The 124260-nt window shown below is 44.1% G+C and overlaps 2 protein-coding genes across 6 annotated transcripts in view; both read right to left on the reverse strand.

Moving 5' to 3' along the window:
* Nucleotides 1-2377: 2377 nt before the first annotated feature.
* ap2a1 (adaptor related protein complex 2 subunit alpha 1) lies at nt 2378-66945 on the reverse strand. 5 transcript variants are annotated; one of them, XM_072588859.1, is made up of 25 exons: nt 66729-66945; nt 55056-55124; nt 51357-51499; nt 49578-49771; nt 48679-48808; nt 46575-46676; nt 44545-44653; nt 41749-41899; nt 40022-40190; nt 38894-39031; nt 36234-36416; nt 34160-34257; nt 32329-32560; nt 31125-31292; nt 29750-29889; nt 26974-27036; nt 22428-22505; nt 19333-19415; nt 18083-18173; nt 15012-15134; nt 14617-14733; nt 14334-14403; nt 12188-12322; nt 10783-10871; nt 2378-3013 (listed from the first exon to the last, which is right to left on the reverse strand). In XM_072588859.1, exons 1-24 carry the CDS (start codon nt 66793-66795, stop codon nt 10794-10796), a joined length of 2931 nt encoding a protein of 976 aa, XP_072444960.1. In that variant the 5' UTR covers nt 66796-66945; the 3' UTR covers nt 2378-3013; nt 10783-10793. The 5 variants fall into 5 exon arrangements, with proteins under 5 accessions (XP_072444960.1, XP_072444959.1, XP_072444957.1 ...); XM_072588858.1 differs by having other exon boundaries at nt 2378-9325; XM_072588856.1 differs by having other exon boundaries at nt 2378-10871.
* A 21263-nt stretch (nt 66946-88208) lies between these two features.
* The window catches only part of tspan4b (tetraspanin 4b), a 48855-nt gene continuing 12803 nt past the window's right edge, over nt 88209-124260 (reverse strand). Inside the window, exons 2-8 of the mRNA XM_072588862.1 lie at nt 103234-103313; nt 97973-98164; nt 96545-96619; nt 95052-95153; nt 94819-94947; nt 93256-93339; nt 88209-88707 (exon numbers count right to left, since the gene is read on the reverse strand). Coding sequence (XP_072444963.1) covers nt 88639-88707; nt 93256-93339; nt 94819-94947; nt 95052-95153; nt 96545-96619; nt 97973-98164; nt 103234-103296 — 714 coding nt within the window. The 5' untranslated portion in view covers nt 103297-103313 and the 3' untranslated portion in view covers nt 88209-88638. The remainder of the gene's footprint in view (nt 88708-93255; nt 93340-94818; nt 94948-95051; nt 95154-96544; nt 96620-97972; nt 98165-103233; nt 103314-124260) is intronic.

The following is a 124260-nucleotide window of genomic DNA, read 5'->3' on the forward strand; positions in this document are numbered from 1 at the left end:
AAGTTAGGTGGACAGGCAGGTAGTACTGAGGAAGTGGGGAGGCTGCAGAAGGATCTAGACAGTTTGGGAGAGTGGTCCAGGAAATGGCTGATGGAATTCAATGTGAGCAAATGCAAGGTCTTGCACTTTGGGAAAAAGAATACAAGCATGGACTACTTTCTAAACGGTGAGAAAATTCATAAAGCCAAAGTACAAAGGGATCTGGGAGTGCTAGTCGAGGATTCTCTAAAGGTAAACATGCAGGTTGAGTCCATGATTAAGAAAGCGAATGCAATGTTGTCATTTATCTCAAGAGGGTTGGAATATAAAAGCACCGTTGTGCTACTGAGACTTTATAAAGCTCATTAGGCCCCATTTGGAGTACTGTGTCCAGTTTTGGTCCCCACACCTCAGGAAGGACATACTGGCACTGGAGCGTGTCCAGCAGAGATTCACACGGCTGATCCCTGGAATGGTAGGTCTAACATACGAGGAACCGCTGAGGATGCTTGGATTGTATTCATTGGAGTTTAGAAGATTAAGGGGAGATCTAATAGAAGCTTACACGATAATACATGGCTTGGAAAGGGTGGACGCTAGGAAATTGTTTCCGTGAGGCAAGGAGACTAGGACCGGTGGACACAGCCTTAGAATTCAGAACAGAAATGCAGAGACATCTCTTCAGCCAGAGAGTGGTGGGCCTATGGAATTCATTGCCGCAGAGTACAGTGGAGGCCGGGACGCTAAATGTCTTCAAGGCAGAGATTGATAAATTCTTGATGTCACAAGGAATTAAGGGCTACGGGGAGAATGCGGGTAAGTGGAGTTGAAATGCCCAGCCATGATTGAATGGCGGAGTGGACTCGATGGGCTGAATGGCCTTACTTCCACTCCTATGTCTTATGGTCTTTTATTTCCACTGGAAGGGACATGCTTTTGATATCCACTCAGTCAAGTCTGCTCGGGATCCGATGTTTCGATTAAGCCACCTCTGACTCTTCTAAAGTTTAGAGGATACAATTGTCCAAACCAGGCCATGATTCTCTTAAAGTGGATTTCAGGCCAAGTCTTGGAAGGCCAGATTGCTTCCTTGAATTGATGGGACACCTAATGGAAAATCGCGAGCTGTAAGTGTGGGACAGATGACTGGTGTGTCCTGGAATGATGTAAGTCATATAGCTGCGGTCTTACCTTGACCACCTCTCGAGCTCCCATGTCCAGCGAAAGCATTTCCGAACATGAATTTCCACTTGACTGGTCCGTGGTTATGCTCAGCCACGTGATGCAATGGTTTGGTGTTGCATTCTGTTATGGCTGACCAGGAAACTCTCATGCTCTTATAGCTGCCATCCTGGCAGAGTGGAAGGCAACCCGATGTAAACACTTCTTGTGACTGTGAAATCCTGTATGGGACTTGAACCTGAAGCTTCTGACCCAGAGATAGAGACACTACCCACTGTACCTCAAGACCACCTTACCCATGCCAGCATTTGTAGGGTTGAGCATGGTGTAGGGTTAAGCGTGGTTAGGTATTCTGTCTTGTACCAATTGTTCAGTGCTAAATAGGGCAACATTATTGCTTTCCATTGCGTCCACCAGCACCTTCCTGAAACCAGCCACAAAAGGGAAGGCTGTCTGATGTTGTAAACTTATATTCAGTCTGTTCAAAGACTAAAACAGCTTTTGCTTCACAATATGATCACCTAGCTTTAATGAGCCTTTAAACATTCAGTGTGACATCCTGTATCCCTCTCTCATTACCTTTTCTGTGCCTCTGCCATTAGAGGATGCAATATTAGCTATTGAGGAAGCTGAGTGAAGGTCAGGTCACTACATCAGTGGATCTGTACACTGGTCGCTCTATCACTAACACATAACTGTATAAACAAGCTGAATCCTGGGTCTGGTCAACCTTTCGACAATGCATGTGTTTAGGAACCTAGCTCCAATTATATTTGTTGTATTACCTGCACTACAAAACCATGATATTCAAATTTAACAGGCACCCTCTTCCCCGTAATTCCAGAATTACAGGCAAAATATTCATTATGGAATGCACTTCCATGTCAATGAGCAGGTCATCATTTACATCAAGGTACTCATGGTTTTAGTCCACAAAGCAGAATTGAAGGCCAATTTTTCTTTTGTTTCTAAGTTTCCTTCTTTTGAAGATATTGACTGTGCCCAGGTCAAAAGTTCCACTAATAAGGTCAGTGCCTCATCCAAGTGAACCTCTCTCATAGTGCGAGCCTGGAAAGCTATTCATCTTTAAGGGCATCACAACCAACCCAAATTCTCCCCCTTTCCCCCCACTTTATCATTCTTGGTGAGTCTTGCATTCATTAACAGTGCACGTTGTGAAGACACAGAAAAATAAATCAGCTCAGAGACAGGGAACTGATCATTATGGTCAGTTTATCTACATAGTGTCCTTCATTGTACATTTGTTTTTGTTAAACATATTCTGTCGTTTAACACTGATGGGAGATTCACATCTCGGGTGTATACAGACACACACAGCACACACAATATTCTAAGCTGCTCCTCTAATGAAACAGTAATTGCATAGTAACATCATAATCCTACTTTGGATTCAGCCATACTGGTAGTCAGATGTTCATTAGATCAGACACAGATTATTTCAATTTTAACTCCAGCCACTGCCCTCCCCACCTCATCTCCTGCTGAGGTACAAATGCCAGTTAACTTCCAGCGTCTTCTTCCAAGTGGACTGTCTTCATGAGCAAGAGTGGACGACAGAGTTTAGGAAATCCAGTAAGGTGAAGGCAACTCCTGACCACATGGTCCATGTATTTTATCATTTCACTGGATACTGATCCGACGAAGGGTATTCGAACTAGATCCCCAACTTGAGATGTGACAAAGCCATTTGTAGGGACCTATCAATCTAGCGAAACCTGCTCTCCGTTACTGCAATCGTGATGACTTGGCACAATGAAGCCAATTGAATGGTTCACTCTCCTTGTACAGCAGCTCCTCATTGTCTCCAAAGTGCATCTTCCCTTCTAACCTCCTAAATAAAGTAGCAAATGTCATCTCATGAAAAAGGATTTTGCTGGAGGGAAATTTCTTTTTAAATGCAGCTCCCTTTCCTGCCCCACTTCTCAACAGTCCCTTTTGCCTCAACAGTCGCCAAAACACTACTTCATTTCTCACATATCCTTACTGATACTCACGCCCTCCGTTATTCCAGGTTGCTGTGACCAGAGAACGTTCCAATTTTGCTGAGTGCCTCAATGGCACTCCCCACCACTCTGAAGTGCGAATGCCAACAGTGGGGTGAGAGACAGATCAACGTGTGGTGACAGTGAGGCTGGGGGTGAGAGGTAGGAGTGTAGAATGTAAGACGTGAAGTCAAGGAGCCCAGCAATTTATGCAAACCAGCACAACACTCAATACCTGCCAAAACAGCAGAAAACTGCTCCAGTTGCCCAGCCTCACACTTTAGCTTCAGTGAGGGTTACAATAGGAAAGGTCAGTCAGTACTCCACTATAGGCACACTTGACTTTAATCGCTCAAACAATAGGGTTAGCCCAACATCTGCCGTGCCTAAAACATTTCATTTCTCCAAGGTGGGCATTGCACTAATTGCTGCAGAGGTGAACATGAATCTCGATCATCTCAACTGTAAATTAGGCAAGAGTGGGATGAGGCATTAGTGAGAGTCCATTTTACAACCACCTTGTAACAGCCACACGGGGATTTCTGTGACGACAAAGGACAATACGAAGGAACATTGGATCGTTGGTGCACACAAAACGGACACGCGTAAGTGGAAACTAAAACACATGGAGAGTCCAGAATAATCAGACTGAAACCCAGAAGTATCCCTGAACTCTGAGCATGAGGAGAGACATGACAAAACATCTTTAAGGAATTAGGATTGGATATTTCCATGTTTGCATTGGCAGGCAAGAGTCAGTAAGCAGAACACATCTTTAAGTTAACTGGCAAAAAGAATCAGTAATTTACTTTTTAAAACTGTGTGTTGATGTGATATATACTACCCGAAAGGGTGATGGAAATTGATTTAATTATTAAATATTTTAATAATTATTTTCAAAGGAGATTTTAACAATTTTGGAACATAACAGGGGCAAGCAACGTGATTAATTGAACTTCCTTGGAGCCGAAAGAGGTGAAATGGATCAAAAGCCATCTTCTTTGCTGCAAGATTTTAATATACACCCAAAGCTGAATTCACATCTTTTCGTTAAATAAAATTGAATTACTTGCAATTTTTTTTTCCCAAATTACCTCCAGTACACACAATCAGTAAAAAGGATTTTCAATCCTGCTGCATAACTTCAGGTTGCTCAGAAGTGTACCAAATCGCCTCACAAGAAATAACTTAAATTTTTGCAGTGCAGGCACTGTTGCCATGTCAAGAGTGTACAGCTGACATTTTACATACAGCAAGATCCCATGAAGGAAGAGCATCATGAACGTCCAGAGAATCAATCTCCTGCTGCTCAACGGGAATGTTGACTTGGAATAATCTTCGCACTTCTGCACTCTCAGTGCCAGGGGCTCAGTATGTGGAGCCTTAGTTCAATGTGTCACCCGAAGGGCTGTGCAGTACTGCCTCACTGCTATGGCAGCTGCAAGAGCCCCAACTGTCTAAATGGAGTAACTACAGTAATGATTTAGACTTCATCCTTAGAATGAGAAGACCATTTCAATAAAAGATACCAACACTTTGATAATGGATGTCCAACATGGAAATATGCACACGGGATATTTCACATTAAAAATTCAACAAGAGCTCCCATCTGCTGGAGCTCTGATACAAACAGGTTCAATTCTGGTGTTACTCTGGTGTGTATAAGGAGAAATAAAGGCATGGACTGCCTGAATGGTTTGTAGGGTCAGCAGACTCTGACTGGCTGACACTGTCAGGCTGACTGGACGGAAGGGCTGCAAAGAGGGTCAGCTGAACAGCTTTCATCCCAGCACCACAAGGGCACAGAACTGCAGCCATCAGCTGAACTTTCCTAGCAGTGCCACTATCAGCATTTATGGATGGGCCGAACATCAGCTAATTCAATGCAGACTGAAGACAGAAGTCAAGGATCTCACTGGTCCCTACAGCTCAAGAGTTCAAGGTGATCAGTGGAATCTGGAAGGTCAGAGATTAACAAAATGCAAAAGACACCATCACCAAGGTCTTCAGGAGATGGGCAGCTGAGGGAACTTTGTAAACTCTGTGGCCCACTGAACCCACCCTAGTCATGAGGGAACTTTACTGGAAGGGGTGGAGAGGAGGAGGGGTCTAGTTCAATCCTGTTTCATACAAAAGGAAATTTAGAAAGGGTTCATGGTAAAAGGATACAAGGAATGTGAATTGGATTTTGTACTGCACCCTTTTAACTATCAACCCTTATGTATCCTGAGCAAGTACCTCAGCTTCGGAATCAAATTTAAATCGCCTCCCCCCACCCCATGTCCGATCTATCGAGGCATCAAATGCAGATTTACCAGTAGGGCTGGTTACACAGAGCAAAGGCTGGAGGCACACAGACAAATATACTGCATTATAGATCACACAATATCATACACTTTTGCCTTGATTGAACTATGACTAAAGTGCTACACATCACTAAGTTAATCGCTTTAATACATATTGCATTTAGGAAAACAAAAGAGAAAGAACCTCACTCATGATCTGTAAACATGCTGCTTTTAAACAAGGCAACAGAGTGGTTATTGTCACAAGAATGGCTTCCCTGGTTCCCAGAAGAGACAGCAAGCTCCAATAATCACTATGCATCTCTCTGCTCTTAGAGTTGAGTGCAGCCATCCCCACCCACCCCAGATTTACAAAGAAATGGAAAAGGATCAAGTCAACGAGGTACATGGTAACCCAAAAGGTTCGGTTCCCAGCTGTCTGAACTATTGGAAAACATGGACACAGTAGAAGATTGAAAGATGCAGACTAGGTGGCAAGTCTAACAGGTTCCACAGGTCATCAAGAAACCTCTGACAGAAAGAAACTACAGTCCTAACAGGTGGATAATTACTGTTAAACAAAAGGATTTGCTTCTGTAAAATTCTCCACTCAAGGACTTGACTCTTGGGCTATGGTGTCGTGAGTGCCACTCAGCACCTCCCCCAAGTGGCTTGTGTTCCAAGTGAATGGCACTAGGCGATTTCACTCTAGAGCTCCCCCCCCCTCCCCCCCCCCCAACAAACTTGATAATTTACATTCAAAGCTGCATGCCTGTCCAGTAGCAGCTGCTGCACAGTATCCAGAAGGGACACCAAGTGATTCCTCTCTGCCCCAGACCACGTGATTGCCTTCATGTCTCAGATAGATCAGTCGGTGGATTTTGCCATTTCTTGGCTCTAGAACACATTATCACACTGGAAAGCACCCTCAGCCAGCTCCAAAGCAAACTTGAATTCAAAATAACTTGGTTACAAGAACCCCCTCATAGCCTTTAGTTCTGGAAAACCCATTCAAAAATGGTGAGATAGAGCAGCAAAGACAATTAATGGGAGCGTCAAATATTTAAGACAGCAAGGAAGCAATTCTATATCAATTGGCTTGATGGTTAGCACTCCTGCCTCACAGCACCAGGGCCCTGGGTTCAATTCCAGCCTCAGGTGACTGTCCGCGTGGAGATTACACATCCTCCTGTGTCTGCGTAGGTTTCCTCCCGCTGCCCACAGATATGTAGGTTAAGGTGGATTGCCCATATTAAATTGCCCATAGTGCCCAGGGATGTGCAGGCTAGATGGGTTAGCCATGGGGAATGCAGGGTTACAGGGATAGAATGAAGGGTTAAGTCTGGGTAGGATGCTCTTTGTAGGGTCGGTGTGGACTGAATGGCCTACTTCCATACAGTAGGGCTTCTATCCTTTTCATAAATGTCGATAATTCTCAAAATTACAATATCAAGTTTCATGACAGATAAGGTGGCATAATATCTAGGGATTAAGAACTGAAAATCTACAATATATGTCTTACATTTGCATGCAATTCCAGACAACCTTTTATGTTGAATCCTAATCCCTACTTTTAGAATGGAAACCACCATGTAAACACATCATGCTGTAATTACACTCTCCTACCAGCTGTGCTAAAGCATAACAAATTTACGCAGGTTTGTGAAGTTGAAGTAGAAAAGGTCAAAATGGACTATTTTGAAACAATGACTGAATGACTATCTGGTCAATTCTTAGCAGGATGTGAACGAAGAGCAAATTATTTACGAAGATAAAATGTCAAGGAGTCTCCACACAGGGAAAGACAAGTGAGATGGAGTGGGAGCATGGATTATCGGTGTTTAATTCAATGGGAGAAGCAAACTCAGTGGCTGCATCCTCTAGGAAGGTGGTGCACTCTGTTCATTCCTTGCCTGTATGTTCAGAAATAGCTCAAAACAAAATGTGAAGGAAACACCAATTCCCACTCCATCTACCTGCAATGAGGATATTCAGTCGACTTGGGTCCTGATGAGCAATTATAACGGTTAGGTTTTGAAGTCAACTGTGGGACCTCAATGTTGGAAGTAAGTTAGGAACAGGAGCAAGTTATAAGGGTCGTTTGAACCCTTCAGTATGATCAAGACTGGATCTCTACATTAATTCCACTTTCCCTCAGAACTATGGTTTCCAGTGCTGAATATACTCAAAAACGAGCATCCATAGTCCTCTCTCCAGAAGATGATTCCCAAGGCTCTTTTTAATCCAGCAGCACAGCAAGTTACAGAAAGCCACCTATCAGATGACTTCAAGTCAGGGACACTTTAAAAATACATTTCTTTTTAGTGGTTTTATGGTCATGAATCTCACTGCCAAGCGTCACTAACATTCCTTCCCCTCACTCTGCAAGGCACTAGTCAGACTACACCCAGAATACTGTAAACAGTTTTGGTCCCCTTATCCAAGGAAATATTTACTGCCATTGGAGGCAGAGAGAAAGTTCACTAGTTTGATCCCAGACACAACGGGATTTTCTTATAAGGAGAGGTTGAGTAGACAGGGCCTGTACTCAAGAGTCCAGGAGAGAGAAACCGTGAAACAGAAAGGGGCTGAGAGGTTGTCCCCCACCGTGTAGGAGAATCTAGGACCAGAAAAGAAAGTCTCAGAGTAAGGCGGTCACCCAAATAATAGAGAAGAAAACATTTCTGAGAATATTCGATCCCTTACTCCACTGGGCCGGGTTACAATGATGACATAGACTTCCAATTAATAAAGTGAATCAAAGGTTATGGGGAAGAGGCAGATTAGTGGAGTTGAGCATTGAGGTTAACCATGATCTAAATGGTAGTGCAAGTTCAGATGGGTCAAATGGCTGACTTCTGCTCCTACCTCTTATGGTCTTTCTCCAGCCCATGGGGAAGAAAGAATTTCCTCAGGATTCCTTGTGGTGGCCACCGTAACTTAAATGGCAATCCTGCTAGAGTCTACAATGGGATTTCTGCAAGAAGTGCAGTGTTGAGGAGCAGCTCAGGATGGCTGACGTGACTCTTTCCTCACCTTGTACTGTGCAAATTAAATCATGGACAGAACACATTGGGTACATAGGATCTGCCAGATGCAATACAGTGGGTGCTGTACAGTAAGACAAGCTGGGAACTTTATTCACATTCTTTTGTTCTCTTGTATTTTTGTTTCCTTTTCCAAGGTTACATTTTGACTCGCGCATTTCATCGAGGCTACAGCAACTCCATTTGTTAAAATGGTCCGACTCATTGCTGCCACTGAAAATTCAATTTGGCTGCCCCCTCCCCCCCCTCAATTTACCAGCGGTTTTGCTCTTGTTAAAAATCAGCCTTTGAAACTGGTTAGGCTCTCTCTATTTTATACAGCTCAGCAAAGAAGCCCCACTGCCCTGTTATCCAGTCACTTGGGTTAGTTCTATATACAGGCGTTAGGCAGATGGGATTCTCCTGAACAAAAACGAGGAAGGGTTACACTAAACCTGGGGTAAGCACACCATTTATAAGACAACTCCCAGAGCAGTAGTTATAGGGGTAGTGGGTAAAAGAAACAGGTGGGGATTAACAAGCAAGCTGATCCCAAATAGACAGATGACACATTCAAAATTGAAGGACGTTTTGAGTGAAGCAGAGTGCTGGAGAGGCAGGGGGTTGGGTGGGGAGGAAAACAAAGAGAAATTTTGAACTTTTGAATGCAGGAGACAGAAGCAGTTTAGGCTGCTTTTCCTCTCGGTTTATGATGCCAAATCCGGTTCCTTGTAAAATCCATGAAGAGCTGGGTCTGCACAGGATGGGGAAGCTGGCTTGAGAAGTGTAGACGCTGAGGAGCTGGCTCATGGACACAGACTTCCCAGACTCGGAACCAAAGAAAGTAGTGCTGGCATGAAAGCAGATTCAGAGTAAGGAACAATTCACCCCATTCTCACGTTTCATTGCATTTACACTAAAGCAAGCATTCCTACTCAATCGCACGCATCATGCAGCTCGTGCTGACTACTAACAGCAGGGGAGGAGGGAATGAGAATTCGACTCGAGTGAGACTCAAAGGTGACAAGAGAGCAGACTTTGTTTTCTAAAGAAACAAGGGAAGACAAAGAGGATGAGAAGGGAACTGTTCCAGTCTTTTTGCACTTGTAACAAAATGTAAAGCTTTAAGGTTAAATAAAAAAAGTTTGCCCACCCTCTTAATTTTCAGTGGTGACATTTAAACAGCTAACTTAACATCAGTGACCAGAGAGTAAATCGGTCGTACAGGTATTTCTATCCAACCCTAAATAAAGAGGTATATACAGATACATTTTACAATTACTTCATACTTTCTTTTAATATCAGGAATGACTATATCGATTAACAATGAGGTGGAACTTCCAGGTCTTTTCGTATTTGGGCATCATCTAAATGAAATGTGCAGAGGCATGGGGAACAGAAAGGGCAAGTCACTGAATGGCTACTGGAAATATTCTGTCCCCGCGCACTCTCTCCAGCTCTCAGAAGGCAATTTCCTGTTGCTAGAGAAACAGGTGTCTTCAGAAAACAGGTGTCCTCCAACAGCCTGATGTTGCTGTGGTCTATGTGCAAGCTCAGGCAGGTAGTTAGCATGGGCTGTTCCAAGTGGGAAAGGGGCAGGGGGTGGGTGCGAGAGGGGCTTCATGGCTGAGTCTGACTTCACCCTCATCACACACTGGCATAGCCCAACACTCCAGCAGAGGAACACAGAGAGACAAGCAACTGTTGACAACGGTCACTCGCCAACCCAGAACAGCCGAAGGGGAATGGCATCGCCAAACCACGGAGTTAATTCAGCACACCGCGCAGGTCAATCTTTCCTGGGTTGGGTGCGGCTGAGCCTGACACTGTGTGGCGGCTGTACCAAGCTGGGGTTTGAGAGGTTCCTTTCTAATCGCAGATACCTTAAGAAACGAAAAGCAGGCAGCGAGGGCTACAGCCGTGACGTCCAATCATCCCAGGGATAGGGGCGCATTGCAATCATGGACGGGCTCTCGTCAACATGATTGAGAGGTACCACAGATAGCAGCTATGTAGTGTCAGCATCCCCACAACCTGGTGTCAGCCCTGCTCACCCTTTCCATTTCCCTCTGCCACACATGATGCCTCGCATAACAAGGAAACTTCCAAGTCCCTCAATAGCAAAAAAAAACCCTCTACAATCACGTAAACATATACTGCACTGAAAAGGACATCACATGATGCTTCTTGAAGTTTTCACTGGACGTGGCGCATAGATAAATGGACCATCACACACACATGCACACACAGACACACACACACTCAGACTCAAAACAAACACACAGTATAGTGTAAGAGATCGATTACATGCTGAGGCTTCAGAACTGTTGAGACAGTAATGCACATAGTCGCTTCGACACAGCCTCCTTGCTTGTGCGTAGTGTGAGGCGATACATCTGAAGGAAAAGGAGAGAAAGAGAGACAAACAAACATGAGCCACTTCCACTGGCATGTGCAGGTCAAATAAAAATAGGATGAAGGGCACCATGTAGAGAAACCCCATTAAAGCAGATTGCACAGGTTTGTAGAAGTAGAATATTATTTGAGGCACAAGTCAAAGAGAACAAAGCCTCCAAATTACTCAAAGCCACACCCTCCCAAATTTCAACACCTCCCCAGGTTCCAGACTGTTCTCACTCAATATTCATGTCCTGGATTGTTCCAAAGAGTTGGGTATTTGGGCTGATAGTACCGAAATCTGCCACAAATCATCTCCAATGGAGGTCAGCTAATGGCCAGTATAAACTGCAGTTTTAGTAAAACCACTGACCCATTGAGCAGTGGGGACCCAAGGCACTCTCCGCATTTATATGTGATAACTTGGACTACAAAGCCTGGCATCCACCATGCCATTAAGTGGCACAGGACATCAGGAGATTAAATCAACTCAAATGACCTCCAACTATCACGTTAAATGCTCACTCCCTACACCAATGCACAGTGGCAGCAGTGCGTACCAGCTATTAGATGTACTGCAGTAACTTATTAAGCCTTCTTTGACAACAGCTTCCAACCCGTGACCTCTATACACACTGAAAAAGAGGGCGAGGGGGGCTTGGAGTGCACTGCCACCTATAAGATCCCCACCTCAAACTGGGCACCACTCTGACCTGGAACGATATCACCGTTCCTTCAGTATTGCTGGATCAAAATCCTGGCAGTATCCTTTACTCATGTTCTTCAGGGTAGGAAACTACCATCCTTACCTGTTCTGACCTACATGTGACTCCAGACCCACAGGAATGTGAGTCAAGATTAGAGTAGTGCTGGAAATGCACAGCAGGTCAGGCAGCACCAGAGGAGCAGGGAAATTGACATTTTTTTGGGCAGGAGCCCTTCATCAGGAACAATTTTCCTGCTCCTCGGATACTGCCTGACCTGCTATGCATTTCCAGCACCACTCTAACCTTGACTCTAATCTCCAGCATCTGGAGTCCTCACTTTCGCCACAGGAATGTGGTAGACGATTAAATTGCCCTCTGGGTAATTAAGGATAGGCAATAAATGCTGACCTCGCCAGTGACGCTCTCATCTCACGCATGCAGGTTTTTAAAAAAAAAACTCCTTTCCTAACAGCACTGTGGATATCCCAACATCACATGGACTGCAGGGTTCAAGAAAGCAGTTCATAACATCTTGAAGGGCAACAATGCTGTTCTAGCCAGCAATGCCCACATCCCACCAATTAATTTTTAAAAAGCGTGTCACCAACCTGTGCCTGACTGTTGGGTTCCAGCCTCAACAAACAGCCGACCTGGATGGATTTTGTGTGAATGACTCCTGCGCCAACAAAGTTGTCACGATTGGGGTCGACATCCTGGAGCAGAGCGGAGCCAAATCCTATTAACTATGAGAATGAAAAGAGGAGAAAAATAAATCAATTGGAATATCCGAGTGGAGTGACAGCCAGAAGCCCTGCCTGACGGTGTGAAAACCTACAGTATCCCTTTCAGCAAGTTATAAATACTTTGCACTGTCTCACCAATTTGCCCCCTTCTGTCACTTAAAAGCTCCCACTGGACTCTCATTCACTTAACCTTCAAAAAGCAGAACCTCAAAGACAGTAATCTTTGGAGTGCCATGTGTTAGTGAGAGAATAGGAACAAGAAGTTAGGACAGATAAATCAATGGCTGAGGAGATGGTGCTGTGGGCAAGGATTCAGAGTTTTCGATCAGTGGAATCTCTTTTGGGCAGAAAAGACTTGTTCAAAAGGGTTGGGTTTTATCTGAACTGGAGAGGGAACCAATATTCTGACGGGGAGATTTAGTAGACCTACTCAGGAGGGTTTAAATAAGTGGGAGTTGGGGGGAAATAGGGGCGAGTGCGGGCTTGAAGGGATCCTAAGTAGCAGTGAGGATAGAAAGACAGATGAGATTGGTTAGGAATTTTAAAAAAGTGACTTAATTATAAAAGTCGGGCAAGACCAAAGTCAGAGAACGAGGCAACTCTGAAGAATTAAACTGCTTTTATTTCAATGCAAGAGACCAGACAGGTGAGGCAGATGGACTCAAAACGTACGCAAAGATGGAACTAGGATATCGTAGTTGTTACAGAAACATGACTGAGGAAGAGACAGGACTGGCAGCTCAATGTTCCAGGGTTTATACACTATAGGAAGGATAGCAAGGGAGTTGGTGTGTGGTGCTGGAAAAGCACAGCAGGTCAGGCAGCATCTGAGGCAAAGGATAGGAAGGGAGACAAGAGTTGGGGAGTGGGGGGGGTGGGGAAGAGGAGAGTGGTGTTTTTGATTCAGAAAACATTGCTGCTGTAATTAGGGAAGAGATTTCTAAGGGATTGCCCAGTGAAGCTATATGGGTGGAACACAGAAATAAGAAGGGGACGATATACATAGCCGGATTATAAAATAGAGATCCCCCAATAATCAGCAGGAAATTGAGGAGCAAATATGTAGAGAGATCTCAGATATGTAAGAATAAAGGGGCTGTTGTAATAGTAGGAGATTTTAACTTTCCATACATAAATTGCAACTTTCATAGTGTTAAGGGCTTTAACGTTTGTTAAATGTATGCAAAAACAAAATTTCTTTATCAATATGCAAATATGCCTGCTAGAGATGTACCTAGAGGGGGAACTCTTAAGCTCTTACTCACCTGACTCTTTCTAGCCCTTCTACAACAGGAACAGCTAAAAACGTCTTTCCAGCTCAGGGGCCCGGAGACTTCCACTAACTCGCTCAGCCTGAGACATTTCTAAAATCTGCCCTTCTGTTGGGGTGATTGTTCTTTTGAACTCAAACTGTTATTAGCCCATGACCAACATCTGCAGATAAAACTCAGCTTTATAAAACACTCTGTATTTAACTTACGACATTGCTGATTCCTCACCAGTCATTTCACACAAGTTTCTGCTTTCTTGGACAGGCTGTTTTGACCTCACTGTTGAAAATGATTTTGACCTTTTTAAAAAAGAAAAAAGCCCCCTTCACAAACCCATTCACCCCTAGTTGAATCCAAGTTTCCAAATGATTCCAGTATTTTAAAATCTTCATCACATTAGCACTGTCTGCTTGACACCTCACTCAATGATCATTCTTCGTCTGTTAGAATTAGAAGTAGCTTTATTGTCACATGTATTCACGAATTGAGTGAGAAGTTTACAAGTTACCACTTACAGGACTATCTTAGGTACAAAAAGATACCTAGATTCTTATGACTGGGGAATGGTGTTGAAAACATATCCATCATGACTGGATGCTGGAGTTGATTCAATGAGCTGAGAGGCCCACTCTGCTCCTATACCTTATGGTCTTACTGCCTTTCCTCAGACAAAGGTTCATACTCATTAGGAATAATGCAACAAGGAAGATGAGCTTCAATGGATTAAGGGAGAAGTTTACCTTAGCCTTGGTGACCTCAGTGTCCATAGGGTGATTAGCTTTAAAGATCTTCTGTGCTTCCTGCTGGGGACTGGTGAAAAGAAAAAAAAAAGAACAAGATACCATAAATAACACAATGGCAGCGATGTTGAAGGCTCGTGCAGATCATCAGCATCTTTTACAATCACGTCAAACAATTCCACCACCTGTAAATGTTATCAGTACCCAACCTCCTGAGCCTCCACCATACAGGGTTCACTGTCCAGTGTGATTACCAGAACTCCAGACTCTGTTCTCTGTGTACCTGCTGAGCTGCTTCCAACGCTGGAAGAAGTCTTCAGATGCCATCTCCGTTGGTTGGAAAAACTTGTTGACGGTTATGGGCAGCTTTAGGGTGATATTTTGCACGGTTCCACCGTATCTACCAACCAAAAGGGGGAAGAGAGAGATTTTTAAAATGAAATTTAGATTGATATTTAAAAAGAGGTTAGATTTAGGAAGCTTGATTCTCTGTTCCAGTTGTGTTGTACCAGGAGGAGAAATTTATGCTCCACATTTTTGGGAAGAAAGAGTGGGTAATGGTTACAAAGTATAAACAAATAAATTGCAGCTATTAGCGGAGTGGCTGTAAATGATTATAAAAAAAATGTTTGCAGATGCTTTCAAATGAAGCTGGCAATCACTAAGCAAACTCTGTACCTGAACTGAATGTTCAGCAGGGGGGCCTCAGTGAAATCTGACAAACATTCGATGTTAATCACTTGCTGAACCTGTGCTCCACCTTCTACAATCGGCTCCACTGGCTTGGCCTGAATATTCAGCTGTGGCAACAGGGTTAAAGAATTTAACGTGCTATTGCATGACACCACCTTCTTCGCTTCCTCACTTAAATGTTTCTTCTTTCTCATGTGCACCTCACTTCTCATAGTTCCACAGACCGCAACTGCCTTCTGGCACCTTGACACATTTCTGTTTCTTGCAGTCCAGTATAGACAATGTCTTTCAGTTGACTATTAAACTGGGAGAGAATCAACTGGCCAAGGTTGATTTTTGTGCAAATGCAGAGGGAGACACAATATGTATACACACAGGGACTAGGTAACCAACGCCAACCCAGAAACCTGAACACATGATCCAGGCTGACACTACAGTGTTGGGCCAACACTCTTGGAATCAAAACAAAAACAATGCTGGAAATCACAGGTGGTCAGGCAGCATCTATGGAAAGAGATAACAAGCTACTGTTTTGAGTGTAGATGACTCTAGACTTGAAGTGTTAGCTTGCTGTCTTTCCATGGATGCTGCCTGACCTCCTGTGATTTCCAGCATTTTTTTTGTTTTGATTCCAACAGTATTATGCTCCCTTGGCCCAACACTGTAGTGTCAGCCTGGATCATGTGACCCACTGAGATTTACAGTAATTTTTTGTTTTCAGTATAGATTCCAGCATCTGCAGGAATTTGCTGCTACACTACTGTTGGACCATTAAAAAAAAACACTTGACACTGTTAAGAAGCGTATCATCAGGTGGAGCTCTCCTGGGTCCTAGTTAATGTTTATCCCTCAATGTTGCCAAACGCAACCTGGTCATTATTGCTTATGGAAGCTTACTTATGTACAAATTGGCTGACTGGCACATTTCTTCGTTATTACAGCTACTCAAAAGCAAGATGCGCATGGCTCATTCCCCCTACAGTGCTTGTTACCTGGCTTTCAAACACAGAATCCAGTGCTTTCATTAAAGTTCTTGCTATCTCCACAGAGATAGTCCTGGGTCTAATATGGAATACAACTAGACTTGGCAGTAGGTGGCAACTGTCACTGCAAAAGTCTCTCTGAACACATGCTACATTTCTGTAAGTGTCATCTTTTATATAAAGGTTGCGTTTGCTGTTTGGGTCCTAGTCGGAATGATTAGGCAAGGCATTTAACCCATTGTATGTGAAGTTGCCATTCAATTGGACCCGCTGCCCTCTGGCATTTTCCTATAGTCCAATTTTCTTCCTTCCCAAGTTTTTATTCAGTCCCCTTTTGAAAGTCACTATTGAAACTGCATCTATGATACTGTCAAAAAGGATATTCTAGACCATAACTCAGTAGATTTTTCTTCTATGCACTGTATAGCAACTGGTTCTTTTGCCAATTAGACGTTTAATCAAAAAAAAACATTCATGAATTGTGGACATCATTGGCTTATTTGGACGGTGATAATGAGTCACCTTTTAGAACCACTGCAACCTATGAGGGGGTAGGTACACCCACAGTGCTGTTAGGAAGGGAGCTTAAGCATTTGTTCCTTCACTGCTGGGTAATAATGAGATACTCAGTTCTGATAGAACACGATAGCTCCATTCTCACGTGATCTCACGTTATTATGAAATCATGCAATTTAAACTGATGGTGCCAGTATTACATTATAGTCGATACAGGCAAGGAAAGTTCGTGTTCTACAAATAACTACCTAAATTCTTCAACTGCATTGAAGCCAATCTGCATTGAAGCAGCACACATTACAGCAGAACAGACTACATATTTTCAAGCCAGGATGGTACATGGTTTTGAGTGGAACTTGTAAGTGTTCCCATGCATCTGTTGCCCCCATCCTTGTAAAAGTTAGCACTTGCAGGCTTGGAAAGCAATTTCATTGTCAGAGACTCATACAGCTCGGACCCTTTGGTCCAACCAGTCTATGCCGAACATAATCCCAAACTAAACTAGTTCTGCCTGCCTGCATTTGGCCCATAGCCTTCCAAACCTTTCCCATTCACGTACTTATCCAAATGTCTTTTAAATGTTGCAATTGTACCCATAGTCACCACTTCCTCGGAGTTCATTCCACACACAAACCATTCTCTGTGTAAAGAAAAATTGCCTCATGTCTTTAAATCTTTCTCCTCACTTAAAAATATGCTCCCTAATCTTGAAAGACCCCACCCCAGGGAAAAAACACCTACGACTAACTCTATCCATACCCCTCGTGCTTTTATAATCTCTATGAGGTCACCTCAACATCCTACGTTTTAGTGAAAAAAGTACCAATCCATCCAGCCCCTCTTTATAACTCATTCCCTCCATTCCTGGCAACCTCCTGGTAAATCTTTTCTGAATCCTCTTCTGCTTAATAATATCCTTCTTAAAACATTTATGTTGTTGAGAACAGCGTGCCCTGTGAAAAACACATGGAATAGCTATCCTTGTGTATCTTATAGAGAATTGGGCGTTGCGTATATTATAGAGAAAAATATTGCCTGTATGGAGAATAACATGCCCTGTGTATACATCGGAGAATAGCCATCATAGAATCATACAGCATGGAAACAGACTCTTTGGTCCAACCAGTCTATGCTGAACATAATCCCAAACTAAACTAGTCCTGCCTGCCTGTATTTGGCCCACATCCCTACAAACCTTTCCCATTCATGTACTTATCCAAATGTCTTTTAAACATTGTAACTGAATGTTGAAAGAGCCTCAGTTTTTGTTTTACTAACCCTTCCAACAGTTTCTCTCCACCTCGTCTAACATCACCAGAATTTGAAATATTTGCATTAAATCTTTTAAACCTTCTTGGAAAGGAAAACAATTCCAGCTTTTTCTCGTTAAATATTACAAGTTGAACAGAAGCTGGATATTTTTGCCCAAGAGGTTTTTATTTTTAAAAATTGATGCTTGAGTAACTGCCCTTTTAGAAGCCTTCACAGCAGCCCATATTGAACAGGAGAGCACATTCTCAGTAAATTCCAATCCATGCTGACAGGAAGCAAAGGATATCATTTTGCAGCTCTCCAGGGCAGCTAACATTCAGTGTGAAGTTCAGGAATTGGACCGAAGTCTTGTTTCCAAAGAACAGGTACATTCGACCTAGACATGAAGACAAAATAAACAGATCAGCTCTTTCACTGACAAGGTCTTTGGCGAGGTCAGCCAAAACAGACGGCTTAGAAATTAAAAATTGTTTACTGGAAAAAAAACCTAATCTTCTAAATGGAAACAATATGCTAGCAATCAAAGAAATACCAGAAAGGTGCCAAGTTAACTCTCAAATTATGGAATTGGTCTTTGGATACTCCAGGGAGATGCATTCTAGGTCAGAAGCTGGGATAAGCAGTCATGTCTGGTTTCCCACTCCCCACCGAGTCTCGTTGAGGTGAGGATTTTCTCCAAACAGTGATGTCTTCAATGGAAAGAGAGTCATACTGCACGAAAACAGGCGCTTGGATCCAACTAGTTCTTGCCCATCATAGTCCCAAACTAATCTAGTCCCACCTGCTAGTGCTTGGACCATATCCCTCCAAACATTTCTTTATGTACTTATCAAAATGCTGTAACTGTACCCGCATCCACCACTTCTTCTGGAAGTTCATTCCAAACATGAATCACAAAAAAAATTACCCCTTGTGTCTTTTTCAAAATCTTTCTTCTCTCACCTTAAAAATGCACCCATAGTCTTGAAACCCCTACACCAGCAAAAAGGCATCTGCCATTCACCTTATCTATAACCCTCATGATTTTATAAATGTCAGTGAGGTCAACACTCCAGTGAGAAAAGTCCCAGTCTCTCCTTGTAACTCAAACCCTCCATTCCCAGCAAATTTCTTGTAAATCTTTTCTGCACCCTCTCCATCTTAATAATATCCTTGCCATAACAGGACTCCCAAAGCAGGACACCATACTCCAGAAGAGGCCTCGATAATGTCTTGTACAACCTCAACATGACATCCCAACTCCTATACTCAAAGATCTGCGCAATGAAGGCTAGGTCCGTCAGATGAGAACTTGGAATCCGGTTTCATGCACACATAGGGCTGATGGAAGTGGTGGGAGGATGCCACAAAGAGCCAGCACACTCGAGTAGAAGTGCTGGGGACAAGGAAAAGCACCATCAAGCTTGAAACTTCGAGAAAAAAGTAAAAGGATTTTGCCCAAATTGTGAGCACGGGTCCTGAAACCTAATTTACCCTAACTCAAGCCTGCAAATCTGAAGAGAAAAAAATGAACAATGAAAAGAAGAACAACTTACCCAGATTCTGTCTGTATTCTGACTTTATTCCAATCTGTAAAAGCTGGTTTTCAAACAGGACTCCGTTATTTTTGCAGACAAACCTACATTTTAGGGAATAAGAGGGGGGGGAAACAGAGCATGCAAATAAAAGAGAGAGATCAGCTGACAATGAACAGTATTGTTTATACCTACAACCAAGGCAACATGCCCGAGGAGAACAGCAGCTATTGAAAGACTTGACAGAGACCAGTGCTGTCACTTGCACTTTGACTTCAACACATTGGAAAGTCAGCGTTAACATTGACTTATCCTCTCACGCTGCTCCCACAAGTGGTGAATCTGACACTGACAGTACTCCACCTTTGAAGCTCAAAATGCTCTCCACAGATGCACATCAAGCTGGAAAGGACAGAAGTTATAATGGTACAGCTGGGTGGCCTACACACACCAAGAGGATAAAGCATGTTCAGTGCAGGTACTAGTCCCCAGAACTACAGTACAGATGCAATTTTATTAGTTCAGGTGGTTCTGCTATAACACATTTCGTTAACATGAATTTGCTATAACATGATTGATGAATTGAGTTCAATTTCTAAAGCATGAATTGCTTATAACACAATTCCAGCCCCATTAGCTTCAATGGTGCTGCTATTACACGATTTTCTACTAACATGGGGAATTGCACAAGAACGGAACTACCACATTATAGAAGAACTGACTGTACTCTTGCTTTTGTTTTTAAAAAATAAAATGGGAATTAATCATCCAAAGGAATAAAAAAACACACAATGGCCATCTTTTTTATGTATCTACATTAACTAATGAACTTTTACAGGAGGCCATTAGGCAAAGGTTTGGGGCAACTCACTGCCTCAACACCAATACCTCTCCATAAAACAAGATCCTTCCTCTCCTCCCAACACCACCCCACCCACCCACACCCCCCCCCCCCCCCCCCCCCCCCCAAACACCCCAACACCCAAAAAGAAACTTCAATGCACTCGCTGATTCTCAAACACATTTATACTTTGCTGAGCTTCAGAGTATGGAATCCTGAAAATATTTAGTCAATTGCTCCACGTCAAAGTGTTCTGGTCACACAGCATCAGCAGTCCCCATACAGGGAAGCAGCTATACCCTCCTAGTCGCTGTGCAGACATCAACTCAAATCCTTTTTTCCTGTCCTCAATATCAGTCTTTCAGCATTTCCTCAGATGCTGTAGTTGACTTCAACAACCAAATGTCTCATATCCTTACAAATCTTTATAACGAGTCTTGAGAAGGTTGTAGCTCAGGTTGAGGTTTTGGATGTAGATTTGCTCGCTGAGCTGAAAGGTTCATTTCCAGATGTTTCGTTACCTTACTAGGTAACATCTTCAGTGGACCTCAGCGAGCAAACCTACATCCAAATCGTTATAACATCTTGTGTATACATACCTGGTACAAATCTTAAACTTAAACCTGTATAACCATGAGATACAGTTGCTGTTTGCAGAGAGACAAGGAACCAGTTGACTGCCCTCATATACAGAGCTAACTGAAGTTAGCAGCCTGAAGATACAGCATTTGAACCAATGTATCTGTCAGTGGCATAAATTAACAAACACGTGCAAAGAACCTTCAGTCTTTCTGAAGCATAATCAATGAGTGTTTCCACGGGGATCCCTCCTTCAACTCCAATAAACACAGCCTTGCAGTTTGCAAGTTGTTGATCCAACTCCCCTCAATGAATCCATGCTCTAAATATCACTAATACTGTCCTCTCTAACAATATACCAATGGTTCTTGTACACTTAAAGCAACAGGAGGAAATAGAACTGGTGAAATTCTAGGACTTGAAAGCCCAACATCATTAGAATTCCAAATCCGACACTAAAATGGACTGAACCTTTCTGGCCTTTGTTAGTTGAGAGCTGCACCACCTCCAATCACCAGCAGGTGGTAGTGATATGCCCTACAATGGACTTGAATGAACAGTGCAGACAAATTGTGCACAGACAGGCCATGGGATTCCCAACATCCCACTCCTGTTGCAAGAGGCTTCACTATGTTCCCTGCCATACAAAAAGAAGGGGGAAAGCCAGGTGACAGTCAACCTAACGTCCCAAACCCACTCAACGGGCCTGATTAATATCATGCAGTCACCTGCTTGTCAAAGGCAGGGCACCAGAGTCCCACACAACCAACAATGAGAGCTTTCAGGGAGTCCTTACACCAGGCCCAGAGATTTGATTTACCGATATTGAAAATCAACGAGCTGAGACACAAGTGCAATCTTGGGACAGTACAGAACAGAGGGAGGCTGCAATGGCCCGTCAGTCCAGTTCAGAGAGACAAGAGGAGGCCACTTCAGCTAGCCCCTTGGGCTAGTTCCTCCATTCAAATGGATCTGCCTGATCTGCATCTTAACTCTGTAACTTGGTTTGCCGCCTGAAATACCCAAAGATCTGTGAATGTATCTTTGTTAGCTTTCAAAGTGATCCCCAGCCTTTTGGGGGAGAGAGTTCCACACTTCCATTTCCTGACATCATCCTGGCTCTGATGTCATCAATAACTCCCAACATTCTGCAGCTTCTCTCCTGAAAAACAATTTTTCTCTCTCTCTCACCTCTTCAACTGCTTTCATCATCTGAAGTATTGCAATGAGATCAGCCCTTAAAATCTTTCACAGAGAACACAAGTCTATCTCCTGAAAATCAACTACTTTAGCCTCCTCTATCATTCTCGTATTTCCTTCTCGCCCAGAACTGTGAGGGAAACAGAGCTCCAAATACACTCAGGGTTAAAGAGCTCGAGCAATTAATCCTGCTGAAGTGTTTGCCCCGAGGAGCAGGTTGAACATTCAGTCCTGTATTTCTGAAATGGCAAGACATGCTGCTGGAATGAAACAAAACCAAATTTATCATCAACTGCACCATAATGATGTACGTGAAAACTAGACAGCAACCACCTGGCAGGGAATCTTGGGTACTGAACTTTAGGAGCTCCAATGGAAAGTGAAGAGGCTGCTTTTAAAAAAAAAATATTGACAGTTTCTTTTAAAGGCAATTCAATGTCCAACGTTAAAAAAAGACAAGCTGAAGTGGACAGAGAAAGTGAATTAACCTCCTTACTTGTTGAGGAGATCATCAGCATCAGGTACAGGCAAAGCAGGGTCCTCAGAGCCAGCAGCAGGCACAGTCGTGACAGTGCTGAGGGATGGAAACAAACAGACACAGATAGAGAGGGGGGGAAAAAAAAAGAGACAGACACACGTAGTGTGTGTGAGAGAGAGAGAGAGAGAGAGAGAGAGAGAGAGAGAGAGAGAGAGAGAGAGAGAGAGAGAGAGAGAGAGAGAGAGAGAGAAAAGCAAAACAGAAAAGGGAAAAATACAGGGGGTAGGAGGAAAGAGAATGGATTAGAAGGTTGAAGAACAATGGGGATTGAAAAGACAGCATTCAGCACAGTTCTGTTATCAATGCCATTTAGTGATCAAAACTAGAAGCTGTATTGAAGTGTTAATAGGAGTCTGAATTGTTAATCTTACAGGAAGGAGGTTGCATGCACCTAAAAGCCAAGTGGGCTAAAAATAAAGAACACGTGCTTGATAATGTTTAATTACATGACTGATGCACAAATTTACTCTCACACACACACACACATCTAGAATTTGCTCTCTATAGCCTCAAACAAAATGAAGGCCTGATTTAGGCCATCCCCAGCTTCATTCTTCGATATTAACTCCTGAATGATATGTTGTGATACAGCTACATAGATCTGGCACCCAGAGAAAAAAAAACAAGAAAAAAAACATTTAGAGTAAAGCCGTGTGGATTAAGATCGCAGATTGATGTTCTGGCCCCTACGGAATTAGGTGGGTATCAGCTTTAATCAATTTTCTTTGCAGTTAGCAGATCGCAGGGCTCAAAAAGTTTCTTGCAAGAATTAAGGAACTCTTTTCTCACGTAATACAGACCACACAACTCCATGCTGTGTCTGACTAAAACATGTATGCTTTCACGGAGGCACAAGGTATTTTTACTAAGTGACATCCAATTTCCAATTTATTGGCAGCAAGTCTTTTGTTCTTCACTTCGCCAATGGGGTGACAATGAACAAACTGGGATCATCGCCTCACATTTCCTCAACAGATACCTACTCTATTAATCAGCCTTAGGCCTGCAATTTCATGGCTCACCAGGCTATCTTACACTGTACCAGTCCAGTTGGGTCCCAAAGCCACATCCAGGGCAGTGATTGTTGACAATGTATATATTCACTAAGGATGGAACACAGTTGACCTTGATGAATCAACAACAAATTTGCATTTATACAGCATTTCTCATGTAGTAAAGCACTTCAAAGCTTCACAGGTGTGTTATCAAACTAAAATACGATGGAATAGTGTGAGCTACTCAGGCAGATGACAAAAAAGATGCAATTTTCACAGAAGCTTCTTAAAAGGAGAGGTGTATGAGGAGGAAATTCCATAGCCTAGGCTCAGGCAGCTGAAGGGACAACCACTAAATGAAGGAGTAATGGAGATCAGGTCTGTGCTGGAGGAATCAAAAAGGATGCAACACATTCAGCCCATCATGTCCACGGCAGCTTTGGTTCTTTTGTCTTTATTAAGTCTCTCTCCTCTGGTTCTTGACCCTTCTGCCAATGGAACAGTTTCTGCCCAAATACGATTTTGAAAAACTTGATCAAATCTGCTCTCAATCTTCTCCCATCACTTCTGCCCACTAGGGAGCTGCCTCCCCACTATGAAAAACTTGAGGAAAATTATTTTTAAAAACTTTTAAACACAGCTTTGTGTTCACATCTCAAAACAATTCAGAATGGATTCCTAGTCCTTTGTTGCACCTCATCCATCCCAGAAAACTCTCCAACAGACCGCAGCATTATCAGAACAGGTGCTAGTTAGAATATGCTGGTTTTGTCAAAACGTGTACACACCATTCAAAAAGACAAATCACAGAACAAAGTTGCCTATTTGGTGCAGAGATGGTGGATTGCATAGCTGGAGGTGATTACACCGGTAGGAAGGGTAAGGCCACAGATCAAGAAAGTTTGCTCTTTATCATCAATGGTAGCCGAGAGGGGCTATAGTTCTTCTGAGCCAGTGGCTAAAGCTCCACACCACGGCAACATTTAAACAGCTTAGTTCATGGTCCATCACTTTACAAAATGGAATGTGGGTGATGAGGGGAGGAAAGAGTCACCTGTCTCCCACTCCACTGGCCTAATCTATACGCTGAGGAATTTCGCCTGTCAGGTCATAGAGATGTACAGAATGGAAACAGACTCTTTGGTCCAACCTGTCCATGTCGACCAGATATCCCAACCCAATCTAGTCCCACCTGCCAGCACCTGGCCCATATCCCTCCAAACCCTTCCTATTCAATACCCACCCAGATGCCTTTTAAATGTTGCAATTGTACCAGCCTCCACCACTTCCTCTGGCAGCTCATTCCATACACATACCACTCTGTGTCTTACTGGTAGATTTCTTTTTAAAGTGGGATGCAAGAGGTCAGGAACAATCATATTGAGAAATATAACCATTTCTGCATCACATTCCCCCAGGCTAGTCAGTCAAAGAATTTCAAAAGTCTTGAAATCCAATCGGAACTTTCCCAGTCTTCAATGAATCCCTGTCAATGGCTCCCTGGAAGACAGACACCCCAATGGCTTACATTGAAGAAGAAAAAAAAAATCTTGAGACTGGGAATGTCACAAAAGCCAAAATGGATTTGGTAGTAAATACCAGAGGGTTTCCATCTCTTCTCTCCAAACACAAGTAATACAAAGCCTGAGTGTTCAAGCATCAATTCCACAGTCTGCACTCTTCTCAGTCAGGGGATTGGTCGGGACCTTTATACTAGAACTTGACTCAAACAAGGTTGTCCAGGATTTCTACTTCTGATTTATATTGGAGAGCAGGAGACCATCAGCGGAGGAGGAAGAGGACAAGCCTGCTGTTGGCTCCAATTCTCTTCATGAAGTAGCAGCCCACTGGCATTTGCATGCTCAAAACGAGTGGCCTTTGGTCACTCAGGGTGACTGGAATCTGTGAAGGAGTAGTCAAGTATGAGCATCAATCATTCAGAAGAGTAGGGCAGAAAAATAGGATAAAAGAGAAAAAGGTGTTAATTATGAAGCAAGGTGTAGCAATGATAAGAAGTGACTGGTGGTGCTATAATGTCAAAAGATTCCTTGTGTATGGGGGGGGGGGGGGGGGGGGGGAGGAGAGGGGGAGGAGAGGGAGGGGGGGGAAGGAGGGGGGGGGGGGGAAGGAAAGGGAGGGGAGAAGGAAAGAGAATGAATGGTGAGGAAGTTAAATGCTAAGTTTTCTCAAAGTCTATTTTCATATTTTGTGATTCAAGAATTCCATACAAGAGTTTGAGCATGAAAAAGTGAAGAGAAGCAAGAGTCTCAAAGGAGGAGGCTGGGATGGCCCTGTTACTAGCTACATCATGGAGGAGATAAAAATTATATAAATGTGCGCTATGCATCAACCTTCACAGTAAGAAAAAAACAATTACGGAGTTCAAATAGGTAAAGACAGAACTTCCAGACCACAATCACTAATAAATGATTATTCAATGAGAAAATGGAGATGGTCATCAATGGACAGGGCAAGGGATTTTGGTTTACTTTGAGCAAATTTTGTTCAATTTTACACACTGCAATGGGAACTTAGAATTAGAAGCTCCTGGTGAATAAAAATGCCAGCTTCTGACAGACAAAAATCACTTGTCCTAACCAGCTTCATTTTCATCAGATAAGAAAACACCAACCATTCACTGAACTGAAATTAGAAAACTTGCACAAATCACCAAATGGTGCACTCCATGCTCTGAACAAATCAAACATGATTACAACTCCATGCAGAACTGCTGACAGCTTGGCATTTGAGTCACCTCAAAACCTTGAAGCAGACTGAAAGAGTGATATGAACATGACAACAAAACAGTCATTTCAGTGGTGATTTGCACACACACACACACCAAAGTACTACCACATTAATTTGGCAATCAGACATAATCCTGTTATTTTACATGAAATATATACTGCATTCCATAGAGACTAATGGATTGAAGTCTTACTTCATACTAGCAAAAAGACATTTTGAACAAACCAGATTTTAATTTATGCACAGGATGTGGGCATTATCTGCCGTAGTTACAGAGCCTTACTTGGCCACTTCAGAATGTACCTGCTACATAGGCGTGGGAACGGAGTCACACACAGGCCAAGACCAGGCAAAGGTAGCAAATTTTCTTCCCTCAAAGTAAATTGAATGGTGAATAATTCAGGCTTTTCATTGTACCCACCAAATAATGGCTGCATTACATATCACTAACATTCAGAACAGAACAAAGTTCCTTTGATATTCCTCTGTCAGCCAGCTTAAAAAAGCATTTTGAACTGATGCTTAAAAAAAAATTGATACGACCATACCGGCAATTGAAATGTTTGTAATTAAAAGTTGTAAAGGTGGTCTCCTGTCTAGACACTTCCAACACTGCAGGTAAAGTGAAATGCAGGAATGTGTCTTTGTGCTGTATATATTTGGAGTAAAAACAACATTCTCTTTTGAACCCTGGACTGTTTCAGAGCTGGGGATGGATGGGGTTTAGACAGTTCAGCTCAACTCAGTAGTACACAGCTTACTCTGCACCCAGGGTTGCGTCCACCAGCAACGATGCAGGGCTCTCACCCGGCAGATCCAAGCTTCTGCACAATCCCAAATCACAGGCAAGCGTGCAGAGGAACAGAAAAGAGGACAAACTGAATCACAAAGCAACCACCACACAAACTATTCAAAGGTCAAGTCACAAGGTTTTTTTTGCCTTCAAATATTTTACAACAGTTTAGAAAAAGCAATTTGTGCACATAGTGAGGAACGTTACATTTGCCTGTCATGAGCACTCAGCATTAGGTACTCCTAATGCCACACAATAGATTAGAGAGTGCAGCTCCTGCCCACACTACCACATCAAGCACTCCTGATTCATATGCCGCACATTTTAGGTATGGTGAAAAGTTGCCTCAAGACTTGAGCAACATGGTCAGAAGATTTCCCTGTACCACAGCAAGAAACATTTTTCCTGCTCCAATTAGTACATGGCCTATTTGGATACAACTGTCATTTTATGTCAAGCCAGGGCCTGTGGACTTTCTCTGGCCTGACTCAAGACTGACCAACTCATTTGTATTAAGATCAACAGGAGACAACACCCAATGCATCTGGTCCAAGAACGAACTGTACTTGGGTCCCAGAGGTGACAGAAGTCTATTATCCCTGTCAGGGTCAGATTGGAATACTAAAATACAGGCTCCTCTATTACACTTGGAGCAAAATACATGGGTAACACCATGTGGCAGGTTAGCTGTTACAAGATTGACCGATGAGGGGAAAACGGAAAGGCCAATGATCATTCTTGCCTCTTGTAAAACGTTCATATCAAACTCAGACTGCTAGCATGAAATAAAAACAGAAAATGCTTTCAGCAGCATTTATGGCAGCACCTGTGAGGACAGAAACAGGATTAATAGGGTCTTATCAAAATCAGGGATCTGAAATGTTAATTTAGGATTAGAACATTCGGCTCTTCAAAACTGTTCTGACATGCTATGCGATCGTGCATAATCTGGTTATGATCAGACTCCCCCTTCCCTCCAGAGCCCTGGACTCTCACACCTATTAAGATTCCAACTCTCCCTTGAATAAGTTCAATGATTGAGCTTCTACTGGTTTTGGCAGAACAGAATTCGACAGACTAACAAAAAAATTTGTTTTCATCTCTATCAAACGGGATATCTCTTGGATCATGAACATAGGAACAGAAATAGACCATTTGAGTGCTCTGCAATTTAATGAGATTGTGGCTGAACTAATAATCCTCAACTCCACTTATCTGCCTTTTCGCCACAACCCTCAATTCCCTTTCTAATTAAATATCTCAGCCTTGAACATAATTAAATGACCCAGCTGTCTGCGGTAAACAGTCCCACAAATTGACCATCCTCACAAAATATTCCTCATCTGTCTTAAATGGATAATGTTTTACTGAGATTACACTGTCTCATCCCAGACTTGCCCAGAAAGGGGAAATAACCTCTCCACTTCTGCCCTGTTAAGTCTCCCAAGAACTTTAAAAAATAAGACCCTAAAACTGTGTCCTCTAATTCTAGTCTTCCTCATACAAGGGGACATCTCCCAACCCCTTTATTTCTTTCCCTATGGAGGTGCAGTACATCAGGCTTTTGTTTTAACTGCAGGTTTACCATGTCTGGAGAATGCTGCTTCTGTTAACATGAATTCTGCTTAAGACTGCTCAAAGTGGAACAGATTTCGGGTAGCAAGATTCACTTCAAATTTCTGCTGCTGAGTTTGAAGTTGGCTGCCATCTCTCTAAGAGAACCCCTGTTTTGCACATGCCCTTTGAAAAATCTAAGCAAGAGTGGATTAAAAGCAGACAACCTTGTTGCTTCATCTTTCAATCTGAAAAAGGCAACTGCTTTGCAAACACAAACATTGGAATTAGCCATTACCTACCAAAATGATCAGAATCATTTTAACACACTTCACAGAACAAATTACATTACTGTTATCGTGAGAGCAAACATGGCTGCCGTTATTGGTGCACAACAAGGGTCCCAACCCAAAAAAAGTGATCAACACTACCACAGAGGAGTTTAAATATCTCATCTGACAGTATTGCACTGGGATACCAGTTTAGATTGTGAAGTACAATTTGTATCCACAGTCCTCACTCAAGAGGCGCAAGTGCAATCAAACTGGGCCTTTACAACTCTTCTTTACACCCTCGAGTTATTAGCACTGAATAGTGACTGTATCATTGGGGTTGCATACAAGTAAGTTATAGCTGTATTTTGGGGGCGGGGGGGGAGGCGGCTGGTCAGGGAGAAAAATCACTAGGTTCTGACACACATTGGGAGAAGAACTTACTCTCATGTAAAGATCTTGGGAGTTCACAGGGTTTGTGTCTCTCACACCCCATGGTTTATCAAAGCCTCGGCTTCTTCTGGAATTATTCCACAGTTACAAGGCAATAACCACAAGTCAATCATTGGCCCAAGCCAGCTAACAATTCTCATTGCACATCTGATCTGATGGCTTGCAACATCAGATCCACGCTCAGTCCCATCTCGTGTGCTGAAGCAGCTCTGCCCAAACTAGTATAAGGATCATATTTGGAGGCGAGCGGTGTGCCACACGCTCAGTTTTGTATTTTATTTCTAAAAAACATATACAAACACTTTGAACAAAACCACGTTGTAATTATTGCATTAAAGAAGCAGCTCCTCAGTGCACAAAATATGACCTGTACAATATCAGCACTACCACACCAGTTGGATTACAATTACTTTGTGCCCCAGTTGCAAGCCCAAAGGACAGGTGACATAAAAGCTGCCCACTTACCGGGAGAAGTTGTCTTCAGATCCAGGCGCCAAGGCACCCGTTGCGGGCACTGCATCAGAAAACACATCTACCAACAGGCTGCCTCCACCGGCAGGAGCACTCTTCAGACCCAGGAGGTCAGCAGAAGGGGAGGGCGTGGACTGGAAGAGAAGCAAATATGACCAAGGTACAACACAGTCAGAAATCATTCCAGAAGCTCTCTGTACATTTATCAAAATAATCACAGATGGCCACAGCGGGCCATTTCGCCCTAAGTGTGAAATTGAGGATTATCAGATCAGCTATGATCCTGCCGAACAGACCACATTTGCTCCTACATTTAATGGTCCAGAGCTATAGGGGTGGAGTGGATTGGTCTGCATTTGAATTAAAGAAATGTGGGGAAACAGCATGCCAGTGAATGGATGATCAATCAACAGATTTAGTTTGCAGGGAACTGTGGAACTGAATCATATTGATTCAGTCAGATGCAAACTGGTTAGATTTCATTCTTTGGGGAATCTGGCATCTGAAATTCTCAAGATGTATGGTGAGTGCAGCTTGGGAGTGACCTGTGGTTCCCAAAGCTCTTCATTACGGGAGGCTTTTGCCTCATTGCGTGTGGTTCTGCTGCAGATTTGTTAACAGCTCCATTTATGCCCGTACTGTGTGTCTAGTGGTTACATTGATTTTTAAGCTAGATTTCTACAGCCAAGGTGACTCACTTTCTAACTTGTCAGTATCCCGAGAAATTAGACACATTCATTCTTTCAAAAGAGACACAGAAAACACCAGGATGCTATGGGCCCAGCAGCACCTCTGGAAATGTAAAATAAGTTCAGATTTGTGGCCTGAACCAAACGCTGAAAGAAGGACCAGTTTCTTTTAACCAGGTCACTTTTGTTTTCATTTCAGATTTTCCAGCCGCAGTTTGTGTCTGTAAGTGCCTGGGGGCAAGGTTCCTTTTTCTGCATTGTCATTGTCATTCCTTTCCTTCACAACTCACCTTCAGCATGCACAGACAGAGGTGGTTTTCCTATCACTGCATACATTTAAGAAAGAACCTTCAGCTCAGTACTTCCTCATTGCTGTATGGGAGTCTTAATCTGCATTTTATCCTGGAGAAGGACTTCACAGAATCACAGTGGTGTTGTGGCACAGAAGGAGGCTACTCAGCCAATTGCATCGGCATTGGCTTTTAAAATGAGTCTCTTTATATTTTATATCCCCTATATTTTTCCTTGCACACATTTTTATCTGAGTAACCATCTAAACCTCTCCTAAATGTCTCAATTGAAGGTGCCTCCACACTTCCAAACAGTGCATTTGGAAATTGAGTGCCACCCACAATCAGACTTGTGACTGTTTGACCTGCAATAGCCAATACTGTACTCACCACAGTACTGGCATTGACGGCAGGCTCAACACCACCATTGACCTCAGTTTGTTCCTTCTTCCCTTCCTCCATGTCCGTCACAGTGCCTGGTCCCTTCTTTTTCTTCAGCTTTGCGAGGATGGAGGACTCCCTTTCAGGGAATGGGGGCATCTCTTCCAAGACAGTGGCCTGCAGAGGAGAGGACAGGAAGAAAAGTTACTTGGACTGGGGCTCAACTTTGATTGCTGATCGCATCTTATTTACTCACCCCATTCATGCCAAAGTCAATGGCCCTTAGGTATCTTTACCCAAATTACCAAACCAGAATTGTGAATCTTTGGCATTTGATGACAAACATTATGGCCACTCAGTTGCTGAATATATTCAGGGATCAATTTTTTGGGGGGAATTAAGGGAACCAAGGTAGTGAAAAAATGTGGGGAAAGTAGTCGATGGAGTAGATTAGCTGTGGTTTTACTGAATGATAGTGGAAATTTGAAGTTGCTGTTTCTGCTTCCATTTTTCATATTCTTATGTCTGCATCTATGAGCTTAGAGCTGGCAGATACTTTTATTATGGAAGGCATCACAGGTAACCCTATGCTTTCTTCTAGAGATCACTGCAAAACAATTAGATAAGGAAGCATAATCTGCTATCCCTTCACTTACTTACTGCAGTCCAATGGAGATCAGCTAACACTGACTCAACCGCGGGACATTCTCGTTTGTATTGCTCACAAAACATACTCACTTTAGTAACTGCAAGCAAACTGTTACTGAATTTAAATGGCTCATGCAAATAATTACCCCTAAATGTGCAGCACACCGTTTAATCCTGGCATGTGGTGTGCCAGCCTAGATTGTTTAGACAGAGTGGTGCTAGAAGAGCACAGCAGGTCAGGCAGCATCAGAGGAGCAGGGAAATCGACATTTCGGGCAAAAGCCTTTCATCCAGGAATCTGGATCCCGATGAAGAGCCTTTGCCCAAAATGTCGATCTTCCTGCTCCTCGGATGCTGCCTGACCTGCTGTGCTTTTCCAGCACCACTCTATTTTGACTCTAATCTCCAGCATCTGCAGTCCCCACCTCAGCCTAGATTATGTGCTCAAGTCTTTTCAGTGGGACTCAAACCCACAAGTCCCAATCCTGAAACAGTCCGTTGTTACTACCCTGCAAGCAGCAACACTGAAGAAGAAGAAAGCCTGAGGTATGTGCTTTATACGCACCAGAACATCAGTGCTGGCAATTGAGCTGAGCTTGAGGTACTCCACAGCCCTCTGCTGGAGTTCCACATCAGAGTTTCGGAGTTGGCTGTCGCTGCGCAGCACATCCTGGATGGTCGTTTTGGTCTCAGGGAACAGGTTGACAAACTTGATGTAAGAGGAGAGCAGCAGAGCACGGGTCGGAACGCTGCACAAGTGGAACTTGGAATGCAGCAAGTTGAACTGAACCAAGGGACTGAAAAGGACAGGTAGAGCAGGGAAGAATAAAATGCATATTAGAAATATTCATTGAGAAGCATACCGTCTGAGACAGTACAGGAAAAGACCAACTATTACTGAGCCTGTAACACAGCACCTCAAACGTAATGTACATTTCCCCCCTCAAACCACCCAAATTCACAACCCAGAATCTAGGATAATAATGGCAAGTCCACCACCTGAAAGTTCTCCTCCATTACTACTTGGCCATACAATAGGGAATTCCTTTGTCACTCAGAGGTCATAATTCTTGGACGACCTTCCTGACAGCACTACAAGAGTACTTCCCCCACATAGCCCACTGTCACCTGGGGGGGGCGGGGGGGGCAGCAATTACAGAAGGACAATACATACTGCTGTCCTTCTTTCTTTTAAAGTGTCCTGGGACAGACAATAGAAAACAGATGCATGGTTGTACTTCCCTCGAGATATTCTGTGCAGATACACACTTTAATAAACCACCGGGGAAATGAGGAACTGCATTTCAGTTCGGTGTTTGACTCTTAATTCATCAACATAGGAAAATCCCACTTACTATTTTAAATGTTGTGTCAATACATGTCTTGCATAAAACAAAAACAAAAGATAGAGGGGAACTAAACGGTAGCCAGGTCAACTTCTGTGAAGAGGCAGTTCAGTGTATCCCTTCTTTAGTCCAATAATCAATGCACAAATAATTTGGCAATGTTTGTCAATATCCAGAGTTGGGAGATGACAACCTTCACACTGTTTACCCTATTTTTAAATAAAAGGCATCACTTCAATTAGTGTCTTTTTTGATTAGTAGTAAGTGCAGAGATGTGGAACATGGATCACATCTGAACTGTATACAAGGGCAGCAGGCACACGGGGAGAGCACTGCAAAGCGATATACCATGATACCTTGGACATACAGTCATTATTTCATTCACATCAAGTCGAACACCTGACAATACCTTCATCACACAAAGTACAGTGGTCGAAGAAGGCAGCTCACCACCACCTTTTCAAGAGATTAGATCCAACAATAAGTGTCAGCCTTGCCAGTGACACTTCAAGATCAATCACTAATAAAATAGAGTCAGATTGGGGAGGGGCAGAAGCAAGGTGCTGAGCACAAGTACAAACTAAAAGAAGTCCAAATCATCCCAAAAACAGGATTTACAGCGATGGAATAAGAGGTGCCCTTCCAAACCTTGAGGAAATGTAAGAGAAACTCTATTCTGGACCAGCAACTTCAGTGTTTGGTGCAGGCATGAAATTAGATCAAACAATCATCATAGAACAAATCAATTCCCATTAACAAACTAGGTTAGACCATTCAATTAAATTGAGGGAACAAAATCAACTTCTGACATTCAGTATACCATTACTCAGTACTGGCACACACAAGTAAGGTGACGCTAAAAACAAAAGAAGGCCTCCCTTAAAACGTCAACGGTGCCAAAGAAGGCCAGTGTGATGTGAAAGACTCCTGGTTCTTCACACACAGCAATCTCTGGGGTCACAGTGTGAGCACTTTCCCACTCCACTCTGGGTAAAAATACCAATCACAAAGCTAATGGTTTCTCTCTTTTTTTTACCTTCTTCAGCTCACCTGGATCGTGGATCACCTGCAATGAGATTCCCAAATTCTCCCAAGATGTATCCACCCACTTTCACCATGTTCTCATGACAGGCTGGGGCCTGGAGTGCCTGAAGACAAAATCAAAGAATTTCAATTAGACAGAAATTTTGATTGCAAGATGTGGCCTTTTGCCCAAACTTGCATCTGCTCTAAATGGCTGCTTTTACACTACATCACTTTTATAAGTTCAATATTTTTCTGAAAGCGGTAATCAATTTAGCAATCACTGTAGCAAAGTGTTCCATGTTTTGCTAACTTCATGTTTGTTTTAGAAGTCAACTTTCCAAGCGGGGATTATCTCAAGCCTGTAGCCTTGCATCTTTGACTAATCTACCAAAAGAAAAATGTCTCACTTGTAACTATCTTTTATAGTTAAAATGAGAACCTAAATCGCAAGAATGGCGGGTGTCTTGCCAAGGCATAGTCCAGACTGTGCTGTCATTTGGACAATATTTTCAGTACACCTCAGAAAATGGAAACTCCTGCAGCAGTCAGTAGAGTCACAGAGATGTACAGCATGGAAATAGACCCTTCGGTCCAACCCGTCCATGCTGACCAGACATCCCAACCCAATCTAGTCCCACCTGCCAGCACCTAGCCCATATCCCTGCAAACCCTTCCTATTCACATACAATTGCAACATTTAAAAGGCATTTGGATGGGTATCAGCCTCCACCACATCCTGTGGCAGCTCCTTCCGTACACGTACGGTCTTCAGTGTGAAAAAGCTGCCCCTTAGGTCTCTTTTCTTTATCTTTCCCTTCTCACCCTAAACCTATGCCGTCTAGTTCTGGATCCACCACCCCAGGGAAAAGACTTTGTCTATTTACCCTATCCATGTCCCTCATGATTTTATAAATCTCTATAAGGTCACCCCTCAGCCTCCGACTCTCCAGAGAAAACAGTCCCAGCCTGTTCAGCCTCTCCCTACAGCTCAAATCCTCCAACCTTGGCAACATCCTTGTAAATCTTTTCTGAACCCTTTCAAAAGGTTTCACAACACCTTTCCAATAGGAAGGCGACCAGAATTGCACGCAACATTCCAACAGTGGCCTAATCAATGTCCTGTACAGCCGCAACATGACCTCCCAACTCCTGTACTCAATACTCTGACCAATAAAAGAAAGCATACCAAACACCTTCTTCACTATCCTATCTACCTGTGACTCCACTTTCAAGGAGCTATGAACCTGCACTCCAAGGTCTCTTTGCTCAGCAACACTCTCTAGGACCTTACCATTAAGCGTATAAGTCATGCTAAGATTTGCTTTCCCAAATTCATCTAGTGTGGTACATGACCTTTGAGTGCTATTCCATTACAACTTTGGCTAGTTCTTGCATCCTGCCTTCCAAAATCAAGTCAACCCCATGGCCTGGACCAATTGCCACACCAAAGTTTCAAAATCACTATTATCCCTGGATCAGTTATAAGGAGGGGGAAATTTTCCACTCATGCTTAATCAACATCTTGTACTCCATAAATTAACAATAAAAAATTTCCAAAATACTTCAGCGAGGAGGATGTCAGGTCCTAACAGGGGCAAGGAGAGATAACAGTGAAACACCAAATGAGATACTGGAAGAAACAGACAAAAAGAAAATTTGTGGAGTAGCATGGCTAAAGACTATGCCAAAAATAAATTTAAGAGGTGAAGGTACTGCAGAGTTGAGATGTTGGGAGATTAGAGTCGTGGGATCAACGCAGACTAGAGATTTGAAGGCAAGGAATAGGATGAAGATAATATTCTGAGGGATGGTTCACAAGGATTGGGACAACCAGGATCTTGCAACTTTGAGGGAGAGAGACTGCAAGTGATTGAAGATCCAGATAAAGGAGGAGTTTGAGAGGCTACTGTGGAAGGTCACGAGGGGCAGGGTGAGTGAGAGACAGGAAAAATGAAGAATATGGCAGAGACACTAATGGAGGTATTGACACTCAAAAAGGTGGAAAAAAAAGACAGACAGCCTACTTCCAGAAGCAGAGCTAGGGTCTCTTCATAATCAAGGTGCAATTTCAAAATGTAGCTGAAATTAGAATGTTTACCTCAAACACAGTCTTTGCTGCATAACCTTGGACATCATCACGGTTAATAACAATCTGAATGACTCGGTACCATACTTCCTCGCTGACATAGTCCCCTGCAATGCGGATGAGGTTCAGAATCGTATCCACATACCACGTGTAATCCACTGCATACTTCTCTGCTAGAATGGCCACCTTCAAGACCTGCCATGGATTTTTTTTTAAAAAAAGAACACAAGTGGTGAATGATGAACTCTTTCCAAATGTTGCAGTTGCCTCAGGCTAATGAACAGCTGGGATAAACAGAGAACAACTGAGGAACACAGAACAGAACTTAGTGGTCTCTCCAGTCAGTGTGGGACATTATCACTCAGAGTGTTAACAGTATCTTGATTAGTATTCTTGACCATTTAATTCAATGTTCACATCCTTTCATCATCACAACTCTAGTACGTAACAGACCGAAGCAACTCATTGGCTTTACTTAGATAGCATCTCTTGGCCTCTCCATCAATTTTTCATTTTGTCCAGTGTTCTTTATCCTCTGTACAGACCTTTTTGCCCTGCAGACAAGCAGCGACAGTAAAATCCCAGTGTGTGATGGAGAATTGCAGCAAACCTGCACAGCCAGGCCACAACTTACAGCAGCAAACAGCACAGTTCAAGCTCACTCCATGGAATACACAGCATCATGGAAATAAAAAGCAGGAAAGCAGGCCTTGCATGGATACATTACTCAAATGTCCCAAGTCACTTAACACAGAACAAATTACCGTATGAGTGGCTCATGGGAAGAAATTGTTGAAGAAGTGCCTGTAGTGCAAAAAGCCTGAGGAGTGCTGAGGTAGTGGTCCCTCTTTGCAAAGGCAGAGCAACACCTTCTCACAAACTATCAACCACAATTTCTATCGATATAGCACCTGTAACTTAAATCAGGATCTTGTCTATACCATGCCTTTCCCCAACAGCACAAGCACAACTGGGCACCAACTGCGCTGTCTCCTTTTGCCTTTTCTCACATGATTAGTATTAGCAGCGTATATACAAAACATTCAAGTCAGCAGCTGGAGAGGTTTGTCATTTGTGAAACCTGCTGTAAAGTGACAGTGCTGTATCTATGAGCGGTCTTTTAAAGAGACTCCTGGTCAAACAGAGAGGCTCTGCATCACTGCCACAACTTGCTGCTCCAACTGCACAGCCAAATACAAAGTTGGCGTGGATTTACATCAAAATTTAATCTCACTTGTAAATACTTCACATGACATTGCTTCACTTTAATCATGTGTGCATCATGATTATTTACTGAGACTTGGTCAGAGTGTTCATTGTACTAACATGTCTCATAATTGGCACACACTGATGTCTACAGGGGAGTAGGGTATACTTCCTTCATTATGGAAGAAACAAGGAGGTGTTTAATACATTCACTTTATTGAATGTTCACATTCGTGTCCAGCATTGCATTTGCCACTCTGTGGGACATGACTGAACTAACAGGCTCTACAGGCACTTCTTTCTACGTAAAGGACATTGTCCAACAGCCATCTCAGCTGGGATCCTTGAAATGCTGAAGATAAATTCAAACCCCTGTAAGGACTGTGACAGCAATACCCTGACATCTAGACGTATTTGAACAGTCCTGAGTGACACCACCTTTTAGGCACACATTTTCTTACCTTGACCAACTGTCCTCATCAGCCCCTCACTACACCCAGGACATTTCCTCAAGTTCTCTATTCCCCTAATCCACCCTCTGTCCTCCCAGATCTCTCTTCAGATCCTTCATGCCCCAGTCTTACTCTAAAATCCCCATCTCACCTCCAACACAACCTTGCCAGACCCGAGTCTTCATGCAAGGGTCCATTCACTCTCCTGTGCCACTGAGTTAAACCAGGATATCTACTGACCCCAACTGCACAAAGCCAACAAACGCATGCCACCTTTAAGTGATTGTGCCTAGTTGTCCCATGCACCATTGAAACAATCTAGGATTTTAATGAAATTGGCTTCTTGTTAGAGCAATCATGGAATGCATGGATATGACATGTATGAACCCAAGACGGACCAGCGGGATGCTCAACATATCCTAAACCCACCACTGACGTTATCTCTGCAGCTTATCTCAACAGAAAACCAAATTTCACATTCCACCTATTTTAGTCACCTCAAGTCACCCTTGTAGGTTCCATAAAATCTCAAAAAGGATGCTTTGTGGGAGCACTATCAGACAAAATTAATAATCAAAGAAACAGATATCTGAATATTAGACTAAAAGCTAAATCGGAGATAGATTGGAGGAATGTCATTTCTCTCCCTGGTTGTCCACTCACTGGTTAATAAAGTCGAAAGTCACACGACACCAGGTTATAGTCCAATAGGTTTGTTTATTTGAAATCAAAAAGCTTTCGGATCACTGCTCCTTCGTCAGGTGAAGTGACCATTTCACGTGACAAATGAGCAGTGCTCCAAAAGCTTGGGATTTCAAATAAATCTATTGGACTATAACATAGTATTGTGTGACTTCTGACATTGTCCACCCCAGTCCAACATCGGCACCACCACATCATCATTGGTTAATAGGTGGAGGTGGGAATTACAGAGTACATTTGTAACCGAGGATGAGGGTTACAAATAGATTCATTGCACTCATTGTTTTGAAATTAGAAGCATAGGAAACTCACAATCTCTTCACGAATGGAATAATCAGCCGTTTCCAAATAGCTCAACATTTCTGCAACGATTTGTGGGGCATTAGTTCGGTCACACATGGCATATAGGAGGTCTGCAGCTCGTTGGCGAACACTCACATCCCTCTCCGTCTATTCATGGAAGAGATGCACACAAAGGAGGAATAATTAAATGCAACATATTCACAAACCTTTGGCAGCATCCTAACAAAAACGGAGTTAAGAAAAATCATCAGACAAACACACAAAGGTACAGAATCACTACACAACCAACCAGTCTCCAGTAATTAAGGGTCAATAACCAAAGGACGGAAATTTAAGGGAAGAGGGCAAAGGCTAACAGGAGAGTTGAAGAGAATTTTTTTTTTCCCCCAAACACTCAGTTACTGAAGTCTGGAACTCACTACTTAAAAGATTGGTCGAGACTGAAATTTGTAATCATAATCATAGAATCCCTATTGTGTGGGAGCAGGCCATTCAGCCCACACCAACCCTCAAGAGCATTCCACCCAGACCCACTACCCTACCCTATTCCTGTAATCCTACATTTCCCATGGCTAATCCACCTAGCTTATAGATCCTTGGATACTATAGGCAATTTACAATGGTCAAACCACATAATGTGAAGGGAAACCGGAGCACCTGGAGAACTGCATACATGCAGACACAAAACGTGCAAACTCCACACAAAAAGTCACCTGAGGTTGGGATCGAACCTAGGTCTGTAGCATTGAGAGGCAGCAGTGCTAACCACCAACAGTGGGCGGCACAGTGGCACTAAAGTGATAAGTAATGAGTATTTAGAAATACTGGGAGATTTCAAGGGGAAGCCATGGCGTAGTGTTATCACTGGACTATTAATCCAGCGATCCAGGTAATGTTCTGGGTACCTGGATTCAAATCCCACCACAGCCGATGGTGAATTTGAATATAATAAAAATCTGGAATTAAGAATCTAATAACCATGAAATGATTTCTCCATGAGCTTAGATAACTATTTAGCTACACAAGATATGATCTCATCCCATCTCATTCCTTCCACATTCATGTTCAAGAAAAGATTGTGAAATGGTAGATACCACGATTACCCTCTCTAATCCACAAGCAAAGTTAATTGCTTACCTTCAGTGCATTGATGACTGTTTCGATGTGGGTCTTGACAGCTTCGTGTGAGAATTCAGAGCCCGCCAGCAGACACATGCTTTCCAGAGCTAGGTATCGCAAGTTAGTCTCACGGTGTTGCAGGAACTGACCTAGCTGGTTACATGCCCGCACCAACAGGTTTGGTTCACTGTCAGGAAATTAAACAGCTGTTGGCTTTTTTTTAAAAACAAAACATTTGATGTACATTGTGTGTTTTTGATTAAATTTAATTTTGGAATTGGTTTGAGTTAGTAACCTGCTGCATTTGTGCCTCTGAAGTTAATTATTAACTTGAAAATATTTCTGTAGCCATGGTGATTTCCTTGAAAACAGTTTTTGAAGGGCCGGCTTTAAGAATGCTTTATGTACCACTTTTTTTTTGTTTACCTTAGACTGCTTTGGAACTCAGCAAGGTAAATAATGAGGCCTTCTGGAATTAGACACTTCTGGAAATTGTTTATTTTTAAGGTCAAGGGTACACAGATAGCTTAGACAGGGAGACTTTTGGTTTCTGTTTTACTTTGAGTTCAGAGCAGTCCTGCAAAGTCCTTTAAATATATATCACTGTGACCAGTGTTCCTAAGAAGGGAAGGATATTGTGAACTGGATTGTCTTAAAGAGTTGGTGTTAGCTCTAGACCAGAAGTGTCATGACAAAATCCTGAAGCGGTTACTTAAGCGCTTAGGTGTTCAAATGCTCCAGGAAGAAGCTGAAGTCACAAGTGATTAAATGCACCAAATGTTAGATACAGGGACTCTACATTGAGTATTATAGAAGTAATGTTGTGGGTACTGTACCAGAAATCTGTTTTAAGTACTAAATAAAAGCTGGGCTATTTTAAAATTTATAAAGGATTGTTCTGGAATTAATGGAATGATACTTAAACTGCACATTTAAAAATCTTTGCATTTCTATAAATAGATGGCTTGGTTTATTCAATTTTTTTCTTAATAAACTTCACGTTTATTGTTAAAGCAAAACCTGCAGCACTGCCTGCCGATGTTTCAGCAAGAGACCACTTTATATGCCAAACAAATCAAAATATGACCTACCAAGTCAGGTTTCTGTCTGGGACCTGGCTTGTCCAGTAATAACATCAACTGGGATCATGTGTGAATGCACACGGCTAAGACAAACATTTTATGTAACAAACCTTAAATCTTCCTACCTAGTCTTATTACACTGACAAAGTAGCTCTCCACCCAAGGCACTAATGCTGGCTTCCTGACACGAGGCCCATACAAAGTCAACTTGGTAGTGAATAAGAACAGTGCAGCACTCAGAGCAATATAAAAGTAGGTCCTAAAACAACTGCAGTGAGAAGGGTCAGCAAGAAATCTACTTTTGTCCCTGTAGCCATTACAAGAGTGCATAAAAGCAATTCAGAGTCTGCTCCCTGTGCTTGCCTCTGTTCAGTGACAGCTCATATCAAGAGATCCAGTGCTGCAGAGAAAAGAATGTAGAATTTTAACTCACAGCTAACTACCCACCTATATAATGGTTATTCGTTGCAGGTCAAACATGCTCCTCTCTGCCACTTTCCAAATTTCTTACATTCTCTGTGGTTTGCATTAAGGATGCCCAACTGGCCCTACGCTGATGGGCTACTTCAAAACTAAATCTGAGCCAGACAATGCAGAAGCTGCATTATTTACATTATAACTTAAAAGGGGAAGGATGGTGCAAAGAGACACTATGTCACATACCTGTCGTAATGTATAATAAGGCTGATTGCTTCAAAAAGAATTGCGTTCTTAGCGTTGGAGTGTTGTACCTTCTTGGATTTGGGTGGTTCCTGTGCCTTATTGAGGATAGTCTCCATACATTCAATCAGGCGACCCTTAACAGCAGTGTCCTCTGCAAAAGATGAAACAGTCAAGTGGAAAGAACTGTCCTTATGAGCGTAGGGTGCTAACACCAATTGGAGTACTCTTTCAGGCAATAGTAACTATCACAACACTGAGCAAGTAATTAAAATTGGTCTCTTATCATTTGAGTAGCTCAGTACCACACCAGAATCTAGACACCATTCACTTTGCCTTGTGCATACTAATTACATATCTTGCATACAGTGTGCAACTGTTATAGAGTCAGACGTACAGCATGGGAACAGACCCTTCAGTCCAACCTGTCCATGCCAACCAGATATCCCAACCCAATCTAGCACCCAACACATATCCCTCCAAACCCTTCCTATTCATATACTTATCCAAGTGCCTCTTAAATGTTGCAATTGTACCAGACTCCACCACTTCCTTTGGCAGCTCATTCCATACACATACCACCCTCTGCGTGAAAAAGTTGCCCCCTAGGTCTCTTTTATATCTTTTCCCTCTCACCCTAAACCTATGCCCTCTAGTTCTGGACTCCACAGGGAAAAGACTTTGTCTATTTATCCTATCCATGCCCCTCAAATTTTGTAAACCTCTAAGGTTACTCCTCAGCCCCCAACGCTCCAGGGAAAACAGCCCCCAGCCTGTTCAGCCTCTCCCTATAGCTCAAATCCTCCAACCCTGGCAACATCCTTGTAAATCTTTTCTGAACTCTTTCAATTTCACAACATCTTTCCAATAGGAAGGAGACCAGAATTGCAATATTCCAACAGTATTGTCTAAACACAGAAGCCGAAATTGCTGGAGAAACTCAGCAGGTCTGAGAGCATCTGTGGAAAGAAAGCAGAATTAATGTTTCAAGTTCAGAGACTCTTCTTCAGAACTCTTTTTCCACAGAAGAGACCTGCTGAGTTTCTCCATCAATTTCTGTTTTTCTTTATTTCAGATCTCCTGCATCTCCAGTTCTTTGTTTCTCAATACCTCATTTTCCCATTTTCAATGTTTTCGGACTTATTTAGATTTTCCCATTCTAATTGGTTAAATGGACATTTCCCATTCATCTATACTATGTCAACATTTCCTTTCAATTATGTTATGAAAACTTCTACACTGTAATGCAGAAGGGATACAGGGAGATTCGATTCTCTGGATGACGCAAGGCAGAGAGTGATTGTAGATGCAAAGTATTCTGCCTGGAGGTCAGTGTTGAGTGGTGCCCTTCAGAGCTCTGTTCTTGGGCCTCTGCTCTTTGTAGTTTTTATAAATGATTTGGATGAGGAGGTTGAGGGGTGGGTTTGTAAATTTGCAGATGACACAAAAGTTGGAGGTGCTGTCTCTAGCATAGAGGGTTACTACAGGCTGCAGCGTGACATAGACAGGATGCAGAGTTGGGCTGAGAATGGCAGATGGAGTTCAACCTGAATAAATTCAAAGTGATGCATTTTGGAAGGTTGAACTCTAATGCTGAATATAGGATTAAAGACAGGATTCTTGGCAATGTGGAAGAACAGAGGGATCTGGGGGTGCAAGTACATAGATCCCTCAAAATTGCCACCCAAGTGGATAGGATTGTTAAGAAAGCATATGATGTTTTGGCTTTCATTAACAGGGGATCAAGTTTAAGAGCCACGAGGTTTTGCTACGGCTCCACAAGTCCCTGGTGAGACCACACTTGGAATATTGTGTCCAGTTCTGGTCACCTTACTATAGGAAACATAGAGAGGCTTTGGAAGGGGTACAAAGAAGGTTTACCAGGATGCAGCCTGGACTGGAGGGCTTGCCTTAAAGATTGAATAAACTCTAACTTTTCTTTCTGGAGAGAAGGTGGAAGACAGGAGACCTGATCGAGTTATATAAAATAATGAGAGGAATAGATAGAGTCAATAGCCATAGACTTTTCCCCAGGACAGGTTTGACTGGCACGAAGAGTCACAGTTTGAAGATATTAGGAGGAAGGTATAAAGGAGACGTCAGAGGTAGGTTCTTTACGCAGAGAGTTGTGAATGCATGGAATGCGTTGCCTGCTGTGGTGCTGGAAGCAGAGTCATTGGGGACATTTAAGCAACTGCTGGACATGCACATGGATAGCAGTGAGTTGAGGGGTGCGTAGGTTGTTACTATATTTCACATTAGGATTAAACCTTGGCACAACATTGTGGGCCAAAGGGCCTGTTCTGTGCTGTATTTTTCTATGTAATGGCAGGCTTATAGCCCTTATATTTAAGGATTGTGTTACAATGACTGCAAGCAATTTTGCAAGCAATGCCAGGAGTAGTTAGATTAAATTAGATTCCCTATAGGGTGGAAAAAGGCCCTTCGGCCAAACAAATCCACACTGACCTTACAAAAAGTAATCCACCCAGACCCATTTCTCTGACTTATATACCTAACACTATGGGCAATTTAGCATGGCCAATCCACCTGACCCGCACATCTTTGGACCGTGGAAGAAAACTAAAGCACCTCGAGGAAACCCACGCAGACATGAGGAGAATGTGCAAACTCCACACAGACACTCCCCAGAGGCTGGAATCGAACCCAGGTCCCTGGCACTGTGAGGCAGCAGTGCTAACCACTGAGCCACTGTGCTTCCCAAATTATAGTAGTGACCAATTGATTATCTAGTCACCACAATGAACAGACCATGTCACAAGTAGCTAGGTGCCTTACCTGGTGGAGGATAGCACTGCAGGAGTCGTAGCAGCTTGACAGAGAGCCAGGGTGCTGGAACAAAGTAATATGTGTAATCCTGAAGGTCAGTGGAGGCAGATGACACAATCTGTAACGGCCATGAAGGAAGAATCAAGTTAATGGTCATTTGTAAATTATGATTACTTATTCGCGATGCCAGAAAAGACTTGTCAGAATACGGACATGTATCTGCGCACAGATGGGTTCCAATGTGAGGTTGTCAAGGAGAGAAATTCTGATTTTAGAAAATGGAACACTAGGCATCCATCTCATGCATGCTCAGATCAGTTGCAGTCCAAAGCAAAGAAAATACCGGCCGATTGAGTTTGCTCCGCCATTCAATCATGGCTGATAGGTTTCTCAACCCCATTCTCCTGCCTTCGCCCTGTAACCTTTGACCCCTTAACAGTCAATAACTTACCTCTGTCGTTGACTATGATCACAGCTATTAAAATGAACAGCTTCTGATCTTTTTGATTTTGTACTACACTAAGCAAAACCTTCATCCATCACAATGTGAAGAGACTAGTGGCAAATCAGATAATTATATCTCTCTCTTCCGGTGTTGACGTTTTCAGGTCAATGAATTTGCTAACCTTTTCTCCACTTCGAGATGCTGTCCACGTAGCAAATCGAAACCTCCCCAGCACAAGTCAGCTGCTTTAAGTTACCACACATGTGTGGCCATGTAAAGAAAATTTTAAAAGGTTGCAGAATTAAACAAGTTGGCTAGGCAATATTAGGGGTGTCACTGCTGAGTATTTCCAACGTTTTCTATTGTTATTTTACATATGCAGAATGCACAGAATTTCGCATTTTTATTCGTCACAATACAAGCTCGCTATACTCATTAGCACCCCCGACGATACAATGACAACATCCCTCCCATTTCCTAAGCTAACAGGGCATCCTGTAGATTCAGAATGCCAACTTAGAAGTTTGGGCGATTTTCAACTGAAAGTGAATGAATACAGAATGGATGGAAACTGTCCAAATCTCAGTTTCAGACAGACTCCAACTCTTTGCACCTGTTTGGATGGATCTGCAGTTTGAACTCAGGACAAGGAGTCACTGCCTTTGGCAAAAAATTAGCATCCAATTCAGTGAACAATATGACTGCAAAGTGTTAACTATCCAACTGTCTAAAACATTCTTGAGTGGATCAAGTGGCGAGGAGACAGTCACCAAGAGATCTAACAAGCACTTGATAAAGAACATACAATGAATACGGATCACTTGCTTTCCCACTGTCCTCCCCAAGACGAGGAAGGAACCTGTCTCCCATTCAGTATTCTGAACTTCTGAAGAGATCAGAACCCATTTTCCACATAAAATGAAAGGTATCTCTGCCTCATCATTGAGCAGCAACACATCACAATGTCACTGTAACCACGCCAACTCAATTTTCCCTACTCTGAAGCTGCTTTCACTAAGATATGTTCCAAAGCGGTTTACCCTTCTAACAATCTTTTAAGCAGCACTAGATGTGGCCTAGATGGTCACAGAATACAGCATTACAGCTCAAGTGCAGAATTGCTGTATGGAGAGCAGGAGAAATAGCAATGATTGGTTTTCTCTGTTGTTACGAAAGGCAACCGCAGAAGACCATAAAATAGAGGAGCAGAAATTAGGCCATTTGGCCGATTGAGTTTGCTCTGCCATTCAATCATGGCTGATAGGTTTCTCAACCCCATTCTCCTGCCTTCGCCCTGTAACCTTTGACCCCTTAACAATCAATAGCTTACCTCTGTCGTTGACTATGATCACAGCTATTAAAATGAACAGCTTCTGATCTTTTTGATTTTGTACTACACTAAGCAAAACCTTCATCCATCACAATGTGAAGAGACTAGTGGTAGGAGAGCACTTGCCAGTTTCCTTCTGAACAGAAAAATCAATCAACCCACATGATTCCAGCAAACCAACTGTTTAAAGCAGCAATCAATTAATTCTGTTAAGCAGAGGATAAATCCAGATCTAGAGACTCAAGTATCAGCACTTTCACTTACCCGACTAAGTCTGGAAACAGCCAACGAAACACAAGTCTTGAATTCATCAGGGTTCTTCTTGCTCAGGCAAGTGATGAGACTGGTAGCTGCAGTCACAACCCCCTGCAACAAACCAGGAGAAGTATCAAACAGTTTAATCTAAAGGATGCCCAAGATCATTGATCTTTTCACTATGTTTCTTTAGGAAAACGAAATCATATCTAAATTAATAAGCATTGGCGGCGTGCAGCTTGGTTCTCTTGTTACACTAACATTTCACATTCCTCACACCACCAGTGACAGACCCATGACTGGCAGCATTTCACCCTCGTGCTGTAAATCTTTTGCATGCCATAATAAACTCCATCTGCTGAGTCAAGTAGTTAAGACGGACACTATTCTGAATAGTGAAGTATTGGCCAACATTTTCCCCTCAACTGATATCACATTACAACTGGCCCCTCAAGTTACTGCTGGTTCTGGAATTTGAGGTAAGTGTTATGGCAGCTATATTTGACTGGTAAAACAAAGACTGCACTTCACTGCTTATGAAACATATAGGATGCTTAAAATGAGATCATAAGATATGCCACAAATGCAGTTTCTTCTGCTCTCTATCCATTAGAGTTCTCTCAAACCTCAGAAGATGGTCTGCAATCGTATAGCTGGGTGCTTGTCAAAGCTCAACTGGATGCACTTCCAATATCATGCTTTCCTGAAACCCTACTGACAGCCCTTAGTCTCAGTGCCTTACTTTCTTTCAACAGCACTTTCTAAACCCACAACTTCTGCCATCTAGAAGGACAAGGGCAGTAGGTACATGGAGACACCACCCCTGCAAGTTCCCCTCCAAGCCATTCACCATCCTGACTTGGAAATATATCACTGCCCCTTCACTGTCGCTGGGTCAACATGTTGGGACTCCCACACTAACAGCATTTTGGGAGTACCTACATTACCTGGATTGCAGAAGTTCAAGACAGTTCATACCGCCTTCCCAGAAGTAGCAAATGCTAGCCTAGCCAGAAACACTTATTCCGAGAAACCTTTAGAAAATTCTCACATTGCAGAATTGCTAGGGTCCAACGCTAGCTGATATAGAAAGAACATTCCTGATGTTAAAAGTAAGCTTACGCAAATCAGGGGAAGTGATGGTGCAGCAGTAATCTCACTGGATGAGTAATCCTGAGATTACTAATGTTCTGGGGGCATAAATTCAAATCCCAGTTTGGCAAAATTTGAACTGAATTTAAAAATCTGGAATTTTAAAAAATGTTTTATAATGGTGATCGTGTAACCGTTGTTGACTGTCATAAAAATAAGGGAAAGAAATGTACCATCCTCACAAGGTCTGGCCTACATGAGTGCCCAGGCAGGCCCGGCAATTTTTTTTAGATGAGATTACTTACAGGGTGGAAACAGGCCCTTCGGCCCAACAAGTCCACACCGACCCGCCGAACCGCAACTCACCCATTCTCCTACATTTACCCCCCTATCTAACATTAGGGGCAATTTAGCATGGCCCTTTTGGACTGTGGGAGGAAACCGGAGCACCCGGAGGAAACCCACACAGACACGGGGAGAATGTGCAAACTCCACACAGTCAGTCGCCTGAGTCGGGAATTGAACCCGGGTCTCTGGTGCTGTGAGGCAGCAGTGCTAACCACTGTGCCGCCCACAATGCATCTGATTCTCAGCTGTCCTCCGAAATGGCCTTGACTGCCAATCAATTCAAGGACAAATAGAGACGTGAAATAAATGACACCCACACAAGAATAAAACGCAATTAAAGGAATTTATAAAAAAAGGTATTCCCATGCTAACCAATGCCTGCAAAAACAAATAAAAGGTTTCTTGATACTTGTTAAAGCAAGAAATGACAAATCTTCCTTATGACTCCAGCGTATGAAATCTGATCATTAACCAATTTGAACAGCTCACATTTTCTCAAAGTGATCACAGGGAGAGAAAGATCTGGAGTTAATTTTATTTCACCCCTCCAGTATCTCAAATTTTGAAGACAATTGCAAGTTCTGACAGAAAACTAAAGGTGGGACCTCTCTGGAGCAAATCTGTTGCATATACAGTACAGAAGTTTTAAAAAATTAACAACTTTTTTGCTGACCAGATGCTGGTCGTTTAGCAGATGAACCACTCGGGATGTCCACTCGCCCATGGGCACCAGGTCTGGAGAAGTCTTGTACAGACGCAGCAGACACAAGGCAGCACTCTGTTTCACACTGTCCATAGTATCACTGTCAACAGAACACCAGCAACAAATTCAGTGGGAGAAATGAATTCTGGAGATGGAAGTGCTAATTACAGAGGGAGAAAGCTGGAAAACAATTAACATTTTATTTTTAAAATGGATTCACCAGGTTGAAGAATTTGGATACAAGAACATGGAATTTTGTGTCTTTGGAAATGCAAGGTCAGCACCAAAAATAAGTGAGACAAGTTCCTCCTTACATTTCTAAAGCTGGTATACCATGGGTTAGGTATAATAGCACTTCCCTCACTTTGCCCTAATATGGTGCCTTAACCTCAACCTTAGAACATCAGAAAAATAAAAAGAAAGTCAAATATAGTTTTTATTTTAAAATTTCCGGGATCTGTGGGAAGTGCTAGAAAAATGCAGCAAGTCTGGAAGCATCTGTGGAGTGAGAAACAAAGTTAACAGTTTGAATCCAAGATATTACAAAGAGAACACAACGGACTCAAAGCATTAGTCTCCTCAGATGTTGCTAGACCCACTGAGGTTCTCTAGCACTTTCTGCTTTTATTTTAGCCGAGTTGTGCACAATGAGGATTTTTTCCCTATTTCTTGCAAAAGCCATTGTTGCTGGCAAGAGAGTGATAATTACAGTAAAATTCAGGTACCTGAATACCAGCTGTTCATGACCATTACAAAATGGATAGGGGCCTCTTTACTTTGTTAACAGCTGTAAGAGCAGTTGATAAGAGAACATTTTTGCCCCCAAAAGTGCCAACTACAAACAGCAATTACATTAAAAGCATACTTACCCAGCTACCAGGATTTTGGGAATCTCTGAAGCAAACGCCTCTGCCATTTCCCTACTGCCAACATTTGCAATGCAGTGCAGAGCGAGACACATGAAGATGGGATTGCGACTGGCCAAGTCATTCTTAATGGCATTGTTAATCAGACGAATAAGCTCACTGTTGGAGTTCACCAACACAGAGATGAAAAGGTAACCCTGAAAACACAGAACACAAGACTGAACCTGAACTTCTCAAAACGTTGTGGTCTAATTGACAATCTTAAGAAACTCATTAGATTTGACAGCTAATCACAACAAATACCATACAGAGCTGTGAACGGTTATAACAACTGAAGGAAACAATTCAAATGAAATCATGACAAAACTGCAGATCTCTGTAAACATCCCTCACATAGACAGTACCTAATTCAGGTCATCAGGACACAAAGAAAGTCAAGCAATGAAGGCAGTGCAAAGGCAGTCCAAGAGACTGACACCTGTTTTAGTTGTCTGGTTTGGACACCAGGTTTTCTTTCGTACCAACAAAAAGCTGATTCTAAAATTTGGGTACTTGTTCCAAAATTTCAAGAGTTGCCCCAGTTATGGCCTGACATGCTCACACTCAATGTTAACCATATTTTTGACCTACAAGGGATCAAAATAGTAAGGAGGAATTAAGTCAACAATCTGATCAGCCATGACTTGACTGAGTGTTGGAGCAGACTCGAAGGGCTAAATGGCCTCCTAATGTTCCTAATTATGATATGATCAATAAGGTATGAGCACTATGGAAAGAAGAGAGGGGTAATCACAGGCTCAAAGGCAAAAGATAAATGTAAGAACATATGGACAATGAGACAGAAAAGGTGACCCATCCAGCCTCGGCAGCATTATTGTGGTGACAATATATCCAAACTGCATCCTACCTAACAGTATGGAGGACGAGTGGCAGGAAGTTCTGCATCACATAGTAAGAACACAGCAGTGGAGAGATGAACCCTGAATTAAGAACCTAACTTACTAGCTATCCTCAGCAATATATATCTCTCAAACAACCTCAGTCAAAAGATCTTCTTCGGATCCTACTGTTGTTTTCGGGAGTTTGCTATCTGCAAACGTAACGAGTTTCCTCACATTATAACAGTGACTACATTCATTGACTGGAAAAGGATTCAGGAGGCCCCGAGATGTTTTAGACATGCAGGTTCCCTCTTTCTTTAGAGAATCTGCGTGCACTGTGTTTGGATGCAGAGAATCAGTTTCAACTGCAGTGCCTGGTTGAAGGACTGATTGGTCCTCGCCGTCTCAAACTCAGATATGAAGAAATGGCTACATTAGTGTGGAAACCATCCACACTTTTTTTTAAAAAAAACATTGCGACAGGGAAGTCTTACTCAATGAATTTTGGTGTTTCCGGCCCATCTCAGAAAGCACAGCAAATGGGAGAAAAGTGACTGTACAAGAGGACTGGGACTGACTCAATCTTATGAGGTGCCATAGCTTTATGAAGTTGCTTTTATTAGAATGTAGGCCAAGACTTCCCCAAACTATGAACGGTGACCAATCAAAACATTGAGGTCACAGGCTCAAATACAGCAATGGTCACTATGGAGCTCTGAATAACTGCTAACAGTTCCTTTCTTTTACAAAGTGGAAATGGTCTAACTGCCTGACCTTGTAGGCCTGAATCCTATCCTATAAAACCTGATGTGAAATAGAAAACCAAACACCTGCCCCCAAGCAAAGAACTTATGCCCGAAAACCATGACCCCAACAGGTGTGGTCAAGCAGAGATACTCACAATCTGCTTCTCTGTGTATTTATTGGAACTAAGCAGGTTCACAGCCTCCATATGGCCAAAGTCAATGTCATGACCAAGCAGGAAGATGAAGAGTAGTTTGCAAACATACTTCTTCTTACTGTAACCATCCAGTGCCTTGTCACCTGCATTAGCAAAAAGAATCTCAGAATTACAAGAACACACGGCACAGAAGGCAAGAAATAAAATGCTACTGGAGTTGCTCAGTGTCAAAATTGGATTTAAATCAGTATTTGCATGAGATGATCATGATCGCCTTATATTCTGTAAACCACGGCAGAGGCATTTATCATTCAAAAACAAAAATTGCTGGAGAAACTCAGCAAATCTGGCAGCATCTGTGGAGGGAAAAGAGTTAATGTTCAGAAGAGTAAAAAGTCTGAACTGCAGTCCTTTTTTGCATTGTAGATATTTATGGTTGTTCTAAAGAGGAGTCTCACCAGACCCGAAATATTAACTCTTTCTCTCGCTACAGATGCTGCCAAATCTGCAGAGTATCTCAAGCATTTTGCTTTTATTCATGGTTGTGTCAAGAGTTTGGCAGTGACAAAAATAAAATCAGCCAGCATTCCTGTTCTGATCTCCATTTATTCACCACCATTGTAAAGTGAGCTTGTGTGGCTAGCTGGTGAGAATTTGATTGGGCCAGTTGTGGTATTTAGCAGTTAAACACCTACTGAAATACTTATTGTCTATATTCACAGGCAAATCAGTTAAGCAGGAATCCAGTCCTTGTGAAGCTACACAGAGAATGTTTCATTTCAATCGGGGTGTGGTTGAGAAGAGACGATGTACAGGATAGAAGGGTTCTGTGATAATCCAAATTATTTATAAATATTTCTACCCTCCAATCGTCCCTCCCTATCCTAGGACTGAGCTGAGGCTGCTGATTCATGTGAAATTTCTCTGTTTGGAGTGAACAGACGGGAAAAGAAACAGCTGACTCACTACAGGAAGAGGAAGCTAGGACTCGTGTTGAAAGGTTTCTGTGGTTTTCTTTGAATCCTGTGTGCTATTTTGTGTGCTGAGATGGCGCCATATGCTAAAAGGTTAAAAACAAAAATTCAAGGACTGAGCGAAATAAAAACTACATTGTCCTCCTATTTGAAGGAGTTAGGTACTCCCACACTGACTGTAAACTTGCAACAGTTCTGTACAATCGATCATTGCAACAGCCAGGATTGCAAAAGCAACTCAGTGCACCTAGCTCAACACTTGAAACGCTGTTTCCCAATCTGGGTTTCTGCTAACCAGGACTTGGATTATAACTGAAGCACACACTCTCTTCTTGCACAGGATATGCAGAAAGAAAACCTTACACTCAAGTAACCTCTTTCTGTGTCACAGTGACTTTATGACGATTTTAAAAATAAATGCATTACATGCATTGAGAACTTACAGGTTACCTCTCTTCCTCTGAAGAGGGTAACTGGTGGACAAATATATCCCTCAGGTGCAAACTGGCTTCTTCAACCTGGGATAGGCTTCCATGACAGATTATTCCAACTTGGAGTCCAGCTCTCAACATCCATGGGCTGCATTTTCAACAGTGGTTTCCCAGATCAGCTGACAAGTGCTGGACATGTCTATTCTTTACCAGTTCGAACAGACAGAAAGACCACCTCCCTGTGACCGCCACCCTCCCATAAAGGGGAAAAAAAAAATCTGCTTCGCCAGCTTCATCACAATTGATTGGATGAAGCAACTGGGTTTCAAGGAGGGTGGCAGTTCTACACTTACTGATAGAGACTGGCTGCTGCAATTAGTCAATAACTTCATTTAAATGGTACCATGCAAGTGCCAGGATTGGAGGTGGTACAGGAAATGGACCCTGGCTTTTCTTCATCCAGCAATTGCTAAGTTGAACTACATGCAATTAAGTGGGAGGGGTGGTTCTTTCATGAAAAGCACAGACTCCAATGGAGGAACATGTTGGAAAATTTAACATACAGAAAGAACACACTTTTGACCTGCCACTGTTTCACTGAGGCACTGGTTATAATGAACTGCACCCGACACAAGCTGAATAGGGATACCTGAAACATTCAGCACCTTACTTCTGCCCCCACCTCCTGCAAAACACACTGCTTAGAAACTGACCGATTTCATCTTCTAACCAAAAGAGAGGGTAGGAAGGAAAACCTAACCAGTGTACTGAGCAATATAGATATTATCTTCGAAGTAAATGTTGAGACATGTTAACTGCATGGAGGAAGCAAGAATACAAGTTGTACTTGCATCCAGTGAGAAATTTAAGCTCCACAAATTAAATGCTCATGCAGCATGGAAACTGGTCCCTTCAGTCCAACTCATTCATGCCAACCTGGTTGCCAAAACTGTAACCCAATCCCATTTGCCTGTATTTGGCCTATATTCCTCTAACTATCTTTTAAATTATGTAACTACACTTACCTTTATCACTTCCTTTGGCAGTTCATTCTATACATGCACCACCCTCTGAAAAGGTTGCTCCTCATGTCCCTTTTAAATCATTACCCTCACACCTTAAAATTATGCCCTCCAGTTTTAGACTCCCTTATCCTAGGCAAAATACCTTTGCTATTCACTTATCTGTGTTTTTTGTGATGTTATAAACCTCTGTAAGGTTACCCACAACCTCCTGTGGTCGAGTGAAAAAAGTCCCAGCCTATCCTTACAACTCAAACCCTCCAGGCCTGGTAACATCCTTGTAAATCTTTTCTGCACACTTCCCAATTTAATAAGATCCTTCACTATAGCAGGGCAACCAGAATGTGTGTACAGTACTCCAATGTCTTGTACAGCTGCATGACATCCCAATGCGCTGACCAATGAAGACAAGTGCACTAAACACATCCTTAATCACCCTGTCTACCTGTGATGCCACTTTCAAGGAACTATGTACTTTTACAAAACATTAATTTTAATGCATCTCTCAGAATGCAGAGCAACAGAAACAGGCCATTCAGCCTAGTTTGCCTGTATCAGTGTTTATGTTCCACACAACTTCCTCCCACAACATTTAATCTAACCCCACTTAAACAGCCTTCTGATCCTTCCTCCCTACGTGTCTATCTAACTTCCCTTTGAGTGTACTAAGCTATTTACCTCAACCACTCCTTGTGGTAACATAACACTCCAGGAAATAAGCACAACCAAATGTTACTTCTTGTCACAACTTTATGTCTCGTTTCTTTGAACACGCTCCTCATTCATTACATTCCCCAAGCACTGGCAAACTCTACAAAGGCAATCCCAACATATGGCATAACCAAATTGAGAGCTCCTCTCATGCACATCAGCCTGAGCTACAAAGTATCAGGGTGGTGCACAAGTCTGGACGACGATTCACACTTGGTCTTCAGTCAGTCCCCTTCAGTGCAGGAGGCCATGTGGAAAGAGCAAAATAGCCTCCATCTATTAGTTCCCTGGATAGTATAGTTGGAAACATGTTTCATGTTCTGGGAGGAGGAGGGATCACCAGGATACACAAGGTGTAAGCTGCTAATTTTGATTGACAGCTTCTGCAATTGCTCATCATTCACCCCAGTTCCACTGTCCATTAGGCCTGCATGCTTTCAGAGGATCAGGAGATCCACAGCTATGTTTTGTCAGTACTCCTTCTCTGGTGTGCGATGCTCACCAAGCTTGCAGTCTGCCACTGAAATCCATCTCCCACCAAAACCCCACATGTACACATACCTTTGAACTTTGATCGGATGTTTGCCAGCTCCTTATTTATTCGTTTAATTTCTGCTTCTTTGCTTTTACCTGAAAGAAAGAAACAGGGACATCAGCAATGCAGAAGTTGGAACTGTTCGCCTCAAATCAGAGTTCAAAAGACATTTATAGGCAGTGTCTAAAACAGGTAGTGAGAGGTTTTGATAATGTAAACAGGGAAAAGCAATCTTACTGGCAGGTGAGTCACAACCAGAGGCACAAAATTAACGGTAACTGGCAACATTTCTTTGACACAGTGAATTATAATTTATTCAAGCCTGAATTAGATAGATCATTGATAGACAAAGGACTCCAAGGTATGGCGGCCAGATAGGAAAGTAGAGCTGGGATCGCAACCAAAACAGTTGTGACCGTATTGAGCAAAGAAGCAGACTCAAAGCCAAATAGCTTACTCCTGCTCCTCAACCCCACGTTCCTGTGAAAAGCACAGCCTGAAAAAAGAATTTATGCAGCTTGCACAGTAGCAAAGGGTGAAACAGTAAATTTTAAAAGGCAACTGAATATATAGTTGAAAAGGAAACATATGTCGGGCTACAAAGAAACAACTAGGGAATGGGAATAACTGTGGAACTCTGACAATGAGCAAGGATAGGCATGGTGGGCCAAGTACAAAAAACAATTTCTACATTAATTTCGAGCACCAAATTCTCCAACACACATTTTAAAACTTAGGGACCTTAGCAGGTTAGTACTTCAATTCAATCTGCACTAATAGACTGGGGGAGACTGTGGCCTAGTGGCATTATCACAGGACTGTTAAGCCAGAGACCCAGGTAACGTCCTGGGAATCTGGGTTCGAAGCCCACCACAGCAAATGGTGGAATTTGAATTCAATAAAAATTTGGAATTAAAAAATCTAATGACAACCATGAAACCATTGTTGATTGTCAGGAAAATCCCATCTAGTTCACTAATCTCCTTTAGGGAGAGGAACAGCCATCCTGGTCTGGCCAATATGTGACTACAGACCCACAGTTGACATTTAACTGCCCGATGGGAATAAATGCTAGCCTAGCCAGCGATGCCCAAATTTCATGAATGAATAAATTTTAGAAAAAGCATCACATGCAACACACACCAGAAAGGGGGAGGTAAGACAGATACCCTCTTCTTGTTCATGAAGTCGACAACAACGTGCATTTAATCAGTAACCTTAAACATAACAGAAGTCACAAGGAGCTTAAGCAGCGATTCCCAAACAAAAAAACTGACACTGAGCCACATGTGGAATTCTTCTGGGAGGTGAGCAAAAGCTTGGTTAAAGAGTTGGGTTTAAAAAGGAAGGAGATAAATTGGTAAAGGTTTAGGGTTGAAAAATGTGTTGCTGGAAAAGCGCAGCAGGTCAGGCAGCATCCAAGGAGCAGGAGAATCCACGTTTCGGGCGTAAGCCCTTCTTCAGGAATGAGGAGGGTGTGCCAAGCAGGCTAAGATAAAAAGGTAAGGAGGGGGGACTTGGGGGAGGGGCATTGGGAATGCAATAGGTGGAAGGAGGTTAAGGTGAGGGTGATAGGCCGGAGAGGGGGTGGGGGCGGAGAGGTCGGGAGAAAGATTGCAGGTCAAGAAGGCGGTGCTGAGTCTGAGGGTTGGGACTGAGATAAGGTGGGGGGGGGGGGGGGAGGGGAAATGAGGAAGCTGGAGAAATCTGCATTTATCCCTTGTGGTTGGAGGGTTCCCAGGCGGAAGATGAGGCGCTCTTCCTCCAGGCGTCTTGTTGCCATGGTCTGGCGATGGAGGCGGCCAAGGACTTGCATGTCCTTGGCGGAGTGGGAGGGGGAGTTAAAGTGTTCAGCCACGGGGCAGTTGGGTTGGTTGGTGCGGGTGTCCCAGAGGTGTTCTCTGAAACGTTCTGCAAGTAGACGGCCTGTCTCTCTAATGTAGAGGAGGCCACATCGGGTACAGCGGATGCAGTAAATGATGTGTGTGTGAATTTGTGACGGATACGGAAGGATCCTTTGGGGCCTTGGAGGGAAGTGAGGGGGGAGGTGTGGGTGCAAGTTTTGCATTTCTTGCGGTTGCAGGGGAAGGTGCCGGGAGTGGAGGTTGGGTTGGTGGGGGGTGTGGACCTGATGAGGGAGTCACGGATGGAGTGGTCTTTCTGGAATGCTGATGGGGAGGGGAGGGAAATATATCCCTGGTGGTGGGGTCCATTTAGAGGTGGCGGAAATGATGATGGATGATACGATGTATCTGGAGGTTGGTGGGGTGGAAGGTGAGGACCAGTGGAGTTCTGTCCTGGTGGCGGTTGGAGGGGCGGTTCAAGGACGGAGGAGCGGGAAGTGGAGGAAATGCAGTGGAGAGCATCATCAACCACGTCGGAGGGGAATTTGCGGTCTTTGAAGGAGGCCATCTGGGTTGTTCGATATTGGAATTGGTCCTCCTGGGAGCAGATGCGGCGGAGGCGAAGGAGAAGGAATTGAGAATATAGGATGGCGTTTTTACAGGGGGCAGGGTGGGAGGAGGTGTAATCTAGGTAGCTGTGGGAGTCGGTCTGTTTATAGTAAATGTCCATGTTGCGTCGGTCGCCCGAGATAGAAATGGAGGTGTCTAGGAAGGGGAGGGAGGAGTCTGAGATAGTCCAGGTAAATTTGAGGTCGGGGTCGAAGATGTTAGTAAAGTTAATGAACTGTTCAACCTCCTCGTGGGAGCACGAGGTAGTGCCGATACAGTCATTGATGTAGCGGAGGAAAAGGTGGGGGATAGTGCCAGTGTAGCTGCGGAAGATGGACTGTTCCACATACTGACGAAGAGGCAGGCATAGCTGGGGCCTGTGCGGGTGCCCATGGCTACTCCTTTGGTTTGGAGGAAGTGGGAGGATTGGAAAGAGAAGTTGTTCAGAGTGAGGACCAGTTCAGTCAGTCGAAGGACGGTGTCAGTGGAAGGGTACTGGTTGGGTTGGTGGGAGAGGAAGAAACGGAGGGCTTTGAGGCTTCGTGATGGGGTATGGAGGTGTATAGGGACTGGATGTCCATGGTGAAAATAAGGCGTTGGGGACCGGGGAAGCGAAAATCATGGAGAAGGTAGAGAGCGTGGGTGGTGTCCCAAACGTAGGTGGGGAGTTCTTGGACTAAAGGGGACAGGACCGTGTCTAGGTATGCAGAGATGACTTCGGTGGGGCAGGAGCAGGCTGAGACAATGGGTTGGCCGGGGCAGTCAGGTTTGTGGATTTTGGGCAGGAGGTAGAAACGGGCGGTGTGGGGTTGTAGGACGATGAGGTTGGAGGCGGTGGATGGGAATTAGGGTTTAGGGTGGGAATTTCCACCTTCAGGGCCTATAATAGCTGAAGGCACAACTTTTTAAAAGAAAAAGGCACACAAAAGGCCAGAATTGGCAGACTGTAGAAGGTTAATAGACCAGAGGTGAAAAATTAAATTTCCATCTCTAGCCAATTCCCAATGATGACGGCTGTAGACCATATGCTGCCTTGCATCAAACAACATTACATAAATAAGACAATTGAGTGTTAGATTTGTGAGGAAAATGGAAGAATAATTCCCGAATGCTCTGGGTGTAGCCCTTCTTTTACGTGGGCTGAGGCATGCCAAGGGGTAAAATAGAGAAAACTTTAAATAGCATTAAACCTGTCTTAAGCATGCTTGGCTTTGACAATAAGAAATATTTTCTTAATTTCCCTTAAATTTGCAAGTGAGCAGGCTCAATCCATTCAGATTGAACCATTACTGAATTATAGAACCCCTACAGTGTTGAAGCAGGCCATTTGGCTCAGAGTCCATATTGTCCCTCCAAAGACCAGCCCACACAGACCCACAACATTTCCCTCTCCACCATAGCCCTGTAACCCTCCATTTCCCATGGCCAATCCACCTAACCTGCACACCTTTGGACCGCGGGAGAAAACTGAAGCACCTGGAGGAAACCCAAATAGACACGGGGAGAATGTCAAATAATTGATGAATACAACATTGGCAAAAAAAAGTTAAACACAGAAAATTAGGTGAAACACTGAGGCCCTTGTGCAAGATGTAGAGAGTGGGGTGCTGGAAATGCAGAGCAGGTGAGGCAGCATGGAGGAGTAGGAGAATCGACATTTCAGAATTCCTGAAACATCAATTCTCTAGGTCAGGCAGCATCCGAGGAGCAGGAGAACCAAAACATCGATTCTCCTACTCCTCGGATGCTGCCTGATCTGCTGTGCGTTTCCAGCACCCCACTCTCAACTCTGATCTCCAGCATCTGCAGTCCTCACTTCTGAGTGCAAGATGCCAAGACAGGGGGAAAAAAAGGACTTAATAAATTAGTAAATTGTGACTAAGTAACAGTGCGCAGATTTTAAAACCAACCCTAAATTATTTGCCTGCTCTATGATATTGGGAGACTATTTAGGCCAACACTTTACAGCAGTTCCTCAGTACTGCAGTGATGTCACAGATACTGTTTTTTGGAAGAGATGTTAAACTGAGGTCCTATTTGCCTATGCAGGAGGATGTAACTGGAAGCTATGCACGTGAAGCACTTTGGACCATGTATTTATTTAAAAGCCTGTAGATAACAAGAGGAAGGAAAAAGCAAGAGAGATAAGGTATTGCAGTTTCAAAGTCCTAAGTGTGCAAGCACAGGAACTTGGCACAATGAGTGAAAATTTCAACACCAGAGTGCACACAGGGAAAAGGAAGGTTGTGCTGATTGGTGTTTTAAACTGCTTAGGAGGAACAAGGGAAAGTGTAGAGATCATGTCAACAGCTGTGCTGCTTGCATATAAGAGTTAAAATAATCTGCACCAAACAGGCGCCAGCATCCAATCTGGATAAGAGCATGTTTAACAAAGGAATTCCATTGACTCATAACAAAATAAAACGACAAAAAGGAATGACTTGCATTTATGTAGCATCTTATCACAAAGTGCAGAAATATCTTGTGTTCCCTCATACATGCAAGCAATTTATGAAGGCTGGAGCTTCATCTTCAGCTTGATATTCCACTCATTCAACACTACACTGGAGTGTCCTTCAAACATTTAAGATTGAGATGTTTGATTGGATAGATGCTGAGAGGTTATTCCCTTCTCCAGCTGGAAAGCATAGAAGTAACCTCATGATGAGAAGAAATTTCTTCACTCAGTTATGGATCTTTGGAATTCTCCAACCCAACGGACCATGGATGCTTAGTCATCCAGTACATTCAGGTCAGAGATAAATTCTTGGGATATTAAGCAAACAAGGGATATGGAGTAGGGTGGGAATGAGGAGTGAGATCAGCCATTATCTCAGAGTAGAACCAAGGGCCATTCTGCCTACTCCCAGTCCATTATTTTAGTGTCTTGTTCTGCATTAAGCGTTCTAGTTTACTACACAAAGTGATATTTTAATACGGCTTGCAGATTCAAAATTAAAAGATTTAGAAGTTAAAAATAATGTCAGCTCCACCAGTCACCTGTCTGGTTACCTATGCAACAAGGAACACAATGTTCCTAATTTATCTTGTGTGATAACACACAAATGATTCAAGCTACCGGGATGCTGTGAAACAGTAAATGGAGCCTTTCCAGTCACAAGGAACAAAGTTAGTGGCCAGGGCTAAAATAACTGACCTGAACTCAGGTGGTGACAAAGGTGCTGGACAGTTTGCTGACATTGTCCAGGAATCTCAATTAAGTTGTGAGGAGAACTGCTGAAAGCAGTGTGGGTAGGGATGATTATTAGTAACAGACTCTTTACCAGTTTAATTACTGCCAACAAGAATGGCCAAGGATCAGTCATGAAATGGGTTTACAGTGGGGCAAAAGAATTGCACCCTAACAGCAGTCCACACCTTCAGGTAAGAAAGGGAGAAAAAATGTTAGAGTGGGGAATATGTTCCAAAGATCTTTTACAGAAAACCTTTTTTTAAAGCAAGCATGCTTTGTAATTTAGTCAACTGTTCTAAAACTCAAAAACGCTCAAACCTCTCACAATACCTTCTTACTAAGCCCTTGGAACATCACACAGCAGTTATGCTATCAGGCAAGACATGACACCGTGGTTTCACTGTATCAATCTTACAATCTTAATCAACTATCTATTTAACAAACATATAACCAAACTCAGAATACAATTTTAATATGGGGACCGAGAGGCAACTACTCTCCCAGATTCAATTATTCCTTTAAGCACACTAAACGTGAAGGATGTACAATACTACAGGTGATCAACAAGAGGACTTACATGCACACCTGCCCACAACTTGAACCTTAAATCTTAATTAGGACCGGTTACACTGCCTACGATTCCAATCCATTCCCTTTTAGGGGTGTCAGCCATAGAGGACCTCATACCCTTGAGTCTCCTCCTCCCAAAAGTGTTCAAAATTTAAAAAAGCAAGCTCAATGTCTCAACTGCCTTTTTTTCCCTGAATTTTCCAGCTGATATTTTAGCATATTAAACTAAAATCTCATTTGTCCTCACTGGTGAAGGTAAAAGCTTCCCATGGCACTGTTTCAAATAAAAGGAGTCCCCTCCTCAGCACAAAAACAAATTCGGAAATCCAAAATTTAAAAAAAAAATTCAGCTCAGTCAAACTCTCCAAAGAAAAAACAGAGTTAACATTTCAGGTTGATGAGTTTTCATGAGAACTCCAAGATGCTGACTGACATGTGCATCACTAACATTTCCCCTACCAACCGCCCCCCACCTCACCCCCCCTCCCCAATCTCAATATACAGGTCACTATTTCTTCCAGAAGTAATACACAAAAATAAATCCTGTCATTATGTAATTGTAATTTGTGGGAGCTTGCCACACTATAAAGTCATCTAATGTAAAGTAATCTAATCTTCAACATTACCTATCTAGCTATAAACCGTTGTGATAATTGACATCAAAAAAGGTGCTACAGAAATTCAAATCTTTACTTTTATACATAACATTTACCAAACAGGTGGTGTTTCAAGTTGTTCATGCTGCTGCCGCTCTACTCAGCTCACAACTGTAGAAAATAAACTCCGACCAGCTTAATAACAGGCCCCAAAATAACTGATGCAGAATGACACTAAAAATCTCAACAATGGATACAGCTTGCCATTGTTGTTTTTAATTCTTGATGTTGATGAAAAGATCTGCCTCTCTTTTGGAGGGTGTGTAAGATTTTCATCAAAACAAACTTCTGCAGCAACAAATTCCAAGGATTGTGCACTGTGGTTATCTTTCAGAAAGTGAAGCGAGATGAAGCAGACTAGAACTGTCCACTTGAGAAGGGGCAATTTCATTCATTTTGCCTGCATTGCTTCTCTTGAACAGCTAACCATTTAGTCATCTAGACCGAAAGACCCAGTTCTGCCAAAATTTATCCACTACACAAACAACTCAAGCTTAATATCAACTAGAATAGGAGTCTTAAAACTATTTGCTGTTTCTGGTGGAACAGCCAAAAGCGAGTTCAACATTTTTCACAGTGGGACAGGGAAAGGGAGAGGAGAAAGCTAGAGTCTGTGTCTCAATATTTTTTAATAATAGAGGCACCATTTAGTCCAGAAATTCACAAATTAAACTCTTATTCTGTGGCATATTAGCTAAACACAGATAGCATGGGAAGATGCAGCAGGACTCAACGCTACTGATCCAAGATGGGAGAGACAAAGTTATTTGCTACCACAATTGATCACCAGGCTTGTGTCAATACAGCTGACAGAGGCTGTATTGTTAGGTTTCAAGTTCTGATCACTAATTAGTGACCCTTGCCCTAAGAATTCGCACATACAGATCCCACATAGGATCACCTTGCTCAAATACAAAGCTATCTAATGTTGACCATACTACCTGTTGAGGATTTCATTTTATGTTTTTTTCATCTTTAATGGGATGTGGGCATTACTGGTAAGTCCAGAATGTATTGCCCATCCCCAACTGCCCTTGAACTGAGGAGCTTGTTCAACGATTTGAGAGGGTGGTCAAAAGTTAACCATGTTGGCGGCAGTCTTGAGACAGTCACATCAGCAGGACCAGACAAGGTGGACTGATTTCCTTCCCTCAGAGGACATTAACATGAGAACTAGGAGAAACAGTAAGGTATTCAGCTCTTCAAGCTCACTTCACCATTCCATATGAGCATAGCTGATCTTATCTCAGCCTCAACCACACTTTCCTGCCGAGCCACCATAACCCTTCAATGCACTGCTAATTAAAAGTGTGTAAATTTATCCAGTGTCCTGGCATTCACCACACATGGAGGGTGGTAAATCCCATCGATTCACAATCCTTTGAGAGAAGTAATTCATTCTTGTGTGTTTTAAATCTACCGCCTGCTAGCCTAACACTATGACCTCTAACCAAAGTGAACCAGATGGAATTTTACAAGAATGATAGTTTCCCAGTCACCAACACTGAAATTAGCTCTCGATTTGAGATTTAAACGAATTTAAATGCCTTGGTGGGATACAAACTCATGCCCCCAGAACATTAACAGAATTTGCTGGAAAAGCTCAGCAGGTCTGGCAGCATCTATGAAGAGAAATCAGAAAGTTCATGTTTGGGGTCCAGTGATCCTTCCTCACTTTTGAGGAAGGGTCACCAGACCTAAGATTTGAACACTAATTTCTCTTCATAGATGCTGCCAGATCTGCTGAGCTTTTCCAACATTTTCCATTTTTGTTTCTGATTTACAGCATCCGCAGTCCTTTCAGTTTTTATTTCCCCAGACATTAGCCTGGGCCTATGGACATTACCATTATCCCCCCTTAACACAGAGTGATCCTCAAGTGAAATAGTGAGACAGGGAAAATTTAAATTCAGAGGGATCCAAGCCTCATGGCACAAAAGTCACATTTAATGTGAAAGTACGACAAGCAAAATAGGAAAGCAACTCTTTATTACAGTATTAAAAAAATTGAGGTGAAAAAAAATCTTACTGCAATTGTATATGGAACTGATGAAGACCCACTCCTGGAGTACTACACACAGTTTTTGTCCCCCACGTCCAAGGGAGGACAATACACTTGCCTCGGAAACAAAGTTTCACTAGACTGGTTTCCATGACGAGGGATTGTTGACGAGAAGAGATCAAGCCTGTGTGTCCTGGAGTTTCTTGAAGATCTCACATTGATACATATAGAATTGTTAAGGGGCCTGATAGTGGAAATTCTGGGAGGATTTTCTTTCTAGAATTAGGCTCTTATGTCCAAGACCCTAAAGATTGCTGTGGTTCAAGAAAACCATTCACCACCTTCTTCGTGTACAGTTCTGGTCATCCTGCTACAGGAATAATATTATTAAATTGGAGAGGGTGCAGAAAAGACTTACCAGGATGTTGCAGGGATTGGAGGGTTTGAGTTAGAAGAATAGACCGGGACTTTTTTCACCTGGAGCATAAAGGTATATAAAATCACAAAGGGTGTAGATAAGGAGAAAAGCAATGGTCTTTTCCACAAGGTGGGCAACTTCAAAACCTAGTGAGAGGAGAAAGATTTGAAAGGGACCCGAGGGGCAATTTTTTCACAGAGGGTAGATCGCATGTGGAATGAACTGTCAGAGGAAGTGGTAGATGCAGATACAATTACAACATTTAAAAGACATTTGGACAGGTACATGGCTAGGAATGATTTAGAACGAAGTGGGCCAAACGCAGGAAAATGGGATGAGTTTAGTTTGGGAAACTTGGTCGATGTGGACTACTTGGACCAAAGGGTCTGTTTTCACGCTGTCTGACTATGATAAATGCTAACTTAGCTAGGGATGACACAACACGATGATATTTTTTAAAACTGCATCACAAACTCAATAATAATGGGTCAGCCATTTAAGATTAAGAGGAGCTATTTCTTTACTCAAACTTCTGGATCTTTAGAAGTCAATAAAAGATGAAGCTCTGGCTGTTCATTAGTTTAACAGACTCAAAACAGAAGTCCATGTATTTTGGATAACAACAATGACAATTAGGAAAACTTAGAAAGGTCAGCCATGACATCACGAATGGGAAGGCGGTTCAAATGGCCTACTTCTCCTCATATTTCCCATGTTCCCAATCAGATACCAGTTGGCTGGTAAAACACTGATATACTTTGTCACTTCATTTCCTGTAATATCTGCATCTTTCTAGCTACAGATTGAAACCAGCAAATCTCAAATGGTCTCAACTTAGCATCTTAGTAAAATGAAAACTTCAAGCAGACCTTATCAAAACAGAAAGAAAGCAAGGAAAACTAAGTATTTGTACAGAGAAAGAGTTAATGTTTCAGATTGATGACTTTTCATCAGAATTCATGATGAACAGTCATCAGTTATTAGCATTGTTTCTCCCTCCAGGGACACTACTGTATTTTGCTTTGGTGTCGGGATGTCCAAACATCACGACTATTTTAGGATTGAAGCATCAATGTTTGACCTGGATATTTTACAAAATATTGCAAAAACCTATTCCATACTGCAAAAAAAAGGGTGAAAGGAGCGACTGTTTGATGTCCAGCTGATCATGCAATGAGGATACCAATGCAGCAGCGTGTTGCTGACCCTTTGCAATTTACTCCGCTGCAAAAGTAGTCTGACACAGGTCTGAAACCTGGCTCAACAAAGATTTGCACAGAAGTGGTGGCGTGCAGTCATTAACATTTACCAGTGGTCACATAATAGAGCTGTAAACATGACCGTAATGTTGGTGGTCAAGGTTCAGTACCAATCGAGATTATTGGGAAACTAGAAGACAGTGCAACCTGGAATTTTAAAATTGGACTGCAGTGGATTTTGGTGCATTAGCCAGAAATTTTGCAATGAATGCAATTGAGAACCAAACAACACCCTTACTGGTTTTGCCTTTTACTGCATTAACCTGAGTAATCAGTCACATCCATTTTGTACTGTGTCTCCCAAGCAGCAGCCTCTCCAGTCAGCAAACCATCTTTACTACACTCCCAGGCACTCAGATTTCATTAATAGCTTGTTATTTGTAGTATATACTGCAAAGACACATGCACTCACCTTTCCTGTCCTAGTTAGTGCCCGGGATAGGATTGAATAAAAGGTTACAAGGAACAAATGCAAGATTAGACACCCTGCGGCTCATTGCAAATGAATCATGGAAACAGAGGGAACACAGAATTGGACCTGCTCCTTTGCCAGGGATTTCCCAACTTCCTCATCCCATTTTAAATAAAGTGCTCTGCTCATTGACATGATCCACCCAGTGACCAATACACCCTGCACCCGCCACAAACACAAGTGCACAAATTTAACCCAGCCCCATCCCCTCACAGTCAACTTCAGATAGGGGCTACCACACCAAGGGGGGGGGGGGGGGGGGCACATTCACTGCCATAACCAGCCTGCCACCTCGACCACCAAGACCCCCATGGAGAGGGGGTGTTGGCCCAGCTTAAAGAACTTTCTGGAAACAGCACAGGATGAGCATTCTGCAGGGAGGGGGAGGGGGAGGGGGGAGGGGGAGGGGGGGGGGGGGGGGAATCCCCTTTTCAAAGACCCCCACCCAAACCACCATTACCTCCAAACAAAAATAATAAAATTGGAGATATATTTATATAGTCTTTATTTATCAAGGGGATAAATTGTTTAATTAATGTATTAATTAGGGATTATGTTTTATTTTCCCCAAATCAAAGGGGGGGGGGGGAAGAAAGCAGATGAATTATAAATGGTCTTTGCCTGTTCTCCTCCTCCTCCTCCACCCACCTCCCAAAGCCCATCTGCAACCACTTACAGTTCCTAATGTCCGAGATAAACACCGCCAACCCCCTCATCCCATCGCCTTTGGACACCGCCGGCATCTTCACGTCTTGACACGAACCACCGCCACCGCCTAGACCGGGAGAAACGGGCGAAGGGGGAGCGGGATCGTTTACAATGAAAAGGCCCCAGCAGTGGTGAGCAGCAGCAGGCCTCAGTCCTCCTGTCACTGGGCGCCTGGAATCAGCAGGCCGGAACTGGGCGGGTCCTCCCCGGGGGGTGGGAGGCGGAAGGCGGGGCGAACACTAGCACCGGCGCCTACTGGCCCATACACCGGCCCATCAGGCATCCTGCCACCTATGGTTGGTCAGGGTAACGTCAGTCGTCGGAGACCCCGTTTCTTATTGGTCAGAGTCCCGCCCATCATATGTGGGTGGGGTTCAGCCTGCCTCCACCCACACGGCTCATAGGCGTCCCACCTCGCCATCTCTATTGGCTATGATGCATGTTCATCAGGATTATCTGTACGTCTATTGGATGAAGTACACGTCGCTCAAGGTGGCTTTTTTATTTCCATTGGCGGATATTGGGGACCAGCCTCCTTATAGGGGCGGCCGACTCTATTCTGAATGCCGATTGAATTAAAAGCCTGCCGATTACGCTGTGCCTCCCCCGATTGGCTGGAACAATGACAGCGGAGTGGGCGGGTTTTAATGGTAACCAAGATCGCTGGAACAAGGCGGTGGTGGAGGGGAAGCGCCATGATCCTTGTAGGATCCGGTCGATTAATTGAGATGAGCAACGATTCGAAAACATGTTCTCATCCGGGGAGGGCGGCGGCAAATAATTTTATTCATCCGGTTGTGTTGCGTAAATGGGCGATCTGATTGGCTGAGAAACCCGTTCGGCACACCGGAAGCAGCGCCATCCCTTTGCTGATTTGCTAGTGGCTCTGCCAATCAGACAGGTGCCATTTCCGATCGGCAGGGGAACCTGTCAATCATACCGTGTGGATAGAGCCCGCCCACATTGCTCAATAATTCTTTGGCAAAGCTACAATTGAAGGAAGAGGTTATCAATTAAATTAGTCAGTTTTGTTTGTAATTAATCAATGCACCCAATCTCAATATTTCATTACTGCAATAAAGAATACGAGCTGCCAAAAAGAGTCTCCTTGCATTATTAATTCACATGATGTTTTTGGGTACCACACCTTTAGGAAGGATGTATTGGCTTTGGAGGTAGCATAACATTGGTTTGGAAACAAATAAAAAATAAGTTATTGGGAAAGCTCAGCAGGTCTGGCAGCATCAGTGGAGAGAAATAGAGTTGACATTTAGGATTCCTGTGCCCCTTCCTTGTTTCAGAAGACTGATACCTGGATGTCAGGAAATTATTTTTAAGTCAACCTTTTCACAGATGTTACTATACACCTCAGGAACAAAGCTCTTGCGCAATGGTAATATCCCTATCTCAGACCCAGGAGTCCCCACATGTTATAGAAACGTAATAACATCCCTGGACAGGTTGATTAAGATTGCCTACACCTCTGGAGCAGATGTGACTTGAACTGAACTTCCTGCTCTAGAGGTAGGGACTCTACCACAAGAGCCTATAGGGCTTCAGTGGTTAGGTTATCAGGATATATTATACAAATTAGGCCTATTTCATTTAGAAGGTTAAGGAGTGCTCTAAGTCTTTTAAGTTTTTCAAAGGTAAAAGACAGGGTGGATGAAAATAAACTATTTCCACTGATTGGGGATTCTAGAACTAGGAGGCACAGAGAATTAGGGCTGGACTGCTCAGGAGAGAAGTGTGGAACTACGTCTACACACAAAGGATGATCGAGATTTGGAACTCTGTTCCACAAATGGCAGTTGATGCGAGATTAGTTGTTAATTTTATGTCTGAGATAGATATTTTCTTGTTAAGCAAAGGTATTAAAGGTAAAAGAGGCAAAGAGATATGTCAGCTATGGTCTCATTGAATGGTGGAACAGGGTCAAAGGGCTGAATGGTCTACTGTTCCTATATATTTAACGTGCTCCTGCTGTGCAGTGATAGTATCCCCACCTCTGGGCCAGGATGCCTGATTATGATCTGCACCAGAGGTCGATCATAAAATGTCTGAGATTGATTTTTGAATTAAAATATGTTGCATTTACAACACCAAAACAGATTTTGAATTGTTATAGTGTCATTCCGCCCATTGTGGCTGCATCAGCTGTCTGAATAAACATCTCATCTAGTGCCATTCTCCTCCTATCAACCCATAACTTTGCATATTACTCCTTTTCAGATAACTGTTTAATCTCTTCTGAATGCTTGATTGAACTTGCCTCTACCACATTGTCAGGTAGTGAATTCCTGACCGTAACCACTCTGAAAAAGCTTTTCCTCTTACCATTTATGCTTCTTTTTGGCCCGTTACTTTGAATCTGCATCCTCTGATTTTTGATCCTTTTGTAAGCTGGAATGGTTTCACCCTGTATTAGAATGAAGAACTGCAGATGCTGAAAATCTGGGACAATGTCAGGAAATGCTAGAGAAACTCAGCAGGTCTGGCAGCATCTGTCAAAAGAAAAAAAATAGAGGTAATGCTTCAAGTGCAGTCACCCTTCAGCACTGGACTTGAAATGTTAATTCTGTTTCTCTCTCCACAGATGCTGCCAGGCCTGCTGAGTTTCTCCAGCAACTTCTGTTTAGTTTCACACTATTCACCCCTTTTTATCTCGCCACATCATTGTACACATCTGATAATTTCTCCTTTATGTTCTGTTTGGCTTTCCCTTAAATAAATGTTCTCTTTTTATTTTCCTACGGGACTGAAAGTGGCTGTCATTTAATGTCCACCTGAAATTGCCCTTGAGAGAGTGGGTGGTTAACTACCTTCTTGATTTTTGCAGCTCACGCAGTTGCAAGTTCCACTCTGTGTTAAAAGAAAGACAAACGTATGTTTACACTGTGCCTCTAGAGTGATTCGGCACAGAAACAGTCCCTTTTGTCCAACTTGTCTGCGCCAACCAGACAATCCCAATCAGACCATTCCCATTTGCCAGCATTTGGCCCATATCCCTCTAAACCCTTCCTTTTCATGTACCCATCCAGATGCCTTTTAAATGCTGAATTGTACCAGCCTCCATCACTTCCTCTGGCAGCTCATACATAGACACACCACACTCTGCGTGAAAATTTTAATCCTTGGGTCCTTCTTAAATCTTTCCTCTCTCACCTTAAACCAATGCCCTCTAGTTTTGGATGCCCCCACCCCAGAAAAACGATCTTGGCTATTCACCCTATCCATGCGGCTCATGTATTTTAAATGTCTCATGTTGGAATAAGACATACTGAAAATGTGTTGCTGGAAAAGCGCAGCAGGTCAGGCAGCATCCAAGGAGCAGGAGAATCGACGTTTTGGGCATGAGCCCTTCTTCAGGAATGAGGAAAGTGTGCCAAGCAGGCTAAGATAAAAGGTAGGGAGGAGGGACTTGGGGGAGGGGCGTTGGAAATGCGATGGATGGAAGGAGGTTAAGGTGAGGATCATAGGCCGGAGTGGGGGTGGGGGTGGAGAGGTCAGGAAGAAGATTGCAGGTTAGGAAGGTGGTGCTGAGTTCGAGGGTTGGGACTGAGACAAGGTGGGGGGAGGGGAAATGAGGAAACTGGAGAAATCTGAGTTCATCCCTTGTGGTTGGAGGGTTCCTAGGCGGAAGATGAGGAGATGACCTGGGGTGTGCAGTGAGAGAGGGACTCACTGAAATCCTTCTAAAGGGAAGAAGAGAGCTTCTTCAAGGAAGGCATCCTTGTAAGAGGATTCACAGTAGGTTAAAATCTTCTAGGAGAAAGTGAGAACTGCAACTGCTGGAGATCAGAGCTGAAAATGTGTTGCTGGAAAAGCGCAGCAGGTCATACTGGCATAAGACATATTGGCATGCAGTTTAAAAGCTCTTCTTTCTATAATTAGTCTTCAGTGAAACCTTTCAGCAACAAAATGCCTTTTTCTTTCTTCAGATGACTGGGACGGTTAACAATATTTTCATAAAATAAGGAAGGGAAGAGCAAAAAAACAAAAAAAATAAATCAAACAATTACGAAAATGACAAAATGAAGGGAAGGAGGGTCTCAGGTTCAACTTCTCACATGCAGAGTTACCTGAACTCTGTTGAAGTGACAATAGGATGTTAACAGAGTCATAGAGATGTGCAGCATGGAAAGAGATCCTTCGGTCCAAATCATCTATGCTAACCAGATATCCTAAATTACTCTAGTCCCATTTGACAGCATTTGGTCCATATCCCTCTAAACAATTCCGATTCATATACCCATCCAGATGCCTTTTAAATGTTGTAATCGTACCAGCCTCAACCACTTCCTCTGGCAGCTCATTCCATACACTCACCACCCTCTGCGTGAAAACGTTGTTCCTCATGTCCGTTTTAAAACTTTCCCCTCTCACCTTAAACCTATGCCCTCTACGTTTTTGATTCCCACACCCTAGGAAAACAACCTTGACTATTTACCCTATTCATGCCACTCATGATTTTATAAACCTCTTTAAGGTCACCCCTCAGCCTCTGAATTTTCAGGGAAAGTAGCCCCAGCTATTCAGCCTCTCCCTGTCGCTCAAAACCTCCAACATCTGGCAACATCTTGTAAGTCTTTTCTGAACCCAATATCCTTCCTATAGCAGTGAGAACAGAATTTCATGCAGTATCTGATGCCCTACACCATTCCATTATTATCCATATGTACGTCCAATGCTCATTTAAATGCCCTTAATGTCGGCAAATAAATACTTTTTAAATGTGATGAGAGCTTCTGCCTCTCCCACCCTCACAGGTGGTGAGTTCCAGATCCCCATCACCCTCTGGTCTCCTGCCTATTGGAAAGATGTTGTGAAACTTGAAAGAATTCAGAAAAGATTTACAAGGATGTTGCCAGGCTTGGAGGATTTGAGCTAAAGGGAGAGGTTGAATAGGCTGGGGCTGTTTTACTATGGAGCATCGGATGCTGAGGGGTGACTGTGTAGAGGTTTATAAAATCATGATGGGCATGGATAGGGTAAATAGACAAGGGTTTTCCCCTGGGGTCGGGGAGACCAGAACTAGAGGGCATAGGTTTAGGGTGAGAGAGGAAAGATATGAAAGAGACTTTTTCACGCAGAGGGTGGTGCATGTGTGGAATTGGCTGCCAGAGAGAATGGTGGAGGCTGGCACAACATTTAAAAAGCATCTGGATGGGTATATGAATTGGAAGGGTTTGGAGGGATATGTGGCATGTGTTGATAGTTGGGACGAGATTGGGTTGACATAGCTGGCTGGCATGGACGGGTTGGACCGAAGATTCTGTTTTCGTGCTGCATATCACTGTGACTCTATGACTCTCAAAGTGAATTTTATTTTCCTGTAATCTTCTGCCCATACTTTAAATGATCTTATTTTCCATTCATTCAAGTTAAGAATTAGAATTTTTTCAGTGGCTACAAGCATTTTGGGACACCCAACAGTGGAGAAAGGCCTCAGGAAATCCCAAATTCCTTCTCCATAGCCATACTACTGGAGGCCTGTGACCAGCTGTGTGCCCGCAGGATCGGTGCTGGGTCCACTGTTTTTTGCCATTTATGTCAATAATTTGGATGCGAGCATAAGAGGTACAGTTAGTAGGTTTACAGATGACACCAAAATTGGTGGTGTAGTGGGCAGCGAAGAGGGTTACCTCAGATTACAACAGGATCTGGACCAGATGGGCCAATGGGCTGAGAAGTGGCAGATGGAGTTTAATTTAGATAAATGCAAGGTGCTGCATTTTGGGAAAGCAAATCTTAGCAGGACTTATACACTTAATGGTAAGGTCCGAGGGAGTGTTGCTGAACAGAGACCTTGGAGTACAGGTTCATATCTCCTTGAAAGTGGAGTCGCAGGTAGATAGGATAGTGAAGAAGGCGTTTGGTGTGCTTTCATTTATTGGTCAGAGTACTGAGTACAGGAGTTGGGAGGTCATGTTGCGGCTGTACAGGACATTGGTTAGGCCACTATTGGAATATTGTGCGCAATTCTGGTCTCCTTCCTATCGTAAAGATGTTGTGAAACTTGAAAGGGTTCAGAAATGATTTAAAAGGATGTTGCCAGGGTTGGAGGATTTGAACTATAGGGAGAGACTGAACAGGCTGGGGCTGTTTTCCCTTGAGCATCAGACGCTGAGGGGTGATCTTATAGAGGTTTACAAAATTATGAGGGGCATGGATAGGATAAATAGGCAAAGTCTGTTCCCTGGGGTCAGGGAGTCCAGAACTAGAGGGCATAGGTTTAGGGTGAGAGGGGAAAGATATAAAAGAGACCTAAGGGGTAACGTTTTCACACTGAGGGGTGGTATGTGTATGGAATGAGCTGCCAGAGGAAGTGGTGGAGGCTGGTACAATTGCAACATTTAAGAGGCATTTGGATGGGTATATGAATGGGAAGGGTCTGGACGGATATGGGCGGGGTGCTGGCAGGTGGGACTAGATTGGGTTGGGATATCTAGTCGGCATGGACAGGTTGGACCGAAGGGTCTGTTTCCATGCTGTACATCTGTATGACTCTAAATTGACAATATTAATCATAGCCCAAATGCCTCTCAATATAAAGCAGTTCATCAGCAATGGATTATTGTTATCTTGATGGAGAAGGTATATTGATAATTGGTTTATTGAGAAATGCTCATGGCAACTGATAATGTGGTGATAACACAAATTAAACTAATAGTAATGCGTAATATAATTTGATGCAATCATTAAAATAATTCTGCATTGATATAATCTTTTAAATGGCAGAGAATGTTTATGTCACATTTATTAACCAATCTAATAGCTTGGTCCACCCCAATTGAAGCGATGGTTAAGAAATCACAACAACATCACTGCCTCGGGAAGGCAGCCAATATCATCAGTTACCCCTCCCACCCCGGTTAGACTCTCTTCAAACCTCTTCCTTTGGGCAGAAGATACAGAAATTTAAACACATGGACCAACATGTTCAAGGACAGCTTCTTCCCCGCTGGTATTAGACTTCTGAACTCACCGCTCAAATTTCAAACTTAATGTTGATCTCACTCTTGATGCACCTTCTCTGCAGCCGTAACACTGTTTTCCTCACTCTGTTCGATTATCCTCGTGCACTTTGCATGGTATGCTCTGCTGGCACTGCACACAAAACAAAACTGTTCACTGTACCTAGGTACATGGGACAATAATAATTCAAATCAATCCTTTCTGTGGATATTTTCCTGGCTGTGTGGGAGAGCCTTGAGTGTTCCATTGATCCGATAGTGATGCCTCAATGAGTTCTTACCTCCTGGCACGGCCATCCATGACGGTAAGGTCAGAGGAGAGGAAGCAATCTGAAACAAGTTCTCAGCGGCAGTCCAGGCGGAGGCCATTTGTGTGATATCAATGGCTGTAACGATGGACGAAGGCTGCAGCAGTAGGAAGATCCCCAATCATCAAGGTTCCCTTGCCACTTAAACTGGATCCACCTTCTGAAATGCAACATCATTGCCACGTTAAAAGATGTCACACAGAAGGTGCCTAACTAGATGAACTCAACCCTCCCTGCCTCCATCATATCTTGTGGGTGGACAATTAAGTTCATGAGCAAGTGAAATATCCAAGAAAGAACTGCTGAACTTGGAAACTGTTATAATGTCGGAAACATGACAACCAATTTACACACAGCAACATCCCATAAGCAGCAATGAGATAAGTGACCAAACATTAGTGATGTTGATAAGGGCATTGTTAGGTGCATTAGTCAGAGAGAAATGGGTCTGGGTGGGTTACTCTTTGAAGAGTATGTGTGGATTGGTTGGGCCAAAGGGCCTGTTTCCACATTGTAGGGAATCTAATCATAAAGGTATTCACACTAACTGGGTGACTCCGTTTCTTTTTCCTTTGAGTTACACCATTGGATCTTCCACGCCCATCAAAAGGGGGTTGTGTCTTGGTTTTTTTTAAATTCATTCACAGGATGTGGACCAGGTTACATTGTTGCCAGTTCCAGAGGGCAGTTCGGAGTCAACCACATTGCTGTGGGTCTGGAGTCACATGTATGCCAGACCAGGTAAACAGCAGATTTCCTTCCCTAAAGGACATTTGTCAACCAGATAGGTTTGTTCCCCCAACAATCAACTGCAGTTTCATGTTCATCATTAGATTCTCAATTCCAGATTTTTTTAATGCAGAAGATAGGTTGTGGGGGAGGCAGTAACGAGTAGACAATAAGTGGGGATAGAGCCCAAAGACAGCGAAGAGCAGTTGGTTAAGGTGAGTGGTAGTATTGGAGCCCTGAACCATTTGCAGATCAGAGGCAGCTGAGAAACAATGCCAGTATTTCAAATTCTAAATAAGCACTCAGGCCCATGTGTTGAGCTCATATTTCTACTATCACTAAAGCTGCTGACATCCATGTCAATTACCTCACCTGATTGCACTCTCCCTGTGCTCATTTGCTCATCCATTCCAATGTAGTCTCTGGACAGGACTTACTTTTAATTCATTCACAGGATGTCACCAGCATTTATTGCCAATCCTGTAGTGAAGAGACACGTTTAATTTGAATTATTGTAGTCACATGTACCTAATTACAGTGAAAAGCTTAGTTTGCGAGCAGTACAGGCAGATCATAGTCAGCAAGGCGTGTAGGCTAGACCTGGTAAGGATGGCAGATTTACTTCCCTAGGTTTTTCCTGTCAATAGACAATCGAATCATCATTAGATGTTTAATTCCAGATTTTTATTAAATTCAAATTCCACCATCTGCCATGGTGGAATTTTTAAAACTTCATTCACAGGATGGGGGCATCGCTGGCTGGGTCAGCATTACCTAATTACTTAGAGGACAGTTAAGATTCAACTCATTGCTGTGCGCCTGGAGTCACATGTTGACCAGACTAGGTAAGGATGGCAATTTCTTTCCCTAAAGGATATTAGTGACTCAGATGGGATTTTTCCAACAATGGACTCATGGTCATCATTAGACTCTTAATTTTGGATTTTTGCTTTTTTTTTAAAATTAGATTCAAATGCCATCATCTGCCATGGCAGGATTCAAATCCAGGTCCCCAGAATATTCCTGGATCTCTGGATTAACATTCCAGCAGTAATACCACCATGACGTTACCTCGGTCTGTGGATTAACAGTTCAATGATAAATCCATCGCCTGACCTAAGCTGCTCCAATGCAATTCTGGTTGCCCTCCCACATGTTACTGTCCATAAATGTCAGGTTTTCCAAAACTCTGCTACCCATATACAACTCATACCATCACCCCTCTATTTGCTGACTGACCTTCACTGGGTACCAATTAAGCAGTACCTCAGTTTTAAAACTCTTATTCCTATACTCAAACCTTACTGATCTGACCCGTCCCTATCTCTGTAACTTCCTTCCACCCCATAACCCTCTGAGATATCTACCCTCCTCTAATTCTGACCTCTTGAGTAAACACATTTTGATCACTCCACCACTGGACTCTGTCCCTTCAGCCACTGGGACCCCTTGTTCTGGAATACTCTCTGCCTCTCGTTCCTCCACTAAAACCAACCTCATTCACCAAAGTTTGGCCATCTGTGCTCAAATCACTTTTCATGAACTGCATGAAATTTTGCAAACATATTTTGTTGAAGCTCCTGGGAAGTTCAAAATTTTTCGCGTGAATGCAATCTGATGTTGAGCTGAAACTCTCTCACTGTCATTTCAATAATCAACCACCAGGAGTCATCATGCAGCAAAGCCAACGTACATTAGCCATTGACAGATTAACAATTGTAAAACAAGTTTGGTATCCACATTTTTGTGCAGTTAGTTTAGACAGTCTGGTCTTGAAAGGCAGACTTAACCCTTTCATCATCTCCACCCAGTACCACACACTTATGACCTCATTGTCCATGCCAACCTGGTTTAGCATTGCTGAAAACGTGTTGCTGGAAAAGCGCAGCAGGTCAGGCAGCATCCAAGGAGCAGGAGAATCGACGTTTCGGGCATCAGCCCTTCATCAGGAATGCCTTGGTTAAAAATGTTAAAAATCACACAACACCAGGATATAGTCCAACAGGTTTATTTGGAAGCACTAGCTTTCGGAGCGCTGCTGCTTCATCAGGTGGTTGTCGAGTATAAGATCATAGGAAACAGAATTTATAACAAAAGTTTACAGCGTGATGTAACTGAAATTATATATTGAAAAAGACCTGGATTGTTTGTTAAGTCTCTCATCTTTTAGTTGGTTTCAGTTCTTTCACATGTAAATTCCAGAACTTCCTTAAAGTTACATTCTCAAGTGAACTTTAACAATAGGTGCCATGTTGGCCCAGATTGGTCAAAAACTTATAGATTCAGAAAATCATTTAGTGCAGAAAAGGCTATTTGGCCCATTCAAGATGTACTGACATAACTACCACTAAAAGTGTGCTAATCCCAATTTCCTACACTGGACCTAGATCCTTAAATGTTTTGATATTTGAAGTACTCACCCAAATATTTTTTAAAGATTGTAAGGTTTCCGGTCTCCACTAGCTTCCCAGGTTTGCATTCCAGATTCCCAAACTGCGAAGTGAAGAAGGTTTTTTCCCCAAATCCCCTCTGAATCTCCTGCCCCTTACCCTAAAACATCCTATCCTAATGTTTCCTTTCCCCAGCATTCCCACTGTATTGCCTTTCTTCCTCAATCCACATCTCTGGAACCACCTCCATTAGATTAGATTACAGTTCCTCAGCCCTCTGAGATTTCCACTCTTCCAATCCTTAGCTCTTGTATGTGTATCCCTCAATTTCCATCACTCCACTGTTGGCAACAATGCCTTTGGCTGCCTGGGGCTTAGAGACCTGGAACGCCATTACCTAAACATCTCTACTCCTCTTTCTCTGTCTCTTCTCCTTGAAGGTGTTACTTAAAACCTGCTTCTTTGACAAATTGCCTGACCTGATAAATTTTCCTCTATGGCTCAGTTCAGTTTGTTTCATATTTTCATCCTGGGGTACAGTGGGGGAATGTTAACAGGCTGATCACCAACCTGCTGCACCTCTTCTGTAGGCGCTCACTGCCATTCAGTGTCGAAGTTTTATTTATGAAGTTCCTGTGAAACACCCTGGGATAGTTTGTGATGGTAAAGGTGCTATGTAAATGCGAGTTGTTGCAGTCTTTGGACTTCACTCAGTCACCTTCTGATTCGAAGCTGAGAGAATGCTGCCCCCATGAGGCACGATGGACAACTACACAAATTCCACTCCTTGGGGCAAGTCAGTTCACACACCAGTGATGCTAATTTTTAAAGGCTCACACTTTGTGTGTTTGATGCAGTGATGGAATTGATTATCCTCCTGCGTGGATTGAAAAGAGGAGAATCGTTGACCGCTGGAATGAATACGCTTCCCAAATGATTCTGCTGCATTTGAAGAAGGTGGGGATACCACAGCAAGGTGTTTCCTGCAATTTACTGCAGGTTGGAAAATATCACGCTGCAGAGAATCTCCCTCCCCGTCAGCTATGTATCTATTTCCATTAAAAATGTTTGCCTCCCGATCCTGGATCCTGCACTTCACATTTGCAGAAGTTCCACAATTATGAAGGAGGCCATTTGGCCCATCACGTCTATGCTGGGTCTCCAAATGAAAAATTCACTTAGTGTCATTGTCTTGCCATCTCCTGTCACCTGCTCATTCTTCCTTTTCATAATACAACCTAATCCCCTTGAGAAAGTCTCTACGTGCCAGCCTCAGCACACACTGAGGCAGAACATTCCAGAACCTATCAACTCGTTGCCTGGTGAATTTTTCAATAATGTTCCTTAAGCTTCTCTTGGCTTCAACCTTAAATCTGTTCCCTCTCCTTATCAATCCTTTCACAAACAGGAACACCTTCACCCTACCTATTCTGTCCAGACCCCTAAATGAGAATATAGGTGGTATGGTTCGTAAGTTTGTGGATGGCACCAAAATTAGTGTTGTGGTTTGACAGTAAAGAAGATTATCTTAGAATACAACACAATCTTGATCAGCTGGGCCAGTGGGCTGAAGAAAGGCAGATGGAGTTTAATTCAGATAAATGTGAGGTGTTGCATTTTTGTAAAGCAAACCACGGCAGGGCTTACGCAATTAATGGTGGGGCCCTGGAGATTAGTGTTGAACAAAGAGATGTAGAAGTACAGGCACATAGTTCCTTGAAAGTGGCATCACAGGTAGACCAGAGCAGTGAAGAAGGTATTTGGCACACTTGCCTTCATTGCTCAGGGCACTGAGTACAGGAGTTGGGATGTCATGTTATGGCTGTACAGGATGTTGGTGAGGCTAGAATACTGCATACAATTCTGGTCACTCTGCTATAGGTAGGATGTTATTCAACTGGAAAAGGTGCAGAAAAGATTTATATGGATGTTACTGAGGCTGGAGGGCTTGAGTTATAATGAGAGGGTGGGTCATTTCTCCCCAGGAGTGTCAGAGGCTGAGGGGTGTCCTTTAACGAGGTTTATAACATCATGAGGGGCATGTATAGGGTAAATAAACAATGCCTTTTCCATGAGGTGGGGAAGTCCAAAACAAGAGGCCATAGGTTTAAGGTGGGCGAGGAAAGATTTTAGAGGGACCTAAGGGGCAACTTTTTCACGCCGAGAGTGATGTGTTAACGGAACAAGCTGCCAAAGGAAGTAGTAGAGGCTGGTACAATTAAAAGACATTTGGATAGATACATGGAGAGGAAAGGTTTAGAGGGATAGGGGCCAAATGTAGGCAAATGGGACTAGTTCAGTTTAGGAAACCTGGTTGGTATGGACAAGTTTGGTCAAGAGTCTGTTTCCGTGCTGTATGACCATGTGACTGCTCTTTTCTCCAGAGAAAATGCTTATAATTTCTTCAATCTTCCTTCACAACTTGAAGCCCCTTATCCCTGGAAGTACCTTACCTGAACTCTCTCCAAAGCCTTCCCATCCTTCTTAAAGTGTGGTGCCCGGAATTAGACACACACCACAGCCAAGGTTAGTTTCTGTGATGCAGGAACTGAAAGGGGAAGGAAAATTCCAGTCCCAGAGTCTTTCTGAAGCATTCCAACTCTGGTTCAAAATGTTCAGGTTCAGAGTTAATCTCCCTAAAGACCACCTGGCACGGTGGCTCAGTGGTTAGCTCTGCTGCCTCACAGCGCCAGAGACCCGGGTTCAATTCCCGCCTCAGGCGACTGACTGTGTGGAGTTTGCACGTTCTCCCAGTGTCTGAGTGGGTTTCCTCTGGGTGCTCCGGGTTCCTCCCACAGTCCAAAGATGTGTAGGTCAGGTGAATTGGCCATGCTAAATTGCCCGTAGTGTTAGGTAAGGGGTATAGGTGGGTTGCGCTTCGGCGGGACGGTGTGGACTTGTTGGGCCGAAGGGCCTGTTTCCACACTGTAAGTAATCTAATCTAATTAAAAAAAACTCTCAGAGGACTGTCACCAGGGTGACCATGTTCCATTCACATTAATCTCTCCAAGCAGCATCACCCAATATTGCATGGAAACTAGCCCACATTCAGAATCAGTTACACTTTAACAACTTGATGACGCACGTTTTCTCTCCAACTTCCGAGGAGTGAAGATCACCAACGATCTGTCCTGGACCAGCATGTTGATGTGACAATCAAGACAATATAACGATGCCTCTTCGCCCTAAGGGGGCTAAGAAAACTCAGCATGTCCAACTTTTACAGATGCGTTCTATCCACATGCATCATGGTTTGGTACAGCAACTGCCCTGCCCAGGACTGTTGGAAACTACAGAGAGCTGTGAACACAGCCCATCACGCAAGCCAACTTTCCATCCATTGACTCCATCTACACTTCCCACTGCCTCGAGAAGGCAGTCAACATCATCAAAGACCCCTCCCACCCCGGTGTTAATCCCTTCCACCCCCTTCCATCAGGCAGAAGATACAGAAGCTTGAACACATGCACCAACAGGTTCAAGAACAGCTGTTATTAGACTTCTGAATGGATCTCTCAAATTTCAAAGCTGATGCTGATCTTGCATTTTGTGCACCTTCTTTGCAACTGTGACATTGTACTCCTTGCTCTGTCAAAGCACCCTATGATCTTGTGTCTTTGTATGTTGCGATCTGCCTGTACTGCACACAAAACGAAATGTTTCGCTGTACATGTGACAAGAATAAATCAAATCAAATCGATGGGGAAGCCTTCCCTGCTCCGGGAATGTTTACGTCAGGGCTTCCCAAAGTGGAGGTCGTGACCCCGAGTGGGGTCACCAGCTGAAATGTCGCGGTCGCGGGCTCTGAGGCAGCAGTGGTTGCCACGTGGCTTTGTCTACCCATCGCCACCATCCCTCCATTTACTCACAGGTCCTCCCTCTACCTGCTCTCATCGGTCTTCCCACTCCTGCCCCTCTCTCTGTCAGTCCTGACCGAGGGGTCTTCCCACTCCTGCCCCTCTCTCTGTCAGTCCTGACCGAGGGGTCTTCCCACTCCTGCCCCTCTCTCTGTCAGTCCTGACCGAGGGGTCTTCCCACTCCTGCCCCTCTCTCTGTCAGTCCTGACCGAGGGGTCTTCCCACTCCTGCCCCTCTCCCTGTCAGTCCTGACCGAGGGGTCTTCCCACTCCTGCCCCTCTCTCTGTCAGTCCTGACCGAGGGGTCTTCCCACTCCTGCCCCTCTCCCTGTCAGTCCTGACCGAGGGGTCTTCCCACTCCTGCCCCTCTCCCTGTCAGTCCTGACCGAGGGGTCTTCCCACTCCTGCCCCTCTCTCTGTCAGTCCTGACCGAGGGGTCTTCCCACTCCTGCCCCTCTCTCTGTCAGTCCTCACAGAGGGATCACAACAATTTTCGAGCCTCAAAATGGCATCGCAGTGGGAGAACATCTGAGCAAGCATTGGCTTCTGTCACTTCCCATAATGTAGCTGTGGATATTGCAAAAAAGTCCAACAATTATTTACTGCAACAAACTCCATATATTTTTAGTCACCATCTTCAGAAATATTACTACATGCATCCAGAGCACGTGGGACTTGTACCCAGGCCTTCTGTCTCAGAGGAAGAAACACTACCATTGAGTTACAAGGACCTGAGCGAACTGATATGCACAAAGGTTACATTCCTAAGGCACATAAGTGTCTGGGCTAATATCTAGCTACTTGGAGACAGTAAGGACTGCAGACGCTGGAAGTCAGAGTCAATAGTTGTGGAGCTGGAAAAGCGCAGCAGGTCAGGTAGCATTTGTGGAGCAGGAAAGTCACTGTTTCAGACTGAAACATTGCCTTTCCTGCTCCCCGGATGCTGTCTGACCTGCTCTGCTTTTCCAGTTCCACATCTAATATTAAACTACTAAGCTACAACAGAGGAACACGTCTCCAGTAGACTGTCACGTTTCAAATGATTTGAGGTATGATGGAGTATGAATTTTTTATAAAAAGCACCAGCAGATTTATGTACAACTGGCAATGGGTTAATGATCTGATTTTAGCGAAAGGTTAACCATGGGCAGGATATCAGGGATAACTCCCCCACTATTGTGGGATCTGAAGGTTGGGAATTTGGTTGAACTTTTCATCGCAGGACCAACTTCTGAGGCTGTCAGCCTGGGTTACATGTGTGTCAGGAACTTTATAGTCAGCAGAAAAGATAACTTGCATCCCATTACTAAACAGGATGGAAAACCAAGTCCCAAAGCTGGATAATTTAAAACAAATTGTGACTATTATTAGCTGGAAGAGAGTGTATTGTAATTGTCATACAAGGAACCCATGTTGAGACATTGTAAATGCACTTGTGTAAATAAATGGGAACAGTAGCATAGCGGTTATGTTACTGGGTTAATGCTCAGATGAGTTCGATCCCCCACCACAGCAGCTGTGAAATGTAAGTTCAGTTAATTGAATAAATCTGGGATATAAAAGACTAGCATCCATAACCACGTCACTCTAGGATTGTTGGAAAAATAAATCTGCTTCGCTGATGCCCTTTAGGGAAGGAATCCTGCATGGTGGCTCAGTGGTTAGCACTGCTGCCTCACAGCCCCAGGGACCTGGGTTCGATTCCAGCCGCGGGTGGCTGTCTGTGTGGAGTTTGCGCATTCTCCCTGTGTCTGCGTGGATTTGCTCTGCTTTCCTCCTATAATCCAAAGACGTGCCAGTTAGGTGAATTGGTCATCCTAAATTGCCCATAGTGCTCAGGGATGTGTAGATTAGGGGCAAATGTAGAGTAGTAGGGGAATGGATCTGGGTGGGTCACTCTTCAGAGGGTTGGTGTGGACTTGTTGGGCCAAATGGCCTGTTTCCACACTGTAGGGGTTCTAAGTTCTCCTTACCCCATAGATTTGTAAGGGGTATAGAGAGATCATGGTACATCATGGCCAATTTGTCTTCCTCCTGCTCCTAGTGTCTATGTGTAACTACAAATCCACATCATTGTCTCTTACACAGAAGCAGAAATTGTTGGGGAAAACTCAGCAGGTCTGGCACTATCTGTAGAGAGAGAAAGCAGAGTTAACATTTAGGGCCCTGTGACCCTTCTTGACGGTAGCTAGGGTAAGGTTGGTATTTATGCTAAAGATGGGGTGGAGGGAAGAGTAAACAAAAGGTGGAGATGAAGCCCAGAGAGAGGGATAAACAGTTGAGCAGACAAAGGAATTGATTAAGGTCGTCCTGGGAGAACTGATAGCTGAAAATGGGGACTATTAGTGGCTGACAATGGGTTGGCTCAGTGGTTAGCACTGCTGCCTCACAGTGTCAGGGACCTGGGTTCAATCCCAGCCTCAGGCACTGTCTGTGTGGAGTTTGCATGTTCTCCCCATGTCTGTGTGGGTTTCCTCTGGGTGCTCCAGTTTCCTCTCTCACAATCCAAAGATGTGCAGGTTAGGGTGAATTGGCCATGCTAAATTGTCCACAATGTCCAGGTATGTGTAGGTTAGTTGCATTAGTCAGGGGTAGATATAAGATAATCGGGTAGGGGAATATGTCTGGGTGGGTTACTCTTCGGAGGATCAGTGTGGACTTGTTGGGCCGAAGGGTCTATCCCCACACTGTAGGAATTCTATGAATGTATTTTACGAAAATTCTATGTATGTGGTAACATCCCATGTGATGACAAGACCTGGTGTTCGGGGATTGGGATAAGGACATGGGAGAAGGTGCTCAGGCCTTTAAGTTGTTGAGCTCAATATTGAGTCCTGAAAGTTGCAGAGTTCCCAAGCAGAAAATGAGGTGCTGATTTTTCAGCTTGCATTGATCTTTGTTGGAGCACTGCAGCAAGCCTGAGACAGACAACAGGCAGCTCAGGGTCATTTGTGCGGACAGAAATGTCTGTCTATCTGACCACCTCATCACTGCCCTCTGAAAGTCTAGCCTGCTACCTGTTGATTTTATGGGTTTTGTGATCAGTTACCTAACATAGGCAGTCGATGGTTTGTAAGCGATTTTCTGGCGGTTTATTGAGTTTGTTAAGAAGCAGCTGTTTAGGTGAGGTACATTAGTGAGTGGGATAAGTGTACATCCCTGACACCTGGGCACGGCTCACTGATGCCAGAGGGCACACAGCCTGTTGGCCTGGAATGTTTCGGCCGTGTTAAAGTGGTGCAGCAGCATCCTGCTCTGCAGCCGAGAAGTTCGGAAACTCTTCCCTGGGTCCTCCTCCTCTTCTTCTGGTCCATCTTCTACCTGAGGAAGACAGCTCCCTGAGGACTGCCCTCTGAGAACTCCCCTCTGCCCTTGGCACTTATGATTGTATTGTATTTCCAGGGGCAGGAAATTTACCCTGTGCCAATCAATTGTATGAACCCTTTAGCCAATGACCATGGAACAGAAACTCGGGATGTTCAATGATCATTGCCCTTTAGCCCATCTCCATTTGAAAGTTAGTTTTTATTCCTTCTAAGAACAAAACGTTCCTATTTTTGAAAACATTAATGGGGTAGGTTTGGCACCAGTTCAATGCACATCGTGACCTCTGTGTTTCTCATAATGTTTCCCTTTTGGTTTCCGATGCTAGAATTTTAGGAAGTTAATTTCTGCTGTAAGACCTGCTTAATGAAATTTCATACTGCACAGTGAATATCAGGAAAATTCAGATTCTAACGGACCTCAATATCTAACACGCTTTGTTGTATCAAGTGGGAAAATCTCAAAATGAATGTCATGCAAGGGTTCAAGATTGCTCACTGCCTTCTCAATGTGGATGACAGTCAGGGATAGATGGGCAGCACACTGTCACTGTGGTTAGCACTGCTATCTCACAGGGATCTGGGTTTGATTCAGCCCTTGGGTGACTGTCTGTGTGGAGTTTGCTTGATCTCTCCTTGTCTATGTGGGTTACCTCTGAGTACTCTGGTTTACCCCCCACATCTAAAGCTGTGTAGTTTAGGTGGATTGGCCATGCTAAGTTGCCCCATTGTGTAGGTTATATGTATCAACCATGGGATGTGCAGGGTTATAGAGGTAGTGTGGATGGGGGTGGGATGCACTCTGGAGGGTTGCTGTTGACTCAGTGGGCCAAATGGCCTGCTCCCATACTGTCGGGGTTCTATTAAACACTCACTTTGCCTGTGACACTTACATTCCAGAAATGAATGAAAATAGAATCTGCTTATTTCACAGAAATTATAAAGTGCTCAAGATGAGATGCTGCTGGCAAAAATGATACAAAACTGTAGTCTCAAAGCAATGGCTCGGAAACTTTAATTGCGGCGTTCAGAATGTTTGCAAATTATATGCTTTTTTGCTCATCTATTAGCTGACAGACAATATAGGCAGATGTTGGGAACCTCTCAAAGACACATGGATTCAGAGTGGAATTTGGTGTGGAGAAATGTGCTGCCCCTAGTGATTATTTTCACTTAAAGTATCAGTTTGAAAATTCATGTGCCTCTTTATGGAACCTGATCAAGTAAACAGGGAAAAACTGTGGTGGGAGGCTAGGAATCCAGGGAGGACAGATTTGGGATAATTGGCAGAAGATTTAGGGCAGGACTCTAAGAGATATCTTTTTTTAAAAAAAAAGGCTTAAGTGGTTGCAATGTGGAATGCTCTGTCTGAAAGGGTAATGGAGGCAGATACCTGGCAACATTTCAATTTAGCAGCAGGAGGCCATTAAGCCCTTCAAACGTGCACCATCATTCAATAACAATCAGTTGTGCTCTCAACTCCAGTTTCCTGTCTGCCTCCTGTCCCTCCACCCATAACCCTGGACTCTGCTGTCCATCAAAAAAACTAACTCAGTTTTGAACAAACAAACATTGACTCAGCCTCCAGTGTTTACGGGAAAAGTGACTTCCACCGACTCATAGTAACATTTGAAAGGGAACTGGATGAATAGCTCTCAGGAAAAATGAAGTCAGTTCAGCGGCTCAGTGGTCAGCACTGCTGCCTCACAGCACTAGGGACCTGGGTTTGACCCCACTCTCAGGTGACTGCGTGGAGTTTGCACATTCTCCCCGTGTCTACGTGGGGTTTCCTCCGGGTGGTCTGGTCCCCCCCCACAGTCCAACGATGTGCAGGTTTGGTGGATGGGCCGTGGGAATTACAGGAATGGGATACTCTGCAGAGGGTTGGTGTGGACTCGATGGGCCAGTTGGCCTGCTTCTAAACTGTAGGGATTCTACAAGAAGTTGGGTCACTGGGAAAGGGAAGAGCCAGCATAACATTCTTCCATTCTGTATCAAAGTTACAATTCCGGAATCAGTGATCTCTCTGCTCAAGATGGTGAGTGTGTACTCATCGGAGAATGAGAGATGACCTCATTGAAACATATCAGATTCTTACAGTAGACCTGAAAAGGTTGTTTCCCCTTGTGGTAAGGTCTAGGATAATTTCAGAGAGCTGACATGCACAGGATGGGCCAAAAGGCCTCCTGCTGCACTGTAATCATTCTAGATGATGGGCTGAATGGCCTATTTCTGCTTCCGCCCCAGAATCTCAAACTATTAATGTATTCTCTCAGAATCAAAATATTCAACACACTTTTTTTTGGCAGGTCTTCTTGTGGCACAGTGGTAGTGTCACTACCTCTGTATTGGGAAGCCCAGATTCAAGTCCCACCTCATTCAGAGACATGTAATAACATACCTGAACAAGCTGATTAGGAAGAATAGGTTAAATATTAGCTATAAAAAGCTGCTTGAGTGACAATCCTGAACTATCCAAATTGGGGATGAAGGGAAATAGTCTGTTTTCTGCTTGACTAAAGGTTGGTGGGTGCCATAAGGAAGGACAGGTTGAGTGACCAATGGTGGTGTGCAGTGTTTGGGGACAGGAGGCCCATTGATAAAACCAGAGTTGGCAATGTTTGATTGAGAGAACGAGAGAGAGGTTGTGGAATTAGTCATACAACATGGAAACAGACTCCACGGTTTAACCTGTCTATGCCAAACAGACATCTCAAATCTGACCTAGTCCCATTTGTCAGCTTTTGGCCCATATCCCGCTAAATCCTTCCTATTCATATACCCATCCAGATACATTTTAAATGTTGTAATTGTATCAGCCTCCATCACTTCCTCTGTGTGAAAAAGTTGACCTTTGGTTCCTTTTAAATCTTTCCCCACTCACCTTAAACCTATGCCATCTAGTTTTGGATTCTCCCTTGCTAGGGAAAAGACCTTGACTATTCACTTTATCCATGTCCCTCATGATTTTATAAACCTCTATAAAGTCACCCCTCAGCCTCTGATGGTCCAGGGAAAAAACACCCAGCCTCTTCCTATAGCTCAAACCCTCCAGTCCCGGCAACACCCTTGTAAATCCTTTCTATGCCCATCCTTCCAACAGGAGGGTGACCAGAACTGTATGCAGTATTCTAAAAGTGGCCTCACTAAGGTCCTGTAAAACCACAAAACGACGTCCCAACCCCTATACTCAATCTATACTTCGTGCTATGACCATTGAAGACGTGTGCCAAACGCCGTTGTCACCGCCCTGTTTACCTGCAACTCCACTTTCAAGGAATTAGATTGGACGTTTTGCAGCTCTCCCTGAGAAATTGTCCTGGTGAGGTAGAGTTATCTTTGGGAGTCATTGCATTGCAAAACTACAAGGATATTGCCAGGGTTGGAGGATTTGAGCTATAGGGAGAGGTTGAACAGGATGGGGCTGTTTTCCCTGGAGCGTCGGAGGCTGCGGAGGTGACCTTATAGAAGTTTACAAAATTATGAGGGACATGGATAGGGTAAATAGACAAAGTGTTTTCCCTGGGATCAGGGAGTCCAGAACTAGAGGGCATAGGTTTAGGGTGAGAGGGGAAAGATATAAAAGAGACCTAAGGGGCAACTTTTTCACACAGAGAGTGGTACGTCTATGGAATGAGCTGCCAGAGGAAATGGTGGAGGCTGGTACAATTGCAACATTTAAGAGGCATTTGGATGGGTATATGAATAGGAAGGGTTTGGAGGGATATGGGCCAGGTGCTGGCAGGTGGGACTAGATTGGGTTGGGATATCTGGTCGGCATGGACGGGTTGGACTGAAGGGTCTGTTTCCGTGCTGTACATCTCTGTGATTCTATGAATCTATTGGGAAAACACGACCAGCAAACTTATTTTTACAAAAACATTTTTATTTTACACATTCTGACAGTGAAAGCACTTTCCCATTAATAGACAGAAGGGTACAGTGCATGTTCTTGAGCAGCTGCTTTTGACAAAGAACACAACTGGAATCCGCACGTGACATCACTAGGAAGCAGTTACAGCATTATAGCATTTAATTACAGCGTCTACGGATCGAATAACTCAATAGCGTCTGTGTTTCTTCTCTCCTTTTGGCAGGGAATCCTAAATTCAAATAACCTTTTACTTTTATTAATAATGGTTTTAAAATGCTGCAAGCGGTCTTATAACCCTATGCAGGATACTCATTCATTCAGCTGTCTACTTGATGACAGCCTATATACAGGACAGAGAAATACTCTCTGAATTCACAGAGACGGGAGTCCAAGGAGACTCGGAGAAAACGATGACTTTGTTTCAGCTGTATTGCTTCTCGGTCTTCACGAGCTGGCAGTACATCACCAAGGAGGAAATTAGTCCAAGTATCTGACGGAAAATAAAACATTCCCGGTTACAGTTAGAGACTGGGGTGTCCCTCCCTGCTGCACCTATTATTCTGTTAAGTTTTCCAACAGAGTTAAGTTATTCTAAATTCTTCTTTCTTTTGCTGTTTTCTAACTGTGCTATTCAAATAAATTGTATTTTGCTTAACGTCGTGTTTTCCAGTTGAATTGCACCTAGAACACAACACTTTACAGTTGCCTTTAACATTAGAAAGAGTTAGGGTCCATGATACCTTCTTAAAATATTCCATTTTAAATTAGGTCTATCTTTCACCCCTGCTGCATTTTCAGACTCTAAAGACCTGAGACAGATGTAGAGGTCATAAACGTGAGGAGGGAAGGGTTTCAAAAACCCGATGGCTGGGAGGGTGGCATTTCAAATCTGGTTTGGTTTCCACACCACAGTTTTGGTGAAACTTCACTTGAGAGCTGCACAAAAGAGACTTGCATTTCTGTAGCACCTTCAGAACTACCACCAAAAGCGCTTCAATAAAATAGCAGAATGTGGTCACTCTCATCATAGAGTAAACGTGGCTGCTAATTTATGCAGAGCTATATCACAATGACCGCAAGATGTGAGCATGGGAGAGGTTGGATGGTGGGTTGGTGGTGGTATGGCAAATGTGGAAGTGTGAGCCCAGCGTGGGGTGGGGGGCGTGTGAGAGAGGTCGGGGGTGGGGGGGGGGGGGAGGAGAGAGCAAGCCCAGAGCAGGGTGGGGGAGATTGAGCCTTCGTGGGGGGAAGCCCAGCGTGGACTGACTGCAGGTCCATGCCTTAACAAGGACTGTAATTTGGAACTTTTAATTTTATTTCTTATTCACAATTTTATACTGAGAATAACTGTAACAGTGAGCTTTTAACTTATTTCTTTACTTTTATTCTTTTTACCTCAGATTTTGCACCTCAGTATCTTGTATTGAAGATGGCACCGGGAATGGCGACATTCACTCTATTCCTGTATCCCCTGTACGGAGTACACATGAAATAAAACCTAATTCTAATGTGTTAATGATGGTGGCCTTTGGACAGGATACTACAGGAAACTCTCTTTTGCTGTTCTTCGAATAACACCCTTGGAGAGAGAGAGAGAGACTGTGATGTTTGTCTTTTTAAACTTTGCTTCTTGTTTTTCTGGACCTATGGCAATGCTGCGTCCAGCCGTAATGTAACTTTTTTTTCCCTTTATGTGTCTATTCTGTAAGTAAGGTTTGTCCCTGACTACTCTGCACCTAAGATGGCACAGTGTGTTGGTGACATTGTTGCTCTGCAACTAATCTTGTAACTGAAGAAACTGCACCTAGGTATCTTTGTACCTAAGATGATGTTCTAAGTGGTGAGTGTAAACTTTTCACTGTACTCAAAGCTAATTCAACTCAGTTCAATTCAATTCGATTAATGCTATGAGATCCTGACAGACTGGACATTGTTTGAAGATTGTCATACAAACAACAGTGCGAGCTCTGTGCTGCACTGGGAATGTCAGACTGTTCCAAATGCTCAAGGGTCTGCAAGAGGACTTAAACCCAGGTCCTGTTGACTCAGAGTCAAACAATGCTATCACCTGAGCCAGGACTGATATCTCAAAGAAGAAGGTGTGTAAGATTAGAGCTTAGAGAGAACCAAGGGTGGAAAAGTCAGAGGAGCAACAAAAGAGACAGAGATAGACAAACACTGGAGAGCCTCAACAGGTCTGGCATCTTCTTCAGAGAGAGTTAATGTTTCGAGAACTATGACACTGATTTTTTTTTTGTAACACATCGTACATGGACGTGGGAAGAGACTAAACAAAGGGAGAGAAAAGACTTAAGATAGAAGAAATATCTCAGTGCTACAAGTTCACAGATTACATATGACCTAGTACATCTCACACAGAAAATGCTCAGAGGCTGTGTGGAAAAAACATGAAAAAAGAAGTGTGGTGCCAAAGCCACTTAGGACAGGAACTGAAAGCTGTATTGTGAAAGATAGGTCCCGTGCTAGGTTTAAAAGGAGAGGAATGAGTAAAAGGGCTTTAGGGGCTTAAATTCTGGGAAGTAAGACTAGATTAGATTAGATCCCCTACAGTATGGAAACAGGCCATTTGGCCCACCAAGTCCACACCGACCCGCCAAAGAGTAACCCACCCAGACTTATTTCCCTACATGTAACCCTGACTAATGCGCCTAACACTATGGGCAATTTCCCATGGCCAATTCACCCAATCTGCACATTTTTGGACTGTGGGAGGAACCCAGAGCAAACCCACGCAGACACTGGGGGAGAATGTACAAACTCCACACAGACAGTGGCCCAAGGCTGGAATCGAACCTGGATCCCGGTGCTGTGAAGTAGTCCTCAGTGGTTAGCACTGCAGCCTCACAGCGTTACAGACCCAGGTTCAATTCCAGCCTCGGGCCAGAGTCTGTGTGACGTTTGCACATTCTCCCCGCGTTTCCTCTGGGTGCTCCGGTATCCTCCCACAGTCCAAAGACATGCAGGCTAAGTGGTTTGGCCATGCTAAATATGGGGTTATGGGGCTGGGGTTCTGGTGAGATGCTCTTTGGAGGGTCAGTATGGGTTGACTGGCCTCTTTCCACACTTTAGGGATTCTATGAACAAGAACAAGGGCTGTTGGTGTCTGGTCAACCACATACACTTGTGTCTTGTCACAATTTGTTCATATCATTGTTGAAATCTTCTAACCAACCTGTTCAGGAATTTTATGACAAACTTCTGTAGCAAGTGGGATTTGAACTCAGGTCTCCTGGACCACAGCTACCACTGCACCACAACAGCCCAAACGATAGCAATTGGTGGTAATTATTTTGGGCGCATAAATAGGGGGTATGCTGGGCCTTGTAGTACATATAAATGCTGGATGTGGAATGAGAGGTTAAGACTGAGCAAGTCGATAAACTCTCTTCACAAAACAAACATGTGGTATAATTGCAACATTTAAGAGGCATTTAGATGGGTATATGAATAGGAAGGGTTTGGAGGGATATGGGCCGGGTGCTGGCAGGTGGGACTAGGTTGGGTTGGGATATCTGGTCGGCATGGACGGGTTGGACCGAAAGGTCTGTTTCCATGCTGTACGTCTCTATGACTCTATGTGTCTTGGTTTCTGTCTCACAAACCAATACTGGGACCTTTTAAAAAACAAATGGGAGAGAGGTTACCAGGTCAAAGGATGTGGCAGTGATAGAACAGGTAGACAATAAGAGTTTTGAAAACAAGGGTTTGGGCTTTAAATTCATTGCGTTGGAAAGCATCTTACAACAACAATAATTTGCATTTAAAAAGCATTTTTTAATGTAACAAAACAACCTAAAGGGCTGCATTGGGTCACAATTGAACAAGTTAGAAACTAAACCAAGGAGCTGAAAACAGAAGAGCTTGATTTTAAATCGCAATTGAAAGGAGCAGAAAGAGCTAGGGGTGAGAGAGAAAATTCTAGAGTCTGGGCAACTGAAAGATAGCCGTCAATGACAAAATGATTAAAACCAAAAGATGCTAAAATGGAAGGAATGCAGAGACCTCAGAAAGTTATTATCTGGAGAGCAATGTCACTGCCTTCCATGTAGAGCAAGAATATTCTTCCATTGATAAAGAGACCAGAGCAGCACGTAGTACTCCAGATGTGGTCTCACCACTGCCCAGTATAATTATAGTAACATGTCTTTAGTCTCATTTTCCAATACCTTTGTAATAATGACTAACATACAATTTCCCTCCCTAATTGCTTACTAAATTTACATGGTAAACTACTGTGATTAGCATCACCAAAGTCTGGTCGGGGATCAGAGGAGCACGCCCAAAACAGGGTCTTCGGGAATGTTGCTGAACGGAGAGATCTTGGAGTGCACGTTCACAGCTCCTTGAAGGTGGAGTCGGAGGTAGATAGGATAGTGAAGGTGGCCTTTGGTATGCTTTCCTTTATTGGTCAGAGTATTGAGTACAGAAGTTGAGAGGTCATGTTGAGGCTGTAAAGGACATTGGTTAGGCCACTTTTGGAATATTGTGTGCCATTCTAGTCTCCTTCCTATAGGAAGGATGTTGTGAAACTTGAAAAGATTTACAAGGATGTTGCCAGGGTTGGAGGATTTGAGCTACAGGGAAAGGCTGAACAGGCTGGGACTGTTTTCCCTGGAGTGTCGGAGGTTGAGGGGTGACCTTATAGAGGTTTATAAAATCATGAGGGGCATGGACAGGGTAAATAGACAAAGTTTTTTTCCTTAGGATGGGGGAGTCCAGAACTAGAGGGCACAGGTTTAAAGTGAGAGGGGAAAGATAAAAAAAGAGACCTAAGGGGCAACCTTTTCACACAGAGGGTGGTGTGTGTGTGGAATAAGCTGCCAGAGGGAGGCTGGTACAATTACAACATTTAAAAGGCACCTGGATGGGGATATGAATAGGGTTTAGAGGGATATGGGCAAATGGGACTAAATTAATTAAAAATATCTGGTCAGCATGGATGAGTTGGACAGTCTGCTCCTGTGCTGTATATCACTACGACTCTATGACTCTCAGTAGTTGAAGGCAAGTAACATACCTGTAGCACTGGGATGCAAAGCCCAAAGATGCAGACAGCCACGACGTTATCCTTCAACCACTCGATGACCTTTTCATAGCATGCCTACCGGCACAAGGGAACAAGTTAATCCCTAGGTCAGAGCAAATTACTGCAGATGCTGGAATCTGTACTGAAAACAATGAATGCTGGAGATCAGGCAATAACTGTGGAGAGAAAGCAAGCTAATGGTTCAAGAGTGGACTTCAAACATTAGCTTGCTCTCTCTCCACGGATGCTGCCTGACCCTCTGTGATTTCCTGCATTTTTTGTTTCCAGTCAAGTCAAACCCTCATGTTGACATGCAGCTTTAAGAGTTAAAAGGACAGTCCACAATGCTGAACAGGGCTCAAGTCCTAGATTTGTAACAGATTTGCTCTGGCTGTGTTTCCAATGACAAATGCATTCCTTCTCTCATTAAAAGAGATAACTAGGAGGAAGGCATTTAGCTCTTTACCATCAGTTTTTCAAGGACAGATCGAGATGGGCAGTTAATGCTAGCCCAGCCAGCGACACCCATTTCCACGTCTGGAAAAAAGAAATGATCATAACTTGTATAATCGTTTTTTTCGATTTAATCCACCTGGTGAGTCTCCCCTGCACTCCCTCCAGGGCGAACTTTCTACGGATCAGGGACTTTCCCCACCCACATCCACCGAGAGTAGGCCATTCAGCCCCTCGAGCCTGCTCCACCATTCAGGAGCCTCAAATCTGAATTCCCAATAACACCTCACCTCCTCGCTTATCCAGAATCCATTCACTTTTGCCTTAAAAAGATTCAAAGACACCTTTGTGGACAATATTTCCAAGGACTCACAAACTTCTGAGAGGAACAAGATTCTCCATAGCTGTGTATTAAATGGATGATCCTTTATTTGTAGACTTTCCACATCCACTTGGTCAAGCGCCCCCAGAATACATATGTTTCAACTGAGCTGCCTTTCTGTTCTAAACACCAGTAGAAAGAAGCCCAGTCCAATTGTTTCCTTATAAGATGCGGTGGTTAGCACAGCTACCTCACAGCGCCAGTGACCCTGGTTTGACTCCAGTCTCGGATGACTGTCTGTGTGGAGTTTGCACATTCTCCCCGTGTCTGTGTTGGTTTCCTCCGAGTGCTCCATTTCCTCCCACAGTCCAAAGATGTGCAGGTTAGGGTGAATTGGCCATGCTAAATTGCCTGTAGCGTCCAGGGATATGTAGGTTAGGTGCATTAGTCAGAGGTAAATGTAGCATAATAGAGATGGGGAATAGATCTGGGTGAGATACTCTTCGGAGGGTCAGTGTGGATTTGTTGGGCCAAATGGCCTTTTTCCACACTGTAGGGATTCTATATTAGAGTGGTGCTGGAAAATCGATTTTCCTGCTCCTCGGATGCTGCCTGACCTGCTGTGCTTTTCCAGCACCAGTCTAATCGAGACTCTGATTTCCAGCATCTGCAGCCCTCACTTTTGCCTTCTACGATTCTATGCCCATCCCAAATACTGAGCAGTGGCCCTCCCCTTCAGGATCTCTTCTGGCTGGTATTGACATCAGATTGAGACTCACATCTTTCCACCAGGTGTTAGGATTAGTTGAACAGTTTTGGACCAGCTTGAAGCAGCAGGAGGTGGGCACTTTGGTTCCATTTAAGACACTGAACCAGTCCTCGTAATGGACAACACCACAGCACCGGAACTGGACAGGCAAGGAAACATACAAAGATGGTCAGTTTCACGCTAGTCAATCTCTCTAGTCAGTAACAGGCAAAGGGAATGGTATACCAGAGGGCTTGACCTTACATCAGTCTGCACAATGTCCCAGCCATTGGTCAGCCCAGTGTTTCCCGATGTGTTGTAGAATTGCAGACCGTTCTTCAGCTCCTCCTTCGCATACAGGTTTATCTAAATCAATGCATGAGAAAATGGGTTTGTGTGGGTGAGCTATCTGTTCCAATGGTCAGTATTAGAAATGCAAATCCCTTTACAGCTAAATCAGAACAGTTTCAGAGATGGAGGAGTAAATTACTGCAGATGGTGGAATCTGCACTGAAAACAACAAATCCTGGAGATCGCAGTGGGTCAGGCAGCATCTGTGGAGAGTGAGCAAGTTAACATTTTGAGTCATCTACTCTTGTAATGTTGGCTTGCTTTCTCTCCATGGATGCTGCCTGACCTGCTGTGATCTCCAGCATTTATTGTTTTCAGTGCAGCTTTAGAGTTGACTGACTAGAGATGAAAATCATTGTACTTTGTACCTAACAACTAGATTCATCCCTCCCTCTATCCCTCACGTTTGTCAGGGAACACAGATGATTTATTCGCAGTGGTTAATAGATGAGTAAAAATAAACATATGTGATTTGGTGATGGGAAAAGGAAACACGTTTGGTTGTGTGTAAGAGCACCTCTGGATATATAGGTACACAAAAAAAAGAGCTGGGTTCTTCTTCAGGGAGGGATTAACTTTTGGAAAGGGAAAAGGGTCCAGAAGGGAAATGTAGAAACTGTTGTTTCTGCTGAACTATAGATTGGCAATAAAACCTTTTGAAATCTCTGACAGCCAATTCAGCATATTATGGGTCTGGTAAACAACAGTATCAATATTCATTCCTGATGAAGAGCTTTTGCTCAAAACGTCAATTTTCCTGCTGCCTGACCTGCTGTGCTTCTCCAGACTCTCGACACGTCAGCTTTAAGGGCATTTAAATGGTCACTGGGTAAACATATGGATGAGACTAAAATAGTGTCGGTTCAATGGGCTTCAGATTGGTTTCACAGGTTGGCGCAACATCGAGGGCCGAAGGGCCTGTACTGCATTGCAATGTTCTATGTTCTATGATCAATGAGTGCGATTGGCAGCATCTGGTCACCTAGATATGGTACCACAGGCTGACCAGTCAGAGTCAATTCTGGACCTGAGCTTAGCAACTGGAGTAACATTGTTTTGGGATTTTAGTGTACACCCAAGTCCCACTGCTTGCGCGTTCACCCGTTGTGAATTCTAATTTACCATGCAAAACGTTTTATGTCCTCTGCAAATGTGATCTTGCGATTTCAAAGGAAAAAAAGAACATTTATTTTCTGGAGTAGGAAGTGCATACTGTGCCCGTACAGTCAGTCATTTGTTAAGATCACTATTTCCGAACTTCTTGAGCAAGGCATTCCTCAGTGAGCAGTGGGATTCGACGTGTGTGATGTTGATGCTCATTAAGAATGGGAGAGGAGAGAGGGGAGGACACTGATGTTAATGTTTGGGGCAGTGACAGGGAAAGCTGGCCCTTCACCCACACTTACAGTTTCTTGGTTACACAGGAACAAGATTCCGATGATCATTTCGAGAAGGAAGATGATCAGGAGGACCACGAAGAACTGCCAGGAAGAAAGAGGAGGAGGTTGTGAGAAGTTGACATTGGAAACTGACTAAAGTTAGAGACATGAGGTACTGACCCCCCACCACCACCATCACTCCCCACAATCTTCAGCAGCAGATAGTGACGGTAGAATGTTCTGGAGCACTGCACTCAGGTCCAGACTAGCACCAATCTGCAGTTTACACTGGGCGAGAATCAAGTCCCAAAACTGGCTTCACATTCGGTCCAAAAGTCTCTGCCCTCTTTCGGACACCATGTAGATGTTTTTATTTTTGGAAGAGTGTCTGTCCACTAGGTCCAGGAGGACAGCAGACCAATAATTGACACAACAGATAGCCAATGGGATCATTCACACCCAGCTCAGAGGGAAGATGGGATCTCAGCTTCACATCTCATCCAGGATACAGCACCTCCAACAGTACGCCCCCAGTACTGCACGAGGCGCAACAGTCTGGGTGCTGCACTCAAGTGTCTGGTCTAGAGACTTGGACGTCCAGCTTATTGACGCAGCCAGAGGCAGGAATGCGAGCTGCTGTGTTATGGCTAACATGCAGAGTGACGGAGCGAGTTACCGACCAGAGCTGACAGTAAACCTGCACTGAACACAACCTCAGCAAGCTGACTTTTACAGACACCATGTACTGCCTCAGAACGAGAGTCAGTGCAGCACCAGCCAATGGGAATCTAGGCTGTCCTACAGCTGGAACCCACAGTGAGCAGGAATCTAGTCTGAGCCCAGTAATGGCTAGTCCATCCAAGATGAATGACAGCATGGCCCCAGGGATCACAGAGTGAGACACCATCTTGCTCGTGGGGCACCCACATCGCCCTCTGTAAAGATGTGCCCCACCCCAATCCTTCCAATGCTTCTGTAGTCAATGTCAACCTTCTGACTGCTGCTTGCCCCAACTCTACCAGGGGAGAGTCAGGGTCAGATTCATCTCGATTGGATTGGTAAGCAGATCGGTGAGCTGCCTTTTACTGTGCCCAGCTATGGGGCATGGGTCAGAGGTGGGCAGACAGTCACTGGGTTACCTACCCACAGAATCCCTACAGCGCAGAGACCATTCAGCCCATTGAGTCTGCACCGACTCCCCGAAGAGCATCCCACCCAGACCCAACACCTCCAACTCTATCCTTGTAACCCATGGCTAATCCATCTAGCCTACACACATCTCTGGGCACTATCAGGCAATTTCCCACTGCCAATCCAACCTGACCTACAAATCTTCAGACTGTGGGAGGAAACCCACGCAGACACTGGGAGAATGTACAAACTCCACATAGACAGTAGCCCGATACTGGAATTGAACCTGGGTCCCTGTGAGATTTGGCGCAGTTTGGTACTCACGCTCAGCAGGAGACAGCGGTTTTCGATCACTGCGCCGAGGCAGCCCAGGAAGCCCACGATCATGATGACAGAGCCCGCAGCGATGAAGAAGTTGGCAGCGGTGAGAGAAGGGAAGGACGAAGAGAGGGTCACAAAGTTTCCCTGGGTCACCACCAGCCACACTCCGACTCCCAGCAAGCCGCAGCCTCCCAGCTGGAACAGGAGACAACAACTTGCATTGACATAGTATCTTTCACATGGCCGGGAAGGGGACGCCCCCCAAGGTGCTTCACAATAGACTGTGCTGCATAAAAGACAGGTGACTAAAGGCCATCAGGTAACTATAAATAGTTATCTTAAAAAAAAAGAGGGGGGGGGGTCCTTCAGAAAGTCAATTCCACATGGTTAGAATCCCTACAGTGGCCATTCAGCCCTTGAATCCACACCGACACTCCAAAGAGCATTCTATCCAGACCTAAACCCATCACCCTAAATTCCCCATGGCTGATCCACTCTAACCTGCACACCTTTGGACCGTGGGAGGAAACTGGAGCAAACCCACGCAGACACTGGGAGAATGTGCAAACGCCACACTCCAGAGGCTGGAACTGAACCTGCATCCCTGGTGCTGTGAGGCAGCAGTGCTAACCACTGAGCCACTGTGCCATCTGGGTTAAGAAGGCACAGCTGTCTCATGAGGGGAAATTAGCCAAGGACTCAGAGGTGAAGGAGGGGCTTTTGTAACACGGGGAAGGGTCTGGATGGGATGCTCTTCAGAGGGTCGGTGCAGACCTGAAGGGCTAAATGGCCTTATTCTGTACTGTTGGGATTCTATTCTATGATTCTAGTAGGACTGAACAAGGTTAAAACTAAATGAAGGAGCTTGATCTCAAGGATAAGAATTTTAAAGTTGAGAGGTTGTTGGACAAGGAGCCAATATAGTTCAACAAGGGCCAAGGGTGAAGGTGCAGGTTACAATGCAATGCAGCATTATGTTAGAATGCTGGGATCTCCCTTGATGAGTCAGTTGGGTAACTATAGTGATGAGCCGTACTGACCTGCAAAGGCCACAACTTCGATGTTCAATCACTGATCAGTACCAGGGATTTAATACTAGAAGTATTAAATCATATTTATACCTTACACTACATCAGGACAACTCAAAGCACATTTCATCCAACTTTTGAAGTGTTGTAAAACATAGGGAACAATGTGCACGTAACAAGCCCACATTGGTAGCAGTGTGTAATTACCAGATTATTGTTTTTTCACATTGCCTTTCCTGTCCCTCAATCAAAGTCACCATAGTCTTACCAGACTAGAGGGCTGTTCTTTCTCATTAGAGAGAGAGAGAGAGAGAGAGAGAGAGAGAGAGAGACAGAGAGAGACGAGTGGTGGTTTAATCTGAGGTGAGCGAGATGTTGTGAAGGAGAGTCCTTCATGGTGACCTCAGTTGGTGTGGGAATTGAGTGCACACTGTTTGCATCACTATGCATTGAAAACTGGCCATCCAGCAAACTGAGCTAACCGACCCTCCCCTCCCCCAACAAAGGAAAGTGGGACTGAAGTGGGGCAAACAATGCCAGGGGATCTTTCATGTGAGAGGGGCAGACGAGTGAATATTTCACTTAAAGGGCAGCAACTCACCTCAAGGACAATTAGGGACAGACAATAAGTATTGGCCCATATCCCATGAATGAATGGAAATAAACTTCTGTGCATAAAGGCAGAGCAAGTAATTCAGAAGGCAAATGGTGCGTTGGCCTTTATTGTAAGGGAGATCGTGTATAACAATAAGGTAATCTTGCTAGAACTGTAGAGGCCTTTGGAGACATCGTGACCATTGTTGGTCTCCATATTGAAGGAAGGATGTATCTGCATTGGAGGTGATACGGCAGAGGTTCACAAGGTTGGTGCCTGGGATGGGAGAGCTGTCTATGACAAGATGCTGAACAAAAAATTGGGTAATTATTCTTTGTACTTTGGAATGAGATGGTGATCTAATTGAAACATTCAAGACTCTGCAGGGGCTTGAGAAGGTAGATACTGGGAGGCTGTTTCCACTGGAAGTAAGTCCAGACACATGAGAAAGCAAATGATCAAAGATGAGATGTGGAAAAATATATTCACTCAAAGGTGTTACAAACTGAATTTCTATCCCATTCGGGCAGTGGATATTCTACCATGACTGATTAGCTCAGTTGGCTGGATGGCTGGTCTGTGATGCAGAGTTGTTCCCACAGTGTGCGTTCAATCCCTGAACAGGCTGAGGTTACCATCTCTTTCTCAACCTCTCCCCTCGACTGAGGTGTGGTGGCCTCAGGTTAAACCACCTCCAGTTGTGTCTCTCTAATGAGAGAATGACCCTCAAGGACAATTGTGATATTACTCCATATATCGAATATGTTTGAAGCAGCGATTGATAGATTTGTTATCTCTTGGAGTATCATGGAGGTGGGCAGGAAAGTGATGTGGAGGGTGTCAATCAGGCGTGGTCACAATGTTTGGTGGGACAGGCCTCAGAAGGCTAACCCTGCTCCTATTTCTCGTGTGGAGATGCTGCAGTGCTCCTTCAGCTTGGCCTTCCGTCTCAAGGTCTCCAGGTGGGGAAAGTTGAATCCCTGACTTTGACTCAAATTTGCACTTCACAAATGAGACAGAGTTATAGAGTCATAGAGATGTACAGCATGGAAACAGACCCTTTGGTCCAACCGGTCCATGCCGACCAGATATCCCAACCCAATCTAGTCCCACCTGCCAGCACCTGGCCCATATCCCTCCAAACCCTTCCTATTCATATACCCATCCAAATGCCTCTTAAATGTTGCAATTGTACCAGCCTCCACCACTTCCTCTGGCAGCTTATTCCATACACGTACCACCCCCTGCGTGAAAAAGTTGCCCCTTAGGTCTCTTTTATATCTTTCCCCTTTCACCCTAAACCTATGCCCTCTAGTTCTGGACTCCCTCACCCCAGGGAAAAGACTTTGCCTATTTATCCTATCCATGCCTCTTATAATTTTATAAACTTCTATAAGGTCACCCCTCAGCCTCTGATGCTCCAGGGAAAACAGCCCCAGCCTGTTCAGCTTCTCCCTGTAGCTCAAATCCTCAAATCCTGGCAACATCCTTGTAAATCTTTTCTGAACCCTTTCAAGTTTCACAACATCTTTCTGATAGGAAGGACACAGAATTGTATGCAATATTCCAACAGTATCTGGATTAGTGGTGCTGGAATAGCACAGCAGTTCAGGCAGCGTCCTCAGATGCTGCCTGAACTGCTGTGCTCTTCCAGCACCACTAATCCAGCATCTGCAGTCATTGTTTTTACCTATATTCCAACAGTAGCCTAACCAATGTCCTGTACTTGATACTCTGACCAATAAAGGAAAGCATATCAAACGCCTTCATTATCCTATCTACCTGTGACTCTACTTTCAAGTGGTGGAGGGGTTTTTGGACATCTGAAGATCGTAATATGAAAGCTTAATTTCGGGGACCGAGACATTGTTCAAATGCAACACTTGCCGGGGCCCCCATCTTTTGGAGTTACATTATACTATTGGGTTAGGGTTTTATCAAGAGCTATTCCCACTGTCTGATGAGTTGCATTTGGTTGCTGTTAGTTGTTGGGCACAGCTCCCAACTTTCCTTGGCAGTGTGGAACACACAGGGTCTAAAGGCAACATGTTTGGTTCAAACTCTCTAGACAATTGCAGTGAAGTCAAAGACTATTATTGAGACCCTTTTCTACCCCCATTCCACCCACTCAGCCGTTGGACCCATATTGGAACGCTCTTGAACTGTTGAAGGAGGAGTCTGCTTCCTTATTAAAGGACTAGCATCAAGGGATTTACTACCCAATGCTTTATCTCTGAAATTTAATCCAACTGGCACTTGGTCAAGCCTGATATTTCATGAATAACATACATTTTTAAATCATCTGTTTTACAGTATTAGGCGTATTTTGGCTCTCCTCCTTTGTTGGAGGGCCAGTAGATAATCAGATTTTGCTGATTATATTCATGATTTTGGACTTGCTTTCATTGCAGATGAAATAACATCTTTCTAGAGAGGTCATGATTTTCACAGAGAGCAATGGAGGGAGGACAGTGACTTGTTGGGTCTTCGTATTCACCAAAACACTCAGTCACAGAATGTGGTCAGATCTGGACAGGACCATCTTTAATTGCCAGTTAAGCATTACTGTGGGTCCGGACTCACACGTAGGCCAGATCAGGGTAAGAACATTAATGAACCAGCTTTATTTTTCCCCCGATAATTGACAATGGCCTCATGATCTTTATTAGACTGTTAATTCCGGATTTTTACAACTCCACCATCGGAGGGATTCACTGGCTGGCATGGTGGCTCAGCGGTTAGCACTGCTACCTCACAGCGCCAGGGACCCAGGTTCAATTCCAACCTCGGGCAACAGTCTGTGTGGAGTTTGCACATTCTCTCTGTGTCTGCATGGGTTTCCTCAGGGTGCTCTGGCTTCCTCTCACAGTCCAAAGAGGTGCAGGTTAGGGGGGATTGGCCATGGGAAACGCAGGGTTACAGGGATAGGAGTGGTTTTGATGGAATGCTTTTCAGAGGGTTACTGTGGCCCTAATGGGCCAAATGGTCTGTTCGCACACTGTAGGGGTTTATGATTCTAAGTCCAAATTGGTGCAGGTTAGGTGGATTGTCATTGGGAAATTGTCCTTGGTGTCCAGGGATGTGCAGACTAGGTTGATTAGCCATGGGAAATGCAGGGTTACAAGGATTGGGGAGAGGGGTGGAATGCTCTTCGGAGGGTTGATGTGGATTTGATGGGCTGAATGGCCTGCTTGCACACTGTCAAGATTTTATGAAGATTCTGAATCAGGTTTCCCCAGAATGTTACCTGGGTCTCTGGATTAATACCCCACCTGTGACGCCACTCGGCATGATCATCCCTTGAGCTGCAACAATGGACACCCCCAGCTCTGAATGAGTCAGGATAGGGCAATGACAATCCCATTTGACTGCCGTGACTGTGAAAGTGTGGAACGTCTATGAGTAAGAGTACTACTCATGGTGGGGGGGGTGGGGTGGATCTTAATCCAGCATCCAGAGGGCAGGGTTCCAGAGTAACTCATGTCTCGGCAATCTCCCATGGAAACTAGTGCAGTAGGCATGGTGTACAGCCACTTTATCTATTTGGACACAGCCTTCTTCCGTGCCAATGCTGACCTCGCAATGCCCCTGACTGAACACAAACATTATCGAACAGAAAAGATAGATAAGGGTTCACTCACCCAAAAGATGAGGTTGAAGATGAACAGCAGATATTTCGTGCATTGCAGACAGCTTTGACCCATATTGAGCTGCTTGAGGCCTAACAGAAAAGACAAATGGAGGTGATACCATCTTTGGCAGAACAGATCAGTATGAACCACACTCATTCTTCTCATTTCATAGCCTCTGGAAATGGGTGACCTTGTCAAAGCTGCAATTTTTTTTGTGAACAGGACCTCTAACACTCTTGTTTTTTTTTCTTTAATTACCCCACACTACCCCCTAACTGCGGTCGTGCTTATTCTTTCCCCAGCACCCATGTCGTGTGTGTGCAGGTGTGAGACACAGTGAGAGACACAAGGTGCACGAATCTTTATTCAATTTCCACCACCAGGAAGAAAGGAAACACCCGAGTGGCCAGTGACAAGCAGTGCCCTTCACATCAAAGGGCAACGCTGCATGATCAAACAGTAAAAGGGGAGGTCAAGGGTTAAATCAAAATAGAATTGGAGGGGGAAATAATGCACTCCACTCCTTGTAGTGCCCATCTCTCCCTGAACAACTCCAGGGTGTCCCTTCTCCAGGGACACCTGGGTTCCCGGGTGTCTGAAGATCAGGAGCATGGCATTGAAGTGCAACCAAAAACAGAAAAGGTTTTTGAGGAAATCAAAAATGGAGTGCAAACACCCACACCCAATATATATATGGTCAACGGACTCCACAGAACGAGCAGTTGGGCTGGGAGTCCGTGAACCACCGCAACCTGCGGTTGCATGGGACCGCTGCGTGCAGCACCCTCCACCCCAGATCCCCGAGAGAAAGGGGGAAGACTCCCGCGTAGAGAGCCCTCTACTGGGGGTCCCCACCGCCCAGTGGCAAATGGGCACGCCAAGACATTTATTCATTCACAGGATGAGGGCGTCCCTGCCTAGGTGGTATTTATTGTCCATCACTAATTACCCAGAGGACTGTTAAGAGTCAACCACATTGCTGTGGGTCTGGAGTCACATGTAGGCCAGACCAGGTAAGGGTGGCAGTTTCCTTCCCTAAAGGACATTAGTAAACCAAATGTTTTTTTTCCCAACAAACAGCAGTGGATTCATGGTCATCATTAGACTCTTAATCGCAGATTTTTATTGAATTCAAATTCCACCATTTGCCTTTGTGGGATTTGAATCAGGGCCCTGGAACATCACCTGGGTCTCTGGATTAACAGTCCAGCAATAATACCACTAGGCCATCCCCTCATCTTTATTTACCTGGTTGTGTCGCCATAGTCTTACCAGACCATAGGGGCTGCTCTCTCATTACAGAGAGAAGAGACTGGTGGTGGTTTAATCTGAGGGCCCCCAGACCTCAGGCGAGGGAAGAGGTTGAGAAGGAGAGTCCTCCAATGGTAACCTCAAACCAGTAATGGAAATTGAACCCATGCAGTTGGCATCACACTAGTCTGCAAACCAACAATCCTGGTCTGGAGGCCCTCAGGTTAAACCACTACCAGTCACTTCTCTCTCTCTAATGAGAAAGCAGCCCCTATGGTCTAGCATGACTATGGTGACACAACAGTTTATCTGGATTGTTCTTTGAAATAAAACCAGTACAAGGTTCAATGGGCCAAATGGTTGTCTTCTTAGCTTTCCTGTTCTCTATGACTTTACTGCCTGCCCTTGTTCGCCTGGAGCATCAAACACACATTGAGGCAGGATGAGATGTTAAATTGATCTTCTCTCGTGCTGATGGTGGTCAGAGGTGCTCCCCCTCTCTCTCTTGTATTGTGGCAAATATTTAATTACTCAACCATCTTCACAAAAATAGACTGTCTGGTCACTGCCACATGCATATCCCTGGATGGATCTGTGGTTATCACTACTGCCCGACAGCACCAAGGACCTGGCTTCGATTCCCCCCTCAGGATGACTGCCTGTGTGGAGTTTGCACATTGTCCCCGTGTCTGCATGGGGTTTCCTCCTGCAGTCCAAAGATGTGCAGGTTCAGTGGATTGGCCATGCTTAAAGATAAAATTGCCCTGTAGTGTCCAGGAAAGTGCCGTGGTTAAAATCCCAGGTTGGCGCAACATTACTGCACCGTAATGCCCTATGTTCTAGGGCAATGCAATGGGGTTTGGATCTGAGTGGTATGCCCTTCATCTGGTCAGTACAGACTCAATGGGCTGAAAGCCCTCTTTCTGTACTGTTAGGAATCTATGGTGCAAACCTGCATCACAAGTGTGGCCACACTTCAGAAGGAACTAACTGGAGTAAACGTGTAGGAGGTAACGAAAGGTGAGGTGGTCAAATATAAGAACACAGTTCCTACTCCCAGTTTCCCACCTGTCCAAAGATGTGCAGGTTAGGTGGATTGGCCATGCCAAATTGCCCATAGGGTCCAGGTTAAATGGGTCAGCCTTGGGAAATGCAGGGTTACAGGGATAGGTTGTGGGTCTGGGTGAGATGCTCTTCGGACGGTCGGTGTGGACTTGGTGGGCTGAATGGCCTGCTTCCAACACTTAGAGATTCTAAGATTTATGGTCAAAACATTTGGAACTTGGGTGTCATATTGTTCCCAGCAATGCTGTGAGTGCGGTCTGGGAGGGGAGAGAATAGAGACGGACAAAGTTATGAATTCAGACTGTTTTAAAGCATCATTTCCTCAGCTGATGCCCAGTTGCTCTCACACCTACGTGAACACCCTGAGGGGTCTCAACTATGCAGAGGTGGACAGAATCCAGAACTAGGCCTCACTATTCAAACATCAGAGGTTACCTGTTTAAAGCATGAGGTGACATGACTGTGTTTTCTCTTAAAGGGTTGTGAGTCTTTGGAAGCCTTTTTCCAAAAGATGTTGGAAGCAGAGACCTTGTATACTTTTGAAGGGCGGAAGTGGATAGATTCATGATAAGCAAGATAAGCATGGATAGGATAAATAGACAAAGTCTTTTCCCTGGGGTGGGAGGAGTCCATAACAAGAGGGCATAGGTTGATGGTGAGAGAGGAAAGATATATGAGACCTGAGGGGCAACTCTTTCATGCAGAGGGTGGTGTGTGTATGGAATGAGCTGCCAGAGGAAGTGGTAGAGGCTGGTACAATTACAACATTTAAAAGGCATCTGGATAGGTATATGAATAGGAAGGGTTTGGAGGGATATGGGCTGGGTGCTGGCAGGTGGGACCAGATTGGGTTGGGTTACCTGGTCGATATGGGCAGGTTGAACCGAAGGGTCTGTTTCCATGCTGCACATCCCTATGACTCTATGACTTAAGAGGGCGGGAGTGGGTGTGTAAGATTAACGAGGAATTGAAGATTTGAGGTTACAATCAGATTAGAAATGATCCTTTTGAATAGCAGAAGAGACTCGAGAGGCTGAATGGCCTACTCTTTCACCAACATGTGTACATTTGTCTGCTCATTAGACAACATTCACCTGGGAGACATCAAAAACCTGAAAAAAATACCTTCATAATCTTCTCGAGTCTGTTCGGCAGTCAATGACTTTGTGACCTGAAATTATTCCAAATCTCTTTGGGCATGTGCAGGGTTATCAGTCCAAAGTTATAGCTTGTTTCAGCTGGGATGAGGGGATTTTGCTTACTGGCCAATCTCTGGATCTTCATTCTTCCCATTGCATTGAGGCCTTGGCTTTATTTATTCTCTTGGATGAGCACCGTATCATTGTACAACCTCAAGAGTTAAAAAAAAAATGTTTCCATGGGAAGACGGCATTGTTAGTTGGGCCAGCATTTATTGCCCATCCCAGGGGGCAGGTAAGAGTCAACCATTTCAGCACAAAATTATGTCATTTCATAGACAGTTCTCAGTCCCTGATTTATGATTTTTAAAAATTCATTCACAGGACATGGATATCACTGACCAGTTCCAGCATTTATTGCCCATTTCTAATTGCCCGGGGGCAGTTAAGAGTCAACCACATTGCTGTGGGACTGGAGTCACAAGTAGGTCAGATCAGGTAAGGATCCTTCCCTAAAGGACATTAGTGAACCAGATGGGTTTTTCCTGACAATCAACATGGTCATCATTAGACTCTTAATTCTAGATTCTAATTGAACTAAGGTTCCCAGAGTCTCTGGAATCAGTAGGCCAGTGCATCCCTTAAGGGTTCATCAACAAAGCCATCACAAAAAGGTCTGCAATGTATTTGCTGTTGCACCAAGTACCAGGTATCTATCCAACACTTATCACACTCACTCAAATATCATTCCAGCAGTGATCAGTCAACCACCTCTCTCCTTTAGACTTAACATGGCCTGTTTGTTGTAAAGTGCAGAAAGATTCATCAGAATCATCATGTGACATTTTTCCAGCAATTCTCTTTAGAGGTTTGCTTTGCTGTTTTCTAGCTGAACATTCTCATACAAAGGGATTCAGCTCCTTACAGTTAAAGTACCACTTCCAACACATTGCACATCGAGTAATTTCATAGAAACATAGAAAAATACAGCACAGTACAGGCCCTTTGGCCCTCGACGCTGCGCCGATCCAAGCCCACCTAACCTACACTAGCCCAATAACCTCCATATGCCTATCCAATGCCGGTTTAAATGCCCATAAAGAGGGAGAGTCCACCACTGCTACTGGCAGGGCATTCCATGAACTCACGACTCGCTGAGTAAAGAATCTACCCCTAACATCTGTCCTATACCTACCACCCCTTAATTTAAAGCTATGCCCCCTCGTAATAGCTGACTCCATACGTGGAAAAAGGTTCTCACGGTCAACCCTATATAAACCCCTAATCATCTTGTACACCTATATCAAGTCACCCCTAAACCTTCTTTTCTCCAATGAAAACAACCCCAAGTGCCTCAGCCTTTCCTCATACAATCTTCCTACCATACCAGGCAACATCCTGGTAAACCTCCTCTGCACCCGTTCCAGTGCCTCCACATCCTTCCTATAGTATGGCGACTAAAACTGCACACAATACTCCAGATGCGGCCGCACCAGAGTCTTATACAACTGCAACATGACCTCAGGACTCCGGAACTCAATTCCTCTACCAATAAAAGCCAGTATGCCATATGCCTTCTTCACAGCACTATTTACCTGGGTGGCAACTTTCAGAGATCTGTGTACATGGATACCAAGATCCCTCTGCTCATCCACACCATCAAGTATCTGACCATTAGCCCAGTACCCCATCTTCTTGTTACTCTTACCAAAGTGAATCACTTCACACTTACCTATATTGAACTCCATTTGCCACCTTTCTGCCCAGCTCTGCAGCTTATCTATATCCCACTGCAACCTGCCACATCCTTCCTCACTGTCAACAACTCCACCGACTTTCGTATCATCCACAAACTTGCTCACCCAACCTTCTAGCCCCTCCTCCAGGTCATTTATAAAAATGACAAACAGCAATGAAACCAAAACAGATCCTTGCGGAACACTGCGAGTAACTGCACTCCAAGATGAACCTTTACCATCAACTACTACCCTCTGTCTTCTTCCAGCCAGCCAATTCCTAATCCAAACCTCCAACTCACCCTCAATGCCATACCTCCGTATTTTTTGCAGTAGCCTACCACGGGGAACCATAGTAGCCTTACTAAAATCCATATACACCATATCTACCGCTTTACCCTTGTCCACCTCCTTAGTCACCTTCTCAAAGAATTCAATAAGGTTTGTGAGGCACGACCTGCCCTTCACAAAACCATGCTGACTATCCTTGATCACATTATTCCTATCCAGATGTTCATAAATCCTATCCCTTACAATTCTCTCTAAGACTTTGCCCACAACAGAAGTGAGACTCACCGGCCTATAGTTACTAGGGTTATCCCTACTCCCCTTCTTGAACAAGAGAACCACATTTGCTATCCTCCAGTCTTCTGGCACTATTCCTGTAGACAACGAGGACATAAAAATCAAGGCCAATGGCTCTGCAATCTCCTCCCTTGCTTCCCAGAGAATCCTTGGATAAATGCCATCAGTCCCAGGGGACTTATCTATTTTCACCCTTTCCAGAATTTCCAACACCTCTTCCCTACATACCTCAAAGCCATCCATTCAAATTAATTGTGACTCAGTATTCACATCAGCAACAATGTCCTGTTCCTGAGTGAATACTGACGAAAAGTATTCATTCAGTGTGTCCCCAATCTCTTCAGCCTCTACACGCAACTTCCCACTACTATCCTTGACTGGACCTATTCCTACCCTAGTCATTCTTTTATTCCTGACATACCTATAGAAAGCCTTTGGGTTTTCCCTAATCCTACCAACTAAGGACTTTTCATGTCCCCTCCTTGCTGCTCTTAGCTCTCTCTTCAGATCCTTCCTGGCTACCTTATAACTCTAAATGGCCCCAATTGAACCTTCACACCTCATCTTTACATAGGCCGCCCTCTTCCCTTTAACAAGGGATTCCAATTCCTTATTAAACCACGGCTCCCTCACACGACCCTTTCCTCCCTGCCTGACAGGTACACACTTATCAAGGACACTCAATAGTTGCTCCTTGAACAAGCTCCACATATCAATTGCGCCCTTCCCTCGAAGCCTACTTTTCCAAGCCACGCATCCTAAGTCATGCCTCACCGCATCATAATTTCACTGCCCCCAGCTATAACTCTTGCCCTGCAGTGCACACTTGTCCCTCTTCATCACTAGAGTAAAAGTCACCGAATTGTGGTCACTGTCCCCAAAGTGCTCACCTACCTCCAATTCTAACACTTGGCCTGGTTCGTTACCCAGAACCAACTTCAGTATGGCCTCACCTCTTGTTGGCCTGTCTACATATTGTGTCAGGAAACCCTCCTGCACACATTGGACAAACACCGACCCATCTAACGAACTCGAGCTATAGCTTTCCCAGTCAATATCTGGAAAGTTAAAGTCCCCCTTTCTTTTGTACGCTGTTCTCTGCAATATTTGCATCCTGTGCTCTAGCCTCAATCTTTTTGCTGACATTTCTGCAATATTTCTTGGCTGAGAGTCCAAATTGTGCCGTTGAAGATTTCAAAACGTATGCACTTGACATTTCTGCTTCCCAGTGAGGGGCCAGACCACGATACAGGTTATGGCACTCTCTGCCCAGCACTGATGATGCCAGAATTACTACTCCTGTTTGTTCAGATTTCCTACTCAATTCTTTTATGGTTTCGTCACTGAGACTGGAAGAAATTGCAATTCTGTCCCATTTCACCTTTCATTCCCTCAGGACTGGAGGCTGGAAAATGCACAACCATTCTGACTCAACCCATAATTCCTGTCTTCAATCTTCCTCTGTTTCTTGTGGTAGCCGGCCCTCTGACAACTTTGAAAATCCACACAGTTCAGCTGGTCACTGTTGACACCATCGTTTGTGTAATGTACTTTAATGGCTGCTACTTTCAAAGTGAAAGTTAACTGCGTCAGAAATCACATGATTACGACAAACCACAATCGTACAACGTATAAATGTATTTCTTCGATACGCAGTCTGCAGAGGCAAGGAACTGTACACAGGAACAATCTGACTGCAACTTTATCTAACCCACAGGAGAGACAGCAAGATTATGTGACACTGTATCATCTCTGGTGATGATGTACGTAGTGTCTCATTAACCTATCACACAGTTCAGACCCAAACTCTTACACAATCACATTTTAAGTGCCATTGGATATACAGTTGAAATGCCAAATGACTATGAACAAGGAGCTGGAAAATATAGATGTGGTTGGCTTAATGGAGCGTTACGGTGTGCGAATTAGAAGCAATTTCTCACCTACAGCCTCTGCCAGTGGAGAAATATCCCATATAGATCCCAGAGAAAACCCATACTGAGGTGTCAGCCATCAACTGGGGCAATGTGACAAGAACGGAGGCAGACAGACAGGGTCAGAGAGAGAGACACACACACACACACAGGAGAATCCTCTGCCCCATCCACAGATACCCCCCATATACATACCCTATACAAACAGTCAGATACACCCTCCCTCACACAGTTATAGAAGGTAGCATGACATGGAGGTGCCAGTATTGGACTGGGGTGGACAAAGTCAGAATTCACACAGGTTATAGTCCAATTAGTTTATCTGAAATCACAGCTTTTTGTGTGACTTCTGACACGGTCATAGAAACCCACACAAAAAGTGTGTGAGAGAAATAGAGAGAGAGAGAGAGAGAGAGAGACAACACACACACACACACACTATAATACACACAAACATACACACAAGCCCTGACACTTCCCCACATAGACAACAGTCAGAGATACCCTCCTTCACACATAGTTATAGAGACCCACATGGAAATTCGGAGAGACTGACATATCCACATGTGCAGACACACAGACACAGACCCTCAGATTACATAAACATTCATATACTGAATGGGAGAGATTAAAAGTCTGCTACAACTTGTCTCTTATTATCAAACTGGACAAGTTGTGTTGGTCCAGAACTGAGGGTTAAACACTCAGCTATATGGTAAGGCAGGAGCGGTGAGAGGTGAGAGGGAGGGGGTACTGAAGTAGGAAGTGAGCTTTATTTAATTGTCTTGGTGTCTGGATGATCCCACTCAGAGCATCACCAGCACAACCTTTTACCAAATATGTGTATGTACGAAGTCTAATTCACAACCAGCACATGAGGTCTGCTATCCATTTCCTCTGGAATGTTCTGGAATTTCACTTAAGACTGAAAGACGACCTAAACAACAACACTACTGACATTGCTTAACCACAGGGACAGACACTGAGTCACAAGGTCATAGTCAAAAACCGGTCACACTGTTAATCAATCTTTGACTTCATCATTTTATAACATCAGAATAATGTTGCACAAGACTTCCCAGTTCACTTGGCTTATTAAATCGTCCTCCTCTGAAAGACTTGGCTTAATCTCTCAAACTCATGATTTCATGGACACCGAATGTCAGTCGGTTCCGACAACAACCCGCACTTATGTAGCGCCGGTAATGGGATACACCCCGCCAAGATGCTCAGCTAGAACACAAGGAAGGGAAGCCTTTGACACAAAGAAGTCGGTGGACGGCAGGAAAACGAGGAATCGTGGAAAGATCCACCGAGAAAGTCCCAGAATCCAGAGTCCAGCCAAATGGCTCCAAAAATGGATGGAGGAATGGGGGTGGGGATGCAGACCCATTTGGAGGAGTGCAGAATTCCAGGAGGGTAGTAGGGCTGTTCCACGATGGTTCCTTTTATTCATTCATTGGACAGGAGCATCATTGATTTGACCAGCATTTACTGCCTGCTCCCAATTGGCCTGGACAAAGTGGTGCAGTCCATGGAGTGCAGAGACACCCATGATACCCTTAAGGAGGGAAATCCAGGATTTCAACCGAGCAGGAATGGCAATATATTTCCAAGTCAGGATGGTGAGTGGATTGGAGGGGAACTTGCAGGGGGTGGTGTTCCCATGTATCTGCTGCCCTTGTCCTTCTGTATGGGAGAGGTCCTAGGTTTCAAAGGCACTGTCCAAAGGGGCCATAAGACCATAAGATATAGGAGCAGAATGTGGCCCATCAATTTGATCCTCAACTCGATCACGTAGGATACATTTCTCACCCTCACCCCCCTACTTCCCGTAACCCTTGATCCCCTTACTAATCAAGAAACTATCTCTGTCTTAAATAAATTCAACAACTTGGCCTCCACACCCCTCTGTAGCAATGAGTTCCACAGATTCCCCACCCTTTGGCTGAAGAAATTCCTCCTTGTCTCAGTTTGAAAGGGTCATCCCTTCATTTTGAGGCTGTGCCCCTGGGTCCCAGTCTCTCCTACAAGTGGAAACATCTTCTCCACGTCCACTCTTTGCAGGGAAAGGGTGAGGGAGTTGGACAGGGTGAGTTTCTCTTCATCGTAGAATCCCAACAAGTCCACATTGACTCTCTGAAGAGTAACCCACCCAGACCCATTCCCCTACCCTATTACTCTAGATTTACCCCTGACTAATGCACAGAACTTAAAAATCCCTGAACACTGTGGGCAATTTCCCATGGCCAATCCACCTGACCTGCACACCTTTGGACTGTGGGAGGAAACCGGAGCACACGGGGAGAATGTGCAAACTCCACACAGACAGTCACCTGAGGCTGGAATTGAACCCGGATCCTGGGTGCTGTGAGGCAGGAGTGCTAACCACTGAGCCACTGTGCCTCTTGCAAAGAGCCATCGTTGACAGAATGAGCCAAAAGGCCTCCAGCTGTGCTTTAATCTTTCAACAATTCTTCACTGACATCCAAACTGCTACAGCAAGATCCCACAGCCTGATGACACCCAGGTGACCTGATTGCACTGATGACAATTTCCAGATAAATATTTGTTAGGACTCTCGGGGGGACATTTTCCTCCAGTTGGGTTATATTGTTAGGGTACTTGTAGACTAACACTACAATGTGAATAATAAATGGAACAGAAAATGCTGGAAACGTTTGAGGGGGTCAGACTGCAATAAGAGAGAGAAACAGAATCAATGTCTCAGCTTCATGACCTTTAGCCTGCAAAATGTTGTGAGTATCTTTTGTTTTATTTTCGATTCCCTGTGTCTGCTGGATTTTGCTGATGCACTTGGTGACGGGAGTGAAGGCTGCAGACAGAGGACAGCCCAATCATTGTTGTTGTTTGACCTGGAAAGACCTTGGCCCCTCACCGTGATAGAGCAGCTTAGCTGCTTACTGTCTGAAGAAACTAAACTGAACTTAGCCTCGAATTGACTTCAGGTCTTGGCTGAAATGTGTGCAAAGGCAAAGGTTTAGGAAACATTCTCTCATTTATTCAAAACTGCCAAGGACTGAACTTCAAAGAGAGAGAGAGAGAGAGAGAGAGCGAGAGAGAGAGAGAGAGAGAGAAAAAACACTGGGTGGAGGGGCAAAGAGAGAGAATATTGGCAGACAGAAGATGGGAGAAAGAGAGTGCGAATGAGAAGTCAGAGGCGGACGAGGGAGAGCACAAGAGAACAAGAGGGAATGAACACAGAATGAGAGAGAGATAGAATACAGCAAGAGAGTCAGAGATGTACAGCGTGGAAACAGACCCTTCGGTCCAACCTGTCCACGCCAATATCCGAACCTAATTTAATCCCATTTGCCAGCACTTGGTCCTCTAAACTCTTCCTAATCGTGCCTTTTAAATGTTGTAACTGTACCAGCCTCCAACACTTCCTCTGGCAGCTCGTTCCATACACGCACCACCCTCTGAGAAAAAGTTGCCCCTTACGTCCCTTTTAAATTTTCCCCTCTCACCCTGAACCTATGCCCTCTAGTTCTGGAAAAACAGAGAATAAGATACAAGAAAAGGAGAGAATGGGAGAAAGCATTTTGGGGAAGAATGAGGGAGAGAGTTTAAGACCATGGGTGAGAGAGAGAGAGAAAACAGAGATAGCGAGAGTGAGAAGAGAGAGAGCGAGAGAACAGAGAGAGAGAGAACAGAGAGAGGGAGAAGAGAGAGAGAACACGGTGAGAGAGAGAGAGAGAGAGAGAGAGGCGACATGGGGGACAAATGGATATGAGGGGAGGGATAGAGCAAGAGTCATTTGTGGAAGTTTAAATAGTCAGGGCCAAGAAGGTTGAAGAATATACACTGTAGTCATAAAGTGAGAAGCTTATGTCTGTCTCCTGTCAACAGAGACTCAGAAATATGAGCGTCCTGTTAGATTGCAGAGTTCTATCAAACCAGCACAACAGCCAGGTAATTACTGGGCCTGACTGAGGCAACTGCTCAGCTCAGGGCTGGGGAGCTGAGAGTGGAAAGTTTGACCTGCTGTGAATGGAATTTATTCCCCAGACTCACTGCGAAATCAAATAAAAATGCAGAAGGCTGCCTCTTTCCTCTGGCTTGGCTGCACAATGCCAAATGATTCTTGCTGTTAGCTTGGAAAGTGAGGGAGCACCTCTCTTCTCAGAGTTTCCCTTTCCATCTCCAGGGTGCTGTCTCTCTCGCTGCAGTACAGCACTGCCAGCCCACAGACAGGGCATTGCAAAATGCATTTATTTTTGTTTATTCACGGGATGATGGTGTCATTGGCTAGGGCAGCATTTATTGCCCATCCCTAATTGCCCAGAGGGTGGTTAAAAGTCAACCACACTCTGGGGGAAAGTTTTGCTGGAGGACTGTATCCAGTCTCAGTCACCTTTAAAAAGGAATGATATCAGCATGTTGTCGAAAAACTAGAAGCTGCCGTCTTTATTCAAAAATTAAGAGTTGAAAATGGAGGTCAGGAAAATAACATTTTCTCTGAGGGTCAAGTGTCTTTGGAATTCTCTTCCTGAAAACATGGAAGCAGAATCTTTGAATATTTTAAGGACATGGTAGTTCGATCCTTGATAAGTGAGATTATCATGGATAGGTGGAAACATGGGCCGGAGGATACCATAACTTTATGGAACGGTGCAGCAGGATTGAGGGGCTGAATAGCCTAATCCTGTTTGTAATTCTTACATTCAAAGTCTTCTGACAGATGGCCACCTGCAGTCTTGGCAAAAGAGGCTTATTCCTGAGTAACAGGATATGTTTGTGACATAGGAGTAAGGTCACAGGTTACAGGGAAGGGAGGCGAGGTAATGTCGTTGGAAAGATAAAGTTATTGTCTCAAATGACCATAGGCCTGGTCTCTCATTGAAGAGGTGGAGATGGGGGGGGGGGGGGGGAGGGGGGGGGGCGTTGGGATGGGGGGAGGGGAAGAGGAGAGATGGTAGTGGGGGGGGAGATGGGGTGAAAGGGGAGATGCAGGGGGAAGGGAGATGAGAGGAGACAGAGAGGGAAGAGGGAGAGACGGGGGAAGGAGGGATAAAGGGGAAGAGAGGGAGAAGAGGGGAGAAGACGGGTGGGGGGGGAAGAGTGGGAGATAGAATACAGAATCCCTATACTGTGGAAACAGGCCCTTTGGCCCAACAAGTCCACACCGACCCTCCGAAAGGTATCCCATCCAGACCCAATCCCCTATCCTACTACTTTACATTCACCCCTTACTAATGCACTGAATGTATGCACCCCTGAACACTACGGGCAATTTAGCACAGCCAATTCACCCTAACTTGCACATCTTTGGACTGTGGGAGGAAACCGGAGCATCCGGAGGAAACCCACATAGACACGGGGAGAACGTGCAAACTCCACACAGTCAGACAGTCACCTGGCGCTGTGAGGCAGGAGAGCTAACCACTGAGCCACTGTGCCACCACCGGTGAGATGGGGGGGAGGGGGCGAATAGGAGAGACAGGGTGGGGAAAGGGGGAGACAAGAGGAGAGTGAGTTACCATACTCTGTAATGGACCAGAGGGCTGCCCTCTCATTGGAGAGACATAAGTGGTGTTCCATTACATGGAGAGAAAAGAATGAATGTCTCCATAGAGAGAACAAGTTAACAGCTATGTCAGTTAGGTTATCAATAGGAGGGCAGTCTAACAAACTAGAGCAACTCAAGAGGCAACTGAAACTGACTAGCTCCTCCCAGAGATTATCATTTATATCCCTGTGGGTAAAGCAACACAAAGGCTTCAGAGTTAACCGTTTTATAGAGTCCACGTCTTATACAACATAAATAAAAGCAAAAATATTGTGGATGCTGGCTGTCTGAAACAAGTGTGAATGCTGGAGAAACTCAGCAGGTCTGGCAGCACCTGTGAAGAGAGAGAGAAACAGAGTTAATGTTTCCAGTCCAGTCTGACTCCTTTTCAGTTCTGAAAAAGTCGTACCGAACATGAAACGTTAACTCTATTCCTCTCTCTCCACACATGCGGAGAGACCTGGCAGGATCAACATTCTCTGTGTTTGTGCCACATCCTGCGCATCTTCAATACTCCTCCCTCCCTCCATCATAGCCGTGTGGAACTCAAACTTTGGATTTCCTCCTCAAAAAAAGTCTAAATCCTTAAATCAGGCCCATGTGAACATTTAAGAGGCATCTGGATGGTTATATGAATAGGGAGGGAATTGATAGATACAGACTGAATAAGGGACAAAAGGTTTGTTTTTCAGTTTAGTTCGGGCATGATGATCAGCTTGGAGGGCCGAAGGGCCTGGTCTTGTGCTCTTGTGTTCCTTTGGTTACCAGTCCGAACACTACCCATGACGGTCACTGTCAAATGTCAGTTAAACATCCCATCCACGTTGGGTTGCTTCAATCTGTCAGAGGTGCTATACCAAGGCAGGATTGTTGTACCAGGCTATTTGCCTGACTACAAGCTCCCTACCTTCACACAACGTCACAGGACATGAAGGGTCGAGATGTCCCTAGCTATGCAGCACTGGACAAAACGTACGTTCAGTACTTTCAAACTCACAGCCAGCTAATCTAAGCTAACACTATTAATAAAGTTGGAGGAAGTGACCTATTGGAGAGAAAGGGGGCCTCAGGCCCTGAGAACAGGAAATGCAGGCACAGATTCCATGGTAACCTGAGCTTAATAAATACTCCAGGGGAATCAGACAGAATTCAGACCAAGACTCTCCTCTATCACCAGATAGAACGCAAGAGCAAACCCAAATCAAACATTTAAAATCAAATCAAACAATTACATTTAATACATTTTTTATTTTAAGGAAATGAGACAGACTTTCTTGAGCTAGAAATGCCAATTTTTGATTTTAAAAAAATGTAATTGTCCTTCCCCCATAATCATATAACTAGCTGTTTGATGGTATAGAACACAAGTATGATTGCAGCTTGTTAAAGATTTTCACTTTGCACTCTTCAGGGTATTTGCTGGAATGCTAATGTAACGGGGAGTAACATTCGATGTTGAAACAAAGACAGAGAATCCAGAGAAACTCCAGCAGGTCTGGCAACAACTGTGGAGCAAGAAAGAGTGTTAACCTTTCAAGTCCAATGTGATTTTTTTTCACTTCCAATTCAATATGTCGATGGAACCCTCCACATTGTTGCAGAAGAGAATGCTGATTGATTTGTGTTAGCATTATCACAGAGTGTGAACCAGATTGGTGATGATTGACAGTTAATCACCAAGCTTTGTTTAAATTTAAACCAGGCAGGTTAGCTCTAACTGGTCAAAGCATTGTCCTGAAGAACAGATAAGAGAATGACATGTATCTATTTCTGTTTCTATATCTATTTCGTTGATTTAAGATGAAGAAGGTGCAATGTATGTACATGCTGCATCCAAGGAGCAGGAGAATCGACGTTTCGGGCCCGAAACGTCGATTCTCCTGCTCCTTGGATGCTGCCTGACCTGCTGCGCTTTTCCAGCAACACATTTTCAGCTCTGATCTCCAGCATCTGCAGTCCTCACTTTCTCCACAATGTATGTACATGTTCTTTTTGAAAGGTACAGGGCTGTGTTGTATATATACACAAGGTGTATAGGCTCCAGTATGCACAGTATGACAATTGCTCCCTTTTACACTGGCACTCTTGTAAATTGTCCTGATGAATGCAAGATGAAAAGCTTTGACAAAATGTGACTTTTCTTTAGCAAACTCATAAACGTACTCTGGCCATAAGAGCAGATCAGAGGCTGTGGATTTTCTGATGACTAACTCAACTCTTGACCTCCCAAAATCTCTCCATCATCAACTGGACACAAGTCAGGAGTGCGATGGAATACTCCCCACGTGTCTGGATGAGTGCAGCTCCAACAACGCTGGATACTACCCAGGAAAAAAAGCAGCCCACTGGATAGGCACCGCATCCACTGGTTCAATCGCTGTCGAAACTTTACCAGGAAGGAAAGTGGCATGTAAGGAAGTCAGTCCTGCATTTATATAGCACTTTCACATCCTCAAGACCATCCAAAGCACTTTACAGTCAATTGAAGTACCTTTGGAAACATTTTCACAGGATGTTGGATAAGGTATAGAGCTAGTTATAAAATCAGCTGAGGCTGTATCAACCATCACACATCAAGGAAAATCTATAACATCACAATATGAATTGAGTACAAACATCAAAGAGACTAAAACAATGGTATTTTGATTAGGTACAGGCTAGAAGAATCTAGTGTGAGAATGAGGTGGATGATGTTGAAGTGACCAGGTAGATAAACGTTAGTTATTTAACATAAATGAAAACAGAAGATGGAAGGTGTGATGCAAACAGAAATTAGAAGGAGGACAGAGATTGCCAGAAGTAGTTTTGCAAAGCTAAAAGGAGAATCTGGAAAAGGGGAACCAAACCTCATAGGACGCTAATTCTATTCACTTCCCTGCTGCCTGGGAAATATGGAAAGGGCTGTAGATGCAAAGAGAAGTCTTTGGAATATGAATGTTGCTGTATTAGCTAAGGGTTCTGAAACAGTTAATGTCAGAGATCATATTAAGCTCCACCCCCTGATGATGTCACACAATATAAGGTGGGAGAAAGATCAGGAGAATAGTGGAGGTCCTTGGAGGGGGCAGTTGTGTTGATATTTTCTAGACGACCCATTCAGGATGTTATGACACTCCTCTGGAGCAGGTGGAGCTTGAACACAGGCTCCCTGGCTCAGAGGTAGGAACACTACCACTGCACTACAGTCAGCTCATCAGGGACAGTTGTGGATCCTATGTCTTCCAAAAGTCTTTCTCTTTTTCTTCCAGAAGTATTCTTACACACAAATGAACATTTTTATTTCTTCATCATAAATCAGCTGCGTAATGTTTTTCACTGATTGACCATCACCAATAAATCACCTGCATTTTTTAATTAATCTACTTATATTGAGGGCAATGCAGGTCATTAAAAGGGGTAGGGAAGAGAGAGAGAGGTGATGCTGGAAAAGCACAGCAGGTCAAGCAGCAGCTGAGGATCAGGAGAATCAATGTTTTGGGCATAAGCCCTTCATCAGGAACGATGAAGGGCTTATGCCCGAAACATTGATCCTCCTGCTCCTCAGATGCTGCCTGACCTGCTGTGCTTTTCCAGCACCACACTCTTGACTCTGATCTCCAGCATCTGCATTCCTCACTTTCCCCTAAGAGAGGGAGAAGGCAAAATCAAAAGGTATAGTCACCATAGTGCTACCAGACCGCAGGGCTGCTCTCTCATTAGGGGGAGGGAGAGAGAGAGAGAGAGAGAGAGAGAGAGAGAGAGATGACTGGTAGTGGTTGAACAAGAGGGTCAACACGCCTCAGCTGAGGGGAGAAATTGAAAAGGAGAGTTAACCTCAGCCAATTCGGGAATTGAACCCATGCTGTTGGCCTCAGTCTGCATCACAAACCAGCCATCCAAGCGAACCGAACCCCTATCCACTCACAAGTATCAGACACATGAAGATGGACATCAACAGAGCATGGGGCCACATGTAGAGGTGCTTGAGGTTGCCAGAGCAAAAAGAAATTCTAACAATGTGACATCTGGAAAGGAGAATGTCAATGTTTCAGCCCAGGCTGACTATCCACAGCCGTCTTGTCTAGACAGCAGAAGGAGGAGGGTTCAACTTGGATAGAAGTGGATGATGGACAAACTACATTCACAGGATTGTGGACATCGCTGGCTGGGCCCAATATTTATATCCCGTCCTTAGTTGCCCCTTGAGAAGGTGGGGGTGAGCTGCCTTCTTGAACCACTGCAGTCCATCTACTGTGAGTTGACCCACAATGCCCTTAGGGAGGAAATTCCAGGATTTTGACCCAGTGACACTGAAGGAATGGCGATTTATTTCCCAGTCAGGATGGTGAGGGACTCGGAGGGGAACTTGCAGGGGGGGGTGGTGTTCCCATGTATCAGCTGCCCTTGTCCTTCGATGTAGAAGTGGATGTGGGTTTGGAAGTTGCTGTGTGAGGATCTTTGGTGAATTTCTGCAACTCGTCTTGTAGATGGTACACACTGCTGGTACGGAGCGTCAGTGGTGGAGGAAATGAGTATTTGTAGATGAAGTGAGCTGCTTTGTCCTGGATATGGGATTTGCAAATCCAACCAAGGGGGCAGATTGGGGGAAGAGGTTACAGTTTTTAAAATTCAATCCTCAATCCGCGTCTCTGACAGAGTAGCACTCAACAGAACACTAGAACGGGAGAGCTATTCTGGATTCTGGGATCCAATCTCTGAATTCAAAGGCGACCTTTTGACTCAGAGGTGGGGGTCAACTGAGAAAGTCTTGACACCACCACACCCCCCCCCCCCTCCACCCCGCCCCGGGCTAGCAACAGGCTCCAAACTACAACAACAACTGTGGACTGAGGGGAGATCTCAAATTATTGAGGCAGACGTTGTTGCCTGGTCTCAGACAGAACGTGGTTCCCGAAAGGCCCTGTGAGTTAACAGCATTGCCAGCTTTTAAAGCTGGCCTTGTGGGGGGGGGGGGGGGGCGGGTCTGAGGAGAGATGAAGTTGGTTTCAAACACAAAGTAGGTGAGGGGTGACTTGTTGAGTGGACGCCCTGCGAAGGATGAGGGATATAAGCAGAGTAATCTCCAGGAGTAACAGCTGGGATCACTCACACAGCCAGTGATGCAGATTGTACCAATATAATCACAGCCTGAAACATTCCCCAGTCACACTGTGAAAGGCAGGGTTGTGCTGTGGCTATCCTGGTAACGGTGTCGGTGTGGGAGGACGTTAGAGCTCAGACTGAGTGAGCAGGCAATGGGAACCCAGGCAATGGAGTACTGGGGGTGAGGGGACCACAGAGGGGGGCAAAGAGGGAGCAAATTGGGGCAGGAAGGGGTAGGGAAGAGAGAGGGGGGTGGAAGGAAAGGGGGAGAAAGACGAGGGAGTGGAAGAGGGCGGAGGGGGCAGAGGAGGAGGGGAGGGGGCGGAAGACAGGGGTGAAGAGGGCAGAAGAGTCGGGGGGCAGAGAGAGAGGGGGAAGGGTTGGAAGAGAGAGGGGGATGGGTGAAAAGGTGAGAGGGGAAGGGGGGCAGAAGACTGGGGTGAAGAGGGAAGAAGAGTCGGGGGCAGAAGAGAGGGGCAGCAGAGAGAGGGGGGAGGAGTGGGAGAGAGAGGGGGGTGGGTGAAAAGGTGAGAGGGGAAGGGGGCAGAAGAAAGCTGGGAGGGGGCTGGAAAGAGTGAGAGGGAGGTGCAGAAGAGGGGAGTTGGTGATTGAAGAGTGGCAGTGGGGGTAAAGGGGAGAGGGGGGTGTGGATGGGAGTTTGTCTGTTAACTGCACCCCACCCCAATAAATGTCCTGAGCAAGCCAGAGTGCAAGGGCAATTAGGGACGAGCAAGAGCTACCAGGGGCCTTGGCAGGGACTCCCCTATCCCATAAAAAGAAAACCCATTTCATGCAATTTTTTTTTCTGAAAACTGTCTCATCACATTAAGTGCAAATTTAAAAAATCATCTTGAAGCTTTGGGATATTTGAGGGCGAGCTGGAGGCTGTGCAAACTTCAGTATAATCTGTAATAACGCCCAAACCATCAAACCAAGCAGATAGCAACAGCTGGGACAATAAAGACAGCACTCAGTCTTGATCGAGGCACCCACAGCTTAATGACCACCCTGAGGATGGGTGGACCATGAGTGCATGATAAGATGCTGACTGTAGAGTCTACACCTGCCACAGAATGTTTACTGTGGCCATCAGCAGATGTACTAACACACCTCAGAGTGGAAGATGCTGCAAATAGGGAAAAAAAAATTCTATTACACTCTACTTATTCAATTTGAAATGATTTCCCCTTGGACTGTAAGGCTGCCATGGAATGTATATTGTAAATATCAAGAATGTTACAATTTGTTTGAGACTCCCAAGAGTTGAAAATGCTGTAGGGAGACAAGTTGAATTTTATTCGACGTCTTGCAACTTTCTGATTATGAAATATTTCAATGTACTTTTTTAAATTTTACAAATAAAATACATTTAATGAGTTTAAATTCTACCAGATACCGTGGTGGGATTTGAACCTGGCTCCTCAGAGCATTCATGTGGAGATGCCAGTGTTGCACTGGGGTGGACAAAGTCAAAGTCACATGACAACAGGTTCTAGTCTACAGGTTTATTTGAAATCATAAGCTTTCAGAGCGCTGCTCCTTCATCAGTCTTCAGCTGACCATTCCGCCTGACAAAGGAGCAGCGCTCCGAACGCTTGTGATTTCAAATCAACCTGTTGGATTATAACTAGGTGCTGAGGGACTTCTGACTCAGAGCATTAGCCTGGGCCTCTGGATTATCAATCCATTGACATGGCCATCAACCCAGGCACTTTGCAAGAGTCCTCATCAAAGATCTGTGAGAGGTGCTGCATTTTGGGAAAGCAAATCTTAGCAAGACTTATACACTTAATGGTAAGGACCTAGGGAGTGTTGCTGAACAAAGACACCTTGGAGTGCAGGTGAAGGTGTTTGGTATCCTTTCCTTTATTGGTCAGAGTAGTGAATACAGGAGTTGGGAGGTCATGTTGCGGCTGTACAGGACATTGGTTAGGCCACTGTTGGAATGTTGTATGCAATTCTGGTCTCCTTCATATCGGAAAGATGTTGTGAAAGTTGAAAGGGTTCAGAAAAGATTTACAAGGATGTTGCCAGGGTTGGAGGATTTGAGCTATAGGGAGAGGCTGAACAGGCTGGGGCTGTTTTCCCTGGAGCGGCGGAGGCTGAGGGGTGACCTTATAGAGGTTTATAAAATGGTGAGGGGCATGGACAGGGTAAATAGACAAAGTCTTTTCCCTGAGGCCTGGGAGTCCAGAACTAGAGGGCATAGGTTTAGGGTGAGAGGGGAAAGATATAAAAGAGACCTAAGGGGCTACTTTTTCACACAGAGGGTGGTATGGGTATGGAATGAGCTGCCAGAGGAAGTGGTGGAAGCTGGTACAATTGCAACATTTAAGAGGCATTTGGATGGGTATGTGAATAGGAAGGGTTTGGAGGGATATGGGCCGGGTGCTGGTAGATGGGACTAGATTGGGGTGGGATATCTGGTCGGCATGGACGGGTTGGACCAAAGGGTCTGTCTCCCCCATGCTGTACATCTCTATGACTCTATCTAGCACCACAGCACACGAGGAGATTAAGACAAGCGATCTTTGAAGGCAGGCCTGGGGGCAATGAGGAGTCCAGAGTTTTGAGGGGCTGAGGGAGAGTGAGAGTGTGAGAGAAAGAGAGAGAGAGAGAGAGAGAGAGAGAGAGAGAGAGAGTGAGTGTGAGTGGGAGAGAGAGAGTGAGAGCAAGAGACAGAGTGAGTGTGTATGAAAGAGACAGAGAGT

Source organism: Chiloscyllium punctatum, chromosome 18 (assembly GCF_047496795.1).
Source record: "Chiloscyllium punctatum isolate Juve2018m chromosome 18, sChiPun1.3, whole genome shotgun sequence".
NCBI classification, from domain to species: domain Eukaryota; kingdom Metazoa; phylum Chordata; class Chondrichthyes; order Orectolobiformes; family Hemiscylliidae; genus Chiloscyllium; species Chiloscyllium punctatum.

Excerpts from the sequence above, each read along its gene's own strand:
- ap2a1 (XM_072588859.1), bottom strand. The coding sequence starts at position 66,795 with ATGCCGGCGGTGTCCAAAGGCGATGGGATGAGGGGGTTGGCGGTGTTT. Across the intron at positions 22,506-26,973 it reads GACGCAACCCTGGGTGCAGA|CACTGTCACGACTGTGCCTG; the intron begins GTAAGCTGTGTA and ends TCCATCCCTCAG. Across the intron at positions 15,135-18,082 it reads CCTGGAGAGCTGCAAAATGA|GCTGAATATTCAGGCCAAGC; the intron begins TATCCTTTGCTT and ends CCTGTTGCCACA.